The 144,179-nt window shown below is 32.9% G+C and overlaps 8 protein-coding genes, 1 long non-coding RNA gene, 1 other non-coding gene and 2 pseudogenes across 17 annotated transcripts in view; 6 read left to right on the top strand and 6 right to left on the bottom strand.

Moving 5' to 3' along the window:
* The window catches only part of LOC118050807 (ceramide synthase LOH2), a 4,944-nt gene extending 2,896 nt beyond the window's left edge, over nt 1–2,048 (bottom strand). For 4 of the 5 annotated variants that reach the window (XR_012169754.1, XR_004687928.2, XR_004687929.2 and 1 more), the window contains exons 1-3: nt 1,568–2,047; nt 242–447; nt 1–10 (exon numbers count right to left, since the gene is read on the bottom strand). The exon at nt 1–10 is cut by the window's left edge and continues 146 nt beyond it. Coding sequence is in view for 1 of the 5 variants with exons in the window: in XM_035061282.2 (XP_034917173.1) it covers nt 1–10; nt 242–447; nt 1,568–1,684 (333 nt within the window). In the remaining 4 variants the exon portion in view is untranslated. Of the gene's footprint in view, nt 11–241; nt 448–1,123; nt 1,181–1,567 lie in introns of all 5 variants that reach the window. The other variant, XR_004687930.2, reaches the window with a different exon arrangement.
* A 7,168-nt stretch (nt 2,049–9,216) lies between these two features.
* On the bottom strand, nt 9,217–12,093 carry LOC118050806 (abscisic acid 8'-hydroxylase 4). Its single transcript, XM_035061280.2, has 9 exons — nt 11,654–12,093; nt 11,225–11,546; nt 10,752–10,901; nt 10,405–10,653; nt 10,233–10,322; nt 10,065–10,143; nt 9,866–9,972; nt 9,648–9,766; nt 9,217–9,525 (listed from the first exon to the last, which is right to left on the bottom strand). Exons 1-9 carry the CDS (start codon nt 11,881–11,883, stop codon nt 9,438–9,440), a joined length of 1,434 nt encoding a protein of 477 aa, XP_034917171.1. The 5' UTR covers nt 11,884–12,093; the 3' UTR covers nt 9,217–9,437.
* Nucleotides 12,094–53,689: 41,596 nt separating this feature from the next.
* LOC118050804 (ferredoxin--nitrite reductase, chloroplastic) lies at nt 53,690–56,862 on the bottom strand. The gene is made up of 4 exons (XM_035061279.2): nt 56,299–56,862; nt 55,855–56,209; nt 54,985–55,273; nt 53,690–54,875 (listed from the first exon to the last, which is right to left on the bottom strand). The coding sequence occupies exons 1-4, from the start codon at nt 56,678–56,680 to the stop codon at nt 54,135–54,137; spliced, it is 1,767 nt and encodes a 588-aa protein (XP_034917170.1). The 5' UTR covers nt 56,681–56,862; the 3' UTR covers nt 53,690–54,134.
* A 4,398-nt stretch (nt 56,863–61,260) lies between these two features.
* Nucleotides 61,261–63,570, bottom strand: LOC118050803 (uncharacterized). Of its 3 annotated transcripts, XR_012169543.1 has the most exons (4): nt 63,339–63,570; nt 62,781–62,936; nt 62,426–62,683; nt 61,261–62,188 (listed from the first exon to the last, which is right to left on the bottom strand). It is a non-coding gene; the product is annotated as an uncharacterized lncRNA (long non-coding RNA). The 3 variants fall into 3 exon arrangements; XR_012169542.1 differs by having other exon boundaries at nt 61,261–62,683; XR_004687926.2 differs by having other exon boundaries at nt 61,261–62,683; nt 62,781–62,835.
* Nucleotides 63,571–75,414: 11,844 nt separating this feature from the next.
* On the top strand, nt 75,415–79,013 carry LOC118050802 (ABSCISIC ACID-INSENSITIVE 5-like protein 7; annotated as a pseudogene).
* Nucleotides 79,014–83,637: 4,624 nt separating this feature from the next.
* On the top strand, nt 83,638–83,710 carry TRNAR-UCU (transfer RNA arginine (anticodon UCU)). Its single transcript has one exon. It is a non-coding gene; the product is annotated as a tRNA-Arg (tRNA).
* A 644-nt stretch (nt 83,711–84,354) lies between these two features.
* Nucleotides 84,355–86,182, top strand: LOC118050801 (small ribosomal subunit protein uS7c). Its single transcript, XM_035061278.2, has 2 exons — nt 84,355–84,687; nt 85,537–86,182. Exons 1-2 carry the CDS (start codon nt 84,492–84,494, stop codon nt 85,989–85,991), a joined length of 651 nt encoding a protein of 216 aa, XP_034917169.1. The 5' UTR covers nt 84,355–84,491; the 3' UTR covers nt 85,992–86,182.
* Nucleotides 86,183–87,333: 1,151 nt separating this feature from the next.
* On the top strand, nt 87,334–90,033 carry LOC118050800 (uncharacterized). 2 transcript variants are annotated; one of them, XM_035061277.2, is made up of 3 exons: nt 87,334–87,641; nt 87,881–87,946; nt 88,044–90,033. In XM_035061277.2, exon 3 carries the CDS (start codon nt 88,101–88,103, stop codon nt 89,694–89,696), a length of 1,596 nt encoding a protein of 531 aa, XP_034917168.1. In that variant the 5' UTR covers nt 87,334–87,641; nt 87,881–87,946; nt 88,044–88,100; the 3' UTR covers nt 89,697–90,033. The 2 variants fall into 2 exon arrangements, with proteins under 2 accessions (XP_034917168.1, XP_034917167.1); XM_035061276.2 differs by lacking the exon at nt 87,881–87,946.
* Nucleotides 90,034–92,294: 2,261 nt separating this feature from the next.
* LOC118050827 (subtilisin-like protease SBT3) lies at nt 92,295–94,061 on the bottom strand (annotated as a pseudogene).
* A 306-nt stretch (nt 94,062–94,367) lies between these two features.
* On the bottom strand, nt 94,368–99,116 carry LOC118050799 (probable receptor-like protein kinase At1g49730). The gene is made up of 9 exons (XM_035061274.2): nt 98,808–99,116; nt 97,736–98,287; nt 96,962–97,246; nt 96,578–96,839; nt 96,138–96,190; nt 95,775–95,839; nt 95,590–95,679; nt 95,253–95,337; nt 94,368–95,168 (listed from the first exon to the last, which is right to left on the bottom strand). The coding sequence occupies exons 1-9, from the start codon at nt 98,884–98,886 to the stop codon at nt 94,624–94,626; spliced, it is 2,016 nt and encodes a 671-aa protein (XP_034917165.1). The 5' UTR covers nt 98,887–99,116; the 3' UTR covers nt 94,368–94,623.
* A 16,943-nt stretch (nt 99,117–116,059) lies between these two features.
* On the top strand, nt 116,060–120,501 carry LOC118050798 (PI-PLC X domain-containing protein At5g67130). Its single transcript, XM_035061273.2, has 9 exons — nt 116,060–116,235; nt 116,331–116,396; nt 116,485–116,607; nt 116,724–116,861; nt 118,861–118,959; nt 119,203–119,506; nt 119,599–119,822; nt 119,922–120,008; nt 120,109–120,501. Exons 1-9 carry the CDS (start codon nt 116,161–116,163, stop codon nt 120,274–120,276), a joined length of 1,284 nt encoding a protein of 427 aa, XP_034917164.1. The 5' UTR covers nt 116,060–116,160; the 3' UTR covers nt 120,277–120,501.
* Nucleotides 120,502–131,470: 10,969 nt separating this feature from the next.
* On the top strand, nt 131,471–133,052 carry LOC118050797 (U-box domain-containing protein 26). The gene has a single exon (XM_035061272.2). It carries the CDS (start codon nt 131,607–131,609, stop codon nt 132,846–132,848), a length of 1,242 nt encoding a protein of 413 aa, XP_034917163.1. The 5' UTR covers nt 131,471–131,606; the 3' UTR covers nt 132,849–133,052.
* Nucleotides 133,053–144,179: the final 11,127 nt, after the last annotated feature.

The raw sequence follows: 144,179 nt of genomic DNA, 5'->3' as shown, positions 1-144,179 counted from the left end.
TATTGGAAACCTGAAATAAAAATGGTTCACGTCAATCAAAAAAACTAATACCCCCTGATGTGGCCTACTTAGAAGTAACCCTAAAATAAGAAGCCTCTTATGCAAGCACAAGTATCAGGGAAAACTTGATATTCCATGCCAGAAAATGCATTTCTGCCATCCTTACCATGTCAATTATGCATAACAATATAAGCAACTATCATCACCAGCTGCAAAAAGTCATTGCATATTAATCACTCACCCCAATTCTTGATTTGGCCAGCCTCGGAAGTACTCTTTTGTATCTCTGAACCATGGTTCGTTGTAGGTAATTTTTAGAACACATATTTCAACAGTAGCATAGTATGTCAGCTTCCACATAGATTCTGAGCATTTTACAATTGTTGCCTCATCAATCCTTGATGAAATAGCTTTGGCTTTACTATACATCAACCAAATGGCCAGCTTCTAAGAAATGAGAGGAATTTATTAGAATCCTATGTATAAAAGGGACCAAGTACCCATGAATATATTTGTCTATGCAAAGAGTCACAGCATACAAGAAACAGAGCAAGAACTGTGATAAAATGGTTATATCGGGCACAGATATATATCCTGTATTATCAGAAAAATAAATAATCAATATTACTAATAGCATAAGTTAGAGACTTCTGCCCCAGCATATCCATGGCCTTTTCACACAATAATTCTAACCTCTCACAGTCAGCCAAGGTCACTTGCAAATAAGAACTTCTTCAGAACTGTAAGCAACTCCTTGGTACAAAATCAAACATTGCACCAGCCTTAACTGCATAGCTCAACGTGTTTCTAATAGAGGGAATAAAAATCCATACTATTTTACATTTTAAAGCCTTAATCCTCCAAAAGAACAAACCTTAAAGTTTTTTTTCTTTTCAAGCATTGCAGCAACTCATTAAGTCAAGCACTGACATGAAAGATTAACCAGCAATTTCACCATAAACAAGAATGTACTACGATGCACCATAACAGTTGCAATTGAAAATCATACGTAAACCATGTGGCAGTGATTTGGCAGCAACTCCTATAGCTAAAAAGCAACTGCAAGAACTATAATTCCATCCGGGCATAACAAAATGACAAGTAGCCATTCTGACTGGCATACCTGAGGGTCGATCTCCTTTTATATGTTCTTAGCCTACGATATCCCACGGATTTAGAACTGCTCATGATAAAAGTAAGTTCAAGCTACTACTCAAACAAAACGCGCAAAAAAAAAACAAGAAAAGAAAAGAAGGTAAGAGCTACCACAATTTACTTCTTTTTCCGAGAAAATCAATACAAACACACTTTATTTTTCAGAACAACTTTGACAAATTATCAACAAATAATTTCAATTAAAGTGAAAATTACTTAGAATCGAAAACATGTGCTTCATTTTTATCTTAATTTAAACTCATTCTTCATACACCAAGCTCAGATTCCAATAAAAATCCTCAAATCAAAACTAATTCAAGAATAGATTATCTTAAACAGGCAAACAAAAAAAATAAAAATAAAAAAGAAGCAAAAAATAACTAATTGAAAAGGAGATGCAAAGAAGACTTACTCGAAAAATGAATCTGTCTAATACGAAGCGAGCAAGGAAGAAACTAAAAGCGAAATAAATGGGAAGAAGGAAATGCGAGGGGTTTGCAGAGCCATTGAGGGTCAAGATCGGGTCCATGCGAGAGATCTCCAACCAAGATTGTAGAGTTACGCATCAATTACTGCCATCAATCCTCTCTTAATAATCCTAATTAAGAGCAAAACACCTCTACTATTACACGCATTTTACTTATTTTAGTAAGAAAGAAAGAAATTGTTTTTTCCTTTTTTTTTCTTTTTGGGATTTTTATGCGGTGAAAAAAATAAGAGGCTAGGAACAATCGGATCTCATTGTGTGTCCGTGATGAGAGAGGGTAACATCAGGCTAGTCACTAATCTATGCAGAAGCTGCTAATTATACCCCCAACTTATTTTTTTATTCGCGGTATATCAGAAATTCTGAATCAAGGCTCCTCTGAAAAGCCACTAGTGTTTTCTATCCAAAGTGACTCTTCCACGCAAGAAAAGGCTCGCACATTTTGAAGAAGCTTGACATCTCATGTTGAAAATTCGAAGGGGTTGGTGGTTGATGGGGACTGGGCACTCTTAATTTTAGAGCAGGAAAATGATTTTCTTTTCCTTTTCCTTTTCCTTTTCTTTTTTGAAAATTTTCTTGAAAATTTTCCTCTAATGCACAAACAAACACTAAGATTATTAGCAACGCACAAACCGAAGGTGGACTTACAAAAAAAAAATTACATAGAAACTATCATAAAAAAAATTGAAAAAGGATAAAAAATCTTTAGAGAAAAAACAAGATTAAATTTATTTTAAGGCCCTACTAACATTTACAGTTAGGATTTATTTGATTTTCCTGTAATTTCAAGTTAAAACATTATGAATTGTTGAAAGAATCCTTAGTTAATAGGATTATTGCCATGCTTATTAGGCAGATTTAGAAATTAATCCCTAATTAATTGGACGGTGAAAAAATTAATCTTTAGTTAATGGGATTGGTGCTTTGTGTTACGGGGTGAAGTGAGGAATTAAATCTTTAGTTAATGAGATTAGTCATCTTGTTACTGAGCGGATTGAGAAAATTAATATCCAAGATAATAAGATTTATGACCTAGATATGAGATTAAAGTCTAATTAAACAAAAAATGAAGAATGATGGGATTCATGACCTAGATACGAGGTTAAAGTCTTCTCGATTAGGCAATCAAAGAAACTAAATCCTAGAATAATGGCTTAGTACATGAACTGTTGAGCAATTTAAATAATTTAGTGGTAAAATAAATGTAGAAATGAACTAATAAAGGATTCTATCATGTTTGAAGTTTTTGTTACGAATGGTATTAAAGAAAAAGGATTATATGAATACTTGAGTGTGTGTATGTAAGCCATGGAAATAAATCATTTCACCTAATAGAATTATGTAATAAACTTTCAGGTATCTTGCATCATCGTGTTAATTAAGTTTATCATAGATTTATGTTTTTTGCTTAATTATATGATGTAATTAGTACCTTTTATTTTTTTTTGGCCAAATTATAGTGGTTTTGAATTGATAATATTAAATGTCCGTTTGATATTAAAGTTGAACCTACTTTTAATCAAAATTTAATTTTTTATATTATTTTTTTAATGTTTTTAGATTATTTTGATGTGCTGATGTTAGTTTTTTTTTTAAAAAAATATTATTTAATATATTTTCAAATAAAAATCATTTTAAAAAGCAATATTTATCATGATTACAAACACCCTCTTTTAAATCTTCAAAACCACATTGTTTGGGATCATCCAGACAAACGTGCAGGTGTATGAGGTTAAAACGATATATATTATGTCTTATATTTTTTGTTTTATTTTTAATTCTAGGTCATTCTCACATATTAGAAAATAACTCATAGTATTCTAAAAATATTCCTAAAATACTTGAGTTATTTCTGGCACATTACCATGCATTTTTGCCTCAATCCAAAAATCACACATGGGATTGTCCAATGGCTTTGCTTTGTGTATTTTATCGAGAGATTCAATAAATCTCAATAATAGTCATTAAAAGTTGAATGTTCGTTAAAGAAAAGTTGCAAAATGTAGAGGTAAAGCGCACGTGCGAGGATTTGAGACCTTTACAGTTGGCAGGTTCGGTTACGGTGTTTGTTTTGTTTGTTGCCGGGGAAAACGCTAGCAGTTGGGAAATATAACGGAACCAAAAACAAACCAGCACACGAGAATGGCACCTCTCCCGTCAAGGATTCACTCAGCCAGTCGGAGCACTAACACGTGGATCTTTCGACACCACTGCAGCTGAACCCCTCCTTCGAGGCTAAGATATTGTTAGTTAACGTGGCTGCATCGTATTTTTTTTAAAATGTTCTTTAAATTAATTTATTTTTTATGTTTTTAAATTATTTTAATATATAATATCAATAAAAAATTATTTTAATATATTTTTAAATAAAAAAACAATTTAAAAAATAAATTATACTATAATCTCTAACACACTCTAAATTGACATGGACAAATAATATTCATTCAGTAGATGATGGACGAGTAATTAAAATCATAGCATCCTTAACTTTTAAAATATATTTATTAAATTATTATTTTTTAAATGATGCAATAATTCAAGGGTGATTTTTTTTACATGCATCATACCAAAATTTCAACATAATTTTTTCTATACTACAAACATATTAAATTATCAACAACCTCTTTTATTATTACAAGTAAATTGTATAGTCAAAGTCCAATTTTCCAGAACCTTTTTCTCATCAACACAACTCAAGGATAGCCTAAATCTAGTTTTTCATAAAATACAAATAGTATAATCAAGAAATAATCTAACACAAAATCTTATATAACATACTTCATTGAATGATTAAAGAAAATTAATATTTAGAAAGTGATCACTTTTAGGATTTTATCCTAATTAATATAAATTTTGATATTGACACACAATATTACAAAATATAACAGTATAAATATGCATAATTTTTAAAACATAATTAAAAATCTAAAATGAAATACCCAAATTATAATACATATCAATTTAATATTTTTAAATTACAAAGTTTACTTATACAATAAAAGGCAGCACTTTCATAATATTAGATTATAATATAATAGTTCTATGAATAAAACACATATATGCATATAATCATTTAACTCATTAAATTAAAACTACAACTAATATTAACTTCATCATTTACAAACATATATATATATATATATATATATATATATAATTTCTGAAAAAAAGTGTTCTTTTTAGAAAGCATAATTTCTGAAAAGGTGTAATAAAAAAAAAACATGTTGTTGATTTTTTTATAAAGATACTTTTTTAGAAAAACATATACATTCAAAGGTAAGACCTATTCAAATGAATGCTGATCTTGAACATCATTGCTAATTGAAATTCAAGATCTCGAGTCTAAAGATCTTATTCCAAAGTCCAAATTACCATAGTCGTATGCAACTTTTTATGTAAATAAAAACTCTAAAATTGAAAGAGACACACCAAGACTTGTGATCAATTACAAGCCTTTAAATTATGCTTTAAAATGGATCGAATATCCAATTCCAAATAAAAAAAAAAAGATTTTTTGCAAAAACTACATTATGCATTTATATTTTCTAAATTTGACATGAAATTTGGATTTTGGGAAATCCAAACTATTCCTAAGGATCGATACAAAACTACATTCATAGTTCCTTTCGGCCAATACGAATGAAATGTCATGCCTTTTGGTTTGGAAAATGCACCTTTTTAATTCCAACGCAGTATGAAATGACATCTTCAATGCACATTTCAAATTCTGCATTGTTTACATTGATGATGTTCTTATTTTTTTCCAATCAATAGATCAATATTTTAAGCATTTACATGTATTTTTTTAATACTATACAACAAAATGGATTAGTTGTTTCAAAATTCAAAATTTTTCTATTTCAAATTTGTATCCGTTTCCTCGGCCATTATATCTGCCAAGGTACTGTGACACCTATTGAGAGATCTTTATCCTTTATAAACAAATTCCCTAATAAGATTACCGACAAACCCAATTACAAAGGTTTTTAAGAAGTCTTAATTATGTCCTTGATTATTATCCAAACATTAGTTGTCTTGCCAAACCTTTACATGATAGGTTAAAGACAAACCCAGTCCAATGGTTTGACCTTTATACCAGTATAGCTAGACAAATCAAACAACAAGTTCAAACTATTCCATTTCTCCATTTAGCTAACCCGTTAGCTCTAAAGATAGTTGAGACTAATGCCTCTGACTTAGGTAACGAGGGGATTCTTAAACAAATCCAAAAACAATAAAGAAAAAAAATAAAATCCTCCAGTACACATATGCTCATTGGAATGATTATCAAAAAACTACTCCACTATCAAAAAAGGGATTCTTTCAATTGTTCTTTGCATTACAAAATTTCAAAGTGATTCATTAAATCAAAAATTCCTTTTACATGTTGATTGCAAATCCGTAAAAGAAGTTTTATAAAAAGATGTTCAAAATCTTGCTTCAAAACAAAATTTTGCCCGATGGCAAGTTATTTTAAGTATTTTTTATTTTGACATCTAATACATTAAAGGAGATTCCACTTCCATTCCTGATTTCTTGACTGGAGAATTTCTTCAAAACAGGTCCTGATGCCTCTTAAGGAAAAATCCAAAGACAAGAGGAAAGCTCTCCAAGTTGGTACTCCAAAACCTGAAACCTAAACACCACTTACAAAATTTATGGTTTCTGTTATTTTTTATGCCCCAAACCAATCAAATATTGGGTATGAAGTAGTAGTAGTAGTAGAAGAAAAAGCTACAAAACTGTCACAAGTACAAACAAACTCCGTTCAGCATTAGGTTGATACCCTCTCTAAATCACAGTATGGAACCTCACCAATGAATCATCAGTTGAATCTGACTATCCACCTATAAGAAATATTCAAATAACCCATAATAGCCAGACTGTTGATGTAGCTCCCTACAAAATACCCAATGATGACACCTTTTCAAATACCAAACACACTATCCACCAAAACAACTTTACAAATACCAACCTCAATACCTTAGGTAAATAGCTTACTAGACTGGAAAAACAAATAAAAAGATCCAATACTAGTTCAACTGACACTAAAACCTCGATTGATCTCAAACTAAAAAACCTTGTCTTCATACCATACCAACTTACAAAAACAAGTCAAACACAAATACAGGAAAATCACCATCAAAACACATTTACAAAACTTTGACAATTCCTCTCTAACTGTCCTAGACACACCAGAAACAACCAACCCTTCCACATTTATAAACCAAGTAAATACCTTTCAAAATAGCCCTATACAAACTTCTGATGCATAAGCATTTCAAGATCCATCTCTTGAGCTAAATAAACTTACATGGCAACATCCCAAAACAACCATTGCTTTAGATATTTCCATATCTGATGAGCCATCTATCTTAAACCAACATAAATACAATGCCTCTTCCCTCTATGAATGGAATATAGAAGGAATGTTTGAATACAATATCTAAACACCCTTAAATAAATGACTATGTCAGCTAATGCCTACAAAACTCAAATTGGAACCCCATACAAAGCAATCACCGAACTCTTATATCATCACAAATCAATACTACAAACATATTAAATTATCAACGACCTCTTTTATTAGTATAAATCAATATTACAGTCAAAGTCCAATTTTCCTAAACCTTTTTCTTATCAACACAACTTAAGGATAACTTACATCTAGTTTTCATAAAACATCGAATAGTAAAATCAAGAAATAATTTAACACAAAATTTTATATAGCATACTTTGAATGATTAAAGAAAATTAATTTTTAGAAAGTAATCACCTCTAGGATTTTATCTTGATTAATATAAATTTTAATATTGATGCATAATATTACAAAAGATGACAATATTAATGTGCATAATTTTTAAAATATAATTAAAAATCTAAAATAAAATACCCAAATTATAATACATATCAATTTAATATTTTTAAATTACAAAGTCTACTTATATAACAAAAAGGAGCACTTTCATAATATTTTATTATAATATAATAGTTCTATGAATAAAACACATATATGCATATAACCATTTAACTCATTAAATTAAAAACTACAACAATATATATATATATATGTATGTATGTGTATGTGTATGTGTGTGTGTGTGTGTGTGTGTGTGTGTGTGTGTGTGTGTCAGCTAATCTAATAAAATTATCTTAGTCATTTGAACACAGATACCACTAGCCTTTTATTAGTCAATTAGTCTAATAAATTATCCTGGTTATCCGAACATAAATGCTACTAGCTCATCTTCGATCAGCTAGTTTAACAATTTTTTTTTTTGTTATTTATGTCATAATTATTAGTTGAACAATATACATTTAAAGTAATTATGATTTTTATAATTCTAATTTTTTTTTTATTAGAAAGGGTAATGAAATTTTACTTGGTGTCTGTAGTTTCATAAGGATTTAAGAAAGAAAGAAAAAATATAAAAAAACTTATCCCTTTGTCTACGCCATAAAGAGAAGCAAAAGGCATGTCTTTATAAGTTGGGTTTTCTTATTTACTAAAATGCTATGTGTCCAGTTCAATATTTTTGCTTAACTCAGCACCCCGTATTGACCCATTCTTAAATTATTGAACATGAATATCTTTTTCTCTAAGATTTTATTTTTAATTACTTAGCAATATTCCATTTATATTTTCAATTAATCCATATTATTTCTAGATCAATTATAATTTTTTTTTTTTATAAAAAAACTAGGGGTTTACATAAATTTTGTAACTCTTTGTTAATAGTTATTACTAATTTGTTTATCATCTTACTACAACATAAATAAAAAATGTAAAAAAATAATATATAAATTGTTGAAAACTTTTTAATATTGTTATGAAATTTAGTATAATAATTTAAACTTAAAATATTATTATTTGATTATTTACTTGCACCAGATTTTAAATTAAATCACATAAAAAGTTGTTTCAACATAATTTATTCACTAGGTAAATCCAATGAAAACATTAACCTTATAATTAAATGAAAGCTCCATTCTAAATAATAAAATCGAAATAAAAAACAACAAATTAAAAAATGGGGTTAAAAAAAAAAAAAAAAATTTATATTAAAGGATGAAATTAAAAAAAAGGTATATGATAGAAAATATAAAAAATTATTTATTATTAAATCAATATTGAATGATGAAATTAAATAAAAACTCTATATTAAATAATAAAATTAAAAAAAAATAAAAAAAAAAAAACCCAAAAAAAATAAAAAAACCCAAATAATCAGTACAAAAACCCAAAGGGCCTGTGACAATAAAGCTCATACGTGCAGGCTCGAGAGCTGAGGCTTTTTTTTTTTTTTTTGGGTCTGCACCTTCTTCTTTATTTTTGAAGAAAGAGAGAGAGAGACGATTGTCTCCTCGAGATTAATAAAACACGCTCCCTCGTCTCGAGCCGAGACCTTCTTATTACTCTCAAGTGTTAGCCACTAAATCATGACGCGAAGTTTGTTGACTAAACGATTAAAAAAATATATCAAATTGGTTCTTTGTTTGTATAAACAGAAAAAGTGACCCAGATCTTTTAGCTGCATTGATAATTATTAGTTCTGGTAATTAGAACATCAAGCTATCAAAACGCGAGAATCATTCATTAATTCAATTTACACAGGCCATAGATTGACAATGGGATAATTGGGACAATTCCCATAAAGACTCTTCCTCACGAGAAGCATTAGGGTAAAATATCTAATAGTTAAGGGACAGGGACCCCATGTAAAAACTAGAGGCTTGGGTTAGGAGGGTAGAAAATTTTGTGAATGAGAGAAGGCATCTTGAACTTGACGGTACGTTATCTCCAAAATCTGGCCGGGAGTCCTTGCCGGGGCACCGGAAATGGGCCATATTGAATCCCATTTTGTGATCCCACCACTTCCCACCTGCAGAGAAGAATTCTATCAATTTTGCTCACAAGATCTCAGATTTCAGCGAGCTAACTGGTCACCAAGAGACGATCAAACTTGGCAATAAAATGGGATTTTGTCTGTCCATGAAACTGTACCTGAATTTGGTCACTATATGATGGATCAAGATGAGTATCTCCAGCTTGGCGATCTCATTGCCAGGGCAAGCATGCACGCCGTTTCCAAATGGCATGAAAGTGTTGGGTTTTGGAGCAACCTGCATCCACCGGCAACCAAGACAAAATAAAGTAAAATTTGCTCACAGCTAATTTTAAATGAAGATTTCTTTCTTATTTTGTTTTTATATATCACATACCTCAAACCTTGACGGGTCAAAGATGTGAGGATCAGGAAAGAATTCTGGATTGTGATGAATGTTCCTGAACATTGGCAGCACCTTCCAGCCCTTTGGTATTAGGTATCCTATATATAGCATTAACAAATTCTCTGTTTTATAAGAATATAGCTTTTAAATACCATTATCGTTACAGAGAAGTTCTTGCTCGAGTCCTCACCATTGTATTCAACATCAACCACTGCTTCCCTGAATGTGAAAGATATGATGCTCGCCATCCTCAAGCTCTCTAATATAACCTGTAGATTCCATATAATTACTCAATTCTTTCTTAATTAAGCAAACTTCAGCGATAAGAATATCTTGAATGCAAACAGTATTAATTTACCCTATATGTAAGTGGCATGTTTCTTGTCTGTGCCCATGTTAGAGGCTTCTTTCCTCTTCCATTCGCTTCATATATCTCCATTTGTTCTGCCTGGAATGTATTCACAGTTACTCGATTTATTTCAAGAACTAACTTGCAAACAATAAATGAGATTTTTCTAGGGATTTCTCACCTTAACAGCTTCTAGGAGTTTGTGGTCATCATGGAGGTATTTCAGAATCCATGTCAGAACACTAGCTGTTGTGTCCTGAGCAGCAAAAAGTACTCCTATAATGTTGTCAGCAATTTGATCTTCAGTTAATATCTCTCCCTTCTCATTTTTGAAGTTCAGAAGATGGCCCAATAAATCCTTCTCTAGTAGTCTTTTCTCTTTTCTCTCACAAATTATCTCACTTAATATCTGATTAAGCCTTTTCCTTGCCTTCGATAACCATACAGAAATAAAAAGAAGTCAGATTCAAATTCTTATGTGGCTACTATTGACATGTCTGGATGAATGATGGACAGGACATTTCTTACCAAAAGAGCTTTGTGGTAAGCAGTTCCTGGAATTTTTGTTGGAAATGAATTGTAACCCTTATCTACTATGTGGTAGTTGTCACTCAGCATCTCTCTATGGTTGCTGTCCAAGTGACCAAAGATAGAAAGAATGCCGACATCAAAAGAAAACTGTGTGCAGGACCAAAGGAAAAGGAAAAAAATCACTAACCAGAGAATCCTGATGTAAACATAAATTTGAGGACCCAGTGATCAGAAACTCAAAGAAGAACACAACAACAAAATTCTAATTAGGAACAACAAGATTACAAGCAACCCCATTTTCTTAAACAATAGACGAGTCAAAACGGCATTTAAGTAGCTTGAGCCTTACATATGTACGCTAAAGAGAGCTACAGCTACTCATAAGCTAAGTGCTCTATTTTGTTTGGTTAAGAAATAATATTTTATTTACTTGTGAAAAAAAAGAATAGTTTACTTTTGTTGGAGCAAACCTTCTTCATTTCATGATATGTGCTGATGATATGCCCACCGGACCACGATTCCAAGGCAGAGATGGCTACGGATTCCATACTGGGAATTAGTTTCCGGATCTTGTCTGGGGATAAAGAACTCTGAACCAACTTCCTTAGAAGATTGTGGTAATCTCCTTGGTGAAAAAAGAGAGCTGAAGGGCCGATCATCTTCTCCTTGCTTTTGGGGTATGTAGGCTTGAACAGGTGAGCATGAGTCACCAGCACAAATCTTGCACCCTCAGGGCTAGCTAGCATCACACAAGGACAGCCAAGTATGTGGCTCTTGAATACTTCTCCATGCCTGAAAAAAGAAAAGAAAAATAACAGGACTGGCTTTGCAAAACTTCAAATCCATGCAAAGGGGAACCCTGAGAAAGGAAATTAAGTTCATATGGTAATTACTAGAACCTTTTTTGCTTTGTAGCAAAGAAGACATTTGGGTCCTGAGTATAAAGCTGAAGAGTTTCGCCTACATATGGCCATCCCATTGAACCTGGAGGGAGCTTAGCTCTCTGTTTAGGCATCCTATTCTTCTTCTTCAAGAAAGGATAAGAAAGAAGACCAGAGAAGAAGAGGCATACGTAAAGAAGACTAGAGAAGAAGGGGCATACGTAAGCTAGAATTGAAGCAATCTCCATGCAAATGTACCTCTCTCTCCTAAAATTAAAGAAAAAAAGCACCCTCTTCCTCTGTTTCTCTCTGTGTGTTGGATGCTGCTAGATTGGTTGAGAATGTTATGTGATCGATGCGAGGATGGAGGGAGTGCCGGGGATTATATATAGAGGAAGGGGGAAGTTGATGGAGACAAAACAGCAGTGTTGGTGGGAGACTTTGGCAACTTGTTATTAAGGGATTGGCCAGATTAGTTTGTTAAGATCTATGCTTATCCCAGGTTGCAGTATCAGCATCGAACAAGTTACTATTGACTTTGTTTTAGTTTACTAGAAATTAATCATTCCATGGACATATTAGGAATACTATATGGTCTGATCTTGATCGTCCAGGACCAGAAGCAGCTACGTTTTTTGTCGGCTCACAGTTGAAGTTTCCTGTTTAATTAGGACGACAAAATTGAATAGCTAAACCTGTTTATATATATATATATATATATATATATATATATATATATATATATATATATATATATATAAAGGGAGATCTTGTTTCTTGAATTAAGGCGCATTATGAAAACGAGATCAATCTTAGCCATGCGTAAGAAAGAATCATTCGACTTGAAAGTCACGCATTAAGTTATCTTAAAATCTAATTTAATTATAAAAGTGGGGTATAATCTTAATTGTTTGGTTAAAAATAATCCAATAACTCTAATTTTGCTCGTAAATAAGATTTAAAAAACACATAATTCACACATAATTTGGTTTATACTAGATACTTGACCCGAACTTCGTCATGAATAAATATTATTTTTTCAACATCATTTTGTAGTTACAAAAAATTTAAATGAAAATTAAAAAATTTGTGCGTATATGTAATTAAAGAAATTGAGAACTATGTATATTAATAAATAAAAAAAATCATAAACCATAAATAAAAATAAAAATGAAAAAATAAAGAGACATATATAAATTAATATATTTAATCTCGCAAGCTGAGATATTTATCCAATTGTGTTTTTCAAATTTATTTATAAAAATAATTTTTTTATTCAAGTAACACAAATTAAATTGATTGAATACAATAAAGGAAAAAAAAAAAACCTTGTAAGGTTGCACATATTAGAAATATTATTCGAAAATAATATTTTTTATTTTTAAAAATAAATTTCATCTATGCAAAAGATAAAAAAAAAAAATTTTATAGATGAATCATAAAAACTCTTCAAAATTTAACTATATAACAAAAAAAAAGTTGTTATTTAAAAGAGACTCTTTAAACAAAATGAAAAAAAAGAAAGAATATTAATCTAAATATAAATAAAAATATTTGAGAAAAAACCATATAAAAAAGTATTAATTAAAAAAATAATTAAAAAAATTCAAAGGTCAGATATCCGTTAAGCCTAATAAGTCAGGTTAGCCCGTCGAATTCATTTTATCAGGCCCATTTATGGACTTGCCCTTAACATCTCCACACAACTAGACCCCTCTAATTGTGATTAGGAGCGGTTATTTGCTCTAAATTTTGTTAAAAAAAAATATTAAATGATATATCATTTAATTTATCTAGAAAATTAAGGTTTATGTTTTTTTTTATTCAAAAATCTGTTTTCAACTTATTTTTTGATAGAAACATATTAGAAATTGTGATAAACTTATCATAGCCTAAAAAAGACCATCCAAAAAATTAATATTTTTCTGTAATTTTGGTTTTTATTCTTCTAATTTCACCATTGTCTAATAAATCCTAAATCAATTAGCCTTCAATCATAATTAAATTATCCAAAATAAAATTTTGAAAATAAAAATAAATTTTTTAAAAATAAATAGAGTCTTCCACAATATTTTATAAGTAAATGGAGAGCGTTGACTGCAAAATGTTCGCCCCCACAGCATTTTAATTTTTAAATAATAGACACAATTAAAAGCGCTAGACAGTAGACACAATTAAAATGCTAAAAGCTCTCCATAGTAGACAATTAAAATGCTAATAAAAGACATCGTTTGGCATTGTGTTTGTACCTATATTTTATTAAATTTTAATTTTTTTTGCTAAAATTGAGTGTGGTTTGTATTTTTTGGATCGTTTTGATGTGCTGATACAAAAATGATTTTTTTTTTTTAAAAAAAAACATCATTGACATATTAACAGTATTTCAGCACAAAAAACTATTTGAAAAACAATCTCTATCACAGTAAAACACGCTTAAATTTCAAAGTGCTGGCCAGGAGGAGGCTGCTCAGAGTTTTTAAAAGCGCTAGACACGATTAAAATGCTGAGGTCAAGTGCTGGCCAGGAGGAGGCTGCTCAGAGTTTTTAAAAGCGCTAGACGCAATTAAAATGCTAAGGTCTTTTGAAGCTTACGTATATTATTATTATTTATATTGGAATAGATATTAAGAAAATAGACAAGAAAAGTATAAAACAAAATCACAAGAATACAAATTTATTAATTTGGCCTATCATAACAAAAAGTTTAATAGCGTAACCCTTCTCATCCATCCAGATTTACTATAGTATATACTTTTTTAATTCTTATTTAATATATTTATCCATTATAATAGTATGTTTAAATATTTCTTTTTTTTTTATGAGAAAATAGATAAACACGAGTTAAAAAAAGATAAACTAAAAAAAAAGTAATTTGATAAAAATATATAACTAAATTAACATTTTTATAAAGATAATGATTATAATTAAAAAAGAAACCAACAATAATTTCATTAAGATAGCTAAAAACGATTATCTAGAACATGTGTAAATGAATGAGCATGTATTCAATAAATCACTTTATAATCAATAAATCACTTTATAATACTAAAAAACTTGAAACTTAATGAAGCTATATTTTTTTTCAATTTCTTTTATTTTTACCTAAGATCTTTTTAATAATCATTGATTTGTCTAAGAACTGACTAAATCCAAAATAATAGGGACTCCAATAATGGAGCTAAAGATCAGGAATGCTTTCAGAAACTCCTATTACCCACATTAATTTATTAATTAATTAATTCAACAAAACAAAAGTAACCTATGTAAGCCATGTGCTTAGCCATGTAAGCTATGTAGTAGATATTTCTTAGCAATCCATCCCTCTAAGAAGGTCCTTGTCTGCAAGGTTGAATTGGGATAAGTTTTGGCAAAACACCACAAGTTATAGAGCCCATTTCTACTGTATCAAGACTTTCGTTTTCGGATGGTATTTTTCCTTTTGGATAACCTGACAGTCTAAAATTAATTTAGGTTTGGGTAACAAGACTTCATTCACTGAAATAGGAGGAAGAGTTATCACAGTGTCATCGATGACGGGTCCCCATTTCTTTTTGAGCAAATTGACATGAAAAACATCATGTATTCGTGCCCTTGCTGGAAGGTCTAATTTGTAAGTAACTATCCCAATTTGAGCTAGAACCTTGAATGGCTTGAAAAATCTTGGTGACAATTTCAAAGAACTTCAAAAAGCCACTGATTTTTGGCGGTAAGGCTGTAGTTTAAGGAACATATAATCACCAACTTCGAAGGTGATCTCGCGGCAATGCAAGTCTGCGCGAGATTTCATGCGTACCTATGCCTCCAACAAATTTCACCATAGATCTCGAAGTATTACTTCCCTTGTGTGCAACAATTTATCCACATCCTGGATTTTTATTGTGCTTAGAACATAAGAGGTCATAGACTGAGGAGGAACCCCATAAACTGCTTTGAGTGGAGACACTTTATTTACTGAATGAACAATCGTATTGTACCCATATTTTGCCCAAGCAAGCCATTCCATCCAACTTTTTGGTTGGTCATAAGAGAAGTAATGTAAATATTGGTCAAGAGTCCGATTTACCACCTAGGTTTGGCCGTTGGATTGAGGGTGATAACTGGAATTGTAACACAACGTTGTGCCGTGCAATTTGAACAGGGACTTCCAAAAGGTGCGAATGAAGATTTTGTCACGACGCTAACAATCGAAAGAGGCTTCCTATGCAATTTCACCACATTATTTAGAAAACATTTGGCTATTAATACAACTGTGTATGAATGTTTTAATGGCACAAAATGTGCATACTTTGAGAGTTGATCCACCATAACCATAATCACATTGTAACTCTGTGACAACGATAATCCTTCAACAAAATCCATGGATATTTCTATTTAAATACACTACAAAATGGGAAGGGGTTGAAGCAATCTTGCAGGCCGAAGGGTCTCATGTTTATAACGTTGACACACTTAACAGTCCCGAATAAACTCTTAATAGAGGTATGGATGCCAAGCCAAACAAAGCTGGCTGAAATACGTATGAGTCTTCAAGTATAAAAAATGATCACCTGAAGGAGAAGAGTGGCCATCGGCCAAAACAACAAGCAACAATGACGAAGTGGGACTTAAATGGACCCTTTCATGTTGCATCCATATAACATCCCGTTGAACACAGTTTAAGAACTGATTAGTAGGCAAAGTATTATAATAAGGTTATTGGAGTGCTTCTTACTGTAGAGTTTTCCAGCAATCAGTAATTGGCAATGATAAGGCATGAAATTAGAACACTACAACACGAGAGAGAGCATTAGCTCCTTGGTTCTCTTTTCCCTTGCGATACTGGATAGTGTAATCAAATCCAATTATTTTTTGCAACCACCCAACTTTAAAAGGCGTTATAAGTCTTTGCTCTAATAGGATATTTGGGACTTTGATGGTTAGTTTTGATCATAAATGACCTGCCCAAAAGGTAGGGTTACCATTTTCACACTGCGTTCACCATAGCCAACATCTCCTTGTTGTAGGCGGACAGTAATTTAGATTTACCCTTTAAGGCTTCACTGTAATAAGCTATTGGTTGGTTGTTTTGTGACAAGATAACACCTAAACCATCTCCACAAGCATCACATTCTACTACGAACTCCTGTGAAAAATTAGGCAGCCACAATACAGGAGGTGAAGTGAGAGCTTGCTTTAATTTGTTAAAAGCCAAAAGAGAATTTTCAGGCCAACAAAACCCATCTTTGGGGAGAAGTTTTGTTAATGGTACAACTATTATACCAAATCCCCTCACAAACTTGCAATAATACCTGGCCAATCCAAGAAAATTGCAAACACCTTTAAGGGATGTTGGCACGGGCCAATTTTGAATAGATTGTATCTGTGCTGGGTTTACTACCACACACCATTAGAAGAAATGAGGTGTCCCATATACCCCACCGTTAGCACCCCAAACTGACACTTTGAGAGTTTGACATACAATTGATTTTTAGAAAGAATTTGAAGCTCTTGTTTTAAGTGTTGCAAATGATCCTCCCAAGACTTGCTATACACTAAAATATCATAAAAAACTAGAATAAACCTTCATAAATATGGAAAAAAAATATCCTTCATGAGACTCTAAAAGGATGCTGGAGCGTTTGTTAATCTGAATGGCATCACCAAAAACTCATAGTGACCGTCATGAGTTTGAATAACAGTTTTTAGAATATCATTATGCTGGACCCTGATCTAGTGGTACCTAGAGCGCAAGTCTAGTTTTGAAAAAAACTTTTGCGCCATGTAACTTATCAAGCAGCTCATCAATGACTTGTAATTGGAAATTTATCCTTAACTGTAATCTCATTGAGTGCCCGGTAGTTGACGCATAAGTGCCAGGATCCATTTGATTTTTTTATTAACAATACTGATGATGAAAATAGACTCCGACTAGAGCGAATAATTCTGAATTGAAGGACTTTTTTGACCAGTTTTTTTATCTCATTTTTTTTTGGTAATGTAGGTACTTGTAAGGTCTTGTGTTAACTATAGGTTAGTTTGGTAACAACGGAAATCGATTGATGTGGTTGTGTGTAGGTGGAAATTCGATGGGTTCTTCAAATACATGTGCAAATTCTAACAGAATTTGACTGAGGTCTGGTGGCAATTTAGTGTATTGAATTGGTTTCACATTTGAAATCATATGAACAAAAAACCCCATATGTGATAAGTGTAGCAATTCTTTTTCACTTAGGGAGGAGCTCTGAACTGGTCATCCCTTTCAATATATGAGTTCGGGTGGCTTATGTGAAAGACATACTGAGCTTCTTATAGTTAGTTTTGATTGGACTTAAAGTCTCTAACCATTGTACTTCTAAAACTGCTTAACAGGCTGCCACTGGAAGAACAAAAAAACCAGCTTGTACTGTGATCCCTTGAATTGAGAGGGAGAGCCCCAAACAACGTTCGGTGCATTCAATAACTTCTTTATTGCCGACTATTACTTTAAATGTCTTGCCACGAACCACTTGTAGTCCTAACTTGGTAACCACAGATTGATCAATAAAATTATGGGTGCTTCCCCCATCAATGAGCACAATCACATCTCTGTTTCCTATCCTTCTAATAACGCGAAAGGTTTGTGGATGGGTTGTACCAGCCAAGGCATGGAATGATATTTCTAGTATTGCTTCCTCAGATGGCTCAATATCCATGTCCACATCATCTTCTTCATCATTCGGTTGCACATCTACCATTTTAAATAACTGTGGTCTTGAACAACGGTGCCCTAATACATACCTCTCATCACAATAAAAGCACAATCTTTTTTCACGCTTCTCTTTAGCCTCTTGTCCTGTGAGACGTCGAGCAAGTCCATTGCAGGTACCGATTGTCTGAGATGTCCACTGAGAAGGGGAAGGACCAAGAAGTCCAACTGTGGAACTCTGCTGAGGTCTTGGATGAAGTGGAGGTGTTGCTGGCCTAATTTGATTACTTGTTTTCTTTTAGAACTAGTTTTGTTCTTCAATTAGATGAGCCACACTAATTAATTTGGAAAGAGTCTTTGGTTGCTTAACACGTACATCTAAACAATGTTCATCCTTTAACCTTGCAATAAATCAACCCAACAAAAAATTTCTAGGAGATCATCCATCTTATGGGACAATTTTTTGAATGCCTCTTAATACATATTGACAGCCGTGGTTTGCTTGAGTCGTGACAATGCTTCTGACGGGTCCTTATAATTTGTTGGACCAAAATGATGGAGGAAAGCTTTGACAAACTTATTCCAGTGCAACTGACCCCTGTTTTTGGTATACCACCGATGCCATTGAAGCGCTACATTTGACAAATGAAACGATGCCAATTAAACCCGCTGTGGAGCATCAATATTCTTAAATTCAAAGTACTGCTTCGCTTTGAAAATCCATCTTGTGAGGTCCTCACCCTCGCTAACATAGGTTGGAAAATTCAACTTAAGGTTGGTGTGATTCCAGTCTAAATTAGAAGTGGTTGATGTGAAAGGCCTGTTGTGGGAATTATCTCCAGCTGTATACAGATTGCCTTCCCTTTAAAAGGTGCGATTGGATTGGGCGATTCTCATTGCCTGCAACTTGGCCATGACTCCTTGTAGGGTGTCACTGACTCGACTAAAATTGTGGTTCAATTCATCGTAGTTGGTGTCGTGTCGGACAAGGGTTTCATTGACCTTAATGCGAAACTTTGTATGAGTTTTATTGTGTGTATCCATGAACTAGAATGGCTCTGATACCACTAATAAGAAAATAATTAGGGAGAGATAAGAAAAGAAGAAGAATAGAGTTTTTGAAGATTATTTGTTATTAATTACATGAAACTTCAATACATAAAACGTGAACCTAGATAGGCCACAACATTACAATGATAATCCAAAATAATAGGGACTCCAGTAGCGGAGTCAAAGACTAGGAATGCTTTCAACAACTCCTATTACCCACATTAATTTATTAATTGACTAATTCAACAAAACAAAAGTAACCTATGTAAGCCATGTATCCAGTAACCCACGTAAGCCATGTAGTAAAGATTTCTTATCAAACTTGACTTGAACTTGAAATAAATAAATAAATAAATAATACATATATACTAAGATAATTGAGTTCACGTTTCATATTCAAGTTAGAAATACTCGATTAATATTTAAAACTGGATTGGGTCGCATTTGGATAAAATAGGGGGAGAGCGAAGTGTGCGTTGCCTAATATGTTCTCATGCTAGGCAAAAGATTTAGCAAAAGAGCTGTGATATTATTGCGGATAACAAATAAAGCATTGATGCATTTTTTTTTATTGAAAAAAGTTGTTTTCATTTAAAAAACATTTATTTTTAATTTATTTTTATAATCTTGATGCTATCCTATCAAAACTATTAAAAAAACATCCAAAAAAAAAAAAATCTCAACTCACATTCCCTAAAATTATAATAGCAAAGACAAATAGACTCTTAATCTTCGTACAAATGCTACAAGATTGATTCAAAAAAAAAAAAAACACCATTACTCAGTGATGGACAGACAATCTTTACAATTAAATCATCTGGTTGGAAATATTAGGGTCATTGGAGGTTTAGATAGTTGTTAATTAGAGCCTGTGGGATTAGTCGAGAAATACGTAACGTGATCCTAACACCAATATTAATCTAAAAATAAAATCATCCGGTTGGTGATAAGATCACTTGAGAGTGTTTGTTCCATCAATTGAGAACAATAGTTAGTGACTTTGACAATGAACTATAGTGTTGTTGCATTTTTATTTTGTTCCCGTTATATGGATAGATTAAATAAACTAATTAATATGAAAACATTTACTTACTAAATTTATATGTTCAGAACAATTTAGGAAATATGTTCAAATTAAAGAAACTTTTCTCATTCAACTATAAGACTATGTTAATGGGGGCAAATCTTCTTCATGGCTCAAAGGGCCGAGGGACTCTGAGGATATTATTTTAAGTTATATTAATCCTATTAATTAGCAAAATCAATATATATTTAATTTGTTTGTTAAAAAAAATATAATATTAAAAAGGAGGTACTTTGCCACACATCAAACGCAGAAAAGTGTTCTTGAACTTATCTGCCATGTGTAAATTAATGATTTCATGATTTTTTTTGTTTATTGAGTGTTTGTAAATTAATTCAGGTTAGTCTAAATATTTTTATCCTCCACGTGTCTCTCAAAGAGGAAATTAATTCACTCGATTGCGTTCTTAGAGAACAATTATGTTATCTACGATTTTCAGTGTTCATATTATTTCGTAGCTAAATTTTTGTATCCCTCAGGACGTTATTGTGGTAGTTTTCTGTTATTTGTCGTGTTTTTCATGAAGCCAATTTTTAGTGGCGAATCAGCTTTAGGCGGCGCCACTCCCATGTGCTGAGAATTCATATAGTGGGACCTGCATTGCTGAGGGCGACGACGGTGCATTACAGCCCATATATTAGAGCTGTTGGGATCTTTCTAAATCAAACTCCTCGATCAGACGGCACACAAATAGTCACATCCCACGGACAGCAAGCAGATGGGGAACCTTCGAGAGCATTGGGGTCCGCAAAGTCTTTGATTCTGTGACGTCATGTCATGGAAGGGAACATCAGGTGGATATCCATATAAAAGCTAGCTGGACCTAACACGTGCCAAAATCTTAGTGGTTGTGAAAGAGAGAGTCCAGGATCCACGGGGGTGTGTTAGGTATGGTCTTGGTTTTTTTTTTTTTTTTTTAAAAAACAATTTATGTTTTATTTAAATGATGAACAATCCTCTTATAATTTTACTTGCAGTAATTCACTTGATAACATGTCGTCTTGAAATGGTAAACTGTTTGTTATTTTGTTTCATAATTATAATTATGCCACTAAATATGTTGTACTATTTAAAAACTTGAATAATCAATGAATATGAATAAAAATTTATGATAAAAAACTGGTTGTTTTTTCATGAAGATATTGAATATTGTTTCTTATACTTTTTATAGACCAACTAAAATAATATATTCAAATCCCAGTTAAGTTCATTTTCAGTTGTTCAACTAATGCCTAGGATCACCTCTTTATAATAATAGTAATAACAAACAATATTAAATTATATATATATATATATATAATTTAATATTATTGTTACAGTTTTTATAATACTTGTGTAAAATTAAAGGAAAATTAAAAAATATAATTAAATAAAAACATATTCGATAATTAAAACTGAAAACCTAAATATCTTAAGTGCTAGCATACCTAGTGCCAATATAAGGTGCACGCTCCACTAGAATGTTAGGTGCCAAGACAACACCCTAATAAGCTCAGGCAAACGCCCAAGCTTAGCTATCATGAGCTGAGGCAATGTGCTTAGCTTATTTTTCGCTCCTAATGGGCCCAAGTAACTCGCTTGAGCCAAATACTCCCTCGAGAATTTTTAGGAACCCCATGTGAGTTCCTTGATATTTTTATATTGACCCAATGCATATTATTTTGAGTAGAAATTTAAATTAAAATATCATATTAATTTATTAGGGTGAAATGATTCTCCATCCCTTTTTTTTTTTTTTTTTAATAAAATGACAAAACTCATGAGCTATAAATACCTCATTAATCCTTTATATTTAAAGTGCACAATCTTCATTCGCTGCTGCATGTATATTTTTAAAGTCTATCTCTCTAAAATATCATTGCACTCTCTCTCATTATAAATATACTTACTTAAGCATTTGAGAGTTTCTTGTCTACCATAAGAGAAATTTTACAGGTATTTGGCCTACCATCTATTAGTCACCTTGACTAACCAAGCACTAACTACCAGCCATGTTAGCTTTCTACATCAAGCTATCAACTATATTTGCTAAAGAGAATGAATCAAATTACAAGGTTTAATTTATTAATCGACTATATAACACATAAGCTTTATTCATAAGTTATATGGATTTTTTGGGACATTAGTAATTCCTTTTATGATTTATCATTGAGAAATGTCTTACATTTGTATTAAGCATCACCCGTCAACGTCTTACATGGCTATTAATCATCACTAATCTAAGAGTGATATTTCAAAAAAGGGACCATAATTAAGGTTGTTTTTAGTTATTGGCACATTTTTTAACATTGATGAAATAACATTATTCTGAAAGAAAAATTAGAGAATAACACAGTTTATACATGTTATGGTTAGGAAATATAACATCTTGATTGTTCATATTTAAAATTGTGACATTTAAAAGAAATTATGAAATGAGATGCCCATAAAGAGAGAGAGGAGACATAAAAAAAATAAAAATAAAGAAAGAGACCCTAAATACACACAATGCTCTAATTACGATACCATCGACACCATAAAAAAATCTCGATGAGACAAATCCAGTGACAATAAGAATAGTCACCAACGATGACTCAAGTGAGCCACAATTGTCATCTAAAGGTGGTGAGTGGCTCACCTCCCTTTAACAACAAGTGCGACCCATTTGAGACATTGTTGGTAAGCTTTCTTGATGTTTTTGGATTTATCTTGTCGACATCTTCTTGATGGTACCCAAGGTGTTAAAATTAGAGCTTAAATATGCCTTCAAGTTCTTTTTTTTTTTTCAAGGCCTTTTTTTCCGTCCTTTTCTCCCTTATCACTCCTTATTATACGTAAAACTAAAGGGTGTGGGAAAATCATTGTTCCCCCACACCTAATGCACTATGGATTACAACAATAATCTACAATGCATTCCTCTCTTTTCTTTTTTTTTTTCACTTTTTTTTTTGCACTTTTTCATTTTTTTTTTCCAACTTTCCCTTTTTTTTTTTTATTTTTTTTTTCAAAAATTATGTTTGTTGATTTTACTTTTTAAATATTGAGCCGGTTAAAAATTTTACTTTGTAATTTTTTTTTCCTTTAAAATGTTGTGGATTGCTACGGTGTTTTCCCACATAGTTTTTCTATTTTATTTTTTTATTTTTCAGAATTTAATTTTTTATTTTTTTTCTTTATAACATCGTTGATTGCTACAGTGTTTTTCCATATGATTTTTTTTTATTTTTTTTTTATGATTTTCTTTGAAATTATATTTTTGGATTTTATTTCTTAATATTGAGGTGGTTAAAAATTATAATTACAATATGTGAGGAAAACACTATAACTTTCCTTGCAAATTAAAGTGGATTGCTACAATGTTTTTTCTCACATGTTTTTTTTTTTTTTTCTATTTTGTTATGTTTTTCCCTAAAATTATCTTTGTCAATTTTAATTTTTTAAATATTAAGCTAGTTAAGAATTGCAATTACAAGTAAATACAAGTTTTTCCTCACAAAATACTATGGATTGATACAGTTTTTTCCTCACATGGTTTTTTTTTTTTTTTTTTTCTGTTTTTTTTGTAATATTTTTTTTCAAAATTATCTTCATCGATTTTTTTTTAATACGAGTTGGCTAGAATTTAACTTTGTAATAAAGCTTAATTATGTGGGGAAAGAACTATAGCTTTTCTCACAAAACATTGTTGAGAATTATAATTATAAGTCATTACAAATAAGGCTAAATCATGTGGGAAAACACTGTAGCTTTCATCACAAAACACTGTGAATTGCTACCGTGTTTCCAACATGATTTTTCCCCTTTTTTCGGTGTTTTTTTGTTATTTTTTTTTCTAAAATTGTCTCTATCGATTTGATTTTTTTTTTAAATATTGAGCTGATTAAGAATTTAGTTTTGTAATTTTTTTCTTTAAAACACTGTGAATTGTTGCAGTGTTTTCCCATATGATTTTTTCGAAAATTATCTTTGTTGATTTTTTTTTTTAAATTGAGTTGGTTAAGAATTATAATTACATTATAGCTAAATCATATAGGGAAAGCATTGTAGTTTTTCTCATAAAACACTATGGATTGCTACAATATTTCTCTAAATGGTTTTTTTATTTTATTTTATTAGGGAAAGCACTGTAGTGTTCCTTACAAAACATTGTCAATTGCTACAACGTTTTTCCTCATGGGTTTTTTTTCCTTCCAAAATTATCTTTGTTGTTTTTTTTTTTTTTTAATATAAGTTGGTAGAGAATTTAGCTTTGTAATGTTTTTTGCTTTTTAATAATAGAAAAGCTAAATCATGTGGTGAAAGCACTGTGTCTTTCTTTGCAAAACACTATGGATTGCTATAAATCACTTTGTTAGTCTTTAAGTTTTTGATCACCAACACAATTTTTTTTTTTGTCATGAAATATTGGCTCTATTATACCTTTAGTTTTTATTACTTATCTATGCTGGTTCACAATTATAATACTATCAAGTATATTTGTTTTATAAACCCGCTGCAACGCACGAGCATGCCATCTCGTTATAATTTATTAGAAGAGAGGAGAGAGACAGACACCAGAGACACATTAAAGCTCCAATTATGACACCACCAGTATCATCAGAAAGAACTCGACAAGATGAATCCAACAACATCAAAAAAAGATAATAGTGACCCAAGTAGGCCACACCAATGGTCAAAGGAAAGTGAGACACTCGTCTCCTTTGGACGACAATGGTTGTACACTTAGGTCACTTATGATGACCTTCTTCTCTCTCCTCATAAATTAAAATAAATAATACAATTAAATAAATAATGAACCAAAATTCTATTATTAATTTTAAAAAAATATTATTAATACAATTTAACTATCTGGTTGACGGCTGCTGGAGGAGGAGATGGATCTTAACCGAAACTAGGGGGTGATGAAGTGGACTACAAGTACTATAAAGGCCAAAAGCTGCTCGAGGACATTCACTTTATCCCTCAGTTTAGTCATCTCAACTCTAAGTTAGGCCCTCTCAGCACTAAATTGGGTTGTCGCAGCTTGAACTTGTCTTAATACTAAAAAAAATTATCTTATAAAACATAATCTTACCATCCGCTTTAATGCAAAACAAACGGAATGGATCCATTGGTGTGGGTGGTAATGAAACCATGAATTTCCTTCGTCCGGTTCTTTAAATCGGATTGTGACTGCTACAAGAAATACCCAGACATCATGTGTTGGATACAAATTTACCAGATACTCTCCAAGACATGTGAAGGTCTTAAATGCTCCATATATCCATGTCTTCCCAACTTAAAAGATCTTTATCTTTTGCATATTTCTTTGAATTTTTTCTAGGCATCTTACCGAAAATCATGCAACCTAGTTCATAGAAAAAAAAAATATATCAGTTAAGATTATGAAAAATAAAATGTTAACATTTTAAAAAAATATCATATTTTGAATTCAAACTTACCTAATGACGTTGTGATTCTCTCACACTCTCCTGGCCAAGCCATTGTCAGCCTTTTCCCAATAATTTTTTTCTTACACGTTAAATTCATAAAATAAGTACTTTATTTAAATTTAAAAACTAACTAAATTAAATATTAAAAAAATTGTCGTTGTATACACTAACCTTGGATTTTCCGAACCAAACATCTATCATAAACTTTTATTCAGGATTTTTGAAAACCCAACTTTACTAAAACAAAGGCACTTCCATCGATGATTTTATCACCAATGTTATCATATGAGTAACCTTTATATTTGTAAACTTGAAATTCCATCTGTTCATTGAAATTAATTATTAAAAGATTATCCATTGATGTTTTTTTTTTTTTTTATTTATCATGTAGGAAGGAAAACAAACTTACATGTTGTGGTTGGGCTTCCACTAAGATAAATATTTCCCAGAGTATACATTATGCTTAAAAGGGATGCCTCCTTTGCGAGTCTTGCTCGCACTTGACGAGCATGCATTGAGAGAGGGTATATGTGCTTGAGGTGCCTCGTCATGATTGACATTTAGCGACTCATACTCATCAGAAGGGCTGCTAGAAGAACCAGTGACACTCCTGTCCTTATTATTATATTCAATTTTTTTTTTAAAAAAATTGACAACAACTCCTCTACACTAGAGACTATCTAAAATTTTAAAATCTAGAAATACACATCAATAAATGAATCCATAAATCAGTTGATTTTATTTACGACTAATATTTAATTGATTTATCTTGATATTTATATGGAAACTTGCACATTGTAAATTGCAGCTCAAAAGTAAAAAACGAAAAAAAAAACATTCCAAAAATTTTTTTTTCCCATGTAACCTAAATATTTAAATTACTAAAATTAAACAAGAACCCATGAAATTCAATTAATAATTTCTAAAACATCTTAACATCCTAGTATATTTTACATTTAAACCATCAAATCAATAAGAACCTAAAAAATTACTCTCATTTAACTTAAAGCTATATATTCCCACAAGTGAATTTCACAACTTCATATTAACAAAAATAACCTCACCAATCTCATAACTAATACATCACAACCCCTATTTGAAATTGCTAAAATTAATTTAAAAATAAAAATAACTAATTTTCAATTCACATAAAACTTATTAAAATTCAATCCATCTCATATTAACAAAATAACCTAATCAATTTCATAACTAAAACATCAAACTTAAAAAAATCTAAAATTACTATCTTTAACCAAATACTAAATCTATTTTTCACCACCAACCAACAGTTAACCCAAACCATCACAATTAACACGAACCATAACAATCATCCATCACAAAACATTATTACAAAGGTGTAAAAACATCCATGGGTTAAAAAATAAACCTTTAACATGGTTGAGGATGAATAATTTTTTTTGGAATAGTCGAGATCCTTTCAAAGGCAACCAAAATAGTGTCGAAATATAAGAATAACCATGTACCTCAAAACTTTAATTTTATCAAAAATAATAAAATCAAAATTAGAATCAAAATAAAAGGTTAACAAATAGTAAGTTTTTAAAAGAACGATCTCACTAAAAACAATCAACCTAAATATTAGCAACTAAGAAAAAGAAAGAGTATGAGGATGAGAGGGGGAATGTTTACATGGCATCAAAGATGAAGACTTGTCGCCTGTCACTAGTGTGCAGGATGGAGGGAGAGGGACAAGGGAAAATAAAAAGAGGAACGATGAAAATAAGAAATTCTTCTAGGAGAAAGAAGAGAGGAAGAAGATTTTTTTTTTCTAGAATTAAGGATTCAAGTCTTTTATTAATTGGGGTTTTTACAAATAAATTTATTGATAAGCAATTCAATACTTTTAAATTTCAAATGCTTGTCGGTAATTAACACTAAAATCTTTTTAGAACAACTAAAATTTACCAAAACCCCCCAAATTTTCTGATGAAATTTTATTTTTTAAGTAAATCTATCTGTAATTTTTGGTGGAAAAGTCTTGTAATTTTTTCCAACTCCCCGATAGATTTAGTTTGTCGGCAATTCTATCCGTAATATTCAATGGTAAAGTCCTGTAATTGTTTTCAACTCCCTGGAATTTTGTGAGGGACTTGGTCCATTAGTAATTTTGTCTGTAATGTTCAATGGCAAAGTTTTGTGATTTTTTTCAACTCTATAAAACTCTCAAAGGAACTTAGTTCGTCATTAATGCCATTGATATTTGACATTCCATCGGTATAAAATATTATCTTTTTCTCTAATGTTTTTGTATTTCATATCTATACAACCTGTAAATACAGTAAAATAACAATACAATAACATCAATTCTGTTCAATAACATAATAATAAAATCACAACAATATGGAAAAATTACATTAAGTCATTTTCATTACACATTGATGTTTTACATATAAATTAGTTTGAAATCTTTTTAATAAGAATTGTCTTTTTCTTTTTCTTCAATTTCATCAGTGTTATGTTTATCATAATCTTTTTCATTGAAATAAAGCTCGTTGATCTCATCATCCTTATCGACTTTTGGATGTCCACTACTTCTTCATGTAGCATTTAACTCCCTAACATAAAAATATTCTATTCTAGAAAAAAATCTAAATTTTCTTCTAAACCAGTAGACAAAACAACTCGATATAGATCAACTAACTCATCAAGTTGAAAAACATTATCTCCCATGGTTACTTCATTGTTACCGTCCTATATAATATGAACATCACCCCTGAGTTTGTTTTTCACAACGAATAACCAATCACCTTAGAATGATCATTTTTAAAGGAAGGAGTGTGTGCAATAAACTTGTTGGAATTGCTTGACAAAAATTAAGAAATCATCAACGTTACTAATTCTAGCCTTTATATTAATTTTGACCAAATCATGATGGAGATTTACTCTGATTCCTCTATTAATGATATCATACCAATATCATTTGAATAAAAAGACTTTATTATACTCGCTATTATATTGCATTTCATATCATACCAATATCATTTGAATAAAAAGACTTTATTATACTCGCTATGATATTGCATTTCAATCACCTTTTCTAACTTCCCAAAATAATCAACTTCAAACTCATTATAAGTTGATCCCCTAACACAACTCCACTATTATAGGACTTTCAACCCAAACCATACTTTTTAGTATGAAAGACATATCCATTAATAAAATATCCATTATAACACTTAACCTTTCTTTTTAGGACCCAAACATGATAACTTTGAACTACCATTGACGTTCCTTTTTATTTGATAAACCTGATATATGATTACAACAATTAACAATTGAAGAGAAATGTGCAATGAAAGTAAGTATTATCAGAGTTAAGAATTATTAAGTACTACTAGGGGTGTTCATGATCTGATTTGGTTCTATTTGGGATTAAAAAGCTAACCTAAACCAAAAAATAGTTGAAATTGAACTAGTTCAGCTCGACTTTTTCCTTTAGAAATCGAAAAAAACCAACGCATTTTAAATGGGTCTGCTTTAAATTGGGCTTTAACAATTTCTTATTGGCTTAGGTTTTTTTTAGGTTTTATTAACAAATATTTTGTATTGAGCTTTTTAAACCAAATCAGCCTAACCCCTAAATCTGGATATTAAGAATAATAAATCAATTTTGGCTAGTTTAAATCTTTAGAATGAGAATTCACATCCAGTAATCTCATACAAATATGAATATAAAAAACACAAAGCGTATTTGCCAACAATAAATAGACATCAAGAAACATAAAATAATTGCCTTTAGTTCTGATCACAAATGATAAAGAGAAACCATATTAAACAAAATAATCTTAAGCAAAACTAAAAAAGTTTCCTTCTATTGCTATAAACAAAGGCCATTTGGGTTCCTACCATTAGACAATGGTACAGTCCCTACCAAAAGGAGACAATAATTTTACTCTTAGTTCTAGGTAGTATATATGATTTAACAACCTAACCAACAAAATAAATATCTTTGGGACATGATGAATGTTCGATCAAACACAATCAACATATATTAAAATGGGTTTTAAGATAACTTTCATATGTAAATAACCATTAAAACACAAAATCAGTGTCTCTCTCTCTCTCTCTCACACACACACACACACATATATATATATATATATATATATATATATAAAGAAGCTCTCTAATTCTAGTCCCTGATAACGAAATAGAAAGTGGCGAGAAGTTGGTAAGCCAATAAACAATGTGCATGCTCTTAGCATAAATCTAAGTTCAAAATAAAATATTCAAAGGAAACAAGTTATAAAAGTTCTTTACTTACAAAATTCAGCCTAATTCATAACCACATACTATTATTTTTTTTTATCCATAACCATAATCATAAAATGCATAATAGGGAAAAAAGGGGCTCATTAGCATAAATCTCAGAAGTTCTATCTTAGAAGTAATTGTAGTTGATTGAAAAGGAAAAGAAAGGAGAGAGGCAGAAACCAAAGATAGAGGTTGTCGATGCTGAAGATTGATAGATTAGGGAGATAGAGACTGGAGATGAAAGGTGTCGATGTCTTTGGCTTTTAGAAAAAACAAAACTTTAGAGGTGGATCCCGATGAAACCCTTTACCAATTAAGGAAATGAGATATTAATTTAGTACCACACCGAACAAGCAACCATATATAGTTGTAGTGAGAGTTGTTTAGCTTGGGAAGATAGGGCTACGAGGGAAAACAAGAGAGAGAAAAAAGGGGTAGGCAGGTTGTGGTTGCAGTGCTGCTAAGTGATTTAGGGTTTATTGTCCTTTTTATACCTTTTTTTTTTCATTTGATTAAGTTTGGTTGAACTAGTTCAATTCAAATCGATTTTAGCTTATTGAAACCAAAATCAAACCGAATCGAACCAGATGCATTATTTAATCGGTTTGTTCATTTTTTTTCTCGGTTAATTTTTTTGGTTTCTTTGGTTATTTTGGATTGGTTGTTTTGTTTTAACACCCTAAGTATTACTTACATGTGTTTTAAACCACATGGTAAATTGTTCATCTTGTAATTAAATTTTTTTAGATATAGTCATATGTGAGTTTTGAGATAGTGAAAATTAATGATGATGTTTATGAGGAATTGTTCAATTTATAAGTTCATATGAGAGTATAAGAGAAAGTTGTTTTAAAAAAACATGTTAATATTGTACTCATTGAATAAAAAGTTTCAATTCATCACGGTTAAGTGGAATATAATTATATGCAAGGTTGTTAAAATCACGATTTTAACACGGAATGGAAAGCCGTTCACAAACTCGGATCGTAAAAACGGATCGTAAAATCGTAAAATCATAAAATCATAAGGAATTTTAAAATACATTAAAAAAATTCATGCTTTAAATAAAAATTCATACATAACAATTCATCCAATTAATTCAGTCCTATAATACTGAAATGACATTAAATTCAGTCAAATTCAATAATTTTTTCAGTCCAATTTTCACCCCAATTCAATCAATTCAGTCCAATTTCACCCCAATTCAACCAATTTTTCAACTCAATTCAATCAATTCAGTCCAATTTTCACCGAGTAATATTTTGCACAATTCAGTCATATATAGTATATACTGTGGCATTCAATTCAACAATTTTCTCACCCGATCAATTCCATTCAATTCAACATTATACATATACAAATTACATAACCGGGCAAAATCAATTACAGGTCCGGTGACTCCAGTCTTCACAGGGCAACATACAAAATTTGCTATTAAAATTGTATTCGGTGACTCCAGTCTTAACAAGGCAACATACTAAATTCGTTATTAAAATTGTATTACAAATCTATTACAGGGCACAGAGTCACAGACTAACTAAGTTACTAGCAATTAACACTTACGGTGTCGCGTGCTGCTGTTAAAGATGATGATGATGAGCTGAACGACGGCTGCTGGTGAAGATGATGATGATGAGCTGAACCGCCCGATGTCACCTGCTGCTATTGAAGATGGGAAAGAAAGGAGAAGTGGAGAACGTTGCCAGCGTGCCGCTGTTAATGAAGACTGCAGAGGAAGCCCGAAGCCGTGAGCTGTTGAGGAGATCGTTGTCGGCTCGTCGCGGTTAAAATCACGATAACCAGAAAAAAAAAGCTGCGACCGTGAGCACTGAGGAAAGAGAAGGAGTGAAGACTGGAGACTGGAGTCACCGGACCGTGAGCACTGTCGCTGCCGCTTTTATGGAGGATGGAGAATGGATCGTTGTTGCCGATTAGGGATTTGTTCTGTATTTGTGCGTTTTGATTTGTTCTGTATTTGTTAATTGTTAATTTTGTTAATTCGGCCTGAAGACTGAAAAGACTGAAGAAGTGAAGAGTGAAGACTGAAGGCAGTCATGTGAAGGGAAAAGCAAATTCCAATAGGCGTCTGACAGGTGGACATGAGGGGGGAAAAAACTTCCAGCGCCTTATTTTGGTGAAATCGCACAATCGGTCCTAATATCGCGATCTTGATTATATGTATGTCTAAATTTGATCTTTGTCAAGTATCTTCCCCTCAATGTATTTTTTTAATAATGGTCATCTAGGATGGAAAAATATTGACAAATTCTTACTCGAAGAAGATACTTCCCGACCATTATCATGTCTTGGAACACGGTTGATTCTTGTTTTCAAATAAGTCTTACAAATGGTATGGGATAGATATTGAGATCTCTTCAATGATATAAGCTTCGTATATCAAAGCCTCAACATGTACCTTGATTTTAACTTCTTTTTTTTAGGTTGAATAAGTATCTACATGGAACTAACTAGAGATTGAATAAATAAATGTTCTATTTTTTTTTTTTAAAAAAGACAATAGAAATTTAATTAGGATGCATATGTAATCCATAACTTTTTAAATGGATACATTCATTTGTACTAGATAAGCCCTTCAACTTTTGCCCTAAATAGTAAATATATGGGTAGATGCTCAATTGAGTTGAAGAAGGATGGATGAAGTATCATCTTAAGTTTATAGATTATTTAGACAATGTTCATTTCAAGTTTCTCCATGTGTTAGGTATTCAATTGCTTTAATTATATATCTCTTAAAAAATAATTGATCTTTGAGAGTGCATCTCATATCGTTTTTTACAATAAATCCTGGTAAACAAGTGGAATGAGTGTTTGCATAAACATATGACAATTATGACTCTTCATTTCGTATAATCCATCCTCCAAATTCACCAATTTAGATATATTCGAAGTATATCCATAAGAAAAATACAAACTCTTAAGTCATTGGTTGACAATTAATTGTGCATTCTTGTCCAAGACAAAGCTGGCTTTGGGCTTTACGACTAGTATCCCATCATAGACCAACTTCATATTCTTATGGTGATAAAATAAAAATATATCCATCTTATTTCAAACATGTTCTTTTTTATATGCATGACATCCAAATTATGACAAGGAGGATTAGTCTTTCAATAAAGATGCTTCAAAAATACTTTGTTTTACCCAATTATGGGTCACGCCAAAACTAAAAAACTTTTGCTTAACATATTGAAAACCAAACACAATGTCCTCGTACTATGAGACCTCGTCATATAATTCTTCACCTCACGGTACTGACAGTGCAACATTCCTTTCAACTTGAGTTGTAAAGAATTCCTTTTTGTTCTTTCTATATTTGTGATCAATTGGAGATAACCTTTATTGGCAATAAAAAAAAACATTTTACCATCATTTGTTAAGGTGAAGACTTTGTTATTTCCATATAGTATAGACATGTTAATTTTCCATGCATGTTCCTTTGCATGTAATATAATCATTAATAGTTCACATGAAAGCTATCTTTATCTGAAAATTATGTTTTCCTAAAACATCATATGTCAAAGTCTTGAATGACACAACTAATTCAACTCATCAATCAACGATCAAAGATAAACATCTATATTGCTACTCGGACTATTAAGATCGAGTATGAATGTAGATAAAAACATTAAATCTGGTCTTATACACATCTCTGGTGGCAAGTTGTAAACTATGAATAACACTAACCAACAAGAATAGGGTTTAGAAAATGACCTGAATGGGTTGAATCCATATGCACATAAACCAACTTTATGCTCCATGGTTCATTGAAAATTAAGGATGCACCCTATTAAACTTCTTCCAAGCTTCACGATCGAAAGGGTGTATCATAACTCCATCCATTGTATTATCTGAATGATGCCACATCACATGTATACCAATAGTTGGAGAAATGAATAACCTTTGCTGTTTAGGAGTGATTGAGAAGTATCTTAGTTTTTTATGTGTGAAAAGAGTCATTCCCCTACTAGTTTTGAGTTTATACTGAGCATGCCCACAAGTTTTGCACTTGGTCAAATCTATATTTTTATAGTAGTACAACATGCAGAAGTTTAGACAAATGTTAATTTTTTTGTATCCTAAAATACGGGGGGGGGGGTTTCATAATGGATTTAGTATCATAAAAGTTTTCTTTTAACCTATTCCCTTTAAGTAAAAGTTTTCTCGCTCATTTGATGATTATGTCATAACCAACCTTACTCACCCAATAATTTGATTTAATGATGAACACTTGCGCAACAACCAATAATTTACTATGATTTGTGAACTTATCTCATAATGGATCGTTGAAATCTTTTAAAAGATCGAAAAACCTGGTCGCGTCTACATTTAGTTCTTCATCTACATTGAATGATGAAATTGAAAAGAGGGTTACGATTATCTCATTCACATGATCTAAATCACAGAGTTTGTTTTACTTGGTCTTTATATATATATATATATATATATATATATAAAAGACCAAGTAAAACAAACTCTGTGATTTAGATCATGTGAATGAGATAATCGAATATAAGGCAACCCGGAAAACATCACATAACTCAATTCCAAAATAAACTAATGCTAAAGGACGGAGTGCAAAATATATTAAATATAAAAAGAACGACCCTAACAAAATAAAGCTAACTTAGGCCAACCTGAAAAACTTGGGGTTTAAGAGATGAGAGATATATAAACAAATTCAAAGAAAATCAGAGAAAATCATGAAGTCTATTTTCAAAATACCTCAACCTTGAAGGATGGAACCTAAAAAGAAAATTAATTCCTAACTGATAAAATATTGAAGGATAAAATTAAGAAAAAAAATCAATTTAGAAAACTTGAAAAAGTAAATACAATAAAAAATAAAAAGATCCAAGACAACGTAGGGCATTTTAAAAATTCACAAAACATCATATAAAAGGGAGATAAAGAAAAAATAGAGCTTAATCACTAATGATATAAATTTTGAATGATGAAATTAAAAAAAAAAACCATCAACTTAAAAAAGAAAAAGAAATAAACCATATAAACACGAGCAAACCTTATAAACTTAGGCTATGGTCTCAAATTCACAACCCATTAAATCTTAGACCCGAGCTAAATCAATAATCTCAATTCCAAAACAATTTAATATTAAATAGTTAACATACAAAAACGGATAAAAAAACTCAAGAAAAATTAGGTCATTTTCAAAATTAGTGAAAAAGTTTACAAAAACCAAATAAATAAAAATAATAAAGCCCAATCTCTAACTGAATAAATATTAAAAGATGAAACTTAAAAAGCATGACCTTCCTAACTTAGGTTAATCTCTAAAACCCAAAGCCCATGAAATTGTAGACTTGAGTTTAGTCAAGAAGCTCAATTCCTATCCAATATAATGTTGAATGATAAAATCAGAAAAAAAAAATTTCAATTTAAAAAATCTATTAAAGCAAAAAAATTGTACTAAGAAAAATAGGGATTAATTTGACAGGAAAAAAAAAAAGCCTTAAGGAGGCTTAAATTAAAAAAAAAAAAATCTATCCCAAACAAAAAAAATAACAATTAGAAGAATAGGGACTAAATTTGAAAAATTATAAAAAATTAAAAGGGGATAATTGAAAAAGAATTTTAATTTTATAAATTTTTTTAAGAAATTATTCCAAATATTGAAGAATGGAATTGGAAAAAATATCCATTTAAAGAATTAGTAAAAAAGAAAACCCAACAAAGAATGAAAAATAAAAGCACTCGAGATAACCAAAGTCATTTTCTAGACCAATGAAAAATTATATAGAAAGAAAATAAATAAAAATAATAGAGCCCAAACTCCATTTAAATATATTATGAAGTATGAAAATGAGAAAAAAAAAATCTTAAACAAAGAAAAATAAAAAAACCAAGCCAACACGACACAAACCTCCTAAACCTAGTCTAATCTCCAAAACTCGCAACCTGTGAAATCCTGGCCTGAGTTCAATTAAGAAGCTTCATCCAAAACCAATTTAATTTTATAGATAAAAGCATGAAAAAAATATCAATTTAAAAAATTTGGCAACGTAAATGTTTTTTCAAAAGAATAAAGATCAAATTCAATAGGAGAAAACGCCAAAGAAAGATGAAATTGTAAAAAAAAATTAAAAATTAAAAATTATTCCAAAGTAACCAAATACAAATCAAAATAATAAGGATCAAATTTTAAAGATAAGAAAAATGGAAGGACTGAAATTGAAAAGGAATTCTATTTTTATTGACTATTCAAAATAAACAAAAAATAGTAATCAAAACGATAAAGACCAAATGTTAAGGGAAAAAAATTGAAGGGGTGGGTTTAAAACTTGGAAAGGGATGGCATGAAATTTGAGGTGGAGGGAGAAAAAAACAAAAATAAAATGGTCATCAAAAACCAAACAGAGGTGCGTTTGACACACACGTTGTCCTATAGTGCAGGGGTGCAAAGAATTTTCAAAAGTCATCACGTAAGGAAGTGTTTGATGAATAGATAACCCCGCATGTGTTGCCCACCCGTTGGTGCATTAGTGGCAGACACCACATTTTTTTTTTTAATATTAAAATACAAAAATGTTTGAGTTACTTTCCATTAACAAATAAACCATGATGAAAATGCCAAAATACCTTTGGATAATATTTTTGTTAATATTTGAAAATAATATTGAATCATAGTAAAAAGACCATCCTGCCCTCAAATCCCATCTCAATATTTTTTTGAGGTAGGGGAAAATTCATGTTCATTAGCCTGCACTATGTTATAAGCTAAATCAAAAGTGTTTTTAACATAAAAAATATCTAGTTATTGCTAATATTGTTTCTAATAGAAATGTTTGTTAAAACCAAGTAGGGATTGACCCAATATGACCCAATCGACTTGATAGTTCCAAAGACAACCTGGAAGACCGGTAAAAACATACTTTAAATCAAAATAAATATTTAGGATGATATTTTTTGTAGTTATGGGGACAATAACATATTGGATCGATTCGAGTCAACCCAAGTTAACTTGTTAATCTGCATGTTGGGTTATAAGACTACGATAACCTAGTATAAAGAAAATAAAAACAAATTATGAAGCGTGATTTACAATAAACCTTATGTTGAAGGATGAAATTGAAAAAAAAAATCAATTAAAAAAATGACCCGAGTAAACTTAGATTAACTTACAAAGTCTGCATCCCAAGTCATGAGACTGAGATAAACTAATAAAAAGAAAACTAAAATAAATTATGAAGCATAATTTCCAATAAACCTATTGTTGAAAGATAAGTTATGAAGCAAAATATGAGCAATTTGCCCATTCTTTCTTTACTTAATTTCCAAAAAGTTTTTGAAGTTGAATTTGATGTATCTAATATTAGCAATGGTGCTATTCTTTGCCAAGTGAGCAAACCTATTGCTTTTTATAGTGAGAAGTTTAACGATTCACGGAGAAAATATTCAATATATAACTATAAGTTTTATGTCATTGCTTGCGCTTTGGACCATTAGTGTCAATACTTGCCCAAAACATTATTTATGCTATTTTTGATCGTGATGCTTTGAAGGTTTTTAATAGCCAACAAAAACTTAGCCAAAGACTTTTAGTTTCTCTTTGAAGTATAAATCTGAAGTTTATAATATTGTTGTTAATGCTTTTGAGTTGAAGATATTTGTTGTTAACTAATATATAAATGGAAGTGGCAAGTTTTAAAGTATTGAAAGATCTCTACATGATTGTTATTTTAACAAGATACGTGTTGAATGCAAAAATGGTGTTTCCAAGCATTTTATTGTGCTGGAGGGTTATCTTTTTAAAGGAAACCATTTGTGTATTCATCAAGGTTCTTTGAGGGAAGCCATTATCTTTGAAGCTCACAATGATGGACTTGGTGGTCATTTTAGGAGAGACAAAACACTTGCTATTATCGAGGATAATTTCTTCTAGACAAAGATAGATAGAGACATTGCAAGGTTTATACAACATTGTAAGACATGTCATATTACTTAATCACATAGTTAGACTTCATGCTTATACACTCTACTTCTGGTAACTAAAGCTTCATAGGAGTATGTCATCATAGATTTTATGCTAGGCTTGCATGGAAATTCAAGGAACAAACAATTAGCTATGGTTGTGGTCAGTCATTTTTCTAAAATAATGCATTCTGTTTCATGTAGCTAAACAATTAATGCTATTAATATTGATGATTTATATTTCAAGGAGATTGTCAGTTAGCATCTTGAAAACAATAACATAATATCAAGATTCCAAGTTTATGAGTCATTTTTGTGTAAACTTTAAAGGAAACTTGGTACTCATCTTCAATTCAATGCTATTTTTTATTCACAAACTGATGGGAAACTAAAATCATCAGTCAAAGTTTGGGAAATCTTTTGAGAAGCTTGGTGAATAAGAGTATTTGAGCTTTGGATCTTGTATCGTCACAAACTAAATTTGCTTATAACCACTGTACTAGTAAAAGTAATGGTTGCAGTCCTTTACAAGTTATGCATGGTCAAAATCCATTGGGCCTATTATATTCAATTCCTTTTCCAACAAGTCATAATTTTATTCGTGATGTTAAAAAAAAAGAAGCCAAACAACTTAAAATATTGGATCAACAAATTCATGACAAGATTAAACAACAAAATCAAAAGTATCAAGTTCAAGCTAATAAACATCATAAGTATGTAGAGTTTAAAGAAGGTGATCTAGTTTAGGTGTATCTCGGTAAAGAAAGGTTCCTATAAGGTAAGTTTACTAAGCTCAAACCTAGAGTTATTGGTCCATTTAAAGTTTTACAGCGAATTGGTGAAAATGCCTACAAGATTAAGCTACCCATATATTAAGACATTTTAGAGACTTTCAACATAATTGACTTAACTCTTTACTACAGTTATGGTGGTTATACATATGACATAAAGATGAGTTTTTTTTTCAATTGGAAAACATGACACATGAGTGTCCCCTAATGGTTCGATTGATTTTTGGCTATTTAAGTTTGGGTTGGCAATGCAAATAAGTGAAGTTCTTGTTGTTGTTTATGGTTAGCCCATTACTTAACTTTGAGCCTGAATTTGCATGTTTATTGCATGGTAAAATAATCTTATCTTATGTGGTTTTCAAGTTCAGAATATGGTCTTTTCAAATTGTCTAACCATGCATGCATTGGAGTTTTCTACAAGAAGTTATGTGTGTTCTAGTTCTTAAGCTTTCTAAGTATTAAGTTTAAGCTAATAAGAATTATAAGTATATAGAGTTCAAATAAGATGATTTGGTTTGGGTTTATCTCGACAAACAAACAAAGGTTCCCACAAGGTAAGTTTACTAAGCTCAAACCTAGAGTTGCTGGGTCATTTAATGTTCTAAAGTGGATTGGTGAAAATGCCTATAAGATTAAGCTACCCACATTTCAAGATATTTTAGACACTTTTAATATGGCTGACTTAACTCTTTACTATAATGAAGATAATATATATTATTAAGGGATGAGTCTTTTTTAATTGGGAAACATGACATATAGTATCCCCTGATGGTTCTATTGATGTTGGGTTATTTGAGTTTGGGTTGGCAATGTAAATGGGTAAGGTTCTTGTTGTTGTTTACGATCAGCCTATGGGAAAACTTTGAGCTTGAATTTGCATGTTTTATTGCATGGTGAAATAATGTTATCTTGCATGGTTTTCAAGTTTAGAATATGGTCTTTCTAGATTGTCCAATCATTCGTGTATTGGAGTTTTCTACAATAAGTTATGTTTGTTCTACTTTTTAAGCTTTTTAAGTTTCTGTTTGTGTTTTTAAGGAGTAAAAAACTTATATTAGTTAATATTTGTCTAGCTTTCCATCAAAGTAATTTATTTAGGTCTTAATTATGTTATTTTGGTGTTTTTCTCTACTTGAAAGGTTATTCAAAATATATAATGTTGAATCGTACCATGTATTCAAATCTTTTAGCATAATTTTAATTGAAAAGTCTTTGATTTTGCCTTTTGTTAATATAACAAGTTTTGTGTCTTCTTTGTGAATGGTGGACTTATTCTCTTAACTTTGTATTTGTAATTTATGAGTGATCTATATCTTTAGAGTGATAAGTTTATTTATTTTTTTTGTATCTCTTCGATTTTCTACCTTAGAGTGGTGATCACAAACTATCATTTGTGAGTGATTTATTACATTCCCATATTCCATACTAAGTTAGGTGAATGTCAATATCAATATAAAAAGACCATGCTATGTTTATGCATGTAACACATCCTTCTGTAATCTAAAGTTGGGTGTGGTGCCAATCACCTACTATATATGTGATTAAGGAATGAGTTTGGATAATTGTAATTTGGATTAGATAGGTACAACATGTGTACTAAGTTAGGTGAATGTTAATATCGATATAAAATGACCATGCTATGTTTATGCATGTAACACACCATTTTGTAATCTAAAGTTAGGTGCGATATCAATCACCTACTATATATGTTATTAAGGAATGAGTTTGGAAAATTGTAATTTGGATTAGATAGTACAACCTTTACTAGAAGCTAGCTTGTTATATATGACGAAGCATAGAGGCATGTACGTGATTTTATTTGGTCTAAACAACCCTAATTTATATTGATCTCTCCACATCAATTTTGTTTCCCTAAAGGGATCGAAGTATAGCTGTAATTAAGCTTATTATAGAGAAATATAAGATTATTAATTGTATTTTACTTGATAGTTTAAATTTTTAACTTAGGGCGATTCTTAATACAACATCAGAGTTTCAATGATTGAGCAATTACAAACTTGAATCTTACTATTTTCATTCTCTTTTCTATAATTAAATTAATAAAAGTAAACATAAGATAGTGCTTAATCCCCTATTATGCTATGTTGTAAGATTAAACACATAAAACTATAGCCATTTATAGTTATGTTGTTTGAATTAAAATTATATTAACGATTTACTTAAATTGAATATTTTCTTTAAAAAAAGTAATAAATTGCTTAAGAAATAAATTATTTCTTTGAAAAACACACAAATATCATAAATAACAGAACTAAAAATGAAGCAACAATGAAAATATTTTTTTTTTACTAAATAGAACTACCAAATCATTTAATTGAGACTCCTACAAATTGAGAATTGATATACTTACAATAAAATAATTGAGATAAGTTAACTTTAATTTTTCTTTTTAAATAAGTAGAACTACTAAATCGTTTAATTAATTAAGATCCATACGAGTTGAGAATTAATATACCTTAAATAAATTGGAGGCGGTTGTGCTACCGAGGGGGCGATTTCTTCAAGTGCGTGGTTTCCTCCCGGTTTGGTTTCATGTCATCCTGCACATTTTGCGAGAGGGAATAGAAATCTCTTTGCATTCACGAGAGTAGCCTTGTCCAGATTAATCTTCAATCATGTTATCGATCGCACAGCTTAAAGTTGATAATAATGCACCATATTATATATATAAAAAAACAAAACATGGTGAAAACCTGGCGATTTTCTGCCTCTTGCACTCTCTTTCATTGAAAGGTCCGTTGGCATATTAGAAATAAATCGAATTTCAAAATTCAAATCAATCAATCCATGCATTATCCAAAGAAGATACATAGAATCATCACGCTGGGCCAGGCCAACTACCATGTATATCCATGCTAGCTATCATGGCAATGTTTCCGGTCGAACATTATTGGACCTAGAGGAGGATCACTAGGTGACCTCTAAACAGGCAAGCTTGAATCTTTTGTTAGATATTTCTGCAGAGAAAGCCATCGAAGTGCGGAATCAGTGAGCCATCCCTCTCATATACATGATTCTTAGGCTCATGGGGTTGGCTAAGCCTACAACCTAAAATGGATGAAGCACCGGTGCTTTTCCACACATGACTATGCGTGGCCTACCATTTGCTATAATCCTTCCAAACAGTTGCCAAATCATGCAAGAAAAAAGGCCCCTATCTAATCTACTCAAGTCAGGCTACAACTATCCACTGAACGTATCAAACTTGTGACAAGACGTCTTCTAGTGAGCATCCATCGAAGGAGAAACACAATCTAGCGTCTTGCTTCCCGATCCCAAATAATATACAGCTAGCCGCATGGTGTCTCGACAGCGTTTTATAGATGAGAAGTGGCAGGTTGTCTGTCCTGATCAATACAAAATGACACGTACAATGGGCAGTACGTGGACTTTTCTGCTGAAGTTGTATTCTAGCTACTCCATAATGGTAATTAAAATTAATATGATGCTTTTATTGCTAAACATTGCTTGAAATGTTGTCTAGCATGTAGCGACATTTTATATAGCTGTCAAACAATTGTCAATGCAATTCATTTTTATCAGTATGAATATCCTAAACCATTTGAAAGTGTTGTCGCTTAATTCTTAGGCATATAATTTCCAGAATTCCTTACAGAGATCGTCAGAAATGGTTCAAATATAAAGATAAAGCATTCTTCAGCAAGAATTTCTAAGATGGCATGCAAGAGAAAGGCCATTAATTACCTTGTCACTATCTCCATTCCCCAAAGAAAACAAATACTGAGGTCACAAACGCTGTGCCCTAATTGTTTTGTGGCATTGCATGGATGGAAGAAAGCTTCAAACTTCTCGGTGATCTCTAAGAGATTCTCGATAGTCAAGTCAACTGAACGTGTATGCATCCAGTACACAATTATGAAATTCTATACATTGCATTTACCCAGTTCAATTTTGTATGGGGGGGGCCTCCCTCTCTTCTTCGTATTTTTTTTACAAAAGGATTGTAAAAAAAAAAAAAAAAAGGAAACTGGAATTTATAGGGACAGCACAATATCAAAATGAAAGAAAAAAGGATGGTTGGAGGTGGAATCAAAATCAAAGCAAATCTTTTGGAATTATCCCACAAAACAAACAATAGTAGGTTTGTTCCCAGATGCCCAGGATGATGCTCAAATCCACCTACATATAGCCCGAGGAGGAGGCCTATAAGCCACAAAGCTGACCATTTGATTCCGTTTTTGGAACATACGGCGGAGTGTGGTTGTGGTCTTAGAACACTGAAAATACTGATATTGATCCTCAGCCAATCAGCGCAAGCATACTGTTGCTCTCGTGGATATACTCCAAACCTTGTTGTAATATTTCATAAAAACACTCTAGTTCGAATACACATTTTCAGTAAAATCATCATTTTTTCATTATTAAATTGACTTGTTGATTAATCTAAGATTTTTTAAATATTAGCTATAATAGAATGCAATGAGTTGATTCCATATGTCACTATTTTTGTTAGCATAGTTAAAAAAATTCCTTAAAGTAAAACAATGAAAAACATATTTGGGATATAACATAGTTTCATGAGTTGCAAATGAAAACTGCGACACACAAGACGCAAATGTCATCTGCAACTTTTATTTCGTATTTGTCATCGGCAACTTCATTTAAAATTTATACCCAAAGACCCATTCTTCCCCTCTCTCTCCTTTCATTCTCTCACTCTCCCCCTATCCCTCGATCGCAAAACACATCCACAACAACAAAAGATCACCTTATCCATTTTTCAGCCAAATCAGCCACCACCGATCACCATCCACATTCTACATTTAAAGGTATGCTGAAGGTGTCACCTCTATCAATTTGAAGTAATTTATGCTATGAAATAATAAATGATTTTGGATTGTTGATTTTGCATTAACAAAATTATTTTAGAAGAGTTAGTGTTAATTTAGGTTAAATTATGGATTATACATAATTACTTATAGAATAATACTATTAGCTATAAAATACATGAATTTGATTGATAATTTTGTTATGGTAGCGAAATTTGATGAATATAAGTGTTCATCGATTAATTTGATGAATTTAGGTTTTAGCCGATTATATTACAGTTATGATTTTGTTGATAAATTATGCACTTTGATTAACCTCAAGTTATTAATAAATTAGAATTGTGTTTTGTTGTTTTGTTTGATAGAATTTCTAGTAATTTTGGAATATTATGCTTCCATGGTGGTATCATTGTCAATACCGACAATGATATCACTTATAACGGAGGAAGCCATGAATTTCTAGCTGCTATATTAGACATGTTCCTTACCAAGTTATCTAGAATGTTATGTAATCGACTTGGCTTGTTATGTTTGAAATAGAAATTGAAATTACTTAGAAGATATTGCAAATCGGGGTTAATTAAGCTCGTTATGTTGGTATACCAATTTATAGTGATGGGAGTGTGAATTTAATGTTTGGATTTACAAGGATTAATGAGATTAATATGTTGGAACTCTACTTGAATAGTAGACCTAAACAAGAAAACTCTTCTAATATGGAGTTGACCCGGGTTTCAAGTCACTTCCAGAGAACCACATAGGCATTCAAGCAACTAGTCCATCTAGGTTATGTGGTAATGCAAGTAGACAAATACCCATGTAGAAAATTATTAATATGGAACCTCAGTCAGATATGACATCTGCTCTAAATTGCTATGAAGAATCCAAAACAAGTGGTAGTAAAGATGATCGTCATATTAATAGAGTTGAAATCGAAGAGGAAGATGGGGACAATGAGGATGATGAGTTAATTGAGCTTGTTAATCAATGCATGGCTCCTCTTGCTCCTAAATTTAAGGTTGTGGGTGTTGATTGACCAATACAAATGCAATGAATGAGCTAATAAACATCGGCATTCAGGCTTATCAATTGATGAATTAAAGGTTAGAAAAAAATCCAGAGACAAGTCTGAATGTATTAATACAGTAAAATAGTGGCATATAAAGAATTCATTACAATACAATGTTTATCATTCAACTAAGACTTATGTTTAGTTGTAATGTGTTTACGAACTAGTTTGTAGATGGTATTTACATAGGGGATATCACCAAAGGTCTAATTCATGAGAAATTTCAAAATTAAAAGGACCATACACATATCAGAACCCTATTGTTTTACAATGCTATCATCAGATTGATTCTTATCTAGTTATAAAGCTGATATTGACAATTATGAAGAGGGATTGAAATGCGAGTATTACAATAATTCAAGGTACTATAGAGAAGGGTTATGAGCATGAAGTCTCCTATTAGAAGGCATGGATGGCTAAATAAAAAAAATATTAGAACGGTTATTTGGTCCCCGTGAAAAGTCATTTCAAAACCTACCTAGAATGTTACAGGCCATCAGAATCCAAGAACAATTGTTATGTAGTATCATAAAATGGTTGATGGTAATAAATAAAAACATTTGTGAGAGCATTTTGGGTATTTGGTGCTCCAATTGATGAGTTTCAATATTATCATCCTCTAATTCATATTAACAATACTCATTTTTATGGTAATTACAGGGAAAAGTTGTTGGTTATAGTTGCTTATAGTGCAAATAATGAAGTTTATCCATTGTATTTTGCTATTATCAAAGAAGAGATGATTGATAATTGAAGTTGGTTTTAGATTTGCTTCGTCAATATGTGATTGGCAGTCATACTAGGTTATACATTATATCAGATAGACATACAGCGATTAAGAATTGTTGAAACATGGCATGAATTGTATGACACTTTGTGAGTGACTTCAATACTATGTTAAAAAAAAAAATTGCCTTAAAAAATATGTTGCATGGGATGTGTATAAATCCTTCCAAATAGGATTTTGACATTTTATATGAGGATTTGGTGGAAACTGATGATGCAATCAAAGCATGGATAAAAGTAGAACCTAAATAAAAATAGGCACAGTCATATGATTTGGGTGGTTGTCGTTATGAAAATATGACCACGAGTTTATCAAAAGTTTTTAATAATGTTTTAAAAAAAATATATGTTGCTTGCTTGTATCGATTATAGTGAAGATAATATTTTCAAGTGTAATAAATATTTTGTGGAGTGTAAGGAAAAGGTTGAAGATTTTTGGAGTCGTGATATTTTGTGGCCTTCAAAGATCCTATCTGAAATACTTCTTAATGCGACAACTTCTAAATCACACTTGATATCTCTATTTGATATTAGAAGTGAGATATTTTAGTCTAAGACACCTCCAATAACTGGTGTTACAAGAGAAGTGCGGGAAATGATTAACATTAATGAAGCAACTTATACTTGAGGCAAATGGTAATTGTATCATCAACCATGTTCACACTTAATTGCATGTTGCACTTTATAAAATTTAAATTATGTGCAATTTTTTGATGATTTCTACTCCAACTTGTCAAACAAAAATGCATATAGTCCTTGTTTTCAATCCTTTGTCTGATACATTATTGTGGCCTATGTATACTAGTCCAGATGTATATGGATGTCTTACTAGATGGCGAATGGATAAAGGTTGAAGGAAATCCACTCATTTATATAATAAGATGGAATTTAGAGAGGAGAACTCATTGAATATATGTGGCATATACAGTCAAGGAGGTCATGATAAAAAAAAAATTATGAAACTAAACAACGTAAGTTATTTTTTTTTGTATTTGTTTTAAATTATATAAACTTCAATTATTGTTTTTAATTCAACTATATGGATGTTCAATTGTATTACAAAGGCTAATAATTTGTTATACAGGACCTCGAGGAAGATATGGTTCAAACGTAAAAGGAATTGGTTGGTGATTCATACATCTTATTTAGATATTTGGCATGCTATGAAAGATCATGTTCTTGAGGATCAACATCTGATGATTGATGTAGATACATACATGAAATGGTATATGTACATTACATTACACCTATTTGGTCATGTTTTCTGAGATGTTCACCGATCCAATGAGTTATACACTCCGATATCCAAGATAAAATTGATCAGTATACAATATTTTTTTACATATAACTTTATTAAATACTAGATTCATGTTATTATAGATGATGAAGACTAATTGGTTTTTAATATAAGTAAATAAATTTATTACTCGGTACGAGAGGCTAGAAAAGCAACAATGACTATTTGTGAAAGTGTTGATGGGATGAGATGTATTGTGGCTAACAGTACACTCAATTTATATCATAGTGGACTTCAAGAGGTTGGAGGGGCTGAGCATTTTCAAATGGCATTAGCGAAAAAAGAGATTGTTTAACATGGAAGTGTTAGGGATTTAGTATGTCAATGAGCATTATAGGCCCATTATTAAGTATACAAGGTCCATCCATGAGTATCCTAGGTCCATCAATGAGCTTGGATGATATTGATCTCCCTTACACCTACATTGATATTACAAGCTTGTCCTCAAGTTAAACAAGTTAGAGTGATGCTCTAAACCCGTTCATAATAGATATAAGCCCTTCTACAAGCTATGATGATTATTAGATATAGTTACATGCTATTATATGTTATTAAAATTATGAATGGATGTATTTTTAGTTTAATTTTAATAAAATATTATGTTATGATAATTGTCGATATAATTTTGTTACTTATGATTGAAGATGTTATGTGTTATGTGAATTGTGTTATGTACTGGTGGGAAACTAGTTATTTGAATTGTGCAAATTATAGTTTTTTTTGGGAGTTGATGGAAAAAAAAACTTGCCCTGGGATGAGTATCTTAGTTGTGTCGCAGATAACATCTGCAGCTCGAGTGTGGCAATTGGTATTTGCGACTCTCGAGTGTTTAATGTGCTAACAGAAAATTAGCTATTTGAATGGTGCAAATTGTGGTTTTTTTGGGCATGAAGTTGATGGTAGAAGAAATTGTCTTCGAATGAGTCTTTTAATTGAGTTGCAGATAACATCTGCGACTCAAGTGTGGCAATTGGCATCTGCAACTCTCGAGTTACAAATGAACAATGTGATTATTGAGTCGCATATAGTATTTATGACTCTCGTGTTGTAGATATTATATGTGACTCAATGAAGTGTGTTAAATCTCTAAATATTCTTTCGTCGGTGCTATTGTAATAATTTTTTTTCATTGTGCTAAGTTCCCAAAGTACTCATTTATCGCAACACCACAATATAGACAAAGACAAGTAATGGTTTATTTGAGAGTGTAGTGGTTTTTGTTTTTTAGCACATTTTGATGTGTTGATATATATATAAGCACTTTTAAAAAGTATCATGTACCACAATACCAAACATATATTAATAAGTTAAGTTGTACTTGTTTCGTTGTTTGTATCTGGTTCTTGCCAAACTTTCTCAATTGAAACAATTAGTCATACGGTAGGAATTTTTTTAAAATATCAAAACCAAATAATTCATCCTTACCTTCATTTTAAGGGACCAAAAAGTTCTATTAGAATTATTATTTGAAAAATTATAGTTTTTTACTTTGTTTTAGCTACCCAAACCCTTTTTTAATTAGTAAGATGAAATTTCTAAAGCTATTTTAAAAACTACTTGATAACAAAAATAACATGTCATATAAATGCAAACTTTTGGATTTTTTATTGTTATTTAACATGTTAACATCATGTCTTACCAAAGTCAAATTACAACCTTAGCCACAACAAGAGATACTACCATATCAAATGGACCTTGGAATTTTATTGTTTTTAGAGGGGGAGCTTGACAATGAAATAATTTGGCGTCACTGACATTTGCAATGCTTGTGAGCTAGGACCCTTGCATAGGAACTCTTCCTATCCTTTTTCACAATCATGGTGTATCTCATCCCTTTCACATTTGTTTTTTTAATTATTATACAAAATATTAAATTTGGGTGGCATATAGATGCCACGTGAATGATCATAAGGATATTTCCTTTTTTGTACAGGTCAAATCTTCTAAGTCCTGACAAGTGACTTATTTGATTGGTCATAAAATATCACAATTAAAATATACATTGGATTTTTCAACATTGTTATTGCTTTTTATAATTAGTTTGCCAGTCTTGTTTGCTATATGGTGCTAAGAGTCAATGAAGATAATCATATATACGTGATTGTTTTTAGGTTAAGATTATGACATTGTTTAGGGGATTTTTTTAAAATTAGCAAAGTAAGTTAAAAATTTTGGTAGAATAACACCATTTGAAAAAGGACTTGGTGAAATAACACACTTTCACGTTGTTGCACTTCTGAAGCGTGACATTTACTAAATGTCATTATTTCTAAGTGCAACAAGATAGTTTTTGCACTTCAGAATAACAAAATTTAAACATGTTGCTCTTTTGAAGCGCAACAACTTTAGCATGTAGCCTCATTGACAATCTTTTGGCTCAATCAGTCTGCCGGTTGATCCAATTATATAAAATGGTCGATCGTTTTACAGAAAACCATAATATACATATGTTTTATGAGTCAAAATATATATTTTTGTACAACTTGTGGATAAAAAATAAACTTTAATTAAAATATTAAAAAAATTATTGTTCACACAATAATTGTTCTCTGTTTTTCAATATTAATGATATAGTCAGACTGGCGATAAAGCGTGATTGTGGGTAGTCGGGTGTGGATTTGCCATAACTAGATGAGGGTTTATCTCATACAGATTACATGATGACCTAGCAGGTATAGGCCTAAGAGGATGTCTAGTCACGGCAGACTAAAATTATGGCTCAAAATGGCCATAACTTTAGATCGGACCATTGGGTTGCGCTTAAATTTTTACAGGAGTTTTTGAAGGCCGTTTTTCTTATAGTGGCCATGAAATTACTACTATAATCGTTGAGTCTTTGGATTTCAAAAACATCACCTTGAGCCTCAGTTTTGGTAGTTTTGTGATTTTTCTTATTATTTTCAAATTGATCGACCAATTTAACTTACCATAATGAACCGGTCAACTAGATAGTCTTGAATTTAATTGATGTTGTGGTTGTGAACCGCGACATCAATTAAAACTTTGTCATGGTTCCAAACCATGACATTTAATTGATATTACAGTTCAAAACCGCGATATTAAAAATATGTTATTTCACTAAAAAATTTTGTTGTTATGTCAATTTGTCATTTATTTTTATTTTGTATTCTAAGTGCCCAATTTATTCTTGTTTAAGAGTGTAGTTCAACTGTAATTTTTTCAAGTTTTTGAAATTTTTTAAAAAGATTTTAAATTAATAATTTTTAGTGTTTTTTATTACTTTGATATACTGATATTAAAAATATTAAAAAAATATATTATTTTTAATATATTTTCAAGTAAAAAACACTTTAAAAAATACCACAAACATAACCTAAAATGAGAAAATGATGCATAGACTTACAATTTACATCTTTCATCCGCAATGCTATATAATTTAGACACTCAATATATATAGAAAAAAACAAAAATTATATATATATATAGTGGAAGTTGTTATCATTGTAAAGTTTGCATACAACATTGTGGAATATTTTCGAAGCCATCGTTAATTCTCGCTCACCCATTTCATCAAGTGAGGTTTTCAGGTGTTCTATCCCCTAATTCATCTTTTGTTTTAGATAGAGAAAGACACCGATAATAGTTTTATTTTGAAAAAATGTATGTGCAGTCACTGCCATCATGTTTAAGGTCAATGCATCGCGACACAAATCCATGTTGTCGCGGCACAATAATCGTCGGATGGCAACAGATAGCAGACATATAATGGCCACATTTTTAAGCATCATCAACCGGAAGTCTCAAGGCACCGGTCTGTATTTAAGATTAAGCTAAATGTTATGTTTCTCCTGTCTCGAATGCTACCTGTTGCTTGCTTCAGCACTCATCACCATTTTCAACGTTTAACCAGACTTAGAAGGCGGGGTTTAACGAAAAATAAATAAAATACAGGGACCAAATTGACCTTCTTGTGTTAAGATATGTACTTAAACAAAACTGCCGGAGACCGGGACATGACATGTATTAATTTAGACAGCCAGATCCAGCACAGAGAATTTAATGGATGCTGTGTATCATTCCAGAAAATTCCGACCATCAACAAATCAATTAACGAGTCAACTCAATCGATCATTAGCAGAGTTTTTTTCACCTCAGGCCCACATGGGTGATCTGTGGAGGGAGACAAAGAAAACGTGGAAATGCTGGGATGCCACTAGCCAGATTACTGCACAAGTGCTTGCCACGCCATGATTGATTGCTGACACCGATTATATCATCTCGTAGGTGTGTATTTTGTTTATTTTTATATTTTAAAAATATTTTTAAAAAATTAAATGTTTTATATTTTTATTTTAAATTAATAATTTTAATTTTTTATTATTTTAATGCGCTGATATAAAAATAATTATAAAATATTTTAATATATTTTTAAATAAAAAATATTTTAAAAAACAAGTATAATTATATTTTTAAATGGTTACATTTTCAAACTAGTTGAAGTGATTAAAACTATAACTTATTTTAATCATAATTTATTGGAAATTTTTTTTTTAAAAATCTTGATTTAAAAAGAAATTTGGAATAATAAATGTAAAAGTTAATACAATGCCACGTAATATTCCAATACCAGGCAGCACGAGTTTTGAAAGGTCACTTTCTGATAACTTGAGTGGTTCTTCAGATGCACAAAGAGTTTTTCGTTTTTCATAGCTACCATATATAGCTTTTAGACATGCTTTCAGTCTCGTACAAGTAGTTGTTCAGTTCTTATCGCCTCCCTCTGTGCCTGGCATTGAGTTCATATATTATCCATGAAAATATCAAGAAATACCCAATCAAGATGAATTGTGAGTACCTGTCTCCTAATGTTTTGATTGTTTCGCTATAATTTTTTTTTATTTGCTTATATTAGTACTACTCCATGCCTGTGCTATTTCGTTGTCTGGAATAATTTTATTTTTAAATATATAAAAATTAAGAGTGTGGGTTTTGTTTTTTTTTTATTCTTATCAAATCCAAATAAACAGGTTAATTTTAAAATTCTTTGATCTAACTCCTTGCATGACTTTAATTCTCAACCAAATTATACAAAAGTTCACGTGATGTGAATTAGTTGATGTAATTGATTCAAAAAAAATCTAGATAATCAACATAAATATAAATCAATTTATTAAAAAAAAAACTAAGAAGATTTTTTTTTTAACATATTAAGATAAAGCTATATTAATATATGATCACACACGACTCGATTTATAAATTTAATTGGGTTTAAAAATTGAACTGGTCGATTGTGTAAAAAACATTAAAAACTAAATGAAATATTTTAAAATAAATCAACTGTTTCAATTCACAATAATAGTGAGTGTATAATGAAGATGGGAATAGTGAAAACATCACACCTCTTACTTTTATACTTAATTATTTTCAATAAGGTTAAATTAGAGTAGATTTAAGATTAAAATAAAGGGAATTAAGTGTTATTAACAAATTAGAGGTTAAATTTTTTTTTTTAAATACTATAAATCCTTTTCAATTTTGAAACGACCCCTTAAAAAACACAAAAATGAAAATCTAAAATTACAAAAAAAAAAAAATATATATATATATATATATACACACACACATTTCTCGAAGGTATTTTGATGATCATGGAGATAGATGCCATAGCGGCAGCAGAGAAGGGATGGCTGCAAACTTTTACTAAAACCCACTGAATGATTGCTTATTTATTTAATGGGCTTGTTTTAAAACTCAGAAACGGGTTGGTCTCTGGATGAGCATTGAGCTGGGTGCTGAGAGTTCATCAACAGGATTGATGGGCTTAAGTCACCATCTCAGGGGTCCAGAGTTGGCTGGGCTTTAGGCCTTATGCAAAGTCAACCTCTCTAAAATAGGTGACTGCTCCCGCTAAAATAAGTTGGCTAAATTACCCAATATAACCTTGAATTTTCTTTGAAGAAAGCTCTTTTTGTTTATTTTTATTTTGTATTAATGTAGATATTAATTCAACGTGTATTTTGATTAATTTCTTGAGTTCTAAAATTAACAATTATATAAGTTTTTAGTAACTATCATATTAACAATTATAAAGATTTAAACTTGAAATCACAAGACAAATAAATTTTTGATCTTAATCTTTTATCTACGGTTATTTTTTTATTATAGGTGATGGTTTATCAATATGAAAAACCATAGTTTTAAGACTCGGTCCAGTCCAAGACTGGGGTTTCGGATTTTGACCGGGTCACCGAGTCGGCCAGGTAAAATTTTTTTAAAAAATCAAAACGACGTCTTTTTAGTAAGAGAAAAAAAAAGTCAACAGGTTTGCGGTCGGGTCTTAACCGGGTCTTGCCGGGTCATACCAGGTTTTTCCTTCTTTTTTTTTTTTCAACTCAGCCTGGTTCTAACCTAGGTCGGTCGGGTCCCAGGTCGATCTGCCGGGCCAGACCGGGTTTCAAATCAATTAGAAAAACACTTATTTTGGGAAAAAAATGAAATATATATGGAAGAATATAATATGGGCTTGTTAACATCGTCGGCCACCGTCAATAATTAACAGCAGCGCTTCTCCTTCACGCGCCTCCACCATTGACCAGCATCAGCCATGAATATAATATCGGTTTGTTAACATCGTTGGCCACCGTCAATAATTAATTGCAGGAGTTGGCATTCTCTTTTCTGGTTTTCTGAGATAAAGAGCCCCCAAATTACGATGTCTCACTTTGGGATAACCAGAACCAGGCCTATGTTTGAATCAGTTGGAGAAATTGCCAATGGAGCTTCTCAAAGGACGGAATAGTTTTAGGGTTACTCAAATTTCTAGTGAAATTTGCAAATAATTTGGACATGGCAACGCTTTCTTTCCAATATGACCCTTAGGATCTAAGAAAAAACCAGAGAGAAAAGGAGCTCAAGGGAGATAAATAAAACTCCTGAAATACATTTCTTCGGTAGCAAGATTTTCTTGATCCCTATTAGAACACATTCTTGGATAAAAATCAACAAAAGAACAAGAGTTATAAGGGAGTCACACAAAAATCTTCCAAATTTTATTGTTTTTTGATCTCCGAGTGTTTTTAGTTTTGTATACTAGGTTTTATTTTCATACATAAAAGCTCCCACCGGGCTTCGAACCATCATACAAAACCCAAACAATGAAACCAGAGTTGTTGGAAATCATGCTCGTGAGAGCTCAAGAACACAACTCCCTTCCCTTTCCCTTCTCAGGCCTCTATCACCCGTCATAGTCCTGTGAGATCATTTCAGTGCTTCATTTCCGATTCCAAAACCATGCATTAGATCCCCTCCGAATTTGCAATGAAACAAGAATAAACATTTTGATTTAATGAACTAATCATCCATCTCTTCCCTCTCCCTAGGTACAGCTCCGAATTGTTTAACTAAAATGTCCACAACCAAAGGCACCAAGTCCTTGCATGGAACGCTTTTCTTATAAATCTCTCCCAAATGTGAGTCACTCCCAACTCTTCCTCCTACGTACACATCAGCTCCTTCACAGATTTTCCCATTTTCATCTCTTGCCATGCAACCCATGAACCCAATATCGGCAACTTGTACCTGCCCACAGGTATTAGGACAGCCTGTCCAGTGCATTCTCACTGGTTTAGACACCGACACTAACCTCTGCACCTCCTCAGTTACCTTCATGGCCCTAGCCTTTGTTTCAATTATTGCTTGCCCGCAGAACTCTTTGCCAGTGCATGCTACCAACCCTTGCATGAGAAGAGGTGGCTCGGGCGAGAACCTGTCTTTTAATAGAGGTTCTTTAAGTAGGGCTTCAATCTTTGAGTCCTCAATGTTGGGAATTATGATGTTCTGCTCCACAGTGAGTCTGAGCTCGCCAGTGCCGTAAATATCAGCTAAACGAGCTAGCTCATCCATGTCATCTGCTTGGACACGACCAACAGGAATGTGAAGACCTGCATAGCTAAGGCCTTCTTGCTTCTGTGGATGGACACCGAAATAGTCCCTCCTTTCCCATTGCTTTTGAACCAAATCTTCAGAAGATTCTCTCTCTAGCTCTTGACGTGGCATTCTTTTTACTACTTCTGACCTGAATCCTTCAATGCCCTGGATTTATACAGAATCCCCGATTTGATCAGAGAGGTGATCTGTGATTAAAGATAATGAACTTCTAAAAGGGAGTGAACGATGCATTAAAAGATGAATGATTACTCACAAGCTCGTCGATCAGCCACATCATTCTAGTCTTTTGCCTGTTCCCTCTGGTGCCAAGATCTCTGTAGGCCTCTAATACTGCTTTGCAAGCTGGGAGCACATCATCAGCTGAAACCCAAGCATCAAGAGGAACTGCCTCTGCACATCGCTTGGGACTAAAGAATCCACCAACCAGCAAATTGAATCCAAACCGCCCGTCCTTCATAGCAGGCATGTAAGCAAGATCATTGATGTGAGGATGCTCATAAAGATCATGAGAACCCACGACACATACATTCCACTTCCTTGGCCTGCAAAGATAAAGAAAGGTAAGGGTCACTGAAAACAACTCGGCATTTATTGCATTTATGCTACCTAGATTTATATATCGTCTTCTATCTCCTCTGGTTTAGAAAATGTCTCCCCGTGTAAATGACCTATATGGTGCCATAGCATTGTCGATATAGGATTTTAATACTTCATTTCAAATGATTGGACAAATACCCACCAGTGAAGCACAAAACATTATTACCATTTATAGAGCACAAGTGCTTCAGCTCCCATTTCTTCACTTGTTGTATTATTATATGATCCAATAACTAATGAACTTCTTTGCAACTTCCATATGCAAAGCTCTTTACTTGAAACTTTGGCATCAAAATTGAAAATTGATTTGTTTATTAGAAAGCTAGAGAACAATCTGATAATTCCCTCCAGATCATTGGAGATTCTCAATCAATACCCCCCCTCGTTTATTCTAGATTTCGAGCTTCTCCCTAAAGTCACTACAAGGCATTTAAATAAATATGACCAAGTTCAATTCCTTGTGCAATTCGCTCATCATGTCAAGCTCGGACACTTCAAAAAAAAAGTGAGGAAACTGAGAACTTACAAGTTAGTGAACTCAGGATTCCCACGAGAATTGGCAGTGATAAATTGGGACAGCAAGTTGGTATAAGGTCTGGTATCAACAATCTCATCTGGATCAATTCCTGCAAGCGGATTTCCTACAGGGTTTCTCACGTTGTCCATGCCACTCTGCAGGCTTGTCAGATCAACTTCAGCTAGACCCCTTAGTATTTCGGGCACATCAGGCAGCACCACACCACGAATTTGCCAGTTTTGTCTTGTTGTTACATCTGCACAGCCATCTTTCCCATATTTCCTGATCACGCTTGCCAAGTATCTTGTTTGTGCACTTGTTGTTACCCCATTTGGTAGCTTTAGTCTCATCATAAATCTACCATCTGATCATCAAACATCAAAAAACATTTTACAACAAAGGATCTTAATTCGTTGACCTAAATATATTGTAACTTTGCAACCTCAAACTTACATTGGTGCTTCCTTCTGTGAAAGAGACCGAGCCACTTGAGTCTAACATCAATATCATCTTTAGTGCTCTTCTCTTTGTCAATCTCTTCCATCGACAATTTAGCAAGCTCCTCGATCCCATTTTCCATGAAAAGCTTCATTGGCTCTTTCTCTATCTTCACTTTCTCTTGAGGATTAATACCTTGCCTAAACTTCTCTTTCAACACATAGTATCCGTCTTTCTTCTCCACTCTAGGTTCCAACCTCCCTGCATCCACCCCTGTCTCCGCTGGCTGAGCCACTGTGGGAGGTCCAGCAAAGAGTCTTGTTCTTGGTCTTGCAGAGGAGCTTGGAACTGTGTGTGGCAATTGCGGCGTGAGAAAACGAACTGAAAGTGATGACATAATGATGGAAGATAGTTTCTAGAGAAGTGTGGATTTTTGTTAGTGTTGTAGAGAGAAGTAATGGTGGTGAGAAGGAGGAGAGGGGGCATTTTGTAGATGATGTATGGGACCTTAGGAGGAGAGGAGAGGGCTGTTTTTTTCCTGAAGGAGGGGACTCTTGGGAGGTGCCAAGGGTCATCTAATTTGTTTGTTTAGCAGGGGTCGGAACTAAAGAAGATGATAGTTGATTTATTTTTTTTCAAACAAATATGGAGATCATGTTAAGATGCTTAACATGAACATCTGATTGGGCATACTTGGCGGTGGATAATTTTGGAGTCCAAACTACTGAAACTTGTATGCCTTGTGCAAAAGAAAACAAAACTCTATTAAATCTTTCTTCTTTCGTTTTAAATGGGATACCTAAGCCTTGATGAAATTTGAGCTTTGAACATCAATTAGGATGGAGGATGAATTTTTAGATAAAAAGTTGTATTCTTTTTTATGAATTATATCTATGTGTGACAACATATTATTCAATTCTACCTTTTTAACTTTTGTGTTTCTATCTCTATTAGTTGGTGTGAGAACCTAATGATTCTTAGTAATTTTAATTGGAAATCATAAAAAAATATATATCAAAGATTTATGATTCCTGATTGTTAGTTATTAAATAACTATAACCAAAAAAAGATACAGAACAAGTTAGGTTTATGTAAGGGTGGATGAAGAGATTCCCTTCTTAGAAAAAAAGTGTTAAGGAACTAGTATATTATTTTTATTTGCGTTAATTATTGTTATTGAAAATTTTGATAGTATAACTCAAGATAAAGTGACTCACGCAAAGAAATTTTGTTAAAGATTTACGATGAGATAACACTTATAAAAATACTAGAGACCCACCCATGATAGGGGTAGCGCACACATAAGATGTTCGTAAAAGTCAAATGCTGACTAAGATCGAGGATGAATTTTTTTTCGGCCTTAAAAATATAGGAAATGGTTTTAGAAAATTAAATATTTTTCTTAGTTAATTTTATTTTAATTTTTTTTCATTATTATTAGGTTTTTATAGTTTTTTCTATTTGAATGGAATAACTTTTTTAATTTTTTTATTCAGTATTAATAAAGCTTTTTAGTTTTTCAAATATAAAAAATTATAATAACTTTTGATAAATAAAGACTTATAAAATTTGAATATTTTGGATTTCTACTTGTAATAATTATAGTGTTTCTAGTTCTTAAGGGTTTTTAAGGGTTTTCGCTTCTCTAAGCTGTCAAATTATCAATTATTTAATAGTAATGCCTTCTCTTAAGTCATTCCCATCCAAATTAAGTCATTATTCGTATCCAAATAAAGGTAAGATTTTAATTTTCTTCCTTCCAAGTTCATGGGATGCCTCAATAATGTTTGTTTTGCACAAACCTTTGCCTTTAATTACTCAAAAGAATATTAGAATGATGAGAGGTTCGTGGAGTTTGATTTTTCCCGAGATTATTTAGCAATGTAATTGTGATTACTTTTTAAATAATTTTTCATGCTAAAATATATGTCAATGATTTTTTTATTTTTTAAAAATTATTTTTAACATAGCATATCAAAATAATTTTAAAATTAATAAAAAAAATAAAAAATTTTAAATTATTTTTAAAATATTAAAAAAAAAAGCCAATATTTTCACGAGTAAGCACGTCAATTAAGACCCCTTCATCTTAGAGCGACGAAGAATTGGGTGGGCGCTTAACTTTCGAAAAGAGCCAAGAGACAAGCTCGATCCGCCGCCACAGAAAAGTAGTTGAGCAAAACATGTGGCTTTCCTAGACCCTCCTCCGCTCGATTCGCCACAAGCTTGATCTTAGAGCGTGCATTTTTTTTTAAAAAAAAAAAAACAATTCATATGAACTTCCATGGGTAGGCATGCCCATATTTATCATCCATTTTTATATGAGTTTCCGTACAGATCTCAATTCAGCTCAACCCTGGCATTCAGAGTAGGCGTAGCCGTGTCTAGTTGAAGCTCAAAATAGCTATATGTTTGAGCCCATCTTAACCGTACATACAGCCTATACTAAACGACTTGATGAGATTCTCTCGTAAGAACTTCTTGATGGATTCTTTGCTCAATGTTGGTGCATATGCTGGAAAACAACTAATGAACAAAATCCATACCAGGGTAGTCAACTTGAATGATATAAATCAGCGTTAATACATACAAAGTCAAACTATAGAATTCACTTGTGTGGTGATAAAATTACATATTCAAATTGAAAATTTATCTTGTAGATTGACATAGATAAATATAAATAATAATAGGATTATATTTATAAATTTATAACCATTTCTCAGATCTTGTTCCAAATACATGAGTAGAATAGTTAACTTCTTGATCTGGATAAGTGTTATGAAGATTTTAATAATTTTGTTTATGGTGAGATAGTTGTAGATTGTATTCTTCATTAAATTATAATATTTATTCTGATGATAATTATATTGATAATAATAGCATAATCAATACTATTAATAACAATTATAAAGTCATCAATGGTGTGCTCATTGATGAGTTAATAGTTAAGTACAAAAGTAACATGAAATGTACTAACAAAAAAAAAATTGTCCATTTAGGTTATTTGGATTGTTTTTTTATTACAAGTTTACTATTATCACAAAAATAGATTTTTTCAAGGGTTAGGTAGATAAAACACATATTAAAAAGGTAAGTTTAAAATTTGTAATTCATTGATCCAAAATTTGGTGAAAAAAAAATTATTTGTCGATTAATGTTTCTCATGTAGAATTTAATTGGAAGAGATTGAAGTTGATATCTAAAATTATTATATACCCAAAGTCAGGAAAGAAAAAGGGTTAAAGAATCTTGATTGGACTTCCACAAGATCGAGACAAGAGTAATTTAGAGTGTGTTTGATATCGCGGTAACTGTTGTGGTTGTGGTTTGAAAAAAATTGTTTTATAAAAGGTACTTTTAGTTGTGGTTAGTTTGAAAAAATAGGTGTTTGGTTAAAACTGTGGTTAAAATTGAGGTCGAAGAAAAAGTAATTTAATGTGTTTGGTTAAGAATGCTTTTGAAATTGAGATTATAAAATAATTTTAAAAAATATATATTAATATTGATGGTTTTAAATTTAAATATTATAAAATTAATTATTCTTATTACATAATGAAAAAAATAATACTTTATATAAAATATTTTTTATTATTTCATCAAACTATTTATAATTCCATTATGTACAAAGTTCATCCGATAAGAACTACAGCTTTCATAATTTTTTGAGCGTGTAATAAAATTAGATAAAATATTATCAGATATATAATTAATATTATTGTGCGAGTAAATTTAATTCACTCTATACTATTTTTTCGAGAAAAAAATATTGTTCACATCGCGAATGAATTTAATTCTCTAAACTAGTTTTTTTAAAAAAAATTAATACAATTAACACACTAAAAAAAAAAAAGGAACAGTGCAATTCACTCATGAACAGTGCAGTGAATTGCATTGTTCTTTCGTTTTTACATGCTACAGTGCGCGCAAAGCAGGTTTTTTATGCTTTTTATTTTCAGCGTTTTAAACGCAAAAAAACACGTGGGTCCCATGCACAGTAAATCAAGCTTTTTTGTTACCAAACGACTGCTGACTGCGTTTTAAATAAAACACAGCCGCAGCCGCGTAGACAAACATACTCTTAAACTTAAATACTAGTTTTTTTTTTTTAATTTGAAGAGATTGATGTAAGAGATTTTTAAGAAAAATTACTTCTCTTTAATAATTTTTATTTTTTATTTAGTTTTAGAAGGTTAGATAATATATTTGATAATTTTATTTTTTTTCTAATTTGATTAAGACTTTTTCTGCCTTTTATTTTCTAGTTTATTTAGACTAGTTTTTTCAGTTTATTTAAGTAACTCTAAACCTTTTAAAGAGACGGGATATGTAAAAAGAATATTTTATTTTTAAATCTTAAATTAAGATATTTTTAGTTATGACTTTTTTCAACAGAATTTTATGCAATTTGAACTGATGTTGTTTCCATCTACCCCGTTCAAAGCCGCTGGAGAAAGTCGAAATCTTTTTCATTCAGAATTTTAGTGGTCTGGACTAGCCTAGATTGAGTGGGTGGGCTATTAAAGAGATATTTAACCTCAAAATACTATAGTTAAATTGAATACTGTTAGCGAAACACTATATTGGGTAGCGTCACGGCCTTGGATGTCAAGAACCAATGGGAGGTGGACGGGTCTGTTAGCGGATACTAGCCCATTTAATCCCACTCCCAGCCAATTTCATGGGATAATTATAAAAAATCCGTAACTATAGGTGAATTCGTGTTTTTAAAAAAATTAATTTTTTTTACTATATATAATATTATTTTGATATACTAATCTCAAAAATAATTTTTAAAAAATAATAATAAAAAAAATATCATTTTAATACATTTTCAGGTGATGATTTATCCATTACATAGGGTTTTTATTCATGTATACTCTATGATCTTGAGTTGATCGTTATTTAGCTTATATTCACAATTCCTGATCGCATTTGTTCCTATAATTTTAGCTTTTGATTGTATTTTTCCCTCTGGTTTCATATCTTAGCACCCAGCAAAAAAGAATCTTCACAGTACAAGCTTGAGATCATTTTCAGCCCATCAAAATCTTTCCCACTGCAGTTTTCTCAATACGACAGACTCATCAATGGGGTAAGACCTGGCGTGTGTTTTCAAGTGATGGAATCAAAAGTTACCTTTTCTCGAACTTAGCTGACTGACAGTTGAAGCATTTCTTGTACTAGACTTTGTTGTCAATGGCACAACCTGAAAGGGGAAGATAGAGTTGACAAAAATGAGACTCCATGCTCACAAAATTCCAGGACCTCTGCTTTAGACTTTAACAAGTTTGTAGATCACCACTTAACAAGCAGAACAGCAATGGTCAAATTTTCTTATCATTCCTTGAAGCCCCCGCTCCAGATCTCCCCGATCTTTTCAACATGTGGATACAGGTCAGCTCCTCTCCTTGGTGTTCTTCAACAAAGTTCTGATCCGAGACTTCTGCATGGAACCAAACAATTCAGCAAGAACAATAATTCGCTGCAATCAGAAACACTAATTTGTTCAACAATATAGCCAATAAGGTTTTGCAACTCGTGAGAGCAACTCAACATTGTTCCATAACTGTCAGTAGCACTTCGCATCTAAAAGTATAGAGTTTATAGAAATCAAAGCACGCGCCATTTACGCTCCACACAGACAGAACTATTGCATCTGCTGAAATTTTTGCTTCCGAGTCCACATGATCCGAAATGAGAGGGGGGGGGGTGATTACCCTTCCTTGAACATTGACATAAAACACTAAAACAGACAAAAAGTTTATCCATGTCAGAGTTGTAGCCAAAGATCAGTGTAAAATAAGAGAAACCGGAAAAGTCAATTACATTGTCCACAAGGTGAGCAGTGAATGTCATGGCGCCGTGAGTAATGAACACAAAAACATTCGCAGTTCATTTTCCTAATCTGCCAAAGAATAAAACATAAGTTCACATGGGCAACTGCAAGTGTCCATGACAAGCGTGTTTGATTGACTCCATGTGTCTGATATAACAGAGGACGAGACACGATAATGATGCAGGTCCTTGCACAACTGTTATGCAACAAGGCAACTAGTCGATTTGTAGTACGACTAGGCAATCCTTAACGGATGAGAATACATACATAGAGAAATTTCAGATAAAACTGTAAACTAATTGATACCTATGGTGCTGCCAATAGAATTCTGATAGCATAAGCAGCACATGGAGTGTTATTCTGAACTTCTTGCCAATCCACAGGAGACAGTTGCATTCTCCCTTACACGAATCCCCCCGCCACAAGAAGCAACGTGTCCTTGAAGATCATGATGAGCCGCCTCCCACCGGTTTGTCCACCGAGTTGTCTCCTCGAGTCAGCTGTACTTTCCAGCAATGGCTCATTCATCTTCTTCTCCCATCTACAATGTCGCAGAACCATGAACTGAAACATAACCAAGGAGCACATATAAAAAAAAAAAATTAATCTCCGAAAGCAAGGGAATTCGAGAGTTGAAATACCAAGATTTAAATCCGCTAACCTGGGGTTGCGATGAACACGGCCTCCCTCCCATCTCTCGCCACCAACAACGCAAACTAAAGGAATGGCGCAATTGCTTATTAACAAATGAAGCTTCTAATGAATCAAGATACAACCTATGTTTCTCAACTGTCCACGCAGCAGATGGACCCTGACCCTACTTTAAAAATAAAATTAAAAAAAGAAAAAGAATAGAACACAAGAACTAATCAGCTAATTACGAATGATTAACACTAATTTTCACGTTAAACACAAGCTACAACAACAACAACGAGTTGAGGAAATTAATTAACTCGCTAACAAATTTCCAAAATCTGACATCATGGAAAAAAAAAATTCCTTTCTCTCTTCCTGGCGTAAAATTTGAATGTTTTTTGAAATGAAACTCTAACAAAAATTAGATAATAAATTATATACGGAAAATTAAAAATATCAAAAACTCACATATCCTGCAAAAACAAATAACCGCTGCAAATCAAGGATAAACGCACAAGCTTTTCTACGTGATCCTTAAGTTCGTTTCCAAAGAAACCAATAAATTAAGAGCGAGTAAAGTTACCGGTCTTGCATTGGCATTGTCAACGGTTAAACCAGAGGATTCCGGTTCGTCCGAGTCAACTCACTATTCTTCTTCTTCATCTGATCCGGTAATGGAATGTCCCCTCTGAGATTCCCCTCCTACATTTATCCGTTAACCGTTTGTTTTCTTTTTTACGCCTTATTTTTTAAAAATCTCAGACAGTAAATGTGAAAATCGTTTTCCTTTAATTTCGCTGGATTTTAATTAGAGAAAAAGAGAGAAAGAGGCCGAATTAATTTTTCTTGTTTAGGAAAACAGAAAAAGAGAGCGGACGGAGGCATGGCAACGCTTTTACACGTGTCAGATTCAACAGAACGTTGCCACGTCAGCACATGCTGATAAATGATAATATCTTCGGGGTAATGTCAGCAAGATATTTCTTTTGAGCTCGCGCGGCCAATAGGTAGATAGTGGATTATTATTATTATTATTATTAAGATCATATTTAAATTATTAAAAAGACTAAATCATATATTAATTACAAAAAGCCAACCCAAAAAAATATAAATATACTTGGCTGAAAGGTTTGTCTTTTAGCATTTAGAAACGGAATCGGGTTAAAAAAATAATAGGAAAAAAAAAATTTATGTGACTCGACTATCTTAACGAATTGATTAAAAATCTGGTTGTAATCTGTTGTTTTTTTATTATTATTAAAATGATATTATTTTAATATTTTTTTAAAAAAATAACCCGAACAACTCGGTCAAAACTTAAAATCCGGGTATTAAAGAGGACTGGGTCTAAAATCAATGATATAAACAGTGTTTTTTCAATCTCTTTCAATTATTTTTTTTAAAACTGGATTGGATTTGTTTCCACGTGGAATTCGATCTTGCCACCATTAAACTTCCTAAAAGCACAAATCTAACAGGAAGTCTCTCTCCAGAGGGCATGCTACGTCGTTTACATTATTGTTGCAAATAGCATAGTCTATTAAATTTGGTAACGCGCAGGATTGCGAGACGAGTTACACTCATTGTGTGTTTTTTTTTTTTTTTATTTACATTGGTGTCTGAGCTAGTTTGCGCGCACCACGACTAATCACACGGTCCACTGAATATCCTGTAAACCCGGTGAACATGTAAGGTACCGCGGGGATGACAAACGTGCACAATAAAATTTGAACCCAAATGCAGAGAGAGGGAACAAGCTTCTTTCACCGCTAGATCAAGATCTCGGGTGTCATTGTGTGTTTTTGATAATGCAGTATTGTGTTTTCATAAAATATTCTTTAATTAAAAGTATAGTAAATAATTTTTTTATTTTTAAGATAAATATATCAATTAAAAAGACATTAATTTATTTTTTTTAAATAAAAAACATATTTAACTGCAAAAACAAATACATCCACACACCCTTTTTTATTCAATTATATCCAGTATGATTTCTCCTCCCGGATATTCACCGCAAAGTAAAAGTTTAATATTTTATACCTGCAATTAAATAAGAAAAATCACAGCAATTTTCTTCTTCTTTTCTTTCCAAGCTAAGCTAAGATGATATTGATTGTTTTTTAAAATATTTTTTATTTTAAAATATATTAAAATAATATTTTTTATTTTAAAAAAATTATTTTCGATATTAAAATATCAAAATAATCTAAAAACTTTAAAAATATATTAATTTAAAATAAAAATAAATAAATTTTTTAAAAATATTTTTACAAATACAGTGCCAAAGCACTGCCCATGGTAATTTAGAATCTCGAAAAGAAGAAAATACAGAAGCAGCAAAATACTGAGTTGTACAAATAATTTTTAACTGTGTTAAGATGAGGCTGAGCATGTTCGGTCAAGCAATTTTCAGGATGCCAAGTATTTTTTTTTTTTTAGGATTTATTATAATATTCAGGGCAACTTATATATTTTTTTATTATTCTTATAAATTTTAAAATTAATAATTATATAAGTTTCTAGTAGCCCTGAAAAGAGTAAAAAAAAATTAATGTATTTTAATCTAAAAATTGACATGGTAATTAAAAAGATAAGTTTACCATATTCTTTAACTGATATGGTAAATATATTAATTGAATAAAATAAAATAAAATAAAATAAAATTTATGTGTTTTATTATTAAAATAATTGATATTTGCATAGCAAAACTGTACATAGATTTATTTTTCTGTTTTTTTATTCCTAATCTTTTAAGATATACCACCACAATTTTCTTCCCAGAGGAGGCTTTTTTGATTTACTTGGGACTTACCTTGCTTCTCTTGGATGAAGAATATGGAACAGAAAGGGTTGAAATTGATTACAAATGCATGTTATGTTTTTAGAAGATTTTTATAATTCTTTAAAATATTATTATTATTTAATATAATATTTGATTACTGTTTAAAAAAATAGAAAGAAAAAGATATGTGGTTATGTATTTACTTTTAAAAGGATAAAACTTATGTATATTGTCCAATCAAATATTATCTCATAAAATATTTCAAACCTGACTCAGGGTCAACCAATAAAAGATTCAGGTTACAGATCAGGAGGATCAATACAAGTTAACTTAAGTAAACACGTGGTTAAAAATGAATATTATCATAATTTAAAACTCGATTCGGGAGTCGAGCCAATGGAAGGTTTAAGTTATGGGTTGAGAGGGTTAACTCAGCTCACCCAAAGATTTTAGTTTTTTTTTTTCAAAAAAAATTGACGGGTTTTTGATCTGTGTTTTATCTTGATTTGACTTGAGTTTTTTATTGGGTCAAGTCGAGTCAATTCTTTTATTTTTAATCTCGGACCAGTTTAAACCTTAAATCAACCCATCAAGTCAATTTTGGTTTTATAACTAGGGTTATTATAATATCATTAATTTCAATACTCGATATAAACTAAAGTAAAAAAAATATCAAATTATTTTTAAAAAAATTGAAAATTTGATAACGATATATATTAAAGGTAAAAAAAAATTTTTCTGTTTTATTAACCATAACCAAATAGGACACAAAAACAATAAATTTGTCTTATACATCACTACTAAACACAATTTTGTCTCAATCTTTTTTTTTTTCTTCTTGTCTCATTTATCTCCATTATTTATGTTTCTTTTATCCCAGAACAGTAACTAAACACTATCTAAATAATTAAGAGAATTATCTTCAATTAAAATTAAATAAATACAAAATAAAAGAACATGTCAGCAACATGTGTGGTTAGGTGCGTGTTTAACATTAAGATTGAACCTGTTTTCCATCAAAAATTGATTTTTTTTTTCAAATTAATTTTTTGAGTGTTTTTATATCATTTTGATATGTTCATGCAAAAAATAAAATTTAAATAAATAATAAAAATATTATTTTAATACATTTCTAATTAAAAAACACTTTAAAATATGTATCAAATTTTGTTGATTACTTATGCTGTGAAGATGGAAATTCAAAGTGCTAGTTACTGTGATGGAACGACCATGACAAGATTGCTACAAAAAGATAATCAGTCCTATTTATTTAGTTAGTTTTATTATTATTCAATATACTAAAAAGGTTTGGTGCCTCTATTACTCTTTATTTAGACACATATTACTGTGGATTGAAGTAGTGTAATGACGAAATTATCCTTGTCAAAGAAACTTGTTAAAAATGTAATGGGGAGTGGGATTATCTTTTCCATGAGATGCATTTAGCTTTGAAATAATGAATTGGGATAAAATAGCTAGTTCAAATTTTGCTAGGGCATGGTAAAAATGTAAGGGCCTAAGCGTTGGGACATGACATGACTGTTACACACTTGACAATGGGGTCAAGCATGGCTACCATACCCTAGGCACCTAGGTCAGATAGAGTAGCCAGACCACATGCACTCATGTCAAACATGCCAGCCAGACTCAAGGCTTTTGAATCTAGTGCTTGGACTCGAGGCTTTATAATTTGGATTACTAAGCATGCAATAGGGATAAGATTTTTTTTTTATGGAATGCATTTGACATTAAAAAAATGATTTAAGTCAAAATAGTTAGTTTGAATTTTGCTAGGACATGATAAGGTTGTCAAGCCCCAAGCACTGCGGCATGACAAAACTATCAGCCCCAGGCATTGGGGCATGTCATGATTGCCAGACACCCAGTCATTAGGGGCAGACATGACTGTCATACCCTAGGCGCCTGGGTCAGGCATGACAACCACACCCCAAGTGCTTGGGTCAAGCATCGCAGCCAGACCCGAGACTCTAGGTTCTGGTGTCCAAACCGAGGACTCTAGGTCTGGTATTATATCCAAACGCGAAGCTCTAGGGTCTGGTGTTTAAGAGGGGCCCAAAGCTCGTGGGTGTGGCTTTACAGCCACACCCACTTAAACTTGAGTCAGACAAATTTAATATTATTATTAATATAATAATTAATAAATTTGAAAAAAATATTATCAATATTGAAAAACAACCATAAATTTGATTTGAATGGTAAAATTATTATGATCATCATCATCATCATCGTTAATAAATTTGAGAAAAAATATTATTACTATCGAAGAAAAACCATAAATTTTATTTAAAGAGATTAAAAATTATAAAAACTTGGGCCAGACCAACCCAAGGCTCTTAGGTTCGGTGTCTGGACCCGTAACTCTTGAGTCTAGCATCCAGACCCAAGGGTCTTTGCCCTAGCATTACAGCCACAATCAATGCTTTTGGACTTGGCGTTGCAGTTAAACTCAAAAGCTCTTGAGTTTTAGCTTTTTTTGATAATTTTTTTATGCCAAAAAAAGTTGGCCCTCGGCGTAGTGCGGGCACCTAACCAGTCTATAATCTAAATGGTATGGTATTTTCACTGTGCATTGCCTCCACTGTTCATCCTCTCATATTTTTACTATGGATGAATTGTGTAAAATTTTGTATCTTTTCAATCTAGTCTTCAAACTTTTTTGGGCAATTTAGTCCTACTTAAAGAGCAATTGATTTTGAATTCTTATAAAATAGTGTGGTTAAAAGAAGTGAGACCAAAATGAAAAACACGGCAAACATGATCGGTGAGCCATGAGTTTTGAAAAAGATGCACTTTGATCCTTCAACTTAATAAATTACGCAAATTATACAATTTCAGTTTCTCAATATTTTTTTAATTTCATTTTGGTACAAAATTTCATTTTTATTATTTTTTGGTCCCTGTTGGGAGAGGAGAGAGAGATCGCAGGAATATCGGCAGTAGAAAAAGAAACAGGTTGTTAACACTGATTTAGATCATCAAAATGGACGATATTTGTGTCAAATTATTTTATTTGATGAATGGAATTCATATTAGGTGTTTTTAATTCCTTGAAAGTACGTGAAAAAACATATTTAAACTTGTGTTGATTTTTTATTTCGAGTTGAGTTCAGTTTTTTGGGGCATTTTTTGAGTTATAGATATGTTTATCATGATTTCTTAGGTGTTTTGAATAAAAAAAGAGTTTTGGGTCAAAAGAATCTTGAGACTGATTTTTCAGCACTGCAATGGTTGGAATATGAAAAAAAACAAATGATATGTTGTCTGATTTTTTTTCAAAAAAATAGGGTGGAGGATATGTTATTTGCTCCAGGTGCAGTTAAAAAAGGGACCTCGTCACGCAGGCTCTGATGAAATGGACCAGGCAAGCTAGGCCCATTAGAGCCTAACTTTTTTTTTTTCTAATTTCTTTTATTTCAATTAATGCTTCTTTCTTTTAAATTTTTTTTGTTAAACCTTAATTATTTTTATATTAATACCCATTATTTCTTTTATTTTGTTTAGAAATTTTTTTTAAATGATGGTGAATTTTTGGTCATGCACTTAATTTTTAAAGAGATTTTTTTAATTCATCTATGATTTTTTTTTTTTTTATCTTTTATAAAGATGAACTATATTTTTTAAAATAAAAATGTTTATTTTCATATGACACTTCTAATATATGTAACCTTGCATATTATTCATATTTTCTTTTTATCTTATTCAATCAATTTAATATATTTGTCTACTTTTATTATCGTTTGATTAAATAAAAAATATTTTAATAAATAAAAATTAGCAAACATGATCGGGTATATCTCATATTACGAGATTAAATATCTTTATCTATATTTGTCTCTTGATTTTTCAAGTTTTATTTTTAGATGTCATTAATTTTAATTTGCATTTAAATTTCTTAGACTATAAAAATATATTGAAAAAGCTTTTATATATATATATATATATATATATATAACTTTTTTATATATAAATAATAAAAATATTTAACCTAGATCAAAGCGTGAATCCGTAACTAGTTTTAATTTTCTATTCCACGTGCAAAGATAATTGAACCTTATGGGCACCCACCATGTCTTTGAATTCTAAACAAGATTATTTTTCGTTCAAAAAGCTTAGCCATGGAGATTTTGCTATAGTTCTATCCATAAATTACTATGGATTGCAATAATAAAATTATATTAATATGTTGTTTAATTAAAAGAACCATGAAAGATGATTATAATTTTCACGTTGTATTTTTTAATTAAAAAATTGTTGGTACATGTTTCACATACTATAGTAAGTGGGTGGTGCCCATACCATTAATAATACGCGTGAGATGTTTTTTGGTAGTCAAATCTAGTAATTTGTTGTCAAACTAGATGTGCAATCATGTTCTTTTTCACATGATGCAGCATGTATAAACATATTATGGTTGGATTGTCTTGATCAATTATTTGTATTTTTTTTCATTTCTTTTTCTTTACAACTAAAATGCATAAATTTTTTTATTATTGTTTGTTGTTTATTTGAGTTTAGCATGAGTTGCGAGACATAGACACTGTTTGCTTTGATCTGTCAGGACTGTGTTACTTAAGGTTATAAGTATATTTGTTTTACTGTTTGTGCACTCTGTACATTTTTCCGGGAAAAGTGAACCTCAAGTGCTAATGAAGATTTTTTTTTTTTTAATCTCTCTCTCTCTCTCTCTCTCTATATATATATATATATATATATATATATATAATAACAAAAAAAAATTCATTACCCATCCAAAAAAAAAAATGAAAAAGAAAAAAGATAAAAACCACCACAGACCCGTTCTTGAATCACATTTTCCAGCACTAACGAGGAAAATTCAGTGTTTGGCTGGTTGATAACTGCATTATATACTCTTACATGTTTTGTTTTAGAGTGGTGTTGTTTCCTCCTCCTCCTCCTCTTCTTCTTCTTTTGTTTTTTTAATTATTCTCACTTCATTATTTATTTTAGAGATTAAACTAACCTTATTTAATATGTTTTTTCAATTTTTATTAAAATCTTAAAAACAAGGAATTTTAAAATGGACCTTCTTAATATTTGTTTTTTTTAGAAAAACAATACACCAAAAAAATATTAGACTATGCCTAGATATCTTTTACTTTATTTTAAAAATACAAGTTATATACTTTTTTTTATTACAAACTTCACATTGAATTGGTAAATATTGTAAATTTTATGAACAGAATGAATCACAATTTTATTTTATTTTTATATCAGAGATTATATATTATAAACCATATATTATTACCACCACTACTAAAAAAAAAAATCAATAGCATCGAAAATTATCAACGGAATATTTCAGATGCAAATATAGCAATAAATTAGTAACGGATGACATATATATTAATTTTTTAATATTAGTAACGGATTTAGCAACATAAAATCAGTTAGTAAAAATAAATTAATATATTAAAAATTAGCAACGAATTATCCGTTACTAATACGGAGGCACATGATTTACAATAATAAAAAAGTCTTTGTGCTGATAAAAAGAAAAGAATAGAATTTGATTTTTATATATATATAACGCGTTAATAATTAATTGGTACATGTATATCTTGTAAAAAATAACAATAGAAAACCTCACACTAGAAATGATTACTGATCTCAAAATCAGACAAAACTTTCATTCTCTAAATTAAAAATCCTAACCTCATCAATGTGTCCTTTTCTTCCTTTTTTCAAAAACCCACTTTATCTTTTGTCACTCTCTCTTAAAATATTCTCCATGAATATGTAATTTAAGGACGTCATTTTTCAATAACCCTACTTTTACTTTTTTAATTTCTTTGTTGTGCTACAACGGAATCATCTTGCAAGGAATATGGTACAACAAATTAAGACAAGTATAATTAGAAAACCTATATTTGAGGGATTTTATTTGTAATTTAGAGAGAATATATTTTATTTTATTAACTAATTTTATTGACGAGATGAATAATTTTATTCATTTTTTTACAAATTACTTATTAAACATGGCTATCATCATATGCTAATATTTTTAATTATTAATATAATGTAATGTGTTTCTTTTTAAATTTATTAACTAGGTAAGGTATGAAAAACAAATATACAAAAAGAGGGGGGGTTAGGTTTTGTGTTGATCAAAGCAGAACAGAGCATAAAAAATGTTATTTACATGTTTAAGGTATGAGATTATATATTTATACTTTAATTTTAGACATAATTATGTGTTCACCAGCATTTAATATATATTAACACTTCACACATCAACCTCATAAATAATGGAATGACCTCATGCAGATTAATTGGTTCCATTTTCTACACACACACACGCACACGTGTGTGTGTGTGAGAACAAAAGCATATAAAAACAAGAGTATTGCTAAAAAGCTAGCGTTGTGTTGTGTTGTAGTAAGAGTACTAAAAAAAACATTGTTTTTAAAGCTCCTCAACCCACTGCAAATAGATTCCTCCATGTCCTAATTAAATTATTAATATTCTAGCTTGCAGCTTGTCTTTTAAACAAAAACACACAAAGAACATAGGCTTGAAATGGATAATTACAAGCCACTAGCATGAATTTGCTTCCAAGTATCTTATGGAACAAAAACAAAAAATCTCTTAACATCGAATGTTATGATGTAGTTAAAAAGTTATCATTTTAATAATATGTTTTTGTTCATATTTTTGGTTACTGGTTGTCTATGCTTTGTTTTGTTTCTTTGGTAGAAAAAAATAATTATAGTAGTTAGTTAATAATTATATTGAGCTTTGTCTTTGTTTCTTTGGTAGAAAAAATATTCATTTTTCAAGGATGATGAACCAATTGTTTGTAAAATTTAGGAAGATAAGACTGTAATTGCTTTGAACTAGCAGTTGACTCGAGCTCGTAAGAAAGTTATGTCAGACAGAAATACCACAAATATCATGAATTGCATTAATAAAGGTCCAATTTTGATAAATAATGACAATTGGAATCAAATGATTAAAGATATTTGATCCATCTCTAAATTTCAAAGAAGATTAAAATCTGCAAGAAATAATCAGCTAATTGAAACAAATGGTAAATTAAGCATTTATTTTAGAGGTACAGTGTCATTTGCATCATATTGAACTAACATGGTAAGGAATTTTTTTATTTGTTACAATGAATTTCAAAATTTTATATTTAGATTTTCTAATATTTTTGTTGGTTGATAGCAAGAAAAAGCAGGTGGAAAAGAACCTTTATGGGATGATGTGTTTTTGGTGTTGCGTTAGAGTGTCAACAACATGAAACCTTCATAGATAACAAGTCTAAAAAAGTTGTTATAAATATTTTTATTTATGTAATTTAATTATTATTTAAAATTAAAATGAATTTATAATTATATTTAATTTTATTGTAGGAGAATTATATATATAAAAAAGATGATTTCAAGACATGGAACTGATCGAGAAAATCATCCTTTATTTGATGAAGTAACTTGGTGTGTGACTACAGGAGAAGTTACAAATGGTAGAATATATAGTGCACTTGGTATGCCACAATCCATGGTCAGTACGAGTGCTTCATCACAATCCTATATAATGGAGTCAACACCTCCAAGTTCATTAATCTAGGCATTGAAATAGCAAAAAAAAAGAAAAGAGATGGTCATATTTTATCACTACCGCAGGCGATGACTTTTATCAAAACATTTCTTAGTAACATGGAATACCAAACTTGGATATCAAATATGGACCAAGATATATCGGCACCTATGGCTTCATCTATGCCGTCATTTGTGGCTCCACAAATAACAATACATACATATCTCTTATCTAATTCAATATATCAATCTAGGCCTCGACCACCATATTCAATTACCATTTTTATGATAGAACATATTTATTAAATTGTGATTTATCTGTATTGATGTAAGTTTAACATGATTTTAAAATTTATTATGATATTTTTTTATTTGACTTATTATTGTTGATAAAATAATTTCTAGTATTAGTTTATGTTTATATATATATTTTTATAATTTTTGAATTATCCATAAATAATTATAAGAAATTCAATAAATAGAAAAAAAATTATGTTTTAAAAAATAATTATTGGATAAATCAGCAACGAATCAGCAACAAATATTTCATTTCTAATTAATAACGGATCAGCAACACAATATTAATTGCTGATCTATACAATAAGTAACTAAATTTCAATAACAAATAAATTATTACTAAAAAAATCAACAATTAATAATTTATTGCTAATAAAATTAGCATTTATTATTAACATTGACATTATCTATTGTTAATTCCATTATAAATTTTTATCAGCAAACGACTTTAGTTTTATCTGCCACGGATCGGAGAGATGCTAATAGACTGCTTTTTTAGGAGTGCACCATTGCATTAATGTTTTATGACATAAGTACTTCGCTGTTAAAGTTACATAAAAAGTTATCATAGACATTACTTTTAATTCGGCAAGTCAAGTCCTTGAAAACACATCTTTTAAAACATATATTTAAGTGAAAGATCTAAAGCAATCGAAGATAAAATATAATTCTCTAAATACAACTTTTTTTTTTCTTATTACTTTTTTCATCTGATCAATATTATTCTGAAAAGAAAAAAAAAGTATTTTAAAAATTAAAATCATAAAGTGGAATAACACCGCTCACACTTTCACAAGATGAGGGCCCGCCATCACATTTTGTTTATTACAGTCCTTTCAATGGAGGACCGACACGTGGTGCTCTGGAACTTTCCTTGAGCTCAAATTCAAAACAGTAACACGGGAACACAAACATGCTTACCATTTCCATATCAATCGCACCTGATATCATCAAACCCATCCACGCATGATCTCATACTATCGACGGTTGACATTCAGTCACTACCTGCACCAACTCGCATACAATCCCCCACTATTACAAACCAATAAAATACCAGACCCTCACCATCAAGCACAGATCAACGGTTCAGAGCAACCCACCTTGCCTCTCCCTACTGAACACGCGTCAACTCAACATTTCAACTGCTGCCCCATTGGACCACGTTACGAGATCTCCAATGCTCATGTTTCAAAATCAATAAATAAATAAAGTAAAAATCTTTTGTAGCTCCTTAAATTGGTGACTCGTGTCTTGTCGCCTCCACCAGCCAGCGAAGTAAGCCACAAAAAAACAGACACTACACTCTCACTACTCGCTTCGATTTTTATATTCTTGGAAGAAAAAAATAAAATTAAAGGTAATAAAAATAAACTATCCATTTCTCTTAATACTTTTATTGTCCCTTGCCGTGATTGTCTATCTCCCTTCAAATAGCACACTGTTTATTTTCACTTTTTTTTATTGTCTCTCGTATTTCTTCCTTTTTTCTTTTTCAAAAACTCTCTTTTTTAGTAGATTTTAATTTAATAATTTCATCAATTGATAGATTCAATATTGTTTAACGTGGTTTGAGTGGGCTCTTATCCCCCACCTGGTTTTTTGGGTGCTGAAAGTCGAAATATTGTGATAAAATGAGTTGTGTGGAGTTTCATTAGTGTAATTTCTTTGTTGGTTTAATTTTTTACTTGGTATTGGTATTTTTTATTTGGAAAATGGGTTGGTCTTGGCTAGTTTTTACGGGTCTAAAGCTTGATCCTTTTTGCTTAATTTATGGGTATTTGAGTTAGGGATGTGATATTATCAGCACAGAAGCATGAAAAGTATCAAACCTGGAAGCTGCTATTTGTATGTTATCTCTTTTTTTTTTTTGCAGTTTTTAATGAACGTTTGTATCTGAAATTGAGGAGAGAACATGAAAATTGCTTCGGTTTTTAGTTTAGTTTGATCTCTATTTATTGGATAATAACTCTGCAGGGGTGTTTTTTCTTATTCTAGATACTCTAGTTCATTGTGCTTTGTGCTATCATAGATTCCTGGAAATGGAATCGTTTCATCTGCGTGTGTGGGTGTTAAGTCTTGTAATTGCATGGATTCGACTCTTTGAGGCCATGCATTAGTGTGTGCTGCTTTTTATGAAAATTGGATGCTTTTTGAAAGTTTAGCCTTGGTCTAACAGATTCAAAGATTGCACAGTTTGTTTTCTTATGTCCTGGGAAATGGTGTCTGTAGGAGCTTTAAATCTTGATACCTTTTTTTTTCAAGCCATGGCTTGGCTTGTTTTTGTCCAATTGGATTTTTGAAGTAACTGTGCAGTTGATGTATAGTTTTATGCTCATGGTTACTTGAACTTGGGTCTTAAAATTTGCGTAGTTGGACCGAGAATGTAAAAACTGTAACTTTTACTCCTGACTTGGTTTAGTGATTTTTTCTTATCTCAATTTACCTAGGCGGAGTGAGATTCCATTTTGATCTTCTTTAATTTTATAAAAGTTACAGAACTACTTGATTGAGTCAGCTGTGGCCGCCACTTGAAGATTTTCAAAAATGGACTCTCAATGGGACTACAAGAACTTTGGAAATGCCCCACCAGGACAAAGCAGCGTCACAAAGCCACAAGAGAATCCTTCGTTGATCCGCCAGTCTTCAGTATACTCGTTAACCTTCGATGAGTTCCAAAATACCTGGGGCGGTGGGCTGCGGAAGGATTTTTGGATCAATGAACATGGAAGAACTATTGAAAAACATATGGACTGCCGAAGAGACTCAAGCAATGAACAAATACACTTGGTGTGGGGAGTGAAAGAAGTGCCCCGGGTGGGAATTTGCAGAGACAAGGATCTTTAACTTTGCCTAGGACACTAAGTCAAAAGACTGTTGATGAGCTTTGGAGAGACCTGATCAAAGAAACTAGTGGTGGTGCTGAAGATGGGAGTGGTAGTGCGGGATCCAATTTACACAAAGGCAACAGACTTTAGGAGAGACAACTTTGGAGGAGTTCTTGGTTAGGGCCGGGGTAGTGAGAGAGGATACTCAACAACTTGGAAGGCCTAATAATAGTGGATTCTTTGGTGAACTATCGCTGCTAAACAACAACAACAACAACGACTCTAGTTTGGCCATTGGGTTTCAACAGCCAAATGGAAACAATGGGCTCATGGGAACTCGGAGAATGGAGAACAATGGTAATTTAGTTGCTAACCAGCCTTCTAGTTTAACACTCGATGCAGGTGGAATCAGACCCACTCAGCAACTACAGCAGTCACTGCAGCTGTCACAGCAGCAGCAGCAGCTGCTCTTCCCCAAGCCTGCAGCAACTGTGGCATTTGCATCCCCTTTACATTTGTCAAACAGTGCTCAGCTTGCTAGCCCTGGAGTGAGACGATCGGTTGTTGGAATTGCAGACCGATCTGTGAACAATGGTCTAGCTCACAGTGGAGGAATGGGAATTGTTAGTTTAGCAACTGGAGGCGTTACAATTGCAACAGGATCTTCTGCAAATAGGGTATCACCGGATGTGATTACAAAGAGTAATGCTGATACATCTTCACTATCGCCAGTTCCATATGTATTTAGCCGGGGAAGAAAAGCCAGCACAGCTCTGGAGAAGGTTGCTGAGAGAAGGCAGAGGAGAATGATTAAAAACAGAGAATCAGCTGCAAGATCACGGACTCTCAAGCAGGTCAGTATAGTGACTGACCTATTACACATCTTTCAGCTTCTGAATATTCCCTTTTGTGTTGTTTTTGTACTTTAATATTTGCCCCTTTGGTACTTTAAAGCTGATCAAGGAGCTATTTGTGTTCCAGGTTGTAATTTTTACATGTCTCCATTGTTTTTGCCTGTAGTTTTAGAGGTCTAGTTTGATGCCTTAGTGACATTACTTGGCGCTTCCACACATAAATTTAGGTGTTTTGTTTGACTTTATTGACACGGGCGCATCGTATCATTGAGTTTTAATTGAATCATGAACTTTTTTTCTTTCCTCTTCAAGATGCTGATAAATAGGCAAATTCTGCTTGTGCTGTATTTCAGAATGCCAGATTATTATCTAGTTCTAATGACCATTTATATCATACAAGTGCACAAGTGTGTGTTTTGGTAGTAGATGTCAACCTCTCTCTTCTTTAAATGACAAGCAACAGGTTTTGGCTTTACTTAGTTTCCCCATTAAATCTCACTCGTACCTATAAAAATGAATACACCATAATAAATGATTAATTTCCAACTTAAGTGTTCTTAAGATGTGTTGACACTTGGCAGCTTTCCAGTATAGTGTGCTGAAAAGCACTGCAAACTATTTGATGGGAATCAGTTGAGGCTTTGCTCCTGGGGGTCTCCTCTCTTAGCAGTTTTTTTAGCATGCTGGTTTCAAGCATCCATCAATATGATTTATTTAATGTTCCATCTCATGTTGGACACACACAAAATTTTGCTGCTCCCAGGTCCAAGAAACTCTTATTGTTTAGTGAGTTTTTATGTGATTGAGGTGATGACTGAACATTAATCTTCGAGTGAGAAAGCTACTTGAAACTTCATGTTACTTTCTGTTTTTGGGTTTTGCAGGCCCATACACAAGAGCTGGAAGCTGAAGTTGCAAAACTCAAAGAACTGAACGAAGTATTACTGAGAAAACAGGTATGCTCTTTTCTATAAAAAAAAATCTTGGAACTTGATGTGTGGCAAACTTGCTTGACCAAACCTTGATTGCTGCAGGCTGAAATAATTGAAAAGCAGCAAAATCAGGTATGGCCGCTTTTCTAGAATCACTGCAGTTTGTATTTTTGGATGGTAGTTGTGCAATTTCCATCTTCTTTGTTCAGATAGTTTGTTTACTTCTTCCATGTCCGATCTCAAATATATATTTTTTGTGTTATCAATGAAACAAGATGTCTCCTAACTTCTTAGGTAATTTGCTTTCTTAAATGATCTGAGGCAGTTCAAAACTACATTAATCCTTGCAATTGATGAGTTGCATTCTTTTTTGAATAACGACTTCACATTGTGACCTAAGCTTTGAGCAATGACATAGGTTGCAACAGTAAAGGGAAAAAATGTAGATAGCAATGAAGCAAAAGAAGGTAGATAAGGAAGTTGATAGGAAGCTCAAGTACATTACCGAACCTCTTCCCTACATAGCCTTCATAATAGTCACGAGGTGTCATAGTTCCTGATTAAAACTAAGAACAGGAGTCGAATTGTGCTACTCAATTAAGTAGTTGTCAAATCTGAAAATTATGTGCATCAACATTGGTATGGTGAGGGGAATATGATTACTCTCTGTTTTTTCAGTTCTTCGAGACGAAGAAAGCACAATGGGGAGGTAAAAGACAATGCTTGCGAAGGACAGTGACAGGGCCTTGGTAGAGTTGATAAATTGATTGTGGATAGTAGAAGCAGTGTTTGAGCATGCATTCTTAGCCATTTGTGTGGTGAGCATGGAGGTAGGCTCCTGAGTGTGTTACAATGTTAGCCTAAAAACTTTCACAAATTTGCCTTTTGTGTCACTGAGATTGGATTTCTATGTTCTAATGTTTCTGGAAGATGGATGCAAGCAGTATGCTATTGATTGGGTAAATGGTATAACCTGTATTCTGGCATCAAAGTTCCAGGCTTTCCATTTTCGTTTAACAAACAGTGAAAATAAATGAGCAGAGTTGCCTCAAATTAGCTTGCACCAACCGATGACACCAAAACAAAGCTTCCAGCTCTTTAATTTTGGGTTTAACCAAGTATAAAAATTAGTGGTAAAGGGGGTGAAAAAAATTAACGTTTAACCCTTCACCCTCCTTTTCTTTTGCCCGTGAAAGAACTCAAAAACGAAAAAACAGGTTTCTTTGGCAGAAAGGAAATTGAGGAATAAAGTTTGCCCAGTTTTTGAGAAAAGTTATAGCAGAAAAAGAAAAGGTGACGGTTCAGTTAGACCCGCAGCCCGTTAGACCCTTTGCAACGAAAGGAATAACGAAGGAACGTGTTAATCTAACATTCCATTTTTATCAAAGATCAAGCAGATTCTGTTTTCCCAGTTGCTATCTGTTCGAAAAGTGCTGCTATGACAATGAAAGCGTCTGCGGAGCATATGCTTACATTTTTATGTTGTTTTTGCTTTAATTCCTAGCCGCCCATTAATTTCTAAGAGCTTATTAACACAGGCGCTTTGGTGAAAGGATTGATTTTTTTTTTTAACTGCAAAATAAAAAAATTTATGCATAGAGATGATAAAATAAATTAAATTGAAAATTATAGGTGTTAATAAATTAAAAAAAATAATTAATGATAATTAAAAATAAAATTGAAATAATTAAAAAACAAATATAAATTAAGATATTTAATTTTGCAAAATAAGATATTTACCTTGTTTATGTTTGCTAAATTTTATCGATTAAAATAATTTTTTTATTCAATCAAAATTGCTTCGAATATATATATATATATATATATATATATATATATATATATATATAGTATGTAAGGTTAAACATATATAAAAGTATTATATGAAAATAAAGTATTTTTATTTTCATAAATAAAATTTATTTATACAAAAAGATAAAAAAATTATAAATAAATCAGAAAAATAACTTCAAAAATTAAATACACAAAATAATTTTATAAAAATCTATATCTAAGAAAGGTAAAATAAAAATATATATAGGACTATTTTAATCCAAAATAAAGATCCAAACCCAAAACAGATTCAACATCAGTAAAAACATAAAAAACTAAAAATCTCTCAAAGAAAAATGGATCAAACACATAAAGAATAAAGAACATGACTCAAACTTAGACCTAACAATTGAACATCAAATAATACCAAATTTCAAGCAATAAAAGCAAGGTTTTTAATTGCATTAAAGTATAGATCAAGAATCAAATATCAGTTTGCTTTTATTATTCTTTAAACATCATGATTTTATTAAAAATAGGTTTCGGTTAAAAATCGAAACTCTAAGATTAAAACCTAAAAAACATATTATCAATGCCTGAAAATCCTAAATTATTTACTAATAATGATATGTGAACATACAAAAACCAAAATTAAAATAAAACAAGGCCTAAAACTAGCACCTAAGATAATGTTTATCGGATGAACATGAAGAACAAAAACCCAAATTTGCCTAGAAAACCCAATATATATTGCTAAACCTAAAAGACACTTTTTAGACCTCCAAACCAGATTTTTTTGGCCTAAACAAACCACATCATTATAACTAAGCATGCTTGAATAATAATAATAAAAAATTAGTAAAAATAACAAATCATCATAAACATGCATAAAATTCTAAGCTCAAAAACTGTCAGTCTAAAATAGCTTATATATTTATGTAATTTGGATTCAAAATGTCTTCCTAAACCTTCAATCAAAACCAAATAAAACTCAGAAATCCAAAAACATATAAAACAAATAGAAGAACATCAACCTTGCTAATATATTTGGCAAATTTCAAATCAAACTCAGATGTAAACATAATGTATCAAAACAATCATTAACATGTCAACACATTTAAAACATTGCATTTAAACAACAAAAATCAATTCAACAAGCTTCATGAACCTCACTTTCAAGATTTGCAAGGATATACCTTCCAAGCTTTAAATCTTCAAATAAGAATGGATTTCTAATGATGCATTTCTTTTTTCTACTCTCCAGACCTAGCAAAAACAAACCAAATCCTTAAAATTGTGAACTTGATTGGATTACTTAAACCTTTACCAAAAAAAATTTCCCTTTAGTTTTTCCTCTTTCTTTCTCCTTTAAATCCTCTGATTACCCCGCTTTTATAGGTGGATTCAGAGCTTCTAGAAGATTTTGTTATGGTTCTAACAAACCAAAACTATACTGGTTTTACTACAGGATCTATGATTCTGGATATAAGTGGTTTTTAACAAATTTGGAGGCCAAGATGAAGTATTTCTAGCCTTTTGATCATGAAAGAAAAGTTTCAAATTCTTTATAAGAACCCTCTTAGAGTTTTTAAGTGTGAACACATAAAAGAATCATGTGGGATTGTGCAAATAGATTTTTTAGTTAAGGCTGACTAAGTTGATCACTTCCATAGCTTTGTTAGAGCAACACCAAAGTCAATGTTACCTAATACCACCTAATCAAGGTAGAGGGGGCGCATACCTTTATGTTGGATCTAATCTTGCTCAATTTAGAGGTTTATAGCTTCACATTTATTCGTTTGAAAACATTAACCCGATCAACATAGAATCTAAAAATGCAGGGGTGGCTGACCGTGGAGAAGATGTCATTGGAGAAAATAGGATGTAAACGTTTGGTTTCATAAAAATAGGGTTGTAAATGGGTGTTTCTCAATTGAATGATGGTTGTTATAGCCTCAAAAATGGTTGGAAACATTATATTCATTCACTTGAAAGTGCCTCATTGATCAACCAAAACTACTGAAGAAGAAGGTGCACAGTAGCTGAACGACATTGTTAGGCTAAACCCTACAAATTAGGATTTTTTTATTTGAAATTTGACAAACTTCAATCTAATCCCTATTCTTCCCATTTCTTTTAATTTAACCTGTAAGTTCTTTCTGAACTTCTAATTTCATGCAATTTCATCCATATCAAACTCAATTAATAGCCCTAAATTTGAGTGTCTCTTACAATATGATCCTTGGTTTTTGATTTGTTTAATTGGATCCCAATTAATCATCAAACTTTTAATTCTTTTCAATTTGATCCCTGATTTCAACAATTTCAAACTTTGAAATCTTGTTTATCATTGATTTTGAATTTCTTCAATTAAGTTTTTAATTGCCCATCAAACTTTAGCAATTTCCCAGGAGTTCTGGTGTGTTCTTCTCAATATGATATATTTGTCTTTTTTTTTGTTTTTCTTCCAACACTTATTTTTTTGTATTTCTCTTTTATTTTTTTTTGAATTTTTTGTTTATATGGGGCCTAAAAAATAAGTAACAACAATAGAAAAACCTCCAAATCCTATAAATGATAAAATATTAATTTTCCTCTTAAATAAAATCACATATTATTTTAGGATATTTGTAGAAATTTACTCCATCATGTCCTTTTTTAATTTTTTTTAGGTTTAAAGTTGAAATTTCCTGTATTAAATTAATATGCAAGGGTTGGTTTCTTACACTCAACCTAATCTTATTTCATTATACTCTCACACAACTGCAAACCTCTCTTTTACCATCATTACATCTCATGATCCACTGAGAAATTAATATTGAAAAAACACCATATCTACATCAATATTGACCGTATCTACATCAATCCTGTGCAAAAACTACATTTGTTCTGGCAAGGCCCTTTTCATATTTTATAGAATTGGTGCATTTTTGGGGCAAACGCTTAGTTCAGATGCTCTGAATGTCATATTCACTTCTTTTGTTTTCAGGCTGTGAGGGTGTGCTGTCTCAAATCGAAATGCAAACAGGAAAAAACAAGGAATTCATGTGACCTCTCACCTTTCTTGTAAATATTATTGAGGCCTTTACCAACTTATGGCAAGCTTATCTGAATTTCTGCATGGATTACAGTGGACTGAGGAGGAAATAGAAAAATTCAAGGCAAAGATACAAAAGAAAAATCATAGGCTTTTGCATCTCTGCTTCCTTGAACCGTCCTCCGGAAGACACAAAATACGGTGTTTTTAAATGATATCTAGAAATAGTAATAGGTGATAATAATTATTCTTTTAAATATATTTTTTTAGAAATATATTAAAATAATATATATATCTTAATAAATTATTTTTTACATTATTATATGAAAACATCTAAAAAATATATTTATAATAAAAAATAATTTTATTTTTTAAAAAAGTTTTTTTTAAAACGTGCATTTACTGGGACTGGCAAAAATAATTTACTGCAATTTTTGTTTTTTAACTTAATAAAAGAAATCACCATTCAACTTGATAATAGTTGTTGAAATGATGTGCTTTTTGTTTGCGGAACCCTTCACGGAGGAATTCTTGCGTGGCGTGACTGAAAATACAGGTTAATTCATGTTTTAAAAATTTTTAATTTTTTAAAAGTTAATTTTTTTTATAATTTATATTGTTTTTATATGTTGATTTAAAAAACTAAAAAATATATATTATTTTAATATATTTCAATATAAAAATTATTTACGAGTCGGGATTTATTTTCTCGTTACTCGTACTTCTTTGCAGCAACGAGAGAATATAGTCGGAAAATATTACTGTAATGATTAACTAAATTAAATAACACGAAAATTAACAAGAAGCGCCCGTGGCCTAATGGATAAGGCGTCTGACTTCTAATCAGGCGACTGTGGGTTCGAGTCCCACCGGGCGTGAGCTTTTTGACTGATTTTAGTTTTGCATTAAATTTAAAATGACATGTCAACCTCGATTTTCCTCTATTTAAATTGAATACCAACAATAATTTTTATATTAATAACAATACTTGGGTTAGTTTGAAATATTACAGCTTTTATTTTGTTTTGAAATAAAAAAATTAAAAATGAGATGCATTTTTCAATTTCTCATTAAATTAATAACATTAATTTTTCTATATTTAAATGACATTAATCATAATTTTTGAGCTGGTTAAAAAAATAAAATTTTTTAATTTGATTAGAAACAATAAAAATTAAAAATATATTATTTATGAAAAGTTATTTTAAGAGATGGGGAAAATTGTTTTGATAAAACTAGCTATTGGAATTGAGCTTCATTGAGAATATGATTGTGGTTAATTTTTAAAGTATATTTTACTTAGAAATATATTAAAATAATATTTTAAATTTTTTATAAATTATTTTTGATATTAGGATATTAAAATAATTTGAAAATGTTAAAAAAATATTAATTTAAAATAAATAAAAAATTAAAAAAATTAAAATTTTTTTAAATTTTTTTAAAACACACAATGGTCCGTACCTTGATCAGCGGTTGATATCACAGCGATCAGATTACCCGATTTCAGTTCCTCGCATATATCATCACCCTATCCTCATGCTCTCAGACCCACACGATAGTCAGTCATAGGCTCATAGCAGCAAGAACCACCGCCATCTCTCTGGTCTCTCTCTGCGTGACTAATTTTTAGTATTCGCTGTTTCTTTCTTTTTTGAAATGGCTTCAACTGCTACTTCATTCTGCTCTCCACCGCTCACGAGCTCCCGCGCTTCCGTTCTTCGCCAATGCCAGCAGCTGAACCCTAATAGGCTCTCATTTCCAATCAACTTGAACACCGCTAAAAGAGCACCGAATCTCACTGTTCAACATGCGCCTCTCCCTCTCAAGGTTCTCTGCGCTCGCGGAAAACGAGGTAAAACAAAATTAATAAATAACTCCCTTAAACTCTGTACTCTTTTAATTTTGATTCGTGTTTGAGTTGTTTCATCTTTATTATTTTTGTTAATACTGAGGTTTTTTTTGCTCATTTTGACGGTGACTTTATTGGAGTTTAGGAGAAGAGATAATCCATCTTGTTTTTTCTTTTAATGAATAATAAAAAATTAGGATTTGCTGTGTGCTAAAAAAAATCAAAGATTAGCTCATCTACTCAATGCAACCGATATATCAGATAGTAGAAGGTTTCTCTTGATAGCAAATATAGGTTAAATCAGAAAAGAAGCCGAGATTTTGTTTTCGGGTTGGAGACAGTGTAAATGAATGAAATCCCTGGAAGAAATTGAAAACAGAAAAAAAAGAAAGAAAAAAAAGGGGGGCGGGGATAAAGAAACAGGGTAGGAGAAATGTGGAAGAAAGTTAGAGACTGAGGTTCCTACGGAAGGGGGGAGCGAATCAGAACATGTTATTTCAAATGTTAGTCCCATTTTCAGAATTAGCATATTCTTCTTCTTGTTACAACTCCCAAGCTGGACTGAACTGGGGAATGGTTTAATAAGTTCTTTGTTTTGGTGAGAAGAGACTCAAAATATAGCAAACTTGTTATGTATGCAAAGAATGTTGTTTTTTTGGGTGCCCAAATTACTTTTCCTGTGGCTGTGAAATTATCGTTTTGTTTTGCTTAGCAACTGGGCCATCAAATTTTGGAGTATTGATTAGAGTGAAAGTATTTATTGTTATTATTTATCATGCATGTTGAGAGTGAATTTATTCACTAACTCTATGAAGGGAGACTGATTCCCTTTTATCTTCATCTCATGTCAAGGTACAACGGCAAAAAAACCTGCCACTTCTGATCCAGTTTATCGGAACCGATTAGTTAACATGTTTGTCAACCGAATCTTGAAAAAGGGGAAAAAGTCACTGGCTTATCATATCATCTATCAAGCATTGAAAAATATTCAGCAAAAGACACAATCAAATCCATTAGCTGTTTTACGCGAGGCAGTGAATGGAGTAACTCCTGATGTAGCGGTAAAAGCAAGACGTGTTGGTGGATCTACCCAACAAGTTCCTATTGAAGTAGGAACATTCCAAGGAAAAGCACTTGCTATCCGTTGGTTGTTGGAGGCATCCCGAAAACGTCAAGGACGAAGTATGGTTCTCAAATTGAGTTCTGAAGTTATGGATGCTGCCAAAGGGACCGGTGAGGCCATAAAAAAGAGGGAAACCACTCATAAGATGGCAGAGGCTAATAGAGCTTTTGTGCATTTTCGTTGATCCATGAACAGGATTTAATGTAGACAAGTGGACTATTGGAAAGGATAAGCGGAGGAAAGACTTATATTTGACCTATGTACTTCTTGAAATAAATGGATAGAAGTTCAAGATGAAATATATTGCTTTTGTAATCTATTTCTGTGAAACATGTTTCTTTTGTATTCCATTTATGTCATGTTGTTAATCTCTCATATTCTGTCCAAACATCAATTCGGAAACTTGCGTTCTCTTTGGGCTTGAATTTTAATTGTGATCGGATGTTCTGCATTTGTTATCCTATTTTGTACTATTAGTCTCATATCCTGATCCTGTTGCTGCTAGTATTCTCAATGTAGCCAAGGAAGTTTTAATAGAGGATGGCATTATAATGAAGCACGTTGTCAATTACCTCTGCTAGTTAGGTGATCTATGGTGAAGACTGGACAAATTCATTGTCTTTTATACAAGCTGATGTTGCTTGTTGGTATATACGGGATGCGATGCATGTTCATGCTGTGCTTTGCTTTACAAAATGGTTACATCTAATATGGAACGTTGATATCTGGCGATAGGACATGCAGTGTCAACCAGACTTGTTCTTTGAGAATAGAATACGTGGGTTGTAATCTTTAGAAAAGCCCCTTTTTTCCCTTTGTAGTTGCTTGTCAATCTTCCAGAGAACAGAGTTTCTCATGACAATCTTCAGGGATCTTATAAGTTTTGGCTCCCTATCTTCAGCGCTGCTCTTATTTCTGCTTGCTTTATGTTTTCCAAATTGAGCTTTTTATGCTAAGCTATTATTAAGACACCCACTGTATGTTCTTGTTAACCACATCTTTTGGGTTTGTCAGCTACAGCTGTTACTCGGGACTCTAGGGAGATGTCGATTTTGAGAAGTGACATCCCTCCAACTTTATATGTTTTTTTTATTATTATTTATTAACATGAATGTCTAGATAATTTATATATATTTTAACTAACTTTACAAGTTTTGAAATTAACAATTATATAATTTTAAAATTTATAAAACTAAAACTAGTAACTTATAAAAAAAACAAATCTAACAAATCTAAGACTTTATCAGTATATCCCTTGTGTTGACATTGTATGTTATTTTGCAAGGTTCTGGTTTTGTTTCAACGTTAGTGTGGGGAGGAATTGGATGCGACTTTTTCTCGAGGCAGAATGAAAATCAACATTCCGACCTTTTGATCGTGTCTGTCGGTTAATCAGCTTGAAATGATTTAAGAGACAGGCTGGATGTTCCTTTGTTCTTGGGCTCAAACATTATTTACCCTGAAAGCCCAAGACCTCTTTCTCAGACAGTCCTCCAACCTAGAAAAATTAATTAATATATCACTTCTTCCGGCTTCAAAATCCTAGTAAAAAAAAAAAAAAACACTCCAGAGAAACAAAAACCCATCGTCTCTTCGACAATAGCAAGTATCGTAGTGAACAAATAAGGAAAAAGAAGCCAAAATCTTCTTCACCTCTCCTTGTGGCATAATAATCCATAAAGAGTGATCGCCATCTTCTTTGATCTGTGTTGGATGATAATTTGTTGGATCTTTACCCTTTTGTTTTATTCTTCAACAAGATCTCAGTTCCTTGGTCCTGGTGATAACAGCTTTATTGTATTTTAAAGAGTTGCTCTATGACCTCAATTCAAAGGTACCCTTTTCTTTTCCTTTCTTTGATCAATTGAGTTTCATCTTCAAATTGTAAATTTCATAATTTGGGCAGTGGGGATAGATTTAAACTCTTGGGTTCTGCTATGCTCTCTGGTCTTAAGAGAGACAGACATTAAGCTAAGATCTTAATCTTCAAATAAAACACTTCTTGAGCTTAGCTGCTAATTATGTAGTCCTGATCAGCTCTTTGGTGAAGTAATCTAATACATTTATTTTTAGGTTTGGCTAATCAATTGGGTTCTTAATGTTAGCTTGTTTGGTGGCAGTGCTTCCTTGAATAGTTTGGTATACACATTTTTGCTTTGGTGTTTTTCTATAGTTATTCTTAGAATAATCCTATATTGTTTGATGACTCTCATTCTCTTCCTCTGGTAATCAACAGGGGTCTTTAACTTTTTAATAACATAAAAGAATTAACAATAGCATTAAAAAAAGAGCGATGGCAAATTCAAATCCATCGGCATCAACGCTTCCTTCTGATTCTTCTGAGCAGAGGGGAATCCATATGGCAGATTCAAACATGCAAGCCATTCAACCTTGTGTTAGCCATCAAATTCGACCCTCTTTGGATGGTCCTGTAGCTATCCTTTGGGACATTGAGAACTGCCGTGTCCCTAGTGATGTCCGCCCCGAAGATGTGGCTGGAAATATCAGAATGGCTTTGCGAGTGCACCCTGTTATTAAAGGAGCTGTCAAGATGTTTTCTGCATATGGAGATTTTAACTCCTTCTCCAGACGACTGAGAGAAGGCTGCCAAAGAACTGGTGTTAAACTAGTTGATGTTCCGAACGGTAGAAAGGATGCTGCTGACAAGGCTATTTTGGTCGACATGTTTCTCTTTGCACTTGACAACCCCCCACCTTCTTCCATCATGCTTATCTCTGGAGATGTGGATTTTTCTCCTGCTCTTCACATACTTGGTCAGCGTGGATATACTGTGATTCTTGTTATCCCTTCCGGGGTTGGCGTCTCATCTGCCCTATGCAATGCTGGCAAGTTTGTTTGGGACTGGCCTAGTGTGGCTCGTGGGGAAGGTTTTATACCCCCCTCAAAGACGCTATTGCCTTCCCATGCAGGACCAGCTGATAGTGCTGGGTATTTTATGGGGTGCCGTATAAATGACAACCATGATGGCCAGAATGAAGAAGAGGCAATTGTTTACTGGGGGCTCTCGCAAAGCTATTACAACTCCAGAGATCTCTCAATAATGTCACAGTCTTTATCTGAATACAACAGCAGTTCTTTGACGACTGTGCCTTGTCACCCTACTAGTTCGAGGTCACAGAGTCTCCCATCTGGTCTGAATGAAGTATCAGCATGTCCCGCATCTTATGATGAGTATTATTCTACTATGTGGGTACAGCCTGGGGACATAAATGGTCTGAAAGCTCAGCTGGTGAAGTTACTTGAACTGTCAGGAGGATGTTTGCCTCTTACCCGAGTTCCTCCTGAGTATCAGAAGATGTATGGTCGGCCTCTTTATGTTTCAGAATATGGGGCATTGAAGCTTGTTAGTCTTTTCAAGAAAATGGGCGATGCAATGGCAATAGATGGCAAGGGTCAAAAGAAGTTCGTCTATCTTAAAAACTGGAAAGCAGGTCCAAGTGCACCTCCTATAATTCTAGCAAGGAGGGATAAGACAGGAAAGGGGCTTCAGGAGGAGAGCTTGGATGCTGCGACAGGTGGTGGCTCTTCAGATGAGGTCTCAGATGAAGAAAGAGTGATGGTTGAGGAACATGAGGTGGGGAGGAACCAAGGGAAGGCTAATTTGGGAACAGCAGCTCGATGTGAAGTTGATGACCCAAATCTTGAGCGGTTCAAGTTTGAGCTGCAGGAGATTCTAGTGAGCTATTCTTGTCAGATTTTCTTGGATTGTTTTGAGTCAATATACCAGCAAAGATACAAAAAACCACTGGACTATCAAATATTTGGTGTGAATGAGCTGGAGCAGCTTTTTGACAAGGTGAGAGATGTTGTGGTCTTGCATGAAGAACCAGTGAGCAAGAAGAAGTTCCTGGCTGCAACTGGTGGCTAGGAGGACAACAGGCTCGCTACCGAGACAAAATGCCACTCTTGGCAAAACTGGGCGGAGCTTGCGCTTCGTTCACTCAAAAAGAATTTGCTTGTCTTGTAACGTGTTCACTTACATAGATCAGATAGTTGAGGCATGCCTTATAATTGCATGCTCTCTCATAGTTTTTTCCCCTTACTTTTCATAAAAGATGACGGAGAAGGCTGGATCACATTTATTCTTTTATCATTATGTGTCCTGCATGGATTTGAGTATCTCCATGTATGCCTTGTGCCTCATCGTTGTTACTGATAAAACTACTAATGTGAGATCTGTAATATAAATTCACCAGTTTAGTGCCCGAACACTTCTTTCAACATTCTCACCTGGAAAGTAGAAGCTTTACTTGCTCTTTTACTACATGTTGGCTACATGAGTTGTATTGATGATTGATCTTATCAATCTATTGAAGTGGAGATACGTTTACTTCAAGCATTTTTTGAATGGTTGGCTGCTGTCAAGGCTCCGAACCTAGACCCCTGTGATTTCGTGCCCCAAACTTTTAACAGCGATACAAAACAGTGCCCCTTGTATTTTACGGTGATTCAGAAGTTGGAAGCTTTTTGTTTGTATAGAAGCTTTAACAAACCAAAACTATTTCTTTACTCTGGTCCTTAAATAATATGAGACGTTCTGTTTACTATGAAAAACATAAAGAAGCAGCAACTCAATAAAATGTGTGAAGTGTCCTTGAAGGACTGCATTTCGGAAACTGATTGAAAGATAAAAATCCTTCTGGCTTTGTGGACAGATTACACTCTGGCAGACATGCTTTGGTTTCGTTTTATATGGTGCATTGCTCTTGGGCTGAAAACTGAAAACGATTCTCCAATTAGAAATCTCATTAGCCATGGTGACGCGTTTTGTGGTGAGCCAGATCTTTCTCTAAAAAAAAAAAAAAAAAAATTAATATTTGTGTTTGTTAAAAATAATATAAATTATATCTTAATTTTATCTAATAGTTAAAACTTTTAGGTTGAGATGATTTTTTGATATGATATTATAATCTTGATGATCAAATAGTTACGAGTTCGAATCTCACCATCCTCATTTATTTGATAAAAATCAAATACAAGATAATGTGGGTCTGTGCAAATTTCAAGCTCAAATAGCTTTCACTTGAGAGGGTAGGTTAAAGAATAATATAAATCATATCTTAAAACCTCACCTAATAGCTTAAGTTTTTAGATCGAAATAGTTCTCTGACAATATTAAAATAGGACAAAAATAAAGCACAAAAAACCAATTATGACAAACTTGTAATCATGATAATTAGAGCTGAGTTAATTTGAGATATTTTGTCAAACTCATTATTCAAATCATGAGATTGAAATAACCAGATTAAAAAGTAAAGAGAATTATAAAGCTTTATTTTTTAAAAAAATTATGTTAACTTTTTAATCTCGTGACTGGATATTAAACCCAAAGTATCCAATTTGGATAAATCATGAAGTTTAATTCCTAATCAATCATGTATTGCATGAAAAAAAAATTAAAAAAAAAAGAATTTCAATTACACTAAAGGATTAAAAAATAGTAATTAAAAGAATGAGGATCAAGATTAAAATACAAAATAAATTTTATATTTAATTAAAAGGCGAATTGAAAAGAAAAATCAATTTAGTAAAATGACAAAAAAAAAATAAAAAAAATGAGAGTCAAATTGACAAAGAAAAAATCAAAACATTGTTTTGATTCAAGGGTATAATTAAAAAGAATAATATTTTTTACAAAAGGACCAAGAGAAATATTAGAAATCAAAACAACGATGACCAAATTAGAAAACATAATACCATTAATTTAAATTGAATGATGAAATTAAAAACCAATAAATCTTTTACAAAAGAGCTAAGGAAAAAAAAAATCTAAATAATGAAGACTAAATTAGAGAACATAATATTTGGTAAATTGAAAATGAATGATGAAAATAAAAACAAATAAAACTTTTACAAAGGATAAAAAAAAAAATAAGGAATGAAGTTGAAATACTAACAATTAAGAGGATTAAGTTGTAATTTTCAGGGAAGAAAAAAAAAAAACAAGAGCAAAAAAAGCCCATCATCGGAGACACAAGTTGCACTAATAGGAAATAACACAATAGTTCTTCCAACAACACGGTGAAAAAGTATTACTAGATGTCATGAGATGTTGTATACGCCACCCGAATGACACATGTGCCTCTATGTATCTTTGTCACACGCACTCTTTTTTTTTTATTGTGCATTTTAATTGTTTATTAATTTTTATATTTGATCAAATATTAAAGTGTCACTCATCTGACATTATAATAACAAAAAAAAAAAAAAAACTATTGTGAAAAATACTAAAATATCCCTTGACACCAAGTTTATTTTTTTAGTTTTTAAAGATATTTTAATTATTTTATTGTGTGATTAAGATAAGAAAATATTTATTTATTATTAATAAATTTTATAATAATAAATAGAACTTATAAAAAGATTTTAATGCTGTGGATAGCTATCGTTAAGTTTTTAGATGAAGATATAAAAATGTCATTAACATTGATCCAATAATGAATAAACAGTAATGATAGATTTGAAGCTATAGTAATTTTCGAGTGGAGTTAGCTCTTGTTAATGAGCAGACGACTCCAGTCTTAGGGGATGCAATTGCAGAGACCATGGGACTCCTAATCACGTCTTCCATTAACTTCACACCAGCTCAAAAACCCGGAATTCCCAAAATAATCGATCTGTTGAGTAACAGTAGCAGCTTCCAAATTGATCTCCATGGTCATATTAAACACAGCTTTGCTGTCGTTTCCTGAAAATGTAAGTGTGTTGGTTGGGCTAGAGCTTCCATACCCTGAGGAGCTGAGATCACCGCATGATAGACGGGGCTATTATCTGCTCTATTTGTCAACACCGTCTTGAATGTAGTGGTGGCAGTATTCGTCATGTTCAAGAGAACAAGGAACGAAGGATAATTAAGATCAAGGCTAGCATATTCACAAGTAAAATTTGAAGACCCTGTGATGATTTGGATCAGATGGCTTGTACAGCTCATCGCACACGGTTAGTTAACGCAATCCCCCGCCTCTATATCATACACTAGGTCAAGGTCCATGGCTTTGTTGGGATTCACATGCCCTGCTCCAAAATCAAGTGGTGTCCCTGCAACTTCAGTGGTCATCTCAATTATTCTACGAACTGCGTTGCCTGTAACATCAGCAGTTTTCATCAGTGCTGATTGGATGGAAGCAGAACTCCAAGCATGGTGAGAGGCTTTAAGCAATGCAGCTATCCCAGCTGCATGGGGACATGACATTGATGTGTCGGAAACAAGAGCATAATCTGTGAGCAAATAATCATGTTCACCCTTTGGTGCAAATCCTTTATTAGGAACCCAAGCAGCCAGAATATGGTATCCAGGAGATAGTATATCAGGTTTCGAGAGTCCATGGGGATCTTCGATGAGGTCCTCAAGAGGAAAAATATACCACTTTCGAGCTGGCTTAGTACCTAATAACGTTAACCCAAAGTTTACTCTAACTGTTGTGTTTGTGGTATTTATGATACAGTTCTTCAAGTCTCCATCTCTTGTGCTCACTATCACAATCGGCATGTAGACGTAGTCTTGTTGGAGAAATTCTGCATCGTCTTCACTGAGGATAGCCCCATAAGCTCCAGCAATGTCTGGCCCATATATGGAGAGACACTGATGACTCATCATCGTAGTCACAGAAGAGGAACTTTCCTGCAACATCTTTGGGGTCTAAGAAGTTCCAAGCACAAACTTCTTTGCCTCGATTTCCTTGTCCGAAGTATACAGTAATAACAATTTCCTTGTCGCTCGTATGCTTCCATGATCTTTGCCTTGAATTTTTCTATTTCCTCCTCAGTCCACTGTAATCCATGCAGAAATGCAGATAAGCTTGCCATAAGTTGGTAGAGGCCTCAATAATATTTATAAGGAAGGTGAGGTCACATGAACTCCTTGCTTTTTCTTGTTTGCATTTCGATTGAGACAGCACACTAACAGCCTGAACACAAAAGAAGTGAGTATGGCATTCAGAGCATCTGAACTAAGCGTTTGCCCCAAAATGCACCAATTCTATAAAATATGAAAAGGGCCTTGCCAGAACAAATATAGTTTTTGCACAGGATCGATGTTGATACGGTCAATATTGATGCAGATATGGTATTTTTTATATATCTAATTGCTCATATCAAAGTGATGGCACAAGATTTTATTGACATCTTGATCATATCCGAGGAGTGAAGAGGCCGCCTGAGGACAACCCATCACAGATATTTTGGCATTTGGCCCAAGGAACAAGAAACTGGGACTGCATGCACGACCACACATTGCATAATTTCCAGCACCAAAACTTCCACCAACAATGATGGTTCCCTTGGGGATCTGCACATGTATTTTTATTGGCAAAAGTTCAGGTGTAAATAAATTTTCTTCTCATGATTTCTTCAATTTCTCAGTGGATCATGAGATGTAATGATGGAAAAACAGAACTTTGCAAATGTATGAGAGTACAATGAAATAAGATTAGGTTGAGTGTAAGAAGTAAAACTTTCGTGAGCTGCTAGATCAATTTTACTTTTCGAAGTGAAAACAGAAGAAATGCTTGAAGCAAAGCAGCCCATCTTACATACCAACGATGAAATATAAAATGTTTATATTTCCCAGCTTTAGTTGTCCAGAAATCCTAAAACATGAAATAAAGAAATGGATGTATGATGAGTACTTTCACATGCTTGAAACACCAATGACTAGTTTTACAATTGCCTTTTCTATCTAACTGGTGATATGTATTCTCAGAAGACATTGACTTGACCTGCTGCCAAGTCTGTCAGAGTAGTGCTAAAGCTTTCTTGCAAACCATGATTGTTGATCGAGGCAAACAATGATCGCCTCAAACAGAGAGCAGACTGGAGGGAGATTGTGGAGAGCCAGTTTCAAGTAAAAAGCTTCTACTACAATACGACCTCGATGTGCTTGAAGAGGAAGCAAGATATCTTCCATCCCCACTCTGAAAAATAGCATCGCTCTTGTTTGATTTTTCCCTGCTTGTTCTTCCTCCTCCGTCACTTCCTTCCCACTCTTCATCTTCCACAGCTCGCACAAATTCACTATGCATTGGGTCTGAACTCTCATACAAAAGCCGAAGGACTTGCTTGATTGAAGGCCTTGCCCGGCCTTCCTTCTGTGTGCACCATCTCACGATGGTCACAATAGTTTGTAGCTGGTCCAAGTCAAAGGAATCCCCGATGCTTGGATCCACTAACTCCGGTAGTCTTGAATCTGATGCCATGAATATTTGAGACCACTCCACCAAATTCTTGCTCTCCTGTATTGCTCGTCTTGCAGTCACTATCTCCAACAGTACCACACCATAGCTATATATATCACTTTTCTCGGTGAGCTCTTGGGTGACCACATACTCAGGATCCATGTAACCTGAAAATCAATGTGTGCTCAGGCCTCTTAGTACAGTGAACTAGCAAATATTTACAGTAGAACACAAATATTGTATTCCCGGACCTGGAGTTCCACGGATATCGGTATCTACTGGTTCAAAGCATATAGAACCATCTTTTGAAGCATGGGCAAGGCCAAAATCTGCAACCTGGAAAATAAAAATGGTGTGAAGGAGACACTGTAAAAGATAAACCGTTGATAGGTATGATTTTGCAGGACATACTCTTGCAAGAAAAACCCAGTCCTTCAAATTTTTAAATTTTTTGTAGTCTTCAAAAATTTTGAAAATCTGGGTTTTATTAGAAGTACTATCATTCTGAGTGTATAATTGAGAAATACAATATGGGCCATGAAAGAAATAAACTCACAAAAGAAACAAGGTGGTAAATCAATACACTACCTTAGCAACAAAATTTTCATCCAATAAAATGTTGCTTGATTTTATGTCCCTGTGGCACAGAGGTGGGTCACAATAAAAGTGGAGGTACTCCTGCAAGTAAGAATAAGAAATGAGGAGGGCAAAATAATTCATGTAAATGAGCCAAAGGTCTGAAACCAAACCAAGCCACTGTTTCTGTTCATTACCAGAGCATTAGCCACGTCAATTGCAATCTGGATTCTGACCTGCCAACTCAGAGGACTTCCAGGGGCTGCAAACAGGATGTCAAATCTATTCAGAATACAAGGCCGCCAAATGAGTTCCTCCAATATAAGAAACCACTAATTTCTATAACCAATAGAATTTGAATCCATGAATCTTCTGGAGAGAAAAATTTCTTTGTTAAATGAAGGCATGGATTGCAAGTGCATGTGCACACACCAGAGAGATATTTCTCTTGTGAACAGCACCACAAAAATTGATTTCCAATGGAACATAAACTAGAAAGGAAGAGTAATGCACCACATCAAATGGACTAGCAATAGTATAATGAAAATGAAGATACGTACAATGAAGATGATCCTTTAGGCTTCCATTTGCCATATGCTCATACATGAGGAACCTGCCACGAACAACCAAAGAGTATTTGATTTTGCAGTTATAGAAACGATAATCCCACACAAAACCATATGATTAGAAAAAGTTTAAGTAGAGCTTGTGAATGTTCAAATCTGCCCTCGTGTTCATTATATTAAACCCATGCAAAATTAATGTCATGGCACACATTGAGCACATACACACATCACATTGCAATGACCTCAATTTCCTACTCGTTAATTGATACAAAACATTTAGTAACATTTTAAAAGAACACCACAAGACTGCTTGCATTAAGCCATGGCATACAAACATTTACACGGACCACAAGGAAACGCTCATCAAGTCTTAATTTTTCTTGCAAGATAAGATGGGGCCAATCATAAAATACATGAACGTAGTGGTAAACTACCTCTCATTCTTTTTTATGCAAAAGCCTTTTAGAGCAACAAGATGGCGGTGGTGCAGTCTAGCGAGTAATTCTATCTCTCTGCAGAACTCCTGTTCTACCTGCTCTGAAACCTTGTTCATCTGCTTCACTGCTGCCACTAACCCATCACTAAATTCAGCTTTATATACAGTTCCAAATCCTCCCTGTCCAATGATTGTATTGAAGTTATCTGTTGCCTTCATTGTCTCCTTGTAGCTGAATTTTCGTAGCATTGATGCAGGCCCTGCAGATGACAGCCACCCCCACCCCAAACAACCCGAAGTTATGAATTAATGAATGAAAATTGCAATTTTAACGAACACCAGCATGAAGATAGCACATAACCAAGAAAACCCAGAATCACACCTTGAAATTTCCTTGTAGGCCTAGGAGGTGGAAAGGCTCTTGAAAAGGTCTTATTTATATTCTCAGATTCCTCTATTTCTCTGTTTTTCCTACGAATAAGAAATATCAAGACTATCAACATCACAAGGGCAGCTGCTGTGACTGCAATGCCAATAACTGGAACTAACGTCAGATGGTATGGGTGGTGGTTTGCTTTTAGGGCTAGTCCCAGTGTAGCTTGGTTCGGGCCAGCAGCTGTTAATGGATTTGGAGGGGCTTCAGGAATGACAGCAGATGGAGGTGGCTCTGAAAACACCAAAAAAAAAAAAAAAAAAACTGAGTTAAGTGGTTGGATAACAACATAGAACAAGAACTACAGATGAAATCACTTCCCATGATGTGAGAAGAAACGACAATTAACTCATAGTAAACATATAATATCCTGTATCTAGAAGGTTATAGCATGACAAATAACAGGCTAAGGGTCTGACCGACGCAATATATTGGGAAAACTACTTTGCCCTTTTCCAGGATAATCTCTGTGTATTCTCATTCTTCTTAAAAGAACTGCATTTAACATAGTCCATTTACCCTTTATGTGGACTTTGTTCCCTAAGTCAATATTCGAACTTCTTATACTTTGGTTATCTGAACCATTATCTTAATTTCATAAAATGCAACATTGATTCAAATCCCACACTGTAAATAAACAAAAGAATGTAAAACTAGCACAGGGGTACATACTCGACACAAGCAAGAAATCAGTAAACACGTGAAGCAGAAAACTACTTGTACCTAAAGGGATGTTGAGCCCTTGAACTCCGAAGAAACAGCTTGCAATTTCAACTGCTGAAGCATCATCAAATTGGCTTGCAAGTGCAATAAAAGTTGCATCGCGGCAGGTACTCAATGTCACATTATTATCTGTTCCCACCAGATGATGAAGGTATATAATGCCAGCATTTAAACACCTCTTGCAGTCACTTTCTAACAAAAGGGGAAGTCTGCAATTTTGTGCAACGTCCACGAATTTTGGAGACCCCAACATCTGAGTGACAGTTGATCGACCCTTACACTCATAAGTCACTGGAATTTTTGTCCCAAACCCACAAAAAACCGTTGCATCACTTGGAACTCCGTACAGTTGCATAGTTTGAGAAATGGAATTAAGACATATATCAGATAGATTTGAGGAAACCCCTAGATTGCTAGTTGCATTTGCATAACGAGCAATGGAAACTGCAATAAACGCATTAATATAGCGGCAGCACTTTCCTCTTGCAGCTTTACTAGAGCACATAGAGGCTGCTAAGGTAAAATTTGATCCACTCAGATCTAAGGGGCAATCTGCAGAAGTAACAGGTTTTGTTGTGAATCAAAATAACCATTTTTCAACAAAAAAGAAGAAGAAAGAAAGCATCACCAAAAAAATAGACTTTTGATTGTTTACTTGGGAGTTCTAAATAACACAACAATATCTTCAATGTAGACAATCTCTAAATTTTGCAGCATTGTGACAGTATAGCTATAATATGATTATTAGCACTAACCCAGTTACATACAAACCATAACCATAAAAACAAAACTGCTCATGGAATCCCACGAGTCTCAAGAATCAAACACATTGGAAATGCTCAATAATGTCAAAACAAAGCAATTATTCACTAAGAAAAACAATAGCAGCTCAAAGAATTCAAGCTAGAAACCAAAACCCTCTTCCAAAAGTCCTCCCTTGTCACAAAATAATCACTCGCAGTAAAGAATAAAACAATCGATAAAATGCAAGTAACTTCCTTACAAAAACACAAGTATCAAAAGTTTACATCTTTCTGAAACAGAAAAGAAATGCTAATTAAATGGTACTAACCTGCCATTGTTAAATGCAGAAGCATTGCAATAAATGCAAGTAAACCCAACAACAACAAGGCATATCTATACACCACCATTGCCAAGACCAAGAAGGAAACCTTGAATCTAGAAAGAGAGAGAAAAGAGAAGGGAGGCCTTAAAAACAGAAGCTGGGTATGTTTGGTGCATTTAAGAAACTACGCTGTTCATTCACAGAGGGAAGAAGACTGACTGAGGTCTAGAGCGTGACTCGTGTGTAAATACTAAATACAGTTTAGTGATGTGGCTTTTTGCTATATGGGAAATGGAAAAGGCTAATTTATAATCTTAATGCGCATAAACAAGAAGCGAGTCCATGCCTCCATGGTCACATTGTTCTGGTTCAGGGTCGGGCGTGTTAAGTGGTCAGTGGGGTCCAGTGAGCGGGCGAGCTATGAAATGGCAGGTTTTGGGAGTTGGGTATAAATTGAGCTGCATTTGTTGTGCTAGTCGTCAGTCAATGTGACCGCTTGGACCACGAGAAATCTAGTTCAATTGGAAAAGGTACAAAGTGAATTTGATGGTAGCTGTTGTTTTCCTTGGATTTTCTCTTGGCAACATAACCCTTTCATATCTGAACCCCATCGCCATAGGTTGCTTGCCCATTTCTACAAGCAAAGATGTAATGATAATTCTTTTTCATGGAAATAGAATAGAATGAACTTAAAAGTGACATTATACTACACTGTATGTAAATCCATGTCATGTGGAGTTATTTTTCTCAAAATAAGATTATGTTAGGCAGTGTGATAGTAATTGCTTTTAAAATAACTTTTCGTGCTAAAATGCATACCAATAATATTAGTACATCAAAACGATTCAAAATACATAAATTATATTAAATTTTAGTTAAAAAAAAATTAAATATTTTAGGAACGTTCAACCGTGTTCCCGAACGAAACCTAAAACAAGAAGGAAAATCCACCCAAGCTTTTAGAATCATATTTGGACATCGGAATATTCGTCTCAAGGATATGAAAACCTCCAACCAAACAAGATTGCGTCCACGCTTCGGAAATTCTTGAATTTCGTATGAATATAATCACCGGATCTCTTAAGATAGACCCACGATTTCTTCTCACGAAAGGAGCACGAAGGGAGCAGCAACAGCCCAGAAGAATGCCTCCCCGTGTGGGTGATGGGCCAGTGGGCAGGGGGTCCTTTCGGAGTTATATATATAAATCTCCAATAGGGACAAAAGGGCAGCTCAATAATGATATATAAAGAATTGCCATTGCTAAGTGCAAGCCCACACAGGCACATATTGAATATACCAAGCATGTGATGCTCCATTGATAACGATGGTACATGTTACAACTGTTGGTTTTTATTGTCTGCTGGGGAATGTTGAGGATTTTTTTTAATGCATTTTAGGAGATAAAGTGACGTTTTAATTTAGTTTGTAAGGCTTTGGTGTGAAACGAGTAGGATTATCGGTGCTATTTCAACTTTTTAGCCTTGCAATCCACGCTTAGAATTTTGGCGAGTTCCACTTGAGTAGGGTGACGCGAGCATAGTTGTTGCTGCACTCTATCTATCTATCTAATTGTAGGTTTTCTTTAAAAGAAACATTAGCACAATTATCTCTAAATAACACTATCTGAAAAATTTTAATGAAATAACACACTTTCTATTTTATCATACTTTTGAGACGCAATATGCTAAATATTGTTGTTTTCAAGTGTGATAAGATAGTTATTGCATTTTAAAAATATAATAACTTAATATGTCTTTGTAAAATTTAAATTCCTTCTTAAATTAAAAAACACAAATAAATACATGTCTTTTTTCTTGAAAAATCAACTTTCATAACCTTCATCCCTCTTAAAAAAAATTACCAATTAGTTATGAATACCGTCAATTATATTGATTTGATATGGTTGAACATGAAAATAAGTAAACTTAATTATGAATTGATTATTTCAATAAATTATGAGTTGCATTGAAATGTGGATAAGTTGCTAAATTTGGTATTTTCTTTAAACTCTTTTGATTAACTATGAATCTGAATTTGATTTAATACAATTAAGCATGAAAATATCAATTGGATTTGATATCATCAATTATGTTTAATTTTGATCAATTATGCACTACATTAAATTTTGGGAATTTGTTTTTGAATTTGCTATGAATTTTGGCAATTAGAGTTGGAGTAATGCAATTTAGTTAGAATTATATATATATATATATATATATATATATATATATATATAATGTCTGATAACATATTTATATTATGTCATTACAGTGATACTATTGATTCAAATGTGAGCAGTAGTATTACATACAATAACAGGAGCTAGAGCTGATCATTTTCGGTTTGGTTTGGTTTTTACCAATAAAAACCAACCAAACTGATTTAAAAAAAAAAAACTGAAACCAAGTCAAACCAATCGGTTTCAGTTCGGTTCGGTTCTTAATGTAAAAAAACCAAGAAAACCTATATGGTGATTGCCCATCTATTATCTACAACAACATAACTTATACGCAGAACACACACATTCAAATTACACTGAAGATCTGATTAATTTGAAGAAACAGAAAAGCAATTACAGAGCACCTGATGTCCTTTATTATCAACACTCTCATTTTGGTTTCAAATTCAAAGTACACTGAAGATCAAAATACAAATAAGGAATCTCTCATTTCCTATTCTATTCTCAGACAAAGTGAGAAAGTGAGTCTATATGCGAAGAAGGGAAAAACAAAATGATGAGAATGGTACCAGAGCAAAATATAGAGAAGCACATAGAGAAGCAGATGGGTTGCATAACGGGTGTCGCACGTGTGCGGCGGCGCGGCGATCGTCCACCCTCAAGGGAAAATCGGAATATTATATTCCTGGCAAATGTGTGGAGAGACAAGGAATTCTTGTCTCTATAAGTGAAAATATGGACTGAGAGTCGCCACCTAGTATTCTGGTTACTAGGAACCCTAACTGGTCTCAGAGATGGGGTACGGAGACTGGTTGCGTAAAGGGAAGGTATTAGCACCCCAACTACGCCCTACCTAAGGTAAGCTGCATTGTTTTGTCTGATAAAATCTAAAGTCATGTTATGGTTTGTAATTGTTTGGAATACGCATTACATGTAATGTCATACCCCAGGTTCGATTGTCCGGAAAAAAGAATTAAATATCCGGAATATGTATTACGTATAATGTCATACCCCGGATACTAAGAAACAAACAAAATAAAATTTTTGTTGTTTTTGAAATTTTGGCCAATATTCTCTTGACTTTAATAAACTAGTTATTAAAGCCAAAATGCATGCTAAAACATTGTTTTTTTTTGTGTATGAAAAATACAATATACGTTTTTAGCTTTGAGACACTTGGCCGTATGCACAAAAACATTTTTTTAAATTTTTTTGTATTTTTGGAAGTTTGTGACAAAAACCGGGTATTTTAATACCCGATTTGTATTTTTACGACATAAAAATACTACCTGATATTAATAAAAATAACATAAATAAAAAATGGAAACATCATAAATATTTTTTAAAACAATAATATTTTTTCTTTTTTTTTTCTTTTTTTATGGGCCGGATCAGGCCCAATTGCATGGGCTGGGCCAAACCTGGCCCTTTTACATGGGCTGGGCCGAACATGGCCCAAATGCATGGGCTGGTCACTGTGCACATAGTAACCGGGTTACTGTGTGCACAGTAACCAGAGAATTAATTAGCGTGCATAGTAACCGTGTTACAGTAACCCGTGAATTAATTTGCCAAGTTACTGTGCACATGCACAGTAACCGGGTAATTAATTCTTGCATGCAGAACGTGCACAGTGCACGTTCTGCAAGCAAGAAGATGAATAGTAAAACGAGATAAGGGGTTGAGGGCTGACCTGTGGTGGCTGTCGTCGATGGCGGAGCTGCTGGTGGCGACAGGAAGTGGCGCCGACAGTGGGGTGGCCGGCGGTGGCTCTGCGTTTTCCTTCTCTCTCTCCTCTGTTTTTTCGTTTTTCTCCTCTGCTGCTCCTTCTTCTTCTTCTTCTTCTTCTATGTTCTCCCTTCTCTCTCTTTTCCCCTCTCTTTGCTCTCCCTTATCTTCTCTTTGGGTCTTTTTTTTTCTCTCCCTCCTTTCTTTCTTCTGCAGCCCTCCCCTGTATTTATAGGAAAACAGGGGAGGGAGAACGTGTTGGGGCGGCTACTGTTGGCCGCCCCCTCCACTACCTTCAACAGATAACAACGCCAGGCAAGTGGGTGAATTGTGGGCGTCTTATTGCGCCAAAGCCGGGAAAGAAAGTAGGCGAAAAAAAAAAAAAAAAAATTTATTCTCCCCTGTTCTCTGCGCGTCCAGGGGAAGAAGACGATGGTGCCGTTTCAAAACAGCACCGTTTTGAGCTTTCTCTGTTTTTTTTTTTTTTTTTTTTTTTGTATTTATTATTTTTTTGTGGGGACCCAAAAATGGGTTACAACAGTTGCCCCCCTCTTTACAATGCTTACGGAGCAAAGATTTGTGCATAGTAAGTGTTGTAAAGATAAAATAAAATTGGTTTTCCAAAACGGGTCGTCTCAAAAATTGATTGACCTAAAACTTCAACTAGACCTAAAGTCCTGTGTGTGGTTGGGCTAAACTGAGATTCCTTTCGCCAATCCCCTTTAACCAGAACCTAAATATTATGTGTGTGTGGTTAGGATAGACTGAGATTCCTTTCGGCAATCCCCTCTAACCAGAACCAAAATCCTGTGTGTGGTTGGGATAGACTGAGATTCCTTTCGGCAATCCCCTCTAACCAGAACCAAAATCCTGTGTGGTTGGGATAGACTGAGATTCCTTTCGGCAATCCCCTCTAACCAGAACCAAAATCTTGTGTGTGGTTGGGATAGACTGAGATTCCTTTCGGCAATCCCCTCTAACCAGAACCAAAATCCTGTGTGTGGTTGGGATAGACTGAGATTCCGTTCGGCAATCCCCTCTAACCAGAACCAAAATCCTTGTGTATGTGTGTGGTTGGGCTGAACTGAAATCCCTTCGTCGATCCCCTTCAACCAGAACCAAAATCCTTTTCAATTAGGTTAAACTGAGATCCCTTCATCGATCCCCTTTAACCATAACCAAGGTGTGTGTGGTTGGGCTGAACTAAAATCCCTTTGTCGATCCCCTTCAACCAGAACCAAAATCCTTTTCAATTAGGTTAAACTGAGATCCCTTCGTTGATCCCCTTTAACCATAACCAAGGTGTGTGTGGTTGGGCTGAACTAAAATCCCTTTGTCGATCCCCTTCAACCAGAACCAAAATCCTTTCAATTAGGTTAAACTGAGATCCCTTCATCGATCCCCTTTAACCATAACCAAGGTGTGTGTGGTTGGGCTGAACTAAAATCCCTTCGTCGATCCCCTTCAACCAGAACCAAAATCCTTTTCAATTAGGTTAAACTGAGATCCCTTCATCGATCCCCTTTAACCATAACCAAGGTGTGTGTGGTTGGGCTGAACTAAAATCCCTTCGTCGATCCCCTTCAACCAGAACCAAAATCCTTTTCAATTAGGTTAAATTGAGATCCCTTCGTTGATCCCCTTTAACCATAACCAAGGTGTGTGTGGTTGGGCTGAACTGAAATCCCTTCGTCGATCCCCTTCAACCAGAACCAAAATCCTTTTCAATTAGGTTAAACTGAGATCCCTTCGTTGATCTCCTTTAACCATAACCAAGGTGTGTGTGGTTGGGCTGAACTGAAATCCCTTTGTCGATCCCCTTCAACCAGAACCAAAATCCTTTTCAATTAGGTTAAACTGAGATCCCTTCGTTGATCCCCTTTAACCATAACCAAGGTGTGTGTGGTTGGGCTGAACTGAAATCCCTTTGTCGATCCCCTTCAACCAGAACCAAAATCCTTTTCAATTAGGTTAAACTGAGATCCCTTCGTCGATCCCCTTTAACCATAACCAAGGTGTGTGTGGTTGGGCTGAACTGAGATCCCTTCGCCGATCCCCTTCAACCAGAACCAAAATCCTTTTCAATTAGGTTAAACTGAGATCCCTTCGTCGATCCCCTTTAACCATAACCAAGGTGTGTGTGGTTGGGCTGAACTGAAATCCCTTCGTCGATCCCCTTCAACCAGAACCAAAATCCTTTCCAATTAGGTTAAACTGAGATCCTTTCGTCGATCCCCTTTAACCATAACCAAGGAATGTGTAAAAAGTGGTCTCATTATAATGGGTGACCTACCCAAGTGGAAAGGAGGAAGAGTGGTCTCATTCTTATGGGTGACCTACCCAGGTAAAAAAACATGGAGAAATGGTCGCGTTGTAATGGGTGACCTACCTAGAAAAATGTTGGCAAGGGCTCAAAGGCGCATTCAAAATGGAGGTGAGGGCTCAAAGGCGCACTCAAAAGGAGGTAGGGTTAGAAAACGCACTACCGAAGGGATGAGGGCTCAAAGGCGCACTCAAACGGAGGTAGGGTTAGAAAACGCACTACCAAAGGGATGAGGGCTCAAAGGCGCACTCAAAATGGAGGTGAGGGCTCAAAGGCGCACTCAAACGGAGGTAGGGTTAGAAAACGCACTACCCAAGGGATGAGGGCTCAAAGGCGCACTCAAAATGGAGGTGAGGGCTCAAAGGCGCACTCAAAGGGAGGTAGGGTTAGAAAACGCACTACCAAGGGATGAGGGCTCAAAGGCGCACTCAAAATGGAGGTGAGGGCTCAAAGGCGCACTCAAAGGGAGGTAGGGTTAGAAAACGCACTACCCAAGGGATGAGGGCTCAAAGGCGCGCTCAAACTGGAGGTGAGGGCTCAAAGGCGCACTCAAAGGGAGGTAGGGTTAGAAAACGCACTACCAAGGGATGAGGGCTCAAAGGCGCACTCAAAATGGAGGTGAGGGCTCAAAGGCGCACTCAAAGGGAAGTAGGGTTATAAAACGCATTACCCAAAAGTTGATGTTGAAACAATGATTGTCAATGTTAAAAAGCAAAATGCATTATGATTGATATGCATGTATACTTACCTGAGAAATATAGGCCCCCATTTCTTCATGGTGTCTTTTTTTCTCTCAAAAGTTGTAATGTTGGTAGTAAACTTCGATGGCTTTTCCACTTCTGCTTACTCGGGTTACATATTGTGATCTTGACCTCTGGGAAGGGTTTGATGTCATCATACATCTTTGTCCTTCACCCTTTATCTCAAGAGTTACCAATTTTGCCTGATATTTTCCTTAGAACAGGAATCATGGAGCCAGCCCTACCATGTGTTTTTGATTGCCCCCCAGCTTGATCATGCCCCCCAAGTGTTCAACTTGGGTTTAGTTTGGGGTGAGGATATGTGAAAGTAGGTTTGGGTTTTTTTGTACAATGAAATGTTTTCATGCAAAATTTTTGGAACTTCCAAGTTATTCCAATCACAAAAATGATTTTGATATTGGTTCAAAATAAACTTGTTCTCAAAAATTGAAGTGATTCCTATGGACCGGTTTCTTGAAGTGATGAAAGCTTTTTGCTTTTGGTTTAAAGATGAAGTGACATCTGGTTGGTCATAAAAGGTTGAAATTTCAATTTGAGGGTTATTGAGAACCGAAATAATTCAAAGCATTTATTTTATTTGCATGAATAATGATTTGACTCGCACGAGAAAGCACTGCATACCGATTCAGATTACTTGCCTTTGATCAGAAAGGGCTTTATCAGGTATGTAATGTAGGCTTTGGCTATTGGTTATGAAGAAAATGGATATGTTGCAGGCTCAAAAGGTGTTTAAGGGATTTCAAGACTAGGGATCACTTGTGCTTGTTTCCTGACCTTTTGTCTTTTGGAATTGTTTGTTTTTTCAAAATGATTTATCCTGCCCCCCCAGTGTCGGTTTTGGGCTTTGTTTTTGTTTGGTTGAGCACAATCATATCAGTTGTTTGTATGAGAAGCTCAAATCTTTTAGATCCTTTAGATCTTCTTCTTTTCTTTTCTTAACCAATCACTACTTCATTTAGATGATAATGAAAGATTAAAAATTACATGATCAAATCCAGCACCCATCTTCACTGCTTTGTCTGGATGGGTACAAACTCTTTTATTTTGCCCCCCAGTGTGGGGTGTGATGCTAGTCAAGGTTATTTCCAAAAAACATTACTAGGCTCAAAATGGGACTGCAAAGGATATATTTTAGCCTTGTGAAAGGTTTATCAAAGATGGCCTTTCTTCATCTCAAATGCACTGCAGTGAGGATCGATAGGTCTTGCTTTCATGTGCGTATGCCAAATGATTTATTCAGTCAAATAAAACTCAGCTTTTTGAGTCACCTCATAGTGTTGTTTATCTTTGTTGTCTTTTTTTCTTTCAAGTTTTCTAGGTATATGTGTACCTATTTAAGGAATCACCTGAATTTTCAAAATGCATTTGTTTTGGACAAATATCAACATGATTTTTGTTTTTGTACTCACTGTGGATGTCCCAAAAAATATCCTTGAAAACATATGAGATTATGTATGGGTTTGGAAGAAAGGAACACAAAAGGGTTCTTCATGTTGTAATGTTATGAGCAAAGTTGCGCTCAAAATGTTATTTACATGTAATAACAACAAAGAAGAGTGTGATGTGAACACAAGAAAACAAATGATCTTATTTCACAAGAGATGCTCATTAACAAAAGCATTAACAAAAGGCAATAACAAGGCAGGCTTCATTCCTCTGTTTTGGCGAATTTGTTCATAGGCTACCTCCCTCTTAAAAGCTCTACGTAGAGGACTCAAAGACAATGCGGAACAACACCACGGTCAAAAGTTGAGCTATCATGTTGGACCATTGATGCTTTCCAATTCCCCAAACTTTCCATCCTAATATGCTTCAAGCATGATTAGGTAACGGGTTCGTATTCACATTGGGGGCATCTTTCAATTCTATCCACCCAGCCTTGATTAATTGCAGAAGCTTTCTCTTGAAGGCGTTGCAGGTATAGATGTTATGCCCAGTAATACCGGCATGGTATTCACAATTGAGTTCTGGCTTGTACCAATTAGGATAAGGTGGCTGCAGAGGTGTCAGAGGTTCTGGAGCTATTTGCCCGATGCTCAATAGCTTTTGATACATCTCATTCAAGGGTAACGGTAGTGGAGGTAGTTGTTCTTGAACCCTTTGGAAATTTTCAATTTGGCTTTTGGCTTGAAAGTTTTGGGGTTCAGGTTTTTTGATGTTGGCAATTTGGGATGGAGTATGGTAATTTCGGGATGTATTTGTTTTACCCATGTAGCCATCTTCAACATGGTGAACCTCTTTTCTTTCGACGCCTCTTTTCTCGGTTGGTGCAGCAATTCTACCACTCTTGACACCTTGCTCTATGCGTTCACACACTATCACAGCATCAGTGAATTGTTGGGCTGAACTACCCATCATATGTTCGTAATATGGTGCTTTGAGTGTGTTGGCAAATAAAGAGACCATCTCTTTGTCCAGAAGTGGGGGATGTACTTGAGCAGCTAATTCTCGCCATCTTTAAGCATATTCCCTTATGCTTTCTTTATCCTTTTTCTCTATATTGGACAAACTGATTCTGTCGGGCGCAATGGTGGGTTTGTACTTGTATTGCTTGACGAAAGCATCCACAAGATCTTTCCACTTGCGAATTTTTGTATTATCCAATCTCATGTACCAAACTCAAAGTTGCCCCACTTAAACTGTCTTGGAAAAAGTGCATCATGTAGTTTTTCATCATGTACTACCTCAGCCATTTTATTGCAGTAGGACCTGAGATGGGTCATGGGACATTGTGTTCCACTGTATTTGATGAATTCAGGAACACGAAATTTCTTTGGGATAACCACATTTGGGACCAAACACATCTCTGCTGCCCGGACCGGGTCATATAAGTCTATCCCTTCAATGGCTTTAAGTCTGGCTTCCAGCGCCTCTATCTTAGCTTGATCAATGCTATCAGATGACTTAGCCTCGTGGGACTCATTAGCAGATGCCTTCACGACTGTTGGGGATGGTGCAGGTGTCGTTGACTGCACAAATGTTGGATTTTGCTGAGGTTCTTGACCATGTTCACTCATTCTTTCCTCAGGCTGAACTGTAGTAGGAGCCGGATCAAAGGTGATCGGTCGATTAGAAGGACCTTCATCAGAGGTATTTCTTAGTGTTTGCTTGAGTAAGCTAGTGAGGTGAGCCACACTTATTTTCAGAGACTCCAACTCTTCGTGCAAATAGGCCTCACGTTGAGCACGCTCTTCATCTTCCATGTTTCTTGCTCGAAGTCGGGTGTTGTAGACTTTTTGGGGACCTATATTTCAATCTGTCATGTATGCATGTTAAATGTATGAACATGTAATTTATATGATGCATTTGCCCTTCAAGGGGTGACATGATTTTTTTTGTTTTTTTTTTTTGTATGACATATTCTGTAAAGAAAGATAACGCATACAAACTAAAGACAGCGTCTATTCATGCATAGGTTTTCTACCTGGTCTCAAAAGGGTCTCATATCTGCCCAGTGACGTCCTTCGTAAAGGCAGTATGGGGGCGTTGCAAAGAACAGTTAAGGCACGTATGCCCACCATTACCAAGCAGGCACTCAGATATGAGTTGGGTGTTTCACGCATCTGAACCCGACCAATAGTCATAGGGCAGATCGTTAATTCCCCACTTAACTTAGAAGCTTGTGTGTGCTTGACAAATATAAAGCATGTTATACATGAGGCAGTTCTATACAATGCATGAACAAATATGTACAAAATTAAAGCGCGTGAGAAATAAATAAAGGAAATGCATATTTAAAAATAAACACGCAAACCACAACAAAAAACACAATAAATCAGACAAAAACAAAGCTTAGTCCATAAGATCCCCAGTGGAGTCGCCATTCTGTCGCACGTGTGCGGCGGCGCGGCGATCGTCCACCCTCAAGGGAAAATCGGAATATTATATTCCTGGCAAATGTGTGGAGAGACAAGGAATTCTTGTCTCTATAAGTGAAAATATGGACTGAGAGTCGCCACCTAGTATTCTGGTTACTAGGAACCCTAACTGGTCTCAGAGATGGGGTACGGAGACTGGTTGCGTAAAGGGAAGGTATTAGCACCCCAACTACGCCCTACCTAAGGTAAGCTGCATTGTTTTGTCTGATAAAATCTAAAGTCATGTTATGGTTTGTAATTGTTTGGAATACGCATTACATGTAATGTCATACCCCAGGTTCGATTGTCCGGAAAAAAGAATTAAATATCCGGAATATGTATTACGTATAATGTCATACCCCGGATACTAAGAAACAAACAAAATAAAATTTTTGTTGTTTTTGAAATTTTGGCCAATATTCTCTTGACTTTAATAAACTAGTTATTAAAGCCAAAATGCATGCTAAAACATTGTTTTTTTTGGTGTATGAAAAATACAATATACGTTTTTAGCTTTGAGACACTTGGCCGTATGCACAAAAACATTTTTTTAAATTTTTTTGTATTTTTGGAAGTTTGTGACAAAAACCGGGTATTTTAATACCCGATTTGTATTTTTACGACATAAAAATACTACCTGATATTAATAAAAATAACATAAATAAAAAATGGAAACATCATAAATATTTTTTAAAACAATAATATTTTTTCTTTTTTTTTTCTTTTTTTATGGGCCGGATCAGGCCCAATTGCATGGGCTGGGCATGGGCTGGGCCGAACATGGCCCAAATGCATGGGCTGGTCACTGTGCACATAGTAACCGGGTTACTGTGTGCACAGTAACCAGAGAATTAATTAGCGTGCATAGTAACCGGGTTACAGTAACCCGTGAATTAATTTGCCAAGTTACTGTGCACATGCACAGTAACCGGGTAATTAATTCTTGCATGCAGAACGTGCACAGTGCACGTTCTGCAAGCAAGAAGATGAATAGTAAAACGAGATAAGGGGTTGAGGGCTGACCTGTGGTGGCTGTCGTCGATGGCGGAGCTGCTGGTGGCGACAGGAAGTGGCGCCGACAGTGGGGTGGCCGGCGGTGGCTCTGCGTTTTCCTTCTCTCTCTCCTCTGTTTTTTCGTTTTTCTCCTCTGCTGCTCCTTCTTCTTCTTCTTCTTCTTCTATGTTCTCCCTTCTCTCTCTTTTCCCCTCTCTTTGCTCTCCCTTATCTTCTCTTTGGGTCTTTTTTTTTCTCTCCCTCCTTTCTTTCTTCTGCAGCCCTCCCCTGTATTTATAGGAAAACAGGGGAGGGAGAACGTGTTGGGGCGGCTACTGTTGGCCGCCCCCTCCACTACCTTCAACAGATAACAACGCCAGGCAAGTGGGTGAATTGTGGGCGTCTTATTGCGCCAAAGCCGGGAAAGAAAGTAGGCGAAAAGAAAAAAAAAAAAAAAAATTTATTCTCCCCTGTTCTCTGCGCGTCCAGGGGAAGAAGACGATGGTGCCGTTTCAAAACAGCACCGTTTTGAGCTTTCTCTGTTTTTTTTTTTTTTTTTTTTGTATTTATTATTTTTTTGTGGGGACCCAAAAATGGGTTACAACAACGGGCTTCCTACAGCCCTCCATTGGGTTGCCTTCTAAGATTAAAAGCTAGAGAAGCTTATATAGTTCGTTCCCTTACGGTTGATACTTTGGAATGCAAAACCCTCGCATGTTGGCTTTTGCTCCCGAAGATGAAGAGAGGGCAGCTGCGAATGATTTTATGTAGATGATGCTGATGCTTGGAATTGGTGTGTCCCTGGTTGTCTCATGTCTGTGTTTGAGAGTCTAAGGAGAGGGGGCGGGTGCAGTTGCTAGGGTTAGGTTACTGGCTTACTGCCTTACAGTTATTGGGCAAAGATTTTTTTCCTATTTATAGTATTTTTTTTATTAGAACCGGTTCGGTTTGGTTTAACGGTTTGAACAGTACAAAACTGAAACTGAATTGAACCAGAAGTTTTTTAAAAAATTCTAATCAGTTTAATCGGTTTTTTTCTTGATTTTGTTTTTTCAGTTAATTTTTTTTTGTTTCTTCGGTTTAATCGGTTTATCAGTTTTTTTGCTCACCTCTAACATGAGTAGTTTGTTATTAAATGGTAATTTAAGCATGTCATATATGGAAATGAAAAAAAAAACTATTTCTCATGGACTTGAGTGAAATTATAATGATATTGATTTTGAAATAACTTAGAGGTGTTAAATTAGTGAACATTAATATTATCCTGTATTGATTATATGTGATGGAAATTTCATTGATTCATTCATCTAAAGTGGATTGAATACAATGATATTGTATGTGAGCAGTCAATTAAATTCTTTATGTGTCTCAACTTCTGGTCAAATATGTATAAGGGCATCACAATCTACTTGTTCTTCAAAGTTAATTAGTAGAGGGAAAAAATAGTTTATTGTCTGATGATTTGCTACAAGGGATTAATGATACTATATTTGATAATCCATTCACTAATCAACAAATATTTGATTATTATGAGCCTTATGATAATGAAAATAATAAGACATTAGACCTGAATGTGATAGTAAATGTTGATGATGGTGTTGATGATGAGGTAATACCTTCTGTTCATGAATTTGGAGATGCTTCTAGGTCTACTCCTGTTATTTTTCATAATTAGGCACTTAGTCATAGAAGTTTGCCAAGAGATAAAATTGCATTACAACTATAAAATATTATATGACAAGCATGAGCTGCAAAATAGAAGATACTTGAGCATTTATTTGGTTCATATGAGGAGTCTTTTAAAAAATTACCAAGGTTGTTGTTGGCAATAAAAAAAAAATGAAATCCTAGAATGGTTGTTGACTAGACGCATAAAGAAAATCTTGATGATAGTACAATGGTTTTTTGGAGTCTTTTTGGTCATTTGGAGCTTATATAGACCACTTATCAGTGTTGATGGCACACATTTATATGGGCAATATGATGGGAAGTTATTGATTGCAATTGTTTTTTAGTATCATGATTTCCTTCCTATTTGTTTGCTCAGATGCTACTTGGGCTTGTATGGCCTACTTCTTCATTGGTTTTAGGATGACAAAATAAGTAAAGTTATATAGCCCATCATTTTGTTTTCATAATCTATCATTGTTTCTCAGTTGGTTAGTAAAGTCAGATGAGTCAATGGTAATTAACAGTCAGCTCTAGGTGCATGCCATTTTTTTTTTTTTGAAAACTAACACAATTTCAAAAAAAAAAAGTTAAGAAGAAAAATGACATATTTTAAAAAGTTTTGGGCAAATGGCATGAATTCTACATAATCGCTATTCTGAATCATAGTTTTTAAAGAACTACTATTCAAAATACCAGTTTATATAAAAATTGCTATTCTAAATCATAGTTGCTAAAGAACTGTTATTCACAATAGCAGTTCTTTAACAACCACGATTTAGAATAGCAGTTTTATAAGAAAACTATGATTTTGAATCGCGGGTACAATGTATATATAAACATGACTCTTTTTCTCCATCACCACCGCTCCTAAAAGAAAAAAAAACCTAAGAGAAAAAAGCATTCAAATCGCCTAAAACTCTGTCCAATCCTCCATCAAAACATCAAAATCATTTTCCCCTTGTCTCCTTGAGTATTTCTATTGTTTTTTATTGCAAACCGCCGATCAAGCTTGTGTGTCCATCCAAACCGTTGTCACCACCACCACTGACTACCTACACATCATAAAAGCAAGGTAAAACATTTGCATTGTCTGTTAGTTTGATGAATTTAAGTATTGAGTTAATAAATTTTATGTTTTGTTTTGATTTGGTATTTGTGTTGTGTTTTATAATTAGATTATTTTAGGTTTTGAATGTTGCAGTTATGTGTTGTTAATACAATTAATGTTATTTATGGAATCAATTAGACTTGAAATAGAAAAATTAGGGTTTAAATTGATTATTGGGTTAGTTGTCATATTTAGTTATATTGTTTGAATTGATATAAATTTTATTTTAATTGATGTAATTTGATAGGCTTTTAATCAATTGATTTTATTAATAAAGTTAAAGTCGAAATCGTAGCGACTTCAGTTTGCGTTGAATTTTTGTATAAATTATTGTAATTGTAAATTCTATTGAATTGAGATCATTTTATTTTTAATTGATATTCAATTGTTGTAATTTAATTTTTCATTGTAAAAATTATTCAATTGATAAGCTATAATGATTTTTTTATTTTACAAAATATGTCTTCAAACTTCTTTAAGTTATGTCATTATGATGGTACTGTTGTTCCTTGTACAAATAACAATATCACTTATATTGGTAGAAGTATTATGTTTTTTGAATGGTACTAGAAGTATGTCATTTAAAGATATCAAAAACGTTATATATGGAAGACTTGGGTTGAATTATAATAATATTGGAAGAGATATCATTTAGAGGTTGGACAGTTGCTACATAATGGTTGACGTGTTATGACTCATCTTTGTGGTCATGATGATGATTATGGTCTTGCTCGTTATTATGCATCTTCTTGGCTTGATAAATGTCGTACTACACTTGACTTGTTAGAAGAGACATTAAGTGTAAATAATATTGTTTCGAAGGATGAAACCACGTAGATAGGTGAAAGTCGTATTATTGATGAAGCTAGTCCATCCACTTCTCATTGTAGAAGACATAGATAGGCTCGGGTGTATAATTATGTTGTGAATAATTATATTGTGTTATTTTTCTAGTTAAAATTTATTTTTATTATTACTAGTTTTGTAAAAAAAATTTATTGATTGTTTGTTGATTTTAAAGTTGTCTTACATATCATTTATTTTCATATTTGATTTATATAAGCATGATTTAATACTGTCAAAAAATGATAAACATGTAAACAAGTATTTTAAAATTTCAAATCATCTATTAACAACTTAAAAAGTGCAAAAACACATGTATTAATTTGGAATTATAAGTAGCAAATAAAAATGATGTTAAAATATCACACTTTGAATTATGAGGCTAAAATTTGATAATTTATAAACTTGTTTGACTTTTAGTTATAATGGTTTAAAGTTAATTTTCTATGAAAATTAAGTGCGAAATATAATCGCTATTTTTATTAGCGGTTGTTTAGTGGTTCTAAGCAACCGCTAATGATAATAAAAGTTGTTTAATACAACATTAATAAAAATAACAGTTATTTACAACCGCTATTAGTTTTAACATTATGCTATTTCTCGATATGTTATTTTCTAAAAACATTTATCAATCGATGCAAGTTTGAAAAAAGAAAAGAAAAAAAACCGTGCATGCACTCTCAATACTTTACGGTCCCCCTCCTCAGTCCTTACTCCTTCCCATCTGTCAAGGCTCGAACCACGAGCATCATTTGCAACAATACTTGCCATGAATGCTTGGCTTCTAGTAAGGTGATGTACTGCATCCACCTGTATAGTCATGAGACACACTCGAGTCCTAAAGTAGAGCACCGTTAGGCACTCGCTTTTGCCTTTGTTGCTCCCACCTACAATATTCAAATTTCTTCAAACTCATCTAACGGACTGTTTATTTTTTTTTTTTTTAAAAAACTTTTTTAAAATTTTTATATATATTATTCTTGAATTAATATTTTATTTTTATTTTAAAATATTTTAATGTGCTATATCAAAAATAATTTTAAAAAAATAAAAAATATTATTTTAATATATTTTTAAACAAAAAATACTTTAAAATATAATTATTATTATATTATCTTTGAACCTGTTTGTTTTTTTGTTTTTAAAAGTATTTTTAAAAAAATTTAAATTTTTTTATTTTAAATTAATATTTTTTTGGTGTTTATACATTATTTTGATGCGCTGATGTCAAAAATAATTTTTAAAAAATTAAAAATGTTATTTTGATATATTTTTAAGTGAAAAACAATTTAAAAAATAACCCAACTACATCCCTAAACACGTTTTAAGACTATATTTTTTTTTCTTACTTATAATGGTTAATTTGTCTGATAATTTATAATAGTTAATAAGGCCTCATGCTGTTGATTGCTTTACCAAAATAAAAATGACAAAATTTCGGACGCACACTTTTTTCTCAACAAATACCTCAATGAGTCCTTTGGTTTTTATATTTTAAAAAAATTATTTTTTTTTATTTTAAATTAATTTTTTTATATTTTTAAATTATTTTAATGTGTTAATATTAAAAATAATTTTTTTAAAATTAAAAAATATTATTTTAATATATTAAAAAAACACAATTTAAAAAAACACAATTAAAATCCTCTCTCAAAATGGGAAAGCTTTCTTGGGTGGTATAAATAGCTACATTTTTTATATTCAATATTTAATTTGACCACCCACTTGATTTTTCTTCACATTTTTATTTAAAAACTAGAAAGAAATCATAAAAAAAATCTCTTGGCATTTATTAGTCCTTAATATTTTCCAGCCCTCAACTCCCATCTTCTTCATGCCTCCCTCCTCAAACACCATAGTTGCTCGCTCACCAAACGCTTCTCTCCAACTTCCATGGTTTTATTAATGTTTTGTCTTCAAACCAACATTAAACAAAACACACCCAAAGAACCAATAATGCAATTGCAGGCAAGCAGCTAGCAGCCCTCCCTATTGTTCTGCTTTCTTTTCCTTCTCATATTCTTCTGCTTTCATTGAAACTAACTCTCTACTTTCAATCACAGAGATCCATCCTCACTGCTTATCTTTTCACCTCTGCTTTTCTCCTCGGTTTCTCCACTGCTCTCAAGGTGGGCTTTCATCGGAACTTTTTTCTCGATCTTCTTCGTTAATCTTTTGTTTTCCCAGTCATGTCTTCTCTCCTCTGATTATGAGCAGGAGGGGCAAACGTGTATGGTAGACAGCAACTGCAACTCAGGTCTCCACTGTGAGACTTGTGTAGCAAATGGAAACGTAAGACCTCGTTGCACCAGAATCCAACCTTTGATTCCTACTTCAAAGGTCAGTACAAATTCATTGATTCCCATATCAATTCTGAACTTACTGTGTGCGTCATAAACATGGGCAGTTAAACGCGTGCGCACATTAGCTTATGTTCTTGTGTTTGGTTCCATTAGGAGAAGGGATTGCCGTTTAATCAGTATACGTGGCTAACAACTCACAACTCGTTTGCCAAGCTGGGAGATAGGTCTGCAACGGGGTCCATTATTCTAGCTCCCACGAATCAGCAAGACACGGTTACTAGTCAGCTTAATGTATGTTGTTTTTCTTTCCCTGATATCTGTTTGGTTACTTAGAAAATCTTGAAAGAAAAAAAACCAAGTCTATACACGAAACACGGATCCTGGGTGATATTGTTGCTTGCCGTACGAATGTTGGGTCCAGTTGCTTTAAAGTAAAGCTTTGATGGGAAAGAAAGAAACGGCAACACTATGGTTGGAATGCTTTTTAACTAAAAGCGGCGAAGCTTTGATATATTGGTGGAAAGTCCAAAATATCCTTGGAGCATCAAAGCATAAAGCGTGTAGGGCGAGTAGTCTTATGATTAGGCTTCGCCGTTTTATTTATGGTTTAAAGTTTAAACATGCCATATAGAGTCAGCTTAACTAAAACCAAGGAGCAATAGACACAGTATCAAGCACCATGTTTATTTTATACTCTGTACAAAAAGGCATCAGCTTTTCACAGGCTGATTTTACTTTTTCATGGGACCCAATGATCATTTCTTTAAAGGAAAGGGCTAAACATTAATTCTGTGTTTTCTTTGATAGTGTAATTACTTAATTGCTCATAGAAGATAGACAAAATTATTTTGGTCAAGAGGCTTTTAAGCCTTTAATTTTATTTTTAAACAAGTAAGTTTTTTTATTATCCTTAAAAAATAAAAATAAATATCTTTAACTTAAGGGCTCTTTTATCATTTACATGTGGTCATTTGATTTTTGTTAAATTTCACTTTTTTAAAAAGAATTTTATTTTTTAATTCTCTGACATTTGTTTTGAGGCAAGAGTTTTGTTTCTTTTTTAATTATTTTTTTTAAAAAATAGTATTCTTTAGTTTTTTCACCTTTTGTTTTTATAAAGTTATCTTGCATCATATCTCAAGTCATGGATTCAACATGTTTATTAGGTTTAATATAGGTATTTTTTTTTTATTTTTTTTAACCTTCAGTCAATGATCAAAATCTTAGATTTTTTTTGAAAAAATAAATTTACATCTTCTTATATCTTTTCTGCGATTAAAAAAAATAATAGACCTACGGCGGCGGATGGCTCTAACCAGAATTTCTCTCTCCCTCTCTCACACACACACACATATATATAGATGTAGATGTAGATGTATATATATATTTGTATATGTATATGTATATCTCGGGTTATATTTGGATTGGATTTCGGATAGAGTTTTGAATATCTTATTCATTACTTTTTAACTACTGCATTTTGTCCCGGGATGAATTAGGTGTCTATTGACTCCCATCATCATGTCTGATCTCATTTTTGTATAAGAAACAAAGGGAATTTGTGCAGGGTGTCATGGAATCCTGAGGAACCCTCCATGATGTTGCATTGAAATGGCCCCTTCAATGGACATTTTTAAAATATACGTGTACTTCTTTGCTCACGTGATTCGTAAGTTAATGGTGAGGTAAACTATTGGTCTTGACTTCAAAGTCCGCTGGAGCAGGTTTAGTCTCTGCTAATAAAAACCAGAGGGATCTCAGTTAGGTCATGACCCTCTAATAAGAACTTAGCTTCGGGGGGTAAAATAATAATGGTGATGGTGCTTTGCATTTGGTCAATGTGCTCTGATGCAGCAGCTGCTCATAGCTATTGTCTAGCAGATATGTGTGTTGCGAAACAGATGAGTAAATAAAACAAGAACTCTTCATAATATATTCCTAATTCCTTTAGTAGACAGGACAACAGATACTCAAAAGTGAATGAATTATACAAGAAGAGAACTGTGGCTCGCATTGATTTTTGATTTTCAAATAATTATGTAATTTCAAATTACTGTGGCCATTAATTCAAATAATTGGATATTCGAAGCCACAGAGGAAGTGTTATAATAAAGAGGTGTTTTAGTTTGTCAGACAACTACTTAGCTGATGCTGATGCTGATTTTCTTTCTTTCTTTCTTTTTCTCTGAGGAACTGATCTATTATGCTGTTGTTGATTATGGTTTTCTTTTTCTTTTCTTTTTTTTTTTAAAAAACCAAAGTATACTTAAAAAGTGGTTTTCTCTTGCAGAATGGCATTAGAGGATTCATGCTTGATATGTATGACTTCCAGAATGACATTTGGTTGTGTCATTCCTTCGGAGGAAACTGCTACAACTTTACAGCTTTCGTAAGTTTCCACAAGATTCTCGGACACCACATAAAAGACATTCCATTCATCTCACATAGATGTCTAGTACACAACTACTTGAGCTTTAATGAACAATCTTTAGTTTTCTGGTTTCTTGTAGCAATATTATTACAACAGCTGGATCTATATTCAGATTTTGAAAAAAATGAGATCAAGCTTTTCATTGGATTTTGGATATAGTGCCTGAACATTTATAGTTACTTGTTTTGCCACCAAATCCAGCAACCTGCCATTAATGTTCTGAAAGAGATTCAAGCATTTCTTGAAGCCAACCCATCAGAAATTATCACCATTTTCATCGAGGACTATGTCACATCACCAAGAGGCTTGACTAAAGTGTTTGATGCTGCTGGCCTGAGGAAATACTGGTATCCTGTATCTCGGATGCCAAAAAATGGTGGCAAGTGGCCAACAGTTGATGATATGGTCCAGAAGAATCAGCGTTTAGTGGTTTTCACTTCAAAGTCCGCTAAGGAGGCCTCTGAAGGAATTGCCTATGAATGGAGATATATTGTAGAAAACCAATGTGAGTCCTCTTATTATTATTATTATCCGGAATCTAGAACAATTCAATGGCTAGAGAGAACATATTAACCCTAATGGATGTGGAATTTGCAGATGGAGATGGTGGAATGATTGCTGGTTCATGTCCAAACCGTGCAGAATCACCTGCCCTGAACACGACCTCAAGGTCACTAGTTTTAGTAAACCATTTTCCTGACAGTCCAGATATAACACAAGCCTGCAAGCATAATTCTGCTCCCTTGATGGGTATGGTTAACACATGTTATCAGGCTGCGGGTAATCGGTGGCCTAACTTCATTGCAGTTGATTTTTATAAGGTATGTGCACTTCACTTTATCATTCATAATCTGTAAAAATACATGAAGACAGCAAAACCCAGTTTTTAGCCATGATCAATTTTCATAAGCGCATTTCAGAGGAGTGATGGTGGGGGAGCCCCAGCTGCTGTCGATGTCTCGAATGGTCATCTAGTTTGCGGATGCGGAAACATTGCCACTTGCAAGGTCTCCCTCAATCTACATCCATTTATCGCAAGTTCAGCTTTTTGACATTGATTTGATAAAAAAAAAAAAAAAAACTGACTGGCATTTCTTTTATTTGCAGCCAAATATGGCCTTTGGTGCATGTAACCTACCTGAGCCTAGCGTCACCCCGGCTCCCGGCACTGTAGCAAATGATTCCAGCTTTGCGAATTTTGAAAAAAGACCAGTTCAAGGAAGGTGGTTGCCTGGGACAGTTCTAGTGGTCTTTTTCTTATCAATGTCAATTTAAATTATGTACCTGTCTGTCTTCGGATGCTCTGACGACAGGAAAGATATGCCTTTCTAAACCATAGTAACCTGTACGCAATGGGATTTATGTGCTTTAAAAGTAGGATATTCTGTCGTTCTACATTTGTTTATTTGGACTCAACACTAGCTCAACTGTTAGGGTTTTTATTGAACATATCTGATTTACATTTCCTTCCATACTGAAACAGAGAATTGTTTCCATTGATCGAATGTGAGTATAAAATCTGTAACCATCGATGCTGGCTATTCTCTGCGATGGGGATGTGTTTTTGAAATAAAAATAAAAATAAAAATGACATTAAATTCATGTGATTGAATTGTGGTGAGCTTGTGATTAGGAAATAAACCTTCCAGGACTGATTTTTTTCTTCGGACAACATCAAGACTTTAAATCCCTTGGTTCATACAAGCTCCATGCCTAGCACACCAGTAAGCACAGACATTCCCCTCTCTACGTACATGCTTGAACATCAACTCCCAAGGGCCTTCCTCTTAACTAGAGAATAATATTATGCTCTCTTTCAGAAATCGCCTATAAAAAGCAAAATGTGTTCCATTTTATATTGGGTTTGGATTAGTTCCGATGAACGCCTGAGAAGCACCCATTTTGAGGGCTGATCCACGGGCCCACTCCAACACGCACTGAATTGCAACTTTTCTAAAGCAGACCGCTGAACTTTTAGGCGCAACGTCACCGAGATTAGCTTGTAACCCCCAAAAAGGAGGTGGTTCGGCTTCTCCTCCCAAGAGACTGAATATCCCTTTTTCTTTTTTCTTTTTTCTATTTTTTTTTTCATTTTGAGGGAAACTTGGGAGCCTCGACAATGTTTAAAAAAGTGAAAGAGTCACCTCAGTTGTACCTTTAAACGAAGTTTGATGCATAGTGCGGTGCAGTAGAGTTTGAGTTAAGCACCGGATCCTCTTGGCACCGCATCATGATCAACCCCCATGCACCGCACCCTGATCAACCCCATCACCCTACTTCTCAAGGTTATCTGCCCTTTTACACATGGGGTTGTAGCCTAGCGGTTGAAGGGATTTGTTTCCTTTCTCCACACCAGGATTCAAGCCCTACTTGTGTACGCCTGTCACCCCCACGGTGTCTTACATGTTCACTAGGCTTGCAGGATGTTCAATGAGCTCGGGGATTAGTTGTGGTGCGCGCAAGCTGACCCGGACACCTCGGATTACCAAAAAAGAAAAAAGGTTATCTGCCCTTTTTCCTCCAGCTAGGTTACCTATGTGGAGGTAATAATGAAATGGGATATTTGACTATAAGGGCTACCATCAAATTAGGTTATTTGCCCCTCTCATATGGCAACAACCCATTTAGCATGGTCAGTGGCAGAGCTGAGCAAATTATTAATAAATACTTGATTTTATATATTATATAGAAATATGTTATATAAAAAAATTAATTTAAAATATATATACTAACTCATATCAAGTAAAATTAATTTAAAAATATTTTTAAAATAAAAAATTTATATTATAATTGTTCTTTTCGGGTTTTTATATTTTAAAACCGCTTTATAATAATTTCATTATTTTTTTTTTTTTTAGATTCGAGGAAACCCCACCCTCCGGAAAGCGCATTTTGTGGGTCTAGGTGAGTGAGTAAAACCCCGACTGTTCCAGGCTCTTACAAGAAATGCATACCCTGACTTAAACTCAAGACCTGCTGTGCAGATCTCAAACTCTTTGCTACCACGCTACGCCCCTTAGGGACAATAATTTCATTATCAATTTCATTGAAAATATTTTTCTTAATTATTCATTTATTTTTAGTTTATGGTGGATTCAATGCCTGTGTTTTCTAAATCCTTCAAAGGCTATTAAAGTTTTTGGCAACAATTATATACTGACATATAATAGAAAGTAGCTAAAACCATAATTTAAAAGAATTGCCATGACAAATTGAATGTTGTTCTTGCTAACTTATTCTACAAGTGAGCTAAACATAAATATTATTTTTTAAAAATTTCTTTATTGCATCTCTAATTTTTTAAATTGTCTTATACTTTATTTTCAATCACTAGTAAGTTCATCATTATCATTTTTCATATGAAATTCATATCAAAATGCATATTAAGTCATCAAAATCCATTTTAATTAATTCATCTCCACAATCATATAATATTACCCATATACATATTAATTCAACAAACCCTTAAATTATCATAAACTATAACATTTTCAATAACTAATTATAAAGGAATAATTAGTTATTCTACTTTCAATTTTTAAATTATTTTGTTTTCTTTTCAAATTTTTTTTTAAAAAGGCTCTCGATTAGTTAATGGAGAGAAAAAAAAAATGTTTAGTGAAATGTGCTGGATATATATATATATATATATATATATATATATTGTGCAACTTGGATTAACAAGTAGCTAACAAAGAAAATTAAACTTGTTAAGATATTATTAATATTCTAATATAAAAAAATTAAGGGAGTAATTATCTTTTTCTGCCCCTACCACTGAGCATGGCATTCAAAGGAAGATCATCTTCCCTTTCATTTTCTTAGCCACGTGGTATTCAGTGTTCGCAATGTTGGGACCTGAAATAACAACCTTTTTTATTCGCCATCAAATGCAAAATGGAATCTTTTGTATAGTACTCGGCCTAAGTTCATAACAAAGCATGGGCTAGTTTACAAGCCTATAGCGATCAGATTATTGGACCTTAACCCCTAAGTGGCGAGAAACACACGTCTATCATCCTCTTCAAGAATAAAAAGGAAGAAAAGGAAGATCATGGGCACTCAACTATAAACAAATATTTCTGTGGGCGATTTGTGCATGGCTCAAGGCACCACGGTTCTTTAGTTTATGCCATCCAAGGTTTAATGACATGTTAATTAACATATATTAAGCTTAAATCGAAATATTTCATGATCAAGCTCTCTAATCAAAGCAATTAGCCGCCTCCTATTACTCTCATTTGTATATTTAAAAAAGGAATATACGATCTGTAGGTAGATAGGGGAATCAAGGTAAAGTGTGTCTTCTGGCTGGGGAATAAATGGCATAGTCCGAACATCTTCTTTATCTTGTGTTTTGGTCGAATGAAAGTTCAATTTTATATACACAATCAGTGATACTTTCTCGTGAATCTAATACGTGATGAACAGAAGAAGAATAATTTGCCTAAATGCTCCACTAAATTGCATTGTCTCCTATCTGCCTCGCTGCCTTGTATTCAGAGGTCAACATGGCTAGCTGCATCAATTTGCATCGGCACCACTCACCAGAGTGCTCATGTTCCATGTATTCTGCTTCGTCATGATTATTCCCAATACTTTCTGGTTAATATTGCTGCCTACAAACAACTTTTTCAAAAATAATATTAAAAAATAATATAAATTATATTCTGAAATTTTATAACCTTACTTAAATTGAGATAGCTTGATATGGCTATCAGAGGTTTTGATAACCAAGCAGTTTCACGGAGTTCGAATTCTCACCATTCCTAATTTATTTGATAAAAATTAAGCATAAGGTAATATGAGCTTGTACAAGTTTCAAGTTTAAAGGGTTTTTACTTGAAGGGGAATGTGTTAGAAAATAATATAAATTATATCTTAAATTTTATTTAACAGCTTAAGTTATTAAATTAAGTTGATACTTTGATAAATAATAAGAGCATCAGGCTCTTGCAACGACGTGGATGTGGATGCAATGCATTGGAGTGATCCTACGGTCAATCGTGGCCGGAGGCAAGCATTAGCAAAGGCCATCCAATATCTGCGCCCTAATGTCAATGGAGTCTCTTTATTCTCTTTGTGGGTGAAATTCAATCTCTGACGTTATCTAAAATATGCGATAATAAACAGAAAATAAAGTTACGCATTTTTCCTTTTCAAATTACAAGGATAACTTCTTAACCTAGTTTCCCTTCATCTCAAACACGGCCTGGGTACGTTCATGTATGTGTGTGTGTGTCTATATATATATATATATATATATATTGAGATCCAAGGTGCCACTTTCAAGCATGGTTAATGGAGTATATAAGTATATATGCGCACCAAAACAAGATCCGATTGTGCTAGACTCTGATGGGGGAGTCTGGGAATTTCTATATTCTCAACCAGAAATTGTATTTTTCTTCCCATGGTTTCTGATTCCCATGTGGTTTGTTTGCTTTTAACGAGAAGATGGATTTAGTCTCACTCACAAGCTCGTCGTCCAAATAAAATAAAACCCTGGATTTGGAAAGCTGAGCTACGTGAAGTCAAACCAAATTTGGAAGCTATCTGTAACTTTTTTATTTCCGAAAAAAGAAAACTCCATGGTGACCAGCTAGCAGATCACAAACTAGCCACCACGTAAATTGAACTCGAAGCCATGAAAACATTATCCACTACCTGCCTCCTCGCAGAAACACAGAGCTAGCAAAATCAGGCCATGGTGACTGCTGCCATCACAAGCATGCAAGTTCAACTGCATAATTAATAAAAAAATCTTATCCATTACATGTGCCCTACACACACACACACACTAACGAGCATGAAATGAAGTCTGCGGGGAATAAATATTACGATGCAGCAGCATCTCTTATCTCTTTGATTTCTTCACTAGGTTCTGCTTGCTTGAAGGAGCAGCTTCCTTTTCCCATGGAAGCCTGGGCTAAAGCCTGAACTTTAGCTAATCCAGTGTGATTCTAGCTTTGAGCGGCGCCTCCATGTTATACCAGCAAGGACCTTCTTCTTTTATTTGCTTTTATTGATTTTTTTTATGTATATCAGAGTGTGCAGATATGATTTAAATATAACTTGGGAATAAACATTTTGTATGTTTATTGCATCCACATGATTTTTTTTTTTTTTTTATCATAAGAAATGAACTCTTTATTATATTCATGTGAATAAAAAAGATTAATAAAACACATATATGCTATACCTCCAAAAACAATTTGAAAGCCTGAACTTGAATATAAAATATTAAACCAAACAAATCATTTCCTATAATTTAATATATCGAATAATCCCTTCGGCCTTTGCTACCTTTTCTATTACTCTTAATAAGATTCTGAGCAAAGATATCATCCCATCCAACTACATATATAGAAATTCTAAACTTTGTTACTAAACAATTTTTATATCAATTTTACCCTTAGACTCTCAAATATTCAATCAAATATTTCCATCCATTAAAAAAATATATATCCATCTTCTCATCTAAAATATACCTTCTTCTTTCTTTCTATTTTTTTTTTGTAAAAATAATGTTATTTTACAAAAAAACTAGTGTTTTTCATTGAATAATTATAATAATAATAAGATCATTGATATAAAATTAAAATTGTCACACAAAGGGTTTGCTTTACGATTTTTTATTACATCATTATTATTATTTTTTTATAAAAAAAACCAACCAATTCCCTTCTAGCCTTGGATTGAAATTGTATTGATACCACATCCTAATTATTTTTGTGTTTAAAAAGTGTTTTTTGAAAAATAATTAAATTTTTTTTTTATTTTTCTTCATGTTAATAGTTTTTTTTATATATTTTTAAATTATTTTAATATATTAATATTAAAAAAATTTTTTAAAAATTAAAAAATATTATTTTAATATATTTTTAAATAAAAAATATTTTAAAAAATAATTACAACACTCTATGTAAATTCTCGGTTTGTTGATGAACAAAAAGTCCACATGGAAAGCTCCACACACTGCTAAAAGTTGACAAAGGGTGTGAACCTCGTCAGCATCACAATTTGGAGTGGATACGTGGTCGACAACAAGACACCCACGTGGAAAGTACCTCAATAATTTCATTACACACCCAAAACAAAATCTTAGGCCGAATCACATATCCAACTAGGTTTGCCTCCTCTACACTCTAATGGACTGCGAGATAATATTTATTAGCAATAAAAATATAGAACAGAATAACACCTGTTTTTTCCTTTCCTTTTTTTTTAAAAAAAAAATTAGAACCGAGTAATTAACACTTAATTAAGTTGTTTAGTGTTATTCTAGTAATTAAAATACTGCTATATCTTTACAAAGATAAAAATATAAATTTGATATCTAAAAAGCATATTTATTGAAAGGAATAATTACAAATCTCAAACAATAATAGTTTCACACTTAAAAAAATATGAGCATATTCAAATAAAAACAAAACAAAAAAAAATTAAGTTATCTTTATAAAAAGGAGCCGCAGGGTGTCTATGTCAAATACGGATGGCCTTTTAGTAGAAATTGTTAATTTATGGCGTTAAAGTCTTAAAAGCATGCATCTATAATTTTATTTTATTTTATTTATTTATTTATTTTATTTTGTAGATTTGGATTCTAGATGTGACAATTAAGTCAATTGATTAGTAACCGTAGTGAACGAACAATTCTGATTACGTTCGCATCCATTGGATCGCTCAAAGCCAACAATAATGCAATAATAATACATACAACTAACTGTATAGAAAGATAGCAAAGTAGAGAAAGTGATTTTATTTATTTGTGCTTTAAATTGCTTTGCCCAAGATTTATTTTTTGCTAGATACCAAAACTATTGCCCATCACAAAGCAAATTAATTATACATCCAGCTTTTAGTGCAAATGCTAAGGAATCTCAAATTCGTTTTTCATAATGTTTGGTATTGTAATATTTTTTATACGCAAAATAAATAAAAACAGATTTTAATGAATGAAAAATGCATTATTTTAATTTTTTTTATATAATTAAATAGATAAGTAAAAGCTAATTATTTAGCATGTGGTCTAATGGTAAAATTTAAGACTAAAAGATTTGTTTTTTATTGTGATTTCAAGTTCGAATCCTGTGGTTGTTAATATGATGGTTAATTGGAGGTTTATATAATTATTAACTTTAAGATTTATAAATTAATCGAGATACACACAAACTAATTCAAACACCTATATATTTTAAAATAATAATAATAATAATTAAAACGACTACAAAATCAACAAACAGTATTTAAGATAATAATTTCTTTTCTTTTTAACCAATTAATGATGTGCGCCACCCGTTTTCAAAAGAACAAGTGATAAACGAGGGCAGAATTCCTACAAACACAAGAATCTAGATCAGAACACGTAAAGACAGCATCAAGATAATAAATTCGTCTATGCTTATACTAATCTATAGTGAAAGTTATCGTGTATATCTTTATATTATTTGCAAAGACAAACTCGGGAACCTGGTTGAGTTAAGAAATTGAGACTCACTCATTAGGTTTTTCTTTTTCCTCGAACAAACTTATTAGGTTAATTGTAGCCGGTAGACGTACCAATTTTGGCGGGAATCCTGTAAAGGCTCCCAAGTCTGAAGCCTGCCCTGGGTTAATGCAGAGGTGGTGTATCACGTTCAACCTTTGAAGTTGCTTTGAAAAAGGTTAGAAGTGTCAGTGTAATTATCCACTAATTAATAAATATGATATAATAATTGAGACATTATAAAAAATAACAATAAAAAAAAAGCCTAATGATATATTCAATTTCATCGAGATTCCCCCTCGGTGTTTTGTTTCTTCTACCTAAGATATATTCAATTTTATAATTTTCTGAGTGTTTTATATTTTGATTTTCCTTTCAAATTTATAATTTTAAAAATAAACAATTTATTCTTGTTTTTAACATTTAAAAACGTTTTTAAAAATTTTATTTTTATTTTTATTTTTTTAATATTTTTAAATTATTTCAATGTGTTAATATTAAAAATAATTTTTTAAAAATAAAAATAAATAAATTTTAATATATTTCTAAGAAAACATTTTAAATTTCTTAATAATCAAGCAGGGTACGTACTTTGTCAGGCCAAAGTGAGATGCAGCATGGAAACCAAAAACAAGTGAAACAGAGAGAGTGGGCAGTCACACGAACATGAAACCATTGGATAGTTGTGATTACTGAGTTGGAATTCCGTACCTCTAACAACAAAAATCCTCCAATATTATTCATATCTACAGTGAAGAGATTAATTAACTAAAAGCTAGGAAAGGGGCCGGAAACACGTGCGAGAGAGGGGATAGCGCACGTGCAGTGGTGCTCGGCTGGAGAGGCACTTGTTGCCTGGTTGACTGGAGACATCTGGGTCTTCACTGGACGGCGTGGCTCGTGGGGCGCACTGTCTCTGCAACCCCCAGGCTGGGTCTGTGTTTTGTTTTGTTTTGTGCTGTTTGCAAAATACCACTAAACGACACCGCCTCCTTCTCCTCTACCAGCAGCTCTTGATTCTCACTTTGTTTCTGTTCGCTGCCACTCTGCCAGTTTTCAGTTTTGTTCTGTCATGCAATGCAAACCCATTGCAGAAAAACCTCTGCGTAGACAGATTCTCTGTAGTACCTTGTCATCCATGCTGGAAGTTTAAGGTGTTTTCTAATTTGTTTCTTTTTCTTTCTTTTGGTTTTCTCATTTCCAATTATCTTTCATGTATTAATACTAAACATGTAACTTTAATCAATTTCAATACAGTTTATTCATACAGGGACCATAGTATTTATGAAAAAAAAAATTACATTTTACTGATTTTAACTTTGAAAATATTAAGCAAGAAATGTTTTATTTTTGTTCTCTAAATTTTGAACCACACAGCCATTTTATACAAGATTATTGGTCTGTCCTATGTTGCTAGTTTGATTAAATTTGTTTTTAACATAAACAAATGCCTGGAGCTTGCAAATGTTTGTTCTAGTAGGAAAAAAAAATTATGTGAAGATTGATTAAATGTTACCTAGTCGACTTAGCAGATTTAAAAGCAATATAGATGACTTGTAAAAATATAGTTTGGCTAAAAATAAATAATCAAGATGATATTTTGTATATAAATACTGAGACAACAATATATTGGATCAAATCGGATCAACATGACAATCCGTATTCCGGGTCATGAAAACTATAATAATCCTATAGAAAACAAATAAAAAAAAGTTATGAAACTCAATTTTCAATAAACTCAATGTTGAATGATGAAATTGAAAAAAAAAACACACACATCAATTAAAAAGGATAAAAAAAAATTAACCAGAATCAACTTTTGTTAACCTTTCAAACCCTCAATCTGAGTAATGAGATCAGGATAACTTAATAAAAAACAAATTTAAATATATTATAAAACTTGATTCCCAATTATCGAGGTATTGAAAGATGAAATTAAAAAAAATTCATTAAAAACAAAACATAAAAAAAATACTTAAGTCAACTCGAGTTAACTCATCGATCCTACGATCCTGATCATGAAATGAAAAAAATCTCGTGAAAAACAAGTCAAAATAAATCACAAAGCTTAGCTCTTTTATCTTCTAGTTTTTTTTTTTTTTAAATTAATTCTAATGTTAATTCACCACTCTCTCAATTAGATTAAATCGTAAGATCATGGAATGATTTTTAATCGTAGTCATATGAATTGACCCAAGAATTTAGCACGATGTCTCTTTCCTGAGATGAAAAAAAAACAGATAATCTTCATATGGAGATACGATGTGCGAGTAAATAGTTTAAAAGATTGAATAATTACACTAGAGAAGCGTGTATTGCAGTGTTCAATGAACAGGGAATTTAAAAATGCACTCTGCGCACATAATATAAAATGCTGGTACTTTAAGAACTAAGACAGGGAAAGACTAACAATTTTGGATAATACCATCCTGCGTGCGTTACAAGCGTTGCGGTTCAACGTGCAACCGCGTCCTTTTTCTCCTCGGAATATCATCGACAAATCTTGCCACCTTACCGGCCTGAATCTCTCTCTTTACACTGAACTAATTTAGGTTTGCAAAAAGAGAAGAAAACTAGCTGATTAGGATTAAAAAAAAAAAGAATATTAGATTACTATGTTCTAATGAAAATATATTCTGAAAAATGGAAATCAAGGAGCTAAAAAGAGAAGGCAAGCTCTCGCTTGACCTCGAGAGAAAAGCAGGCAGCGACATGATTAGGTTAGAATTGCTGGCTTGCAGGCCTAGCACGAGATAGATTCTCTATTTATGTCAACGAGAAGGGTAGGTCCCACTTAATAGAGGGACCCACCTTACTAGTGTTATCCACGAAACAAAACTCCCTTTCCCTTTTCTTGCTCGGATAAAGTGGCGGAGAGACAACCTGGACCCGCACATTCCTCTGTTTTATCTTGGACCATTGACCGCCCTAGCTACTGTAACACAAACAGACAATTCTAACCTAATCATGTCGCTGCCTGCTTCGCTCTCTTCTTCTTCGCATTATGGGTAATTTAATCTACTGCCCTCTACTCTAACCTGCTCTCCCTTCCAGTACGCTTGTTGCCTCTTACCACAGACTGCAAGAAAGTCACACGCATGAGTAAACTTCCTCGATGAAGTAAAATCATTTCGCTTAACTTTGTCTACAAACTTGCTCATGTAGACATGGAAAAGATAATTATGAAAGATACTTGTCAAGTTTTTGTGGTGTACGATCCGGTGATCATTTTTTTCAAAAAATAAGATATGTTTTCCCATATAAACAATAAAGTTAGTTGCTATTTGATTGATCCGATCGATTCTAGACTAGTTTATATGCTACACATTGGATTAAACTTGTGAAGAATACTCTCATACGATGCAAAAGATCTCTCTAAAAGCACAAGAACTTTGGAGATTGGGGTTTTACCGAGGGATCCATTTTCCCCGCATTTCAATATTTCGACAACAAAGCTAGCGAAGAAGATTTGACACACCACCAGCCTGTAAAGGATGTATTGACATAATGCGGTGCCCTCAACATCCATAATGGGCAGGCGCCCAAAAGCCATTCCTGCTTCACAAGTCAAAAGGGTGAACCATGCAACAGCAACAATACGACCACGGAAAGCACAGCATGGCATGGGCTGTTACCCCACCGCGACAGGACAATACAGAAAAAATTGAGAAAAAAACAAAACTAGAGGGACCAAAACTGAAAATACCACCCACCTCATGGTGCTCAATAAAGTATGGTATAGTTTGATTTTATTTAATGTACTTAAACTAACCGAGCTGTCACGTAATTTACCTCTCTGATGTAAACAGGAGTTAGATTTTAGTGGGTCCCTATTAGTCTACATAATTTCATTTGACCAACAAACAAACACGCCTTCCCCATTCGCTTTCCATTGCCCTCCCCCACAACCAACCAGGCAAATTCCATGACACGTGTGGCGAAGAGTCCGATAAGACCAGAACCACGCCCACACACTCTCTTCGCTACCCGTTTCTCTTTCATATAAGAGAGAACAACCAAGCACTGCAAGCCCAACAAATCTGAGACAGGATTTCCAGCAGATTTTCCATCACTTCTCATACTACCATTGTTGCCACTCCTAAACTTGTTGTTTCCAATGCCTCGAAGTCTAGAACCGTTAGATTTGACCGTTCAGATTCCATACCATTTTCGGTGTCCGATCTCCCTTGAACTAATGCGTGACCCGGTCACCGTTAATACAGGCCAAACTTACGATCGTTCTAGCATCGAATCATGGGTGGCTACCGGTAATACTACCTGTCCGGTTACCCGAGCCCCACTCACCGACTTCACTTTAATCCCGAACCACACTCTTCGCCGTTTGATTCAAGACTGGTGCGTGGCAAATCGCGCCTTCGGCGTGGAACGAATACCAACTCCCAAACAGCCAGCCGAACCGAGCTTAGTTCGTTCTTTATTGAGCCAAGCTGCTTCCGAGTCAAACCCAACTCACTCTCGCCTCTCCGCTCTCCATCGACTCAGAGGACTCGCTCGTGATTCGGACAAGGACCGTTCTCTCATTTCTTCACATAACGTTCGCGAAATCCTTGTCAACCTCGTGTTTTCAAGCAGTCAATCATTAGAGATGAGCCACGAGTCACTCGCGATCCTGGTTATGTTTCCACTCGCCGAGTTCGACTGTGTGGCAATAGCTTCAGACCCCGAGCGGGTCAGTTGTTTAGCAAATTTACTATTTCATTCATCAATCGAAGTCCGAGTCAACTCGGCTGCACTCATCGAGAATGTTATCGCGGGAACAAGATCGTCAGATCTTCGACTTCAAATCAGTAACAGAGAGATTATCTTCGAAGGAGTAATAGATATTTTGAAAAATCCTCTATCGTCTCCTCGAGCGCTTAAAGTTGGGATAAAAGGGCTCTTCGCTTTATGTCTTGTTAAACAAACCAGGCATAAAGCGGTGTCAGCCGGAGCGGCGGAGACATTAATCGACAGGCTGGCAGATCTTGATAAATGTGATGCAGAAAGAGCCCTTGCTACAATAGAATTGCTTAGCAGAATACAAGTTGGTTGCGCAGCATTCGTAGCGCACGCGCTGACTGTTCCGTTGTTAGTTAAGACGATTCTGAAGATATCGGATAGAGCGACGGAGTACGCGGCGGGAGCGTTGCTGGTGCTGTGTTCAGCGTCGGAGCAGAGTCAAAAGGAGGCAGTTTGCGCAGGAATACTGACGCAGCTGCTGTTGCTAGTACAGAGTGATTGTACTGACAGAGCTAAGAGGAAGGCACAGATGTTGTTGAAGTTGTTAAGGGATTCATGGCCTGAGGATTCTGCAGGGAATTCTGATGATTTTGTCTGCAGTGAGGTGGTGCCTTTTTGATGATTGTCTTGGTGAATGTTAATTACCTTCTAATTCTAAAACTTTAATTTTCTAGTTTGTATTAGCTGAAAGAAGAGGGGGAAAAGAAGTCGGAAATTGATGTTTTAGATTTCGTGTATAGAAGCTTTGTTGTAATTTCGTGTACGTAAGAATTTTTGCTTAAAAGATTTTTAAGGAAAAAGTTGAAAAGAAAATGAAAAGTTAGATCTTTTTTTTTTTTTTTTATTCTTTATATACAAAAATAAATTTTAAAAATTAAAAAAATGATATTATTTTAATATATTTTAAAATAAAAATTACTTTTTTATTAGACAATGTGAGAGGACTCAAGTTGTTGTCTTGGTGAGGACAGGAGTATTATTTTCCATGTTTGTTTTCTCCTGATCTGGTAAGGGGATGGTACAACTAGGTTTTGACTCTATATTATTACCAAAGACAGCTCCGATCCAGCGTGCTTTTTAGAGATCGTGCACTGTAAGAGAAGGACAACAAAGGAATTTGGAGAAGAGGCGTGTGGTTTAAAGAAGAAAGAGGATGATCTTCACATGCTTGTGGAATAAAAACTAACATGGACAGGTTTTTATTCTTTCACTCAGCGATGGCTACTACTACTCACCTGTCTCCACCTAACTTAGGTTAAGGTTAATTTTTTTAAAAAAATTATTTTTATTATTACATTAAAATATTTTAATTTAAAAATACTAAAAAATATTAAATTTTTAAAAAATATTTTTTAAATAAAAAATAAAAAAATACCTTTATGCAGCATTTGGGGCCCAATAATTAATGTTTCTTTCGACCTTTTTTGAATTTGGGACAGTTGAATTCTTGAATCATATACCCTTTTGAAGCACTCATGAAGGTCTGTCAATGGGTAGCCACCAATCCATGCTTCTTCTAGCTATGACCGTTCATTTGATTTCATTTTCATCCACAGCATTGTCATCTCCTAATATCATTTGCAGATTTTTTTTATTTCTTCACTGCTTTATTTTATTTACTTGTACAGAAACCACCTCTTATACCCATTTACCTAAATTCATTTGTTTGCTGTTCACAAAAATCTTCTTTTAACAAGCTCTTCAAGAGAGATGTTGCTCTCTCTCAGTTCTTACGAGTTTATTTATTTATTTTATTTTAAGATATTGGGTTAATTGGATATTTATTTTCATAATTGATTTCGCTTTGTTTTTTATAAGGTTATTGCGGTCTTAAAAAACCATCTCGGTATTATATTGGTGTTCGATTTTGCAATAATTTTTTTTATAATATATTTAAATAAAAAATAGTTTTAAAAAACAAATAATAATTCCAATGGAGTTTATAATCCAATTCACAGGTTTGATTTGCTAATCCGGGTTACTCAATTCAAAGGTTTGACTAGTTTATCTACCGACTGGATGTTTTTTGATTGTTGGTCCTTTAATTTTTTTTTTTTAAAATTTTGTTCATCAATATTGGTTTGGTTCGGAAATAAATTGCATGATTTATTTTTGTTTGCTTTCTATATGGTTATCATTATCTCAAATAAGTATATATTTTTAGGTTGGTTGTAACAGCTCCAAATTTAAGAATAATATGGCATTTAAGCAAAACACACATTAATCACATGGTGAAAAATAATAACTTTTTTTTATTCTACTAGAATTCCGATAGATTTTTCTATATATTTATCACATCTCAAGTTATCGGTTAAACTTATGTAATTCTAATCATTTATTTCTCAAACACCGATCCGATCACCTTGGATCAAAATCATCACAACAACACAAATTCATATATTTTCTCCAACTCCATTTTACTTCTCTTAAATTAACAAATTAAAAGTGAACAATGGCTTGACCATGTAAAAATTTATTCATAAGAACCCTTACTTGACCATGTAAAAATGTATTCATAGGAATTTTAAGGGTGTAGTTTAACTGGTCAGATACTAAGTTTGCTTTCCTTATAGGTCATCAGTTCGAATTTCACAAATCTCAGGGCTACTAGACCACTTATATAGTCATTAATTTCAGGGCATGTGAGATAATTCACACACATACACACAACTTCCATATAGCATGCCAAATTATTTATTTTTCTTGGTTCTTATTAGTGAAAATAAATTGAGTAGAAATCAACATGTTGATCCTGAACCTCCCGCGCATTGAGATCTAACCGGAACAATAACTCATATCATTAACCAACATATTTTATTATCACCCTTTTATATCGACTCGTGGACTCATATAACACATTACTCAATTATTTCCACATAATTATCATATTTTTATGTTAAATATACCAATAACATTTATTACTTTATTTTTCACGTTACAAACCGTTTCGACTAACATTTACATAAAAGTCTTGAAAATTATTCTTTCATTTGATACATCCCTTTCAATATAATTACTTATAATGTATATTTTTATACGGTAATACCTAATCAATTTTAAACTCACCCATTTATTTTTAATGGCCTTTAGGCAAAGGCTTAAATAGCAAAGAAATTATAGATTTCTTGTTGTTTTTCTTCAATTTTTTGCATGAATTCATAACTATAAAGATAAAAACAAACTAACATATCCTCTAAATAACCAATTTGAAGAAAATATCCCTCCCCTTCCTTGGTACTCCTAGGCCAGCACCAGCCTTGAAAAATAGGGCAATTATTTTTTCTTAGTTGCTTCAACTCTAACTTGTCCCAACAATTAAATATGCATGTTAACATGATTCCAATGTAAATTAAACAATCCAAGTAAGAATTTCTCAAATCCCTAATTTCTTCCATACACAAATATGTTCATAATTTCAAAAATAAACTGGATACATTAATTGAACCAAAATAACAAAGTTCCTTACCATTTAATATCAAAACTTAATGTGAAAAGAATGGAAGAATTGCTTGATTTTCTCCCCTCCTTCCCTTTTTCCTTGTTTTCCCTAAATTCCTCTCATTCTCCTAAGTTTAATTCCTCCCAATTTGTATAAATACCCTTTCTAAAAGTTTCAATTCTCTTTTTTACCTCTCAATCTACTTATTTTTGTGAGATTTTATGGAAGAAAATTAAAGAGAAGTTTGAAAATCCCTACTCCCTTCTCTTTTGTTGCTGTAGGTTAATATTAGTGTTCAATTTTGTTAGTATATATTTTTATTATATAATTAAATAAAAAAATTTATAACAAAAATTATTAAATTCAATAGAGTGCATAACTCGATTTGTAGAGATACCTTGATCATTATCTTAATATTTTTTAAAAATTATTACCTTAATGTTTTTTTGTATAAATTAAGTCATATTTTATTAGTTATTAAGTTTTTATTTTGACGCATGAAATTAACGATTTAAATCCAGCTAACACCATGCAATTTAACTAAAAAATTCAAGTTAAGTAAATAATTAAATTAAAAGAATTCAAAATTAATCAATTTGACTAAATTTAATAATAAGATTAAAAGTTTCTCCATGCTTTTAATAATTTTTATATTAAAAAAAAATTATTTCTATTAGTAAGGGCGGGCAAGAGCCTGTACTACATAAGTACATATCATTTGTCTTTGATTACCTGGAATGACCTGCTGTCTTCCAAAATTCTATTCCCTCTTTAGGGTTGGAGACTCGGAGGTATTCCATCCACGCGCGCGCGCGCGCGCACGTGAAAAGCACGTGGTTTCCCTCCAGTTCTTAGATCACTACCATGACAGCAAGTGGATGCGGCCAGGTACCACTTACCACTCTATTCTTAGGTCAGTTGAGCTTTAAATAGTTATGTTGAATAAGAAATCATATCGACATTCTTCTATACAGACTGTCCAACTTTTTTGGATTTTTTATATTTACTTTAGAATATTATAGTATAAATTAAAAAATTATTTTATTCTTAACCATCACATAAAATATTATTTATTTCAATAAATTTTTAATAATTTTAATTTTTAGTTTATTAGATATTAGACTTCATAACTTATTATGATACATTTTATATATAGTTAGATTAGTCTCATAACCGGTGTTATGATTTGATAGGTTAACTCCAGTGCTTTTTATTTATTTTTTTAATTGATATTTTTTTTTTATTTTCATCCGTCAATATTGAGTTGATTGAAAATTAAGTTTCATGATTTATTTTTTACGAGATTATAGCAGTCTCATGACTCAAGTTATAAGTTTGGTAGGTTAATCTAGTTGACTCGAGTTTTTTGTTGTTATTTTTCTATTTCATCCTTTAGCATTGAAATAATTATGAATTAGGCTTCATAATTTATTTTGGTTTACTTACTATGAGGTTATCTTGGTCTTATGAATCAAATTACATGTTTTGCGAGTTAACCCTGGTAGATTTAAGTTGTTTTATTGTGTCTTGATTGTAGATTGATTTTTTTTTCATTTTCGACCTTTAACAATGAGTTTATTGAAAATTAAGCCTCATAATTTGCTTTGATTTGCTTTTTATGTGATTATTACAATCTCATAACCTTGGTCGCATGCTTGACAGATTAATCTAGATTGACTAAGGTAATTTTTATTTATTTTCTATTAGATTCTTTTAATATCATAACTTGAATCACGAGTTTGATAAGTTAACTTAGATTTTTTTTAAAAAAATTAATTCTTTATAATTTATTCTTCAATATTGATTGATTAGAAAATGAGCTTCATAATCTATTATAATTCGCTTTATATGAGCATGGTCTCATGATTTGAGTCACGGATTTAATAGGTTAACCTGAGTTGGGGCGGATCAATCTAATATGTTTTTATTTCAATATTATTTTTTTTAAAAAAGATGTTGTCAAGTATTTTTGTTAACTAAACTATGTTTTTACTGGTTGTTTGAGTTGTCTTTGAAATCATCAAGCGATTAGGTTAACTTGCACATGGTTTAATTTTTTTTTTAATTAGAATAATACTAGCAATTTTTGAATTTTTTTTTATATGCTCAAAAAAATTTGACCTAACTCATGATCGTAATGTGGATTATGATCTAGTTTTTTTTTTTTTAAAATCAACTTGTATTAAAAATGATTTTTTCTTAAAAAATATAAATGAAGACCATAGGAAAAAGAATATTTAAAAAAAAAAAAAAAGGGCTAAGACTGTCAATTTAGCAATGCGATGACTTGTCTTGTGATGGGTTGAATAATATCGATGTCATACTTCTGCTGAACATAGAATGCTGGGCTTCTTTTCCGATTCATCTGCATGACAGTGCTGATATTGGAAGAGGCATTTCCAAAAGGTAGAAATATAGAAATCCAATAATATCACAAAAGGTTTCACTTGAAAACCCTCGATGTAAAGACAAGTCAGACATAGGCAAACCAATTGACTTAATGAAGAATAAAGTTCACTTAAATAGCAAGCCTTTTGGATCAAAAGAGAGAAAAAATCTCACAGACTGAAATCTCTGAAACAGAAGGCATTAATTGACTGCAAATCCACCATGAAGTTAAAATTGGATTAAAAAAACTACATTCTCAGTAATTTCATAGCTGTCAACTCCATAATCTGGCCGTATTAAAAAAACTAAAAGAATATAAATACAAAAAATTCAGAAAGTTAAAGTTCTCAGCCGAAATATTAAAATATGATTTATATTATTACGTAACAACATCTATCAAGATACAAGACAACAACACCAGTTTCTGAGTCATGCTATTAAAGGAAGTTGAGATCTTAAGAAGGGAGTTTAACGTTAAGAATATTGTTTAGTTATCGTATCTGATCAATAAATTACCCGAAGATGATATTAATTAAGTATTATTAACATTTATTATATCTGTGAGTATGCAAGCAGAGAACTTGCTAATCAGAATGCTACTGTGCCTCTAAATGAAGCAGTTGTGCAAGCAAATTAGCTGATGCATTATAAGGAGTTTTCGTTTTTAGAGGTAACACAACCAGCCTATAAATATAAACGTCCTCTTTGCTTCTCCAGTTGAGCTGATCATGACATAATAAAATTGAACTGATACACATTTACAAGAATCTTACATGCAAAGCCTTCTTCCTAAGTTTGATCTTCTTAAGTAGTTCAGTTTTGATAGAACAGCAGAATCAAGTGGGGGGATTCTGTCATGCACCAGCTTCACATCCACTGGTGCAACGTAGGATGGACTTTCAATAACATAACAGAAGGTTTCGCCTGAAAATCCACTATGTATAGATAAGGCAGACAGAGGCAACAACAAAGAATCCACCGAGTCTCTCATAGCAAATCAACCGACCAGTTCAGCATCCATCTCAACAGATCAGATGCTGGAAAATCTCACAGAGCACGCGGCTTACAACCTCACGGCAACATCTTGATTTGGCCGAGATAGTCTTCGTTATTTTTACTTTTCAGCCATTTTTTTAGCTGTGATTTGTTTTTCTTCTCTCATTATGATTTAAAAAAAAAAAGTAAAACAAAAAATTGTGAGTTTAAAAACATTGTAAAAAAAATAAATCAAAATTAAAAAAAAAAAACTTTTTAGGTACACAATTACATCATCATACTATATCAACAATATCTTGTATGATCTAAATGGTTTGTCATCATTGTTCAGCAACTTGGTCAGTGAATCACTCAATCCTTTGATTTGTTGAATTTTACTCTTTTGAGTTTTGCACTTTTCATTTAAAGTTGTTGTTAATATTACTTTTTGTGTGAAAAAAATATCACCTTCTATTTTTATGTTAATTTTTACTTATCAATCTCTTTCATCAATGATATCTAGCATCTAGTCTTCTTTGTTAATTGTGAGTTCCTACTTTTGACATTGTGTTTGATTTATCATTTACTCTCAAAAGATTTAGCATTGAATGCTTAAAACATTCCTACAATTTTCTATTATTGATTAATTTTCACATTTCAAAAAATAAAATTGATTTTATTTTTGTATTATAATTTCACTTGCAAGAATCATACATGATCTCATTCTATTTCTAAGTTAGTATTGCATTTATTTGTGACATGATCATCTAGTGTACCTTAAGTCTACACTTACAATGGATCCAAACCTTAGTGATACTCTTATAGCCATTTGAAGAGAACTATAATTTATGCAATGACAAATATTCTTAAGAGAGTTGAGCCCTTAAAAACTTCTCAAATAGAGCACCCAAAGACAAAGAGTTATAGCAATAATCATTAGGGGCAAATTCACTTTAAGCGTCACCAATATGACTATCATTTAGGTTACTCTAGACATGATGATCTTGATGAGCAAGTCATAAGCCATAATAAAATAATGGCCCTTAGTTTTGATGGTTTTTATTTTTATAACCTAATTTTAGGTTTCCACTGAAAATTATCATTTTAAAAAAAAAAAAATAAAAAGCAACTGGCAACTTGGCAAAAACATGTTGAAAAGGGTTTTAAACACATGGAGGAACCAAACTAGAATTTTAGACAAAATTGAGAGCCTAATTGTACCCTATTATACCAAAAATTAAGAGACAATATAGATTCAAGGACAAATTAAATAATTATCAAATGAATTTACACAAAAAATAAGTCTAAGGATTTAATTAGACTTTTAATGAGCCAATTTGATTGAATCATAGGTCTAATTGAAGGATTAATTAAGTTTAATAATTAATTTGGGTCAAATTAAAAGATTTAATTAAATGCAAGGACTTAATTAGATTTTTAATGGGTCAAATTAATTTTATTAGGGACTTAATTGGTGAAAAATTAAGTTTGGAAGCCAAATTTGAGCTTAATTGAGAAGATTGAAATTACAAAATTGCAAGAAAATCAAAGTTTGGGGCTCAATTAAGGGTTAAATTGAAAAAACTCACAACCAATGACCTTTATATATATATATATATATATATATATATATAAAGGCACTAAACTTTAGGGACTCAATTTGGTTGAAAACAAGGTGAAATTAAAGAAATCAAAAGTTTAAAGGTCATTTAGGGATTAAATTGAAAATATCCAAGATCAAGGATCACTTTGTAAAAAGTGAAAAAATTAAAGAGTCTAATTGAAGAAGGCTAATGGTAAAATTACAAGGAATCCTAAGGAGTAGAGTTAATTGGGGGCTCCATTATAAAATGCCAAGGGTTTAAGGATCAAATAAAAAAAATGCCATGATTTCAATATTCATTTTCTTCTTCTTCTGAACTTGAAAAGCTGCCCATAAAATAGAATGAAAAAGACAACATATGGTAAAGCTAAACCCATACTACTCTTTTAGCTTGATTCCTGCCATTTTTCCACCTAAAAAGCTATCGAAAAGCTAACTTAAAGAAGTTAACCTGATCAGCCTTTGCAACCTAGGGTGTCGTAGCCAACGACTGGAATCCTTCCAGTAAGAATCAAGGGCCAACATTCATGGCCAACAAAGACCATATTTCTTTTTTTCATCTCCTATAAATAAGGGTGAATTTTATGTAAAAAGAAGGGAGAAAAGGGGGGGGGTTGGAAAGTAAGCCAAAAAATTAGCATTTACATACCATTTTTTCAGCTACTCAACTAGCCACTTTTCTCCTCCTTCAAAGACCATCATGAGCCACCACCAACACCGGTGGCACCACCAAAAGCAAGCCAATAGTTCCCCTTAAGGCTAGAATAAAAATAAAGAAGGAATAAGAAAGAAAACAAAAGGAAAAAAGAAGAGAAAAAACCATATATATATATATATATATAAGAACACAACCCATGACCCTCACCTTTAACAACCTTCGCCATAGAGCAACACTACTAACTAGCGACAATAACTTTCCTCTCCACCACCGTGACTAAGCCATGCACTTTCCACTACCTAGCAAAGCTAGCTTTACACCTCCATTATGGCGAAACCTGCACTTCCATACCAAATCATCACAACACTCATCACATTTCTTCCTTCCTAGAAGCAATGCCAACGGACTTCTAACCATACTAGTCACCTCCACCATCAAGCAAATCAACAACGATAACGATGCTCCATCTAATGATAGGTTATATTCTTTCCTCGGTAACCTGTGTTTTTCTTTTCTTTTCTTTTCTTTTGATGAGGCATGCAAGACTTGAATTAATTCATGTCTTACTACCTCCCTATGATAGAAAAGAAAGGTTGGTTGGATCCATTCCATCATTATATAAAAAATGAAAATTGTTGGGCCTTCAGTCAACCTAAGTAGCCCAGCCCTAAGGTGTTTGCCAAACACACCCTAGTGCCTCTCCTTTAGTTTTTAATCTATCACTATTTTAATGTTTAGCTAAACAAATCTAATAACAAGACAAAAACAATTGGAAAAAAATTGCAAGGACCATTTTGAAATTATTTGTGAGTTTTTCATGCATTTTTTCAGTAATTTTATTTAATAGTGGGTCGTAGACTTACACTGTAAGATACGAATCTAGTATTAAACATACCTGATTTTTCTTAAAGATTTCAAAAAAATCTCAAAAATCTAAAAATAATTCCTTTATTTAATAAAATACAAAATACGTTTTTTTAATATTAGGCTTTAGACTTACACTATAAAAAATGAACCCAATATTAAAAGACTTGATTTTTCTTTGAAATTAAAAAAAAAATCCAAAAATTCCCTCATTTGAAAAAAACAAAAAAATATATGTTTTATTTTTGTGTATACGACCAAATCATAAATGTTTTCATGTATATTTTCTAAAAAAAGACAAAAACATATTTTTATCATGCCCTAAAAATATAAAATGGATATCGTAACTAGTTTGTGATTATCCATTTGGGTTTGGTCAAAATATTAAAAATCCTACAATAATTAATTTGTTATTCAAAGTCTTAGGATTTAGCTTTTGACTTTAATATTTGGGAGTATAAAATTACATTGTAAAGTATACCCTTAGGTATTAAAGATACAAAATAGAAAATAAATGTTTAAGTTCTTAGAACGGTTATGATTTATCTTGATAAGGTAGAGATTTCCTTACGAAAGGAGATATATCTTGAACCTTAGATGAGACCAATAGATAGAAACTTGACTTATATTAACAATCAATCAACAATACAACTTACCTTAGGTATGGTGCAGTGAGGGTGATGCGTCTTCCCGTTACACAACTAGTTTCCTTACCCAAACTTTCATAGACCATAAATTTTTTAGTGACCGTGATACTAGGTGGTGACTCCCTCTAATCATAACTTTATGATTAAACCCAAAAGACCCTTAAATTCTATGAGGCAACTCTGCCATTCAACACTATGTTTGTCACAATAGGAGAGCGACTTCACTAGGAAGTATGTTTGGACTAAACTTTGTTTGTTTCATTGTTTACTTGATTATTTTTGTTGGTTTATGTAATTTAATTTTAGCTTGCATTTGTTTAGGTATTGCTTATGTTTGTTTCTAAATATTGCTTATGGATAAGTACATCATGTATAGATTAATGCCTTCATGATTTTAATTTTTTAAATAAACCCAATTCTAGATTAGGTGGGGAATAACAATCTGCCTCATGACTTTCAGTCGGGGTTTAAATTCATAAAATATCCAACTATGAGATGAGTGATTACTTGGTAATGATGATCACATTATGCCCCAAGCATTCCGTATAAACCCCTACACCGCCTTCATGAAAGATGATCACTAGGCAGATCATAGACCTTTTGAGACTAGGTAGTACACTTACCCATAATGTAGTGATTTAGAGCCTGCCTTTAGGATATGGACTCCCTAATAATTCATTTTGCATTAAGACAAACATGATCAATAATCCTGAACTCCATAAGATTTTCTAAGCTAAGACCATGATTTTTTTAACAAAGAAGTTATGGATTAGCCCATTGAACATATTAATCCATATTTGACGTGCGTGTACATACACTTGCATTCATAAGCATACATGAATTCATGCTTTGGAGTTTAAATGTCATGCAGACAGAAGTTGAAATATAAGTCCCTAGAAAGCCCTGATCCATAAAGTTTACAACAAGCTATTGCGACAATGAAGTATGGAGGATAAAGAACATGCTTGTTATGATGCCCACTTCCAAAAGAAGTTGGACTCCTTGAATGCCAACATGGCTCGCATCATAAGCCAGCTTGAGTAAACACTTGGACACCTTTTTAGTGAAAGCCCGTCTAATCAACTCATTACTTTTGAAACAATCCAGCCTAAAAAAAAGGCGGGAGGATAGTTGAAAACCCCTAGTGTAACATAGCCTTTGTACAGTTCACAATACCTAGACCAACCCTAGTAACCATTGATATATTTGCTAGCAAATCCTAGAAAACAAAGTCTTCTTAGGGTATTAATTATGACAAGATAGCATAACTAGAAGCAAGAGTGAAGGCTATCGAGGAAATATACTTGTGCCCGTATAAGCTACAAAAATATCTCTAGTCCCTAAAGTGATTGTACCAAATAATTTTCATGTACCAG

Source organism: Populus alba, chromosome 4, assembly GCF_005239225.2.
Source record: "Populus alba chromosome 4, ASM523922v2, whole genome shotgun sequence".
In the NCBI taxonomy this organism is placed as follows: domain Eukaryota; kingdom Viridiplantae; phylum Streptophyta; class Magnoliopsida; order Malpighiales; family Salicaceae; genus Populus; species Populus alba.
Note: the sequence above shows the minus strand (reverse complement) of the source record. Positions and strands in the feature narration are given on the sequence as shown.

Coding starts and splice junctions, on each gene's coding strand:
- LOC118050797 (XM_035061272.2), top strand. CDS start 131,607: ATGCCTCGAAGTCTAGAACCGTTAGATTTGACCGTTCAGATTCCATAC.
- LOC118050806 (XM_035061280.2), bottom strand. CDS start 11,883: ATGGAGATTGCTTCAATTCTAGCTTACGTATGCCCCTTCTTCTCTAGT. Junction 10,654..10,751: donor CTTACCACAAAGCTCTTTTG/GTAAGAAATGTC, acceptor TGGTTATCGAAG/GCAAGGAAAAGGCTTAATCA. Junction 10,144..10,232: donor ACATGCCACTTACATATAGG/GTAAATTAATAC, acceptor TGGAATCTACAG/GTTATATTAGAGAGCTTGAG.
- LOC118050799 (XM_035061274.2), bottom strand. CDS start 98,886: ATGGTGGTGTATAGATATGCCTTGTTGTTGTTGGGTTTACTTGCATTT. Junction 98,288..98,807: donor TCTGCATTTAACAATGGCAG/GTTAGTACCATT, acceptor TTACTTCTGCAG/ATTGCCCCTTAGATCTGAGT. Junction 96,191..96,577: donor TGCATAAAAAAGAATGAGAG/GTAGTTTACCAC, acceptor TGTTCGTGGCAG/GTTCCTCATGTATGAGCATA.
- LOC118050801 (XM_035061278.2), top strand. CDS start 84,492: ATGGCTTCAACTGCTACTTCATTCTGCTCTCCACCGCTCACGAGCTCC. Junction 84,688..85,536: donor CTGCGCTCGCGGAAAACGAG/GTAAAACAAAAT, acceptor TCTCATGTCAAG/GTACAACGGCAAAAAAACCT.
- LOC118050804 (XM_035061279.2), bottom strand. CDS start 56,680: ATGTCATCACTTTCAGTTCGTTTTCTCACGCCGCAATTGCCACACACA. Junction 55,274..55,854: donor AATCCTGAGTTCACTAACTT/GTAAGTTCTCAG, acceptor TTATCTTTGCAG/GCCAAGGAAGTGGAATGTAT. Junction 54,876..54,984: donor TGTGGCTGATCGACGAGCTT/GTGAGTAATCAT, acceptor GTATAAATCCAG/GGCATTGAAGGATTCAGGTC.
- LOC118050800 (XM_035061276.2), top strand. CDS start 88,101: ATGGCAAATTCAAATCCATCGGCATCAACGCTTCCTTCTGATTCTTCT.
- LOC118050798 (XM_035061273.2), top strand. CDS start 116,161: ATGGTTTTATTAATGTTTTGTCTTCAAACCAACATTAAACAAAACACA. Junction 116,608..116,723: donor CTTTGATTCCTACTTCAAAG/GTCAGTACAAAT, acceptor TGGTTCCATTAG/GAGAAGGGATTGCCGTTTAA. Junction 119,823..119,921: donor TTGCAGTTGATTTTTATAAG/GTATGTGCACTT, acceptor AGCGCATTTCAG/AGGAGTGATGGTGGGGGAGC.